Source organism: Agelaius phoeniceus, chromosome 7 (genome assembly GCF_051311805.1).
Source record: "Agelaius phoeniceus isolate bAgePho1 chromosome 7, bAgePho1.hap1, whole genome shotgun sequence".
Classification (NCBI taxonomy): Eukaryota; Metazoa; Chordata; class Aves; order Passeriformes; family Icteridae; genus Agelaius; species Agelaius phoeniceus.
The window spans coordinates 45,312,732-45,456,910 of record NC_135271.1 but is presented as its reverse complement, the minus strand read 5'-3'; the positions used below and the strand labels follow the sequence as shown (position 1 = coordinate 45,456,910).

General features: G+C 40.7%; 3 protein-coding genes and 1 long non-coding RNA gene across 6 annotated transcripts in view; 3 read left to right on the top strand and 1 right to left on the bottom strand.

Moving 5' to 3' along the window:
- LOC143694536 (basic helix-loop-helix transcription factor scleraxis-like) overlaps positions 1-3,254 on the top strand; it is a 3,762-nt gene extending 508 nt beyond the window's left edge. The window contains exons 2-3 of one of the 2 annotated variants that reach the window (XR_013183105.1): positions 81-181; positions 291-3,254. Coding sequence is in view for 1 of the 2 variants with exons in the window: in XM_077181741.1 (XP_077037856.1) it covers positions 81-131 (51 nt within the window). In the remaining variant the exon portion in view is untranslated. Of the gene's footprint in view, positions 1-80 lie in introns of both variants that reach the window. The other variant, XM_077181741.1, reaches the window with a different exon arrangement.
- Positions 3,255-33,809: 30,555 nt separating this feature from the next.
- On the top strand, positions 33,810-68,939 carry NXPH2 (neurexophilin 2). Its single transcript, XM_054636578.2, has 2 exons — positions 33,810-34,183; positions 66,115-68,939. Exons 1-2 carry the CDS (start codon positions 34,130-34,132, stop codon positions 66,856-66,858), a joined length of 798 nt encoding a protein of 265 aa, XP_054492553.2. The 5' UTR covers positions 33,810-34,129; the 3' UTR covers positions 66,859-68,939.
- A 12,898-nt stretch (positions 68,940-81,837) lies between these two features.
- On the bottom strand, positions 81,838-115,127 carry SPOPL (speckle type BTB/POZ protein like). Of its 2 annotated transcripts, none has more exons than XM_054636146.2 (11): positions 114,881-115,126; positions 100,061-100,195; positions 99,760-99,881; positions 99,343-99,494; positions 95,654-95,781; positions 91,387-91,564; positions 91,237-91,292; positions 89,552-89,674; positions 88,195-88,337; positions 88,055-88,108; positions 81,838-86,044 (listed from the first exon to the last, which is right to left on the bottom strand). In XM_054636146.2, exons 2-11 carry the CDS (start codon positions 100,136-100,138, stop codon positions 85,900-85,902), a joined length of 1,179 nt encoding a protein of 392 aa, XP_054492121.1. In that variant the 5' UTR covers positions 100,139-100,195; positions 114,881-115,126; the 3' UTR covers positions 81,838-85,899. The 2 variants fall into 2 exon arrangements, 1 of the variants encoding a protein (XP_054492121.1); XR_013183104.1 differs by having other exon boundaries at positions 85,905-86,044; positions 87,950-88,108; positions 114,881-115,127.
- A 53-nt stretch (positions 115,128-115,180) lies between these two features.
- Positions 115,181-116,451, top strand: LOC129122822 (uncharacterized). Its single transcript, XR_008534611.2, has 2 exons — positions 115,181-115,514; positions 116,107-116,451. It is a non-coding gene; the product is annotated as an uncharacterized LOC129122822 (long non-coding RNA).
- The last annotated feature ends 27,728 nt before the right edge of the window (positions 116,452-144,179 follow it).

The window sequence follows — 144,179 nt, the reverse complement described above, 5'->3', positions numbered from 1 at the left end:
GCGGGTATGGGATTGAACCGGCCAAAGGGGTCAGTGCTGTCCTTGGTGCCTCCTAACCTGTGTTTTTATCCGTCGAACAGCACCGAGAAAGAGAGAAACCATCACCTGCTCCAGCCGTAACCGGACTCTGAACAGGCTGAGGTCTCGCACCACTCCTGCTCTGACTGTACCACTGCTCTGGGTAACATCGCCTCACTCGTGCTGCATGTTTACATTTAGATAGCACAGTCCTAAAAGAGTTACTTTTTAAGCCTATGCACTTTGTTTCATATTGTGAGGGTTTTTTTCAGGGTGTTTTGCAAGTGAAATTCACTGCCTCGGTTGCACCTGGCGCTGCAGCTATTTTAGCGCGAGAAATGTTAAACCTCAGCAGCCAAGCCCTGATCCTGATGCCTCCCAAACCTGTGTCGCATGATGAAACTTGAACTTCCAAACACACAGTGTCCCCTGTCAGGGGAAGCTGCCATGAACACGCCGTGCCCTACGCCTCCAGCCCAGCCCGGGCTGCACGCAGCGCTGCCGCCCACCCCTGCAGCTGCACGCCAGATCTTGGGGACACGGGCTGATGCCGACAGCTGACATGCTTGAGAGGTCTCAACGATGCTGGGAGATTATTTTGAGGTGTTCACAGAAAGTTGGAAAAACTTCCAGTGAAAGGAAGCAGCACCGTTGGCTGTGCACAGGCACAGAGCACAGAGGCACGGGATGTAGCCAGCACAGGAGAGGAAAGGGGAGAAGTGCAGTGTAAGCGATGCTCCTTTCTTACTAACACTGTGAGTCCTGCCAGTCCTTTAAATAGCACGGGATACTCCTAAATCTGCCTGGCAAGGAGGGTTTCCCAAGGGCTTTTACCCATCACCCAGGTCTTTCCATAATTGTGCCCTGTAAGTCACTGAGGTTGTTTATCTCCCCTCCGTTTACTAACTTGTATATTTTTTTTCAGAAGTAACTCCAAAAGGCAAATAAGCATATTCTGTTTTCAGATTTGGACATTAGCGAAGCAGCAGGCTAAAATCTTAAACCTCAGCAATGCTGGATTCTAAGAAACACGGAGGTTAATTTTGCAATGTTTTTTATAGCTATTCATAATATAATTAATTAGGCTTTAACTTGTTACTTTGGGAGGCACTCTGCACTCTTTGAGAGCCTGGTGACTGTACCACTCCAAGAAGTGCTGCAAGCAGAACTTGTCTCCTTTTTCCTCCCCTGCTGCCATGTGTGCTCCTGGCCAGCCTTGCTGCTCTGGCCAAACGTGAGGGCTAAGAAGCAGCACTGTGGTGTTCACTTTCTTTTCTGTACAGAGTTGTCTCTTCTTGCCCTACATAAGTGCAAAGCAAATTCTAGCAGCTGTTACAAAGAACTTGGCAAGAGAAAGGTCGTGGTGGACTCCTATACAACTTCACCTTTTAAGTTTCCCTTCTCCCCTGCCCAATACACAGTGGCCACTTTTTCTGTAGCACAATGAGGAAAAATCTGCTGTACCTACAGAAATGCAATAAGCTCTTCCTTTGAATTCTAACAAAGAAAAATACCAAGCAAAGCCCCAGCAATTCCACATCACATCAGTCTCTTTGGTTATTAAAAGCCATGGGCTGTATTTTCCTGGATTGAGAGGAGATTTTTGCTTTTAGAAGGTTTCTATCATTAATCTTTTTTTAATGAGGAACTTTCAATTGCTGCCAGATCATGGTCTGTGTTTGCTTTGGCACTGATTTGCGAAGCTCTTTACAGCTTTGTATAAAATGGTTTTTCTTAATTTTTGTGTGGTGTTGGCCTCTGTGTGTGGGTGTAGAGTTCTACAAACATATATTCCTGGGTTTTTTTAATCAATTTGAAAAAAGTTGTCTTTTAAAAAGTTATTTGCTCTACAATTAAAGCTGATCTTATAGTTAGGCCCTACATTCTTGTGAACACATTAAACCAAAGTATCTGACCTCTTTATAGACAATTAACACTAATTTATTCATTTAGCTGTATCATTTCATACTATACCTAAAATGACAAAACATAATTCAGTTTCAAACAATTTTAGGAAAATTTTTCATTGAGTATGCTCTGAATTTCGGAATTTGTAAGAAAGAAAATAAAATTATTTATTTCAGGTTTTCAAAATGCTGTGATTTTATTGCAGTTTTAAGAGGTTTTACTGTAGCCTTGGCAAATGAAGTATATTTGGATTTAATGAGATATCTTTATACTTAGTTATTAAAGGAAATGAGTACAAAATATGAAGTCCACTTCTGTACCAAAGTAAGAGCTGAAATTTCATAACTCGAAACTCTCCTGAATAATTTCTACAATCCTACAGGAATTTGGTGTTTTCCCTTTAAAAGGGATTTTATCTCCCTGGTTTTGTAAAGGGTTTATACAAAATGCTTTTCAATGACAAAAGCAAGAGCAGCCCCTAAGAACTTGGCCTTCTCTCCTGTTTAATGAAGCTCAGTGTAACACAGAATTCCTCTCTCTTTACTCAGGATAAACTGTTGAATTCAACTGGGCTCAAAGACTTTCTCAGGGTTTCAATTACTAAATAATACAGGAGTTTCAGCAACACTGATTGATCGTGGCAGAAATTAGACCCCAGAGCACTGTGGCCCAAATATTTATGGTATAGACAGATAATGTCTATGCAAAGCAATTATAACCATGATTTCTCTGAGGAATGTTTGTGTATGTGTAACTGTGTGTATTTAAATGAGGAAAATTGGGGACAAATCCTTCACTTTGCCAAAATTTATTTGTAATGCAAAACTTTTTTAACCTCAGGAGCAAAAAAAAAATTAAAATCGAGCTGTTACTCTGTAATGGGTTTTCTATAAATCAAGGGAAAAAGAATTTAATTTCTGGAGACACAGATGAATTGAGAGCTCAGATTGCACATAAAAAGAGCTCATCATCATTCAATGTTTTACTGAGTTTTTACTGTATGAGCTTGTGTGTCTTATCGGTCCTACTTTTTTAATCATGGAGCAGGGTTAGTCATGGCATGCACAAATATACAAGTCAAAATCTTGAAGGTGAGAGCAAGTACCTTACTTGGTGGTGAGGCATTGCAATAATGTGAGTTGTTCCAGAGGTGCCAAACCACCTCTAGAGTTCTGCAGATCTTGGGGGTTTGACTTATTTGTGAGTGCATTCTGTTCTCTGTGTATGAACAGAGGCATGCCTGATGCCAATCCCAGCTTTGTTTTTCTGTAAACACTTGGCTATTCAATTTACATGATGCATGAATAAAGCAGAAACAGTGAGATATACACCATTTGGTCTCAGATCCTATTAAATTATTGTTAAAATAATCCAAGCATGGTACTTTGTATAAATCATTTAACTTAGCCTGCTTTTATACATCACTGTATAAAAACAGCACCTAGCAAAGTGAATAAATCATGTTGTTTGATTTTACTGGTTAAGTTTAAAGAAGCATTTGAACACAGTTCGTGGTTATTTATGAATTAATCATAATGTAAGTCAAAGTAGTTTCATATGTTAGTTTCTATTTTCACTTCTGTTCTACAAAACAGAAGTTCCCTTTCATGGAAAATCTGCTTCTTTACAAAAATCTGTATTTGTTTGCAAAATGTGATTATATTTGCTAAAATAAACAGTATTTTTGCTACTAATTTAAACAACAAACTGCAAACATTAGGATGGAAGTTCTCTTCTATAGCCATCTCAAGATACAAGTATTTAATGGTTTTCTTTACCTTTGTCAAATCTATCTCTCCAAGATTTCAGCGGCATACTGACATGTGTATGAATGCACCATGTGTGTGCATTGGCAGGAGAGAAGGGAAGTGGGTGGAAAACTTGGGAAAATGAAAAGTGAGCTCCTCTGCTCAGGGCCTGTGCAATATCCAAAGTGCCGAGCACAGGAGGAGATGGAGGGAGGGAAAGGGAGGGAGAAGAAAGGAAAAGGTTGATTCATCAGTGGAAGATCATCAGGGCAGACAAGCAAAAGAGCCCAGAGTGGGAGCAGCCCCTGCTGCGTTTCTGTGCTTTGGCCTGCTGCACTGTGAGACTGCTGACACTTCATTGAGAGACTATCACCAAAATTTATATCTAACCTAAACTGACTGCCTAAACAACACCTTCAAAAAAGAGAATGATGTCTTGATTAGTAGTAAGAGCTACTGGGTAATACAAGGTGAGAGAATGAATTTATATAAAATTAGCTAAAATAGACAGCGTGCTACAAAGGCAAGAGATCTGGGAGATCTCCTACACCAGGAAACCTTTGAAAGTTGAAGAAAAACAGTTCTAACAAATCAATGTGAGGAGTGTGGGGGAAGAAAAGAAAATTATTACTGGGATAAAAAATACTGTAGAGTTTCATGAAAGCTTAGGTGGAAAAGTGACATTTCTTAATAGTGAGAAGAACTAAACTGGCTGCTGTGGAAGTATTTCTTTAAAAACCTTCTCAAAATTTGAATATACATTCATATCCAGGCAGCCCAGGTTGTTATTTCAAGTGAAATCCTTTAGCTGTTACAACATAATATGAAGTTTTAGAAACTTGAAGATTCATCCCACTTTTGATGTTGTACAGCAAGGAGCACAGGCTTCCTCAGAAGAGGAAGGGGAAAGAGAAGGCATGGATGAATAAGGAAGAGTAACCAGTAGCCCTCCAGTACCATGGAGAGTATTCCTTGTGGTGCCAAGAAATGTCACTATTTGCAAGGATTTGACATCTTGATACAAGTAAACTATGGTGCACCAAAGAAAGTGATCCCTGTTTTGGTGAAAGGTAAAATGTAACAAACTACTTAAGACAAAAGTTGCTTTAGAAAGGCCTTATCTACTCTCTTTCATTTACAGCATTCACATCACAGAAGTGTTGTGAGGTTTTAATTAAACATTTGGAAATTGCTATGTGTTCTTCCCAAGGAGAAGCCAATACAAATAAGACAATTACACTGAAATGGGTGATGGAACAAGGAAGTGATAAAAGTAATTCCACTTGTTATGGCATCTCTCTCCAACATCTTATTGTGTTTCCTTCACATTATTAAAATAAGCCCTACTTTCCAAGCATATGTATGCAGATCATTTTTAAATGCAAAGATTGCAGAAACAGGTAATTCTTTCAATAAGACAGTGGAGCTTGGTGGGAAGGGTAGGCATCTGTCAGGCCCAGATAAGATCAGACAGCTGTGCTCTATCCTGAAAGGGTTCCGTGAAGCTCACTTTTCCTAGGGAAATAACATCTTTGGTATGAAAAGCAGCAAAATGAAGTCTCCAAACAGATAAGTAGAGAAAACACAAACTCTCAGAGCTCATTTTAATCTAAAATACCAACTCTGTATCAGGTGAAAAGATGCAGGACGAGAGGAGGATAACACCTTTACCAAACAGTAAAAAATAAAGGGCAGGAGGATCATTTCACTCTATAGTCTCAAATTAATCCTTTGTATTAGAAACAAAGATGACTTCAGCAACAATAATCACTGCAGAGAGCCACTGGGACAGTGAGAGGGTTGGAACACAGGACACCCAGGACAGGCTGTGGGAAGAGGGGTGGTTAAAACAGAGGCAAGAAAACCAAGAAGGTGGAAATCCAACAGCAGTGTCACAACAGCTACACGGGATGGTAGAGCCAGACTTCCCCAAGGGACACACAATGAAAGCACAAGCAGAAAAAATCACAAGTTGCAATAATTTTATCTTTATTTTCTTTTACTTAAGGAAGAAAGCTTCTCACCCCAAGCATGGTCAAGGACAGGAGCAGCTCATCCAGGGAGGATGTGGAAGCCTCTTCCTTGGAGAGCCTCAGAACTTGACAGAGTGAGGGCCCAGTTGGGTCTAACTTTGAAGTCAGCCTTGCTTTGAAAATGGAAGATGTATGGAATAACTCAAAAAGTACTTTTCAATCTAATTTTTCCTGTGATTTTATGAAATGATGAGCTCTGGAAAGAAAGTTTGTAGAATAGAATAAAAAGAAAAGTGCAAGGATTTCACAGGAAAAACCCACACTATTGGTCAGTGGCAGGATCTATTGTGCCAGACAAGATGAGGGGCATCCAGGTATGCATATCAAAGGGATTCCTGGAGAAACAGGAAATCAACAGGCCTATAAAGGGAATTTCCAAAACCAGAAACAATGAGAGGCAGGGGTCTGTTTCTATCAGAAGGACCTCTCAGGTCTGAATTAGTAAAGAGTTTTTAACTATTTGTTTGGATGATGGTTAAATTTAACAGGTGACAACTTTGGAGGGCTGATTAAAATCAGGGATTAACTCATAGAAAAATTAAACAAGAAATGTTCTTAAAAAGATGCATTTTCATGCAGAAATGTTGGTAGTGCCACAGCTGGCAGGAATAATGCACCACACAAACATATGATAGCAAATGACAAGCAGAAAATTATTTTTGAGGTGTTGCATATCACAGACATAACAAGCCTTTATGTGAAAAGCAAACCCCACACTGGATGCAAACTTCACCAAGACCCCTTTTGGCAATAATTTCTATTATTATTAGAATGTCCCTGAAATTTGTCTGAAGCATCTGGCTGGGTGGAAAATCTGTTAAAAGTTGTAACTTAGAAGAATATTACAAGTAGAGAAGTACATAGTCTTAACTACTGTGTCTGTGCAAATGAAGTGATGGAGAGGGACCTGAGAGGATTGTGAATGCCAAACCAGGTAACAGTGAGAGAGGATATCTGTATCTTATTAACAAATAAATGTCTCCCAAAGACACCAGCAGCAATATAAAAGGAAGTTATGAGACAATGAACTTTTCAAGGGTAACATTTAAAGTACCTGTGGTGCTGCTGGTGATTGAAGCCTGAGAATATGCTAAACACATGCATATACAACAATTAGACTATCAGAAATGCACAATAGAAGTTTTAGCATCGTGGTAAGAGGTATAACAAAGTGATTCAAGATATATCCATGGGAAATAGGCTCCAGGCTGCAGGGAGCAAGGTCCTACTGTGTGTTGTTTTGTTACCACTGCAACCGATTATTTTTATTTGCCACACTGCTCAAAGAAAACCTGAGTGGAAAAGACGGGCTTTAATAACAGGTGCTGTCAAAGATAACAGCATAAGTGAGAGTTTCTGGCTGATGTAAGAGGCAGTTTCTGGAACGCTCAGTATCTACAGCAGTGTGAAACACCAACCCTGGAGCAGCCAAGCATAGGTCAGGCCCTCTGGAGCATGGGCAGCGGCCAACAAGAGAGACCCAAAGAGGAACGGCCAACAGCCGCAACCCACAACATTCCTGGGCTGCACAGGACAGAGCTGAAGCCAGCCAGAAGCAGGAGGAAAAGCAAAGACCACTTTTCTGCTAGATAAAACAATGGTAGTGCTTATTTTAGCCTCTGCAATGAGATGGAGCAGAAACTGAATGTACGTTCTGGGGAGCCTCTGCATTCCAGCAAATGCCGCAGCGTTGCCGTGTCCTCCATCCCACCAGACAATCCTTTGGCAGCTGTCACCAATGTGCTGCAAATGAGCAGATCTTCTCTGTAGGAATTGTTTCTCTCTGCCTTCTTGGTGTGTTTGCCTCTCCTCAAGTGGACCAGCTTTCCCCAGGATGGGAAATACACAGGGAAAACTATTTGAAATATCACTACTGGTAGGAAAACACCGCTGCTCTTGAAATTTTTTAATTAAGATGGTTAAACTGCTTAATTAAAACTATTTAAAAGGCCTATTCTCATTTCTATTATGGACTTTAGAGATCTTATGGCCTCAAAGAGTACAAAGAGGTCCAAAGGTCTCTGTAATGTAAATAAGAATTAGTGGATTTATTTTCACTGGCATTATTTATAGTTAGTGATCTTCTCATGTTAGCTTAATTATCATCTGATTCTAAAAGGCTAATAATTTCACTCCATTACCCTCCAGATCTGCTTCTCTTTCACAAGGAGTTTAACAGATGCCAAAAATTAAAAAAAAAAAAAAATAAAAAAAAAAAAGATTAAGAGTCAAAGCAATGCAGAAAATCAAAGCTGTTAAAAGACAATTGCTGAACCAGTGATTCAGAATTTGTTGCTCACCACCTCCATCTGCTGAAAGTTTCAGCAGAAACAGATCAAATCTTGTAGGCACCACTGCTCCTGGACTGAGAAAACAGCTCCAAATATATCAGCAGCAGTTTCAAAGAATGCATTAGACAGTTGGTTCTGGTGGGCAAGGCTCTGGTTCCTTTTGCCAGCTCTGCTAGTCCCTCACTCTGCCACAGGCAAAGTCAAAAGCTTCTGAAACTGTACAGTTGGGAATTGCTGGAACATACCTCTCAATATCCAAACTCATCTGATTTTCAGCAAGATTTGAGTCCTTGAAAATGAAACTAAGGCTTTATGGGGAAAAATTTGCTAGGATTCAGATGCTGAATAAAAATCACAATGAGTACAAAGATCAACATCTACATATGCACAAACCCCATTCCGTGCATGTGCTTCCAGATCAACCATTACCTGAACTGACCAGTGTGGAAAGGAGCAGGAACAGAGGGACCATCTTTGTGTATTCCAAATTGAGAAAATTATCAAAATAATGCAGCATAATTTGAAGGGGTGGACATCAGCTGAGAAGTGATGAACAGAGTATTCACTACCACCTCACTTCCACAAAGACACAGAGTATGTGTGAACCATCCATGCTCCATCCCTGCTGAACAAGACCAGGCATGCAGAGGGAGGAGGAGCTGGGAAAGATGCTCTGCTCTGTGTGTTTGCTCCTTTTTCCACTCCCAAGACATAGAATTGAAATGCACATTTCAGTAACTTAGCTGAAAACAGCACATTCTGCAATTTCCACTGAGCAAGTCCCCATTGCACAACTGCTGTTCCACAACCAAATGTCAGCAGAGCAGCTGAGCCACACACAGGCCTGGGAGGGAAAGCGAGAGCTCAGAAGCCTGGAAGAAAAAGGGAAATCACAGTGCTGACCAAGGAAAATAATAAAAACTCCTTCTGTTAGGCTACCTGATGGCATATGGTACATGGTTTGAGCTTCCTTGTGAACCCCTGTCAAGTCAACTACCGAGCAGAATTGGAATATTACTGCAGATAATGTCCCAGTCACAATCTTTTTTCAGGATTGGTACTCCATTATACTCCCACTTTAGGCAGAAATGAAACCTACAGCCCACTTTGCCTCAATATGTAAGGATAGGTTTCTAATAACTCTGTGTCACCTTGGAAAATTAAAATAGTACCTCTTGTTCTGATTGTATATGAAAGTATAGCTAAAACAAATTTCATGGCACTGATTAAGTGTCGTGTTCACTAAACTTTCCAATCCCATTATGGATCTTTCTATATTGGTGTTAGCAGAGGCTGCATGGTGAGTAAGAAAAATCAGATTTCAGGTGCTCACAAGCATGACAAATAGGCACTGAAGTGGCCTTGAGCACTGTGATGTAGTAACAGAGAGGAAATTGAAGCATTCAATATTCTGAGGTGCCTGAGTCCTCTGCAGATGGCTCTTGGATAGTTGTTGGTAATCTAGCAAAAAGAAATCATCTGGTTTTGTGAGGGCTTGTTGTTTGTTTTGCTTTGACACTGCCAAAATAAATAATTTGAATTCAGGCAGCATAATATGAGTAACAATAATACACACACTAACTTGCAGCTCTTACTTTAGGAGTTCATCTCTAAATGAAATCAATGCAAGATTTACCAGGTCCTTCATACAGTAACAAATCTCCAGTTCCAGGAGGCTACTGTACATTTCTGTGTTAATTAGGAGCTTTGTGGAATTTAATTCAAGGTTGCTGACAGAAAGGCTTGTGATGAGGAGTATTTTAAACCCATGACTGACAGTAACAGCAGTGTTGCAGTCTATTGCCTTAGTAGGACTATGTGTTCTGCCCATCCTCATATCCCACCATTTCATTAAGTAACTCATAATAACTTAATAGGTCATGAAAAAAATATATTTCTGTATGCTAATCTTTGTATCATTCTGCATTTTATAATTGGATGTATATTAAAATGCAGAAATTGAATTATATGCTTTTATTTTGGGGCCTGTTTCTATCTGGCAAGTAGACCTGTGGAAAGAGATGGATTCATAGTTGAATAGATGATCTGAAAATATTTATATATTATATAATCCATTTAGACATTCACTTTCAGTGAATGAAGACAATACCAGCAGGTATCTAATAATTAGGAGTCATTGTATACATTAGTGCATGCATAAAGATAAATTTTAATCTGTTATATTGCTCTGAAATTATCATAGTTTAATATTTTTCAATTAAGAGCTTCACTGTTTTAGATTTTCATATATAAGGAGGTGCTGCAATTCTGAAATAAATTTTAATATTAAAAAAGTCACAAAGTAATAGAATAGTGATATTTCCTATTTAAATTGTGAGGCACAGCAATTGTGAGTTCCAGCAAAAAATTCTGATTTGTTAACGCAAACCTCCCTGATCTTCCAACAAAAACAATTCTGTATCTTCAAATAAACTTAACTCAGATTAGCTTGTAGGTTTAAACAAACATGTAGAACAGAGATCAGAGTAACAAATTGGCTATTACTCAGTAATATGCACAGGTGTGACCCTGCAAAGGTCAACAGCCAGGCACTGTGTTCAAGTGTGGAAAGTTAAAAATAGCCTGTGCAAGAGTAGTTTATATAAATTGGTGATGTACAGTAGCCTTTGAAGGCAAGTAAGAGTGAAAAAGTGTATTTAATTACCTAAAATTTAATTGACCTGTACAGGAGAAAAATATGAAATATGAACAATCCAGCAGCTTTATGAAAGAAATGAAGTGGTACTTTATAAGACTATTAGAATTCCTATTGATTTTGTGAATAATCGTGTCCTTGATTATTTTATCTCTCTCTCCACACATTCAGCCATTGCCTGCAAATGAAATTTAATTATTGTTTAGACAGAATCTGAACACATCCTCGAGCAAAATAGTACAACCAGCAATGGCACAACAATTTGACAGCTCCCTGCAGCAGTACACAGAACCCATCCAGAATTGGATTGTGTCCCAGCGTGCTGCAGAACTACACTTTGCTGCCTCTCCTTGTGCTATCAGACAAAGCCAAGCCAGCCAAAGGATGAAATGGGGTAGCTGTTGGTGGAATTCCTGTTTCTCCCTCAAAGCCACCGCTCACATACTCACAGTGCCTTAGGAGCAAGCCCAATTCCCTGCTGGTGGCCTCTCCTTCAGAAGCACAGAGGGAGGAGGGGCTGTGTCCCTCCTCAGTGAGGAAGAACTGAATTACCTGCCAGAAGGAAATCCTCCAGCACATGCAGGATCAGAGGTTTGGTAGCAACCAGGACACCCCAACATCACAGGGCTTGTGCAATGCAGGTCACAGCACCCAGCTGATGTTTCACACTACCTGAGGACTCAGGCTGGTAGCACAGCACCAGTTATGTCAAGATTAGGCTCAAAGTGGGAAAATCCATTTAATTTTGAGATGTTCTCCATGCCTCCTTTCAGAAGAAGAAGAGTTCTTTCAAATGCAGCAAACACTGTGCCCAGCCATGACATTTCTGTAAAGGTTGCAGGACTACAAACAAGAGCTGGACTCAGCAGCTGCCTGTCATCTATGCCAGCTCTGGATGCCAGCATAGAAGAATGATTTAAAATTGCATGATGTGGTACATTTAAAATCAAAAACCTGAATTTATACAGGCTGGATTCAGCCCTAATTTTATAAGTACATCATGTCACATTTTCCAGGCAGCTTAACCTTTTGAAACTACTACCTATTAGTGGGCCAAAACCATCTTTTAGCTTTAGAAGGGGTTTAAATTCAAAATATACTTGGCACTTCTGTTTCAAGTAAAGATTAAAAGCTGGTGGAAACTGGTGGAAAAGAGTCTCACACTGAGCTAAACCCACCCCAGAATGGTGTTATAAATATGCAGAGGCTATGGGGAATAAAAACAAAAAAAGACCTTTCTTTCAGCAAAGAAGTCTGCTTCCTTCTCAGGATCAAATATGATCCAAGAGAAAATGGTGAAAACTATAAAAAATTACACAGAATGAGAGCCTGCAGCAAAATTTAGAAATATTCTTCAGTAATATGTAAAAGAACAAGGAAATAAGCATCAATTTATAGTTCTAGATTGACACCCAAGTTAATCTCTGAATACTCACCAAGATGACCATACTCAAGGTCTGAGTAAAGACATTGAACTGCAATGAGACTGAGGAATAGATATTACTGAACCCAAAGGGAAAGTAAAGCTTGATGTTCTCAATTCCAACATGTTCAAAGTCACCATTAATAAAGTCTGATAGCATGATTTCTCTGACAAACCTAATTCAGGCTCGAAAAGAGAAAACACACTTGTGTGTGTTTTAAAAGGTTGAATGGAGTCACTTGGGAACTACAAATTCATGAGTATGACCTCAGTAGTTTGTGAGTCTTTAGAACACACCCTGAAAGCTTTGATTTAATGCAGATATAATGCAGGTAAATGGAGATAAAAAGGATGGTCCTGCACAGTGACCAGAAGAGCTTTTACTTGTACATTTTCTCAAGAGAGAAAATACAAAGGGGAAAAAAAAAAATAAAAAATAAGAAAAAAGGAAACCAGAACAAGGCTCTAGCCATATTTGTAGGCAAATGAGCATATGCAAGTGGAAGCCTGAGCCCTGGTGTTTTCTGTAATATTCCATGTGCAGCTGTGAATGCCTGCACTAATGCCAGTTAATCTGCAGAGCCATGGGCTGAGGGAAGGCAGTGTTGGCCACAGTACTGGAGTCATCTACTACTCTTCAAACACTGAAACCCAATCCTTCACATCCTCCTGGGCTCCACCAGGAGGGAGCAGATGGAGCCTCACTAAGCTGCTCATTCAAACACAAATGCATAATAAGGCAGTAAACATTAGGGGTTTGACACAATACCAAAGCAGAGCAACAACAAGAGTTTTGCTAAACGTGCTTCTCACTTAAACCTTTCTCGAATGCTTCCAGTAGAGTGAGAGTTCATGGCTTAAACCAGGACTAGCAGCATACAATTAAATCTGAGTAAACAGATTTATACTGTTTATATTAACAAACAATTAAAACTAAAGAAAAGACTTTTTGCAATGGCACAGTCTGACTCCCCTTTTATGTGGTGTACCAATTTCAAGCACCTCTGCAATTTTTTGTTTGCATCCTTGCAATTAAGGCTCATCCCTGACATCCTGCACTAAGAGGATGCCTTTCAGCTTCCTTTTGTTTTTTGGGTTCGTTTTTTTTTGTTTGTTTGTTTGTTTTTGGTGAAATATGGAATTTTTTTTCTCTTTCTAGCTGTCAAAGTTTAGAGAACAAATAAAATGAGGATGAAAAGTTCTTCTTGCTCAGCTTTTTAATTTCAAGGTTTTTCTATTTTAATTTTCTTTCTTTCTTTTTTAACTCATTGAAATCTTAGGGTCAGTAGTAAATGTGCCATTCAAGTATCTATTTTTCCTGAAACCATGGCAGAAAACATACATCCCTTTGGGATAAACAAGCTGAAAGGAGACTTTCTTCTGTTCTCTTTCCCATGACTGAAGTGAAATTGCTTGCACCACTGGATATAATTTCATTTTAAAAGAGTTTTCTTAATAAATGCAAAGTAGGATTCAGACTACACAGAAAGATAGACTGGACAGAAAAGGATAAGGGATCCAAAAGAAGAATACACCTCAAAAGAGTTTTCTCCTACTTTCTGGATATCTTACCCTAATTCTGACATCCTTCCTCCTCACAAAGCAATTCTGACTGCAACCTTTCCAAACCATCTCTTTCAAGCTGAGGAACATTTTCACACCATTTTGTGATCTGATGCATTCCAGCCACTCACATGTGGCCTTACTGGTTTGTCAGGATGCATTCCTGTCTCATTTTATAATATCTTGAGGATAATATTTGTTGCAATACAGTTGAGCAAAGAAGAGAATGTGAAAACAAAGTCTTGATTCTGAATTCCCTGACCAATCTTGTCATTCAAATAGAAATAAAGAGTATGGAATAAATCCAAAGAGGAGAAAGAGAACACAGTTTTCTGTGCTTATTCAAAGGATAATGATGTCCTAGGGGAGACAATAAAAGAAAATGAAATTGTACAAAGAACACCTCCAGTACATCTGTAAACCTTGTAGGAAAACATAACAACAAAATCAATAATAAAAAACTATTTGTGAAGATGCTAAATAAAGCAAACTAGGAACAAGACCTCTGAAATGCATATATTGTAAACTGAGTTCTAATACTTCAAAACAATTATTCCTAATCCAGGCTGAGATTCAATAAGGATATTTACCCAGTGCTTACCTCTTCTTTTGTGCAACCTGACTTCCTATAAATGATCAGGGAAAGAGGAACACAGCAAAGCTCTTCAGCACAGTGCACACCATGTACTGTTCTGCTCAAAACAATGCCTGCATTTGCCCAAAAGTTGTGTGAGTGTTTAAGGAAGATCATCCATGTGCTGGTTTGTTCTGCATGGAGGGTTCCTCCTGTTAAACCTTGTTGATTTTTATGTAAGAGGAACAGGAAAATGAAAGTTCAGAATACCAGAGTCTCATGCTGCACTGTTTCTAAATATACTGGGTACACAAAGTCCAGCAGCATCCCAAAAACAACCTTTTGCAGCAGGTATAATAGTGTATTTTATAGATTCTCCTCATTTAAAAGGGATAATCAGATTTTCATCTGATTATACCATCTCTTTGTGCTGAAACTAAGCACAATGAAAACAGTCTAAATGGATTTTGGAAAGAGTGGGATAAAGTCACTGAGTGAACTGGAGCAATGCTTGAGAGAATGCCAGGAAGGAATCTACAGGTTTGCTGTAAAATACATGCATTAAAAAGAAAAGAAACCAACAAATCAACCAGAATACACACATACTTCTAGCCCAATACTTCAGCACATAAAACAACTTAAATTCATTAATAATCACAATACACTCCTCTCAGTTTTAAGAGACAAGTTCCTAAATACTTATGCACTGCTTTGAACTCTGAAAATCTTTTAATTGAAAGAGACCTGCACACTTCAGCAGTACTTAAATGTCTTCAGGTAATCCAAAATTCATCTGAAAGTTCAAAGAGATTAATTTATAGAGTATTGGCATTTCAAATGACCAACTCTTAACCTGTCAAATGATATATCTTAAAAACTGCAGCAAAAATCTCTTTTTAGAACTTTGGTCTGGTCATGCATTGCAGTTTATCAATAGCAGTAAAGCTTGGCAAACAGAGGCTGTGGTTGAAGTTCATGTCAATATAGCACAAGGTCCAGGAAAGACTTGCTGTCTCACTAAAAGCTTTTCTAAAGATTTAACTAGAAAAATGTTAATGCTATTGTAGGATTTCTCTGCACTGCACCCACATTCACCCTGCAAGAGCTTCCCACACATTGTCACAGATATTAAACATAAATGTAAGTAATGAATATAAAACAAAAAGTCCTTTTGCACTACTACAATAAGCACAGCATTTATATTTCAGGAACTGCTGAATGATAGCAATCATAACTCTGAAATTATTTACTGTGAAATTTGGGCCACTAAAATAATTCTAAATATGCAATTCTCAAGTACAGGGAAAGTTCAAGGAGAAAAACCCTTAGTTCTTATTCTTGCATCATATATTATAAATTTAAAATTAGCTGTATCCAAGTCTTAGAACATTTAATAATTACATTTCCATCTTCTATTTTTCCCTTGACGTGTACTTCATTACACAGGTGCACAACTGAGTAGGGATGCTCTGATTGACCTCTCCATTCTCTTAAAAGTCCAAGATGAATTCCCACTTACTATAAATGATCAAAGTTTTATGGACTAATGACAGTTTAAAATACTTTTTTCCCCCCACTTTTACTGCAGTCCTGTCATTAAGACTAACAATCTAAAGTAGCTAAGAGAATGAGTAAGCAAGATGATTTACACAGATGATAGTGCAATGGTAAGAAGTGGGGAAAGTTCCTTTCAGATTTTTTTTGTAGCTGACGCATTAAAAAGATTTACACCAAGGTCTTTAAGTGAAAAGAGAGCATTGCCAAAGAGGTCTGGCAAGCTCTTCTATCAATAAAATACTCTGCCCCATAAATTTAACCAAACTCTCAGCTTAAAACCTGATTAGCACTACAAAGAGCTTGCCTTGGTACCAGAGTTACCAGCCCAGTATCCAAAGGGTCTGATAAAAACCAGACAAGATAGCAACACTTCTACAAAATTTTCACCACCATGGCATCTCTCATACTTTTTACTTTCCCATGATGCCACATACAAAAGCTGAGGAAATAAGCATGAGAAAGCACAGGCTCTAATACAGAACAAAGTCATATTGAAATTACTCAGGGCTGGGCACAGCAGTAAAAGCTTCTAAGTTTCTCTGCCTGGCTGATCTGTACTTCTAGAGCCAGACTTACAACAATCATGGCATAGGGTTCAACTTCTTTCAGAATGTGAGAGGTCAATTTAGAACAAGCTTGTATCTTTTTCATAATCCAACTCCTACTATTTCTGTTCATCAGAAATAGCCTGAATCACATCTGAGTTTAGGTGTAGGGCAGGTTCAGATCAAGGCTTAATTTTATGACTGTACCAGTATATGCATTTGACATTTGAAAGCAGCAGTATTTGATACAGTGCTCAACGAAATTTCAAGACAAAATCACAGAAAGAAAACATGAGGCTTGCTGTTGCTCAGTATAACAGAACATTATTTGTTTGGTGCTAAAAATGGGCTTAAGGTTGTAAGCCATGACTGTTTTGACAGTCCTTGCTTCCAGATCAGCTGTTCCTGACATTTCCATCAACTATCAACTTGGATTGCAGCCCATCCAGATCTAGAAAACAGGTGCCATCCACTTTTGGACTTCACCCAAAAAGAGTAGGGAAGATACTCATATGTCCTCACCCTCACCCTGAAAGTCTGAATAAAGTGATAAACTTTATATATAGGGAACTCCAACAGTCAGATCCTGGCAGGAAGAAAAGCAAGGGGCCAAAGGGTGGATAAGCAAAAGGGTCTTTTTATGTCCCAGCAGTGCAGGCATCTCTGCTGAGGGCAGCAGGCTGCCCTCATCAAGACATCTCTGAGCCAAATTCTTTAACCCCCAAACAGATACAAACAAATACATAGAAATCCACTCAGATGGAAGCCAGTTTTGCCTACTGACCAGTCCACACATCCTACTCTGAAACCAAATCAGGACACAGCCTTGGATAACTGGTCCATCACAGTAGTGCTGAGTTTCTATGGGAAAGTTTGATATCATTCAGGAATTGTTGTGCTCCTTCAGCCAAACAAGGGTGGAAGAGAAAGCCACCAAAAAGGGAGGAACCTTCCATAACCAACACCTTTCCCAGCTCACTGCTGTGATTTGGCAGTCTACAGGCAGCCAGAAGTGTCAGGAATTTAAACAATTCTGGTTACACAAATGTTACAAACCTTGCTGGCAGCTTTTAAAAACACAGAAGGAGGCAGATCCCATTCCTCTTCCTGCTCAGCCATTCCTCAACCAAACTTTGAGCACTTGCAGGTCCAATTTCCAATTCTCCAACTTTCACCCAGGTCTCAGACTACATACTGGACACTATCAACACCCAGCTGTAAAGTAGTGCCACAAAATCCAGGTATTAGCATGGTAAAATAACACCAAAATTTAATAGGGAGCCAACATGCATCAAAGGAAGGTCAGCCTACAAGTCTTATTCCTAATCTTTTGTCTGCATCAAAGAATTTACTCCTCTATCCAACCACAGATATTATCTATGGTTCTCTAAAATACAGTCAGTATTTGTAATGGTATTCTGATTGAGATAAGGAAAAAAACACTGAAGGTTACTCATGAAAGTGCTTGCCAGCGTTCCTCATTGGTCAGAATTATAAGTTTTAGCAAATAAATTCACTATTTCAAATTATAGGAGAATCTGTGCCATCATTGCATGTATTCATTCAAAAACATACATTCACATGTGCACAGGAAGCTCCAAAAATGGATATGTCCTAAACAAGAAACAGGACAGAATGTGACCTTCATGGCAACAAATTTTCAACTAAACACAGAGATTTTAGGCTGTTTTAGGAAAACGCTTGTTTCACATTCACCAGTTTGGAGAGGGATTCCTCTTCTGCAAATGCAACTACATCAGCTGTCCAGTGGCAGATGGCAGGAGTGATCATAAACAGGATGATTTTACTTTCTGGTCAACATCCACTTGTCAGGATTTTTATATAGGTTCATTTTTCATTGAAATGAAGGAAGAGCTGCATGTATTTTTTCATTCACATACAAAATATTTAGGAAAAAATAGCAGGAAACTCTCATAGAAACACAGCATCTTCCCTCCCACTCCCTGCCTTAGCATCTTGTACAGCAGCCTGGGAAACCAAAACAGGTCATGCATTACAAACCAGTTTTCAGAACAATTCATTAAAAGCACTGAAGAGTGCTTGCTGCTTTCATGTTCTCCCCAGATGATGTGTTGAATGCATATCATATTTGCAAGCCCTCATTCCTTGCAGACCTGCTCCCAAGAGAGAGTTAAAAGTGGGAAGACACATTACTCATCCAAGTATGAGAAGTTAAAATCGTTCAGAGGGGATTACAAATGTCATTTTTCCCACTGAATCTCTTCCACACTAAGTCCTGTTGACTGCACACATTCTCACAACCATCCCCTTTGAACAATTGTAGAACCATCTCAATCTCAAGTATCTTCCTTTAGGGAAATGCAGAATATTTCTCTTGTTTTCAGTGTGTTGGGAAAGACATGAAACTCACTCATAAAGAATTTGTTTCTTCTCACCCATATTTTTATTCCCATGTGAACTATAACTTTTACATCCTGCATATATAGGAGTTGTGATTTATAGCACTTGTTTCACCCGCTTTCACTGTAGTTTTTTTTCTCCAAACAATTTGTTTTGTTTTGTTTTGCTGGACTTTGTATTTCAATGACTGGGTTTTCTCCTGCAGTGTATGAATTTAAAGAAGTTATGGAGTTCTGAGACACTGTTGAAGAGGCCTGTTGTCAGTAGATGGCAGCATGTGGCTGCTTAGCACACAGACTGCCAAAATTCTTACAGGGGAAACAAACTCGCAGGCAGAAACAGCTGGGTCTTTGTAAACCCCTACCCCTATATATCTTTCCCAGCAAAATACTGCAGTCATGTCTCTTACAAAATCCTTCAGGGCCTGAGTCAAACTGTGAAGCTTTCCTTGATTCTGGGTTTGGTGTTTGGTTGAGAATTTTTTTTTTTCCAAACAAAAGCACAGCAGAAATGAAAAGATTTCTGTAAAGCAGAGATAATCTAGACAAGGTCTCTTGGTACAGATACTCAGAAAGGTTTGTAAAGGTTTGGAATTCCAGCCCTGTATCTGAAGTTCAAGACATCATTTCTAGCAACAAAACCAATTCTTGTGTCCCTGCCTCTTCACAGTTCTTGACTACTCAGGGCACTTTCCTCTATCAAACAATACACACACACATATATAATATTTTCTCTCTTTCCTACCTGTATAAAATGATGCAGCAGTGTATCCAGGAGTATACACCTAACAAAATTTAAAATAATGAATTCCAAAATTTCACTCCTCTCTCAGCTGGTTTTCATATGATAATTTAAATGGAAACAATTCCCAAGTTAGTACCATGTACATATTTCATTCATTCTAAATTCCTAATTCTTTACATTGCCAAAAACAATATGGGCTTGAGGAAATATACACAGCTATTTGCACTTGCAATCTACAGTTTGCTTCTCTGAGTAAGTAATTATATTAAATGCTGTGGGCAGCATAAAAAAAAAAGTGTATTTCTGTATGCAAGGTTTATTTCCATTTATGTGATGTGGTTCTTTCAGGTTAGCAAGTTTAGGGTGTATTTATAACAGAGTTTTCACAGTGGATAGAAATTTCCTCTCTCCTACCTGGATATATCCCTTTCACTTTCTGACAATATAGAAGCTTAAGAGAGTATTTTTCTGAAAATTTTATACACATGCTATGAGTCCACAAACAGCTTATGCATCTCTTTTGTCACCTTAGTTCTATAGCCAGAATTACTTGGTCATTCCAAAATAAATGCTAAAGAAACAAGAACCTATTTTATGTTGCTGGTGTGTTTTTCTTTCCTGACATGATTTCATTAGCCTTATTCTGTCCCTCAGAAGCAGCTAAAATTCCACTTTTTCCTCGTTGCAAGTAGGAGCTGCTTCAGCACTGTGGGGAAAGAAAACCCTTTTGTCAAAGAACATAGTGCTTTTAAATTGCAACATATCACACAATTGATCTTAATAAAACAAGGCCTCAGAAGGGCCTTGCAGCACGTGAGAGCTCATAGATGTTTTTAAAGCAGCAAGTCCATTTGCTTTGAGCCTGTGAGGACAGAGGCCATGGCTGCCATGCCAGGAGAGCTGGAGGGCACAGCACTGATGGAAGCACTGCCTGTGAATCCTGAGCTCCTGGAGGGGCTCATGTGCTTGAGCCACAGGCTCCTGCAAGCCTCTGAGCTCTGGGCACCCAGATCAGGGCCTCTCCCCAGCCAGTCCTGCTGCCCCAGGACTGCCAGGGTCTGTCAGGAGGAACATGTGCTCCCCCAAGCTTCCCCCAATTGATTCATCTCCATCTGGCAAGGAATAGAAGTTGAAACCAGCTGCTCATCCATGGAGAGCATCACTTTGGGTTGGGCAATTATTGCCACATACTACCTCAAAAAGTCCAAATTTCAATACGCCTTTGAAATTTGGTGTGCTTTGAGTTGCAGCAGATGAGCTACAAAGAAGGCTGTAAAAATCCTTTGTATTGCTAAGCAGTATTAATGGAGTAAAATGATGATGGGATTTAAATATCCCAAGGTAATGACAATTAAAATGGCATCAATTATAGCAAAGAATGGCAGTAAAAGGTCTGCATCAACCTAATTCCATAAATACAGGGAAACACAGGATATTTTCCACTTCTCCAAGTTCTAATGCTGTTCTAACACTGCCACATTACATCCTACTTGCAACTATTGCCTGGCAGTTTCTGAGCACACCTTATAGACAACATGACAACCGACATTACAATTCTTTATGTCTTTGATATCCTTCCCATCCTTTGATTTCTTTTTTTTTACCTCTTTTTCCTTATTACCTTACCATTAATCTCTATTTCCTCCCTCACTTCTCTCTCCAGGTGTTTTCTCCTGTATTTCTTCAGATCTTAATAAATTTGATGTAGAACACTGGGGGGAGGAAAGGGTCTTCTCTGAAGCAGCATTTAACAAAGATAAGGTTAAAAGAGGGGCAGCAGGATCTAATGTCATTATATATTTAAATAGTGCTAATAGTGCACGAGCAGGCATGCCAGAATTCACCAGCTGTCCCTAAAGGTACAAGCCAGCTTTCTGCCTCCTCACATGATAGCCCAGTTTAACCTCTGCTGGAACATACCTCAGCACAAATAGATTGCAAAACCTTCCTTCCCTACAACAAATCTAATTTATCTCCCTTCAAAAATGTTCAGAGTTTTTGTGTAGAGTTGGAAATTCAAAGATTACACTCAAAGTTAAGGAAAATTAACACAGCAGAAGCTGAATAGTAGAGTTAAAGCAGAGTGGATGAAGTAGCATAACAGAGGTTTCTTCATAGATATCTATATTTATATGGAAGATATAGCTGTATAGTTGTATATATAACCTAAATATTATAGATATTTATATAGGTGTATATATACACATATCTCTATATAATAAAATTTATATATAAATAATATTTTCTGTATGGACAAACTATGATACCATCAAAATAAGCAGAAATTGAATGGGAATTCTTACATGAGAAAGAGTTCTGGACATAGAAACATGCAAGAAATTGAGGCACAATTTAGCAAAGGCAATAATATAATTGTGCTGTGTCCAGCTATAAGAACAGCCATTGAATTGCAGGTAATGATATCTGATCTAGACAGTTGCAAATGTTTAGGTTAATTGGCACCTAAATGCAGCTAGAAAACAACAGATCAAAGTCTATGAGGAGTCATATTCTCACTCTCTGACCTCACTAATAAGAAGCAAATATAGGACCTACAAATGAGAAAGAGAACTAATTTCCAGAGAACCGTGTGAATAGGAAGAATATATTTAATTTTGGCAATGGATGTGCAACTTCTAGTGTTTGCAATCAGCTTTTTCAGGCTACAACATGTAACCCTTTTCTTTGATTGAGTCTGTGTCTGGAAAGGATTTAGTCCTGTCTTGGAGAACCTTCTCGGACAAAATACTCTCTGGCTGCCTGCTGTGCCTGTATCTCCCAGTTTTCCTTCAGACCTTCAGCAAAATAGGTTTGTTATAAAAAAAAAATTTCTCTTAAATTCTAAATTCAGACAAGCTGGTATTTAGTTAGGGCTTTTTCCACCCATGAGAAATTATATGATTGCTCACTTATAAGCATCCTTTAGCTTCAGAGGCCTTATAATTTGTTTAGGTTAATATCATATATTGTGTATCACACCTTCAGGGAGCTTCCATAGCCAGTTGCCTTCAGCGGAAGATTTTGGCAATGAAGTACCTTCAGATCAGCAATCCAGACACAGTAGTGAGTGCTGGCCTGATGAAGTCTCTGTTACAGACACAGAAACCTCAGGCAAGATTTGACTTTGGAAAATTGTTGGAAACCTGGTTTGCGTGGCAGTGTTGGAGGTGGAAATACACTTTATACTCCATACACTATATAGCCAACACTACCACAACTAGAAGGTTAGAGCTGCTCCACATCAAGGAGCAAAATACTTCACTCTTCTGTTTAAGCCTTCAACATTTTACTGTTAAATAAAATGTCTCAGGTTTCACCCAGTCTTTCATAGTGTATCTTCTGACACTGCCTGCATTGGGCAGCCTTTGTCCTGATGCAAGTTCCTGTACCTACAAAAATATTTCATTTAACTGCTTATAAAACAATTTCTCAGCTCTGATACTGCCAGAAAAGTTTCAAATACAGCATCTGTCCCTCTTGTACTTTCCCTGCATTCACCAATGCTTTGGAAATGAAGCCACATCTCAAAAATCAGGCCTGGATTACAAAGAGGTAGTGCAGCTGCAGAAGCCAGCAATGCTGCACCGAGCTTCAAAAGCACAAAAGGTCTGAGATTATTTTTAATAACCTGGCCTCAACTTGGAGGAGAAATAGGAATTAAAAAGGAGAAAAAAAGATGAGGCATGAGATAATCAGCTTAGATAAAGCAAAGGCGTGATTTGATGCAGTTTGCTCTGCAGTGAAATTATTGTGTACATAACACTCACACCCTGGGTCACTTCAGGCAACTTCTAAGAGGCACAAAGAGATTCAGGAAGCAGGGGACACTCCAGGTAAAAGTACAAACCAGTTCATTACTGCCCAATACAAAAAACAATTGCTAGGAATAATGAGCTACCAATCCAACCCTTGAGAAGTTCACTGCTCCAGAGATGAGTCCAGATGACTGCTTCAAACATTTGCCAGCCAGGAACATCATGTGAGGAGGCTTTTCTCTGTTTGTCCTTGGGACAGGGTGAACCTGGTGTCACCATGATATTTTCTGAAAAATCCCTTTGCCAGGATTTCTTCTCCTGGGAAGATGAGAAGCCTCAGCTTCTCCATGTTTTGCTGCTCTGGAATGTGGTCTGGAGATTGTTTGTCCAAACATGTGAATTGTTTTTTTTTCCAAATGGCCAATCATGGCCAGCTGTGTCAGACTCTCTGAGTCAGTCACAGGTTTTTATTATTCAGTCTTGTTAAGCCTTCTGATGTATCCTTTCTCTTTCTTTAGTATAGTTTTAGTATAGCATTCTTTAATACAATATAATATAATATCATAAAATAATAAATCAGCCTTCTGAAAACATGGAGTCAAATTCTCATCTCACCTCATCCTGGGGATCTCACAAACACCACACCTTGGTGCTGCAGAGCTGCCATCTTAGCTCTTTTTTTCTTCTTAGGACTTTTCCATGTTTTTTCCATGGTTTTTTTTTTCCTTTTGAATCCTTGAGCTACCAATTATGCCCTTCTCACCAACCTTATCTCTGCAGTTTCACCTTGTTTCTTTGCACAGCTCTATTCTGTGGAGGCTTTTCCAGCTCTTGCCATCAGGTCAGCAGGTTTCTCAGAAGTCTGAGCTGGGGCTGCACAAACATTGCTGGATCCTGGATCACAGACACCTGAACCACTGGGAGGAGGTTACAGGGACAAGAAGCTATCCTGGAAAACTATTGACATTCTCTTAGGAAGAGCCATTGTTTTCATTGTCACATCACCGTTGCTGTGAGGAAGCAGAGAGCAGCAACCCACACTTAATAAAATAAAAGAACCTCTTTGCATCTCATTCAACTCTGACACAGCAGTGAGAGCAGCAGAGGAGTCACACAAAAGCAGACAGAAGTACATAACAGACCTCTTCATTTGCACTAAGAAGTTAAGCAACAATAAGCCTACTTAGGCCTGCAGATGGTTCAGTGCCTATAATGCTTGGCTTGGGTTTTAATGCAGAAAAATCAAAAGCTGTTAGTGGCAATGCTGAATGACCTCCTGCCTACAGTCAGTGATTTGCTTTTAATACTGAACACGATCTACAGAATGACTGATCATATTTTGAGTCTCATTAGGCAGTCACAAATGGAAGGGAAGAGGCACTAGCTAACTCTCTCTGCCCTGATGAGCAATAGCAGGATAAAGCACTGCCAGCCCTCACAGACAAGAACCTGCACACTCTGGGGATGCAGCAGCAAGAAAAGTTTGGTGTGTGCAAACAGCCTAGGCAACATGTGCCAGATGTGACACTGCAGGAAAAGCACAGGAAATAAAAAAGTCATCATGGATGTAACAACCTCATCTCTGGCACTCTGTCTCTCTTGTGAGATGAAGAAATTTCCATGTCCTAGCAGGCAATCACATCTAACTGCATGACCCCACTGCTTTGTTCAGCTGAACAGCTAAATAAGTGTTTTCCATCTTTCTCAGATGGAAGGCTCTTAAAATGTCACAACATTCCAATACTGTCAGTGTAAGCCAACTGATAGAAAGTATGTTATCCAAGCTATTCTTCTTGACCCCTGAAAAGAATCAATAAACCTCTGGACAACAGGTCAGACAGAGCAGACATAAGTCTCCTCACTATAACTATTTTTTTCTCTTTTTAATATCCCAGCACCCATCTACTCCTTATAGTAAGGAGTCTTGCAAAACTTGTCCTGCAAAACTTATTCTGTTAAGCACTTGTATCAATTGATTTTATCCTGAATATTGGTTGTCATAGAAAATTAACCATGGTAAATGTTTCTAGAAAACTGCTACAAATGCTGTCAGCTTGTGGAAATTGCAATTACTAAACAAGGATCCCTGGTAACTTCAAAGCTTTTGGACATAGCTTTGAAGAAGTCTGCATATGTCAGATTTCACCTGTCTATGTTTATGTCCACTATTGCCCTGAAATGACTGGAGCATGAGTACTGATGAGAAAGAACAGAGTATAACCTATCTGTTTATACCAATGGGTTTGATGCCTATGATGAATTTTGAAAACACTATGGGAAATTTCTACTTGCTACACTTAAATATTTGCAATTTGGCTACAATGTGCCTTATGTGATGTGAGAATAAGGAGGGAATTATGTGATGGCACAAAATCCCAATCTTTTATAAATTACTTAATCCCACAAATCTTGTTTTCCTTAATTCATTACGTTATTGACATTGGCTGGCTGAAAAGTTATAGTAGCACTTGCCTCCACTAATCATTAGATCAAAGAAGTCTGGTAAAGTTTTAATTTTGGGAACACTTCTGAAGAATGTCTTTTGATTTAAGGAACCTAACTTTTCTCATCCACCTAGATATTTTCTTGTCTTCTTCCCTCCTGACTCTACTCTCAAAAGAAAAGAAAAATTGATCTGTCAAATCTTTCTTTCTATAACTCTGAAACTTTTAAAATTGGCAGAGGCTTTCATGGGTCTTTTCAACTTAGTTTTACAACCGTAAAAAATTGACAGATCTCTGCAAGAAAAATGAGAGTATGATAGATTTGTCAGAGACTGAGTGGATAAAAATGAATGCAACAAGACATATATATGCCTCTTCCTGCTGTAAGTGAAAGGAAAGCTCTTCAGAGTCAGCAGCAGGAACACTCTGTTCCTCATCCCCCAGTCACACCGAGTTTACAGCTTTGTCTCCCCATGAGCAGAGGGGGATGTCTCCTGCTCAGTCCAGCAGCACCAGGCCTGGGGATATTGGTGATACCCCAAGGTGCAATTTTGGACTCCTGTACTCTCAAGACCAAGCTAGGCTGATTTCTGCCACCCTTTCCAGGACTGAGGAAGCTTGTTCTGTTCCAGTTCTCTCAAAGGTTATGCAGCTTTCCCTGCTGTATTATAATTTTCATACAGGTATCTATGCCCTGAACTGGATGGTGAAGTCTGAGGTCAACACAGAACAAACTGGTGTGACCTTATACAGGAATTCAATAGGTCCCTCAAAAATCACTGCTGCTCTCCTTAGATAACCCAGCTGGTATCACTGCACTATTTTTGGACATCTTGCCCTTATTGAGATGGGTTTCAGAGCAAAAGGCAAAGCTAAGCAGCATTGACTGGAATACATGGCAAACTTAATTGCAAATTCGTGCCCCTGTCCTGAGTTTCTGGTCAAGTAAAAAACCAAAACAATTCCTCTAAGCCAGGCTTCCTCAAACCCACATTTATTATTTTATTTCAAGCACCAGGTCTCCAGAGATTGCAGACTTTTAAAAAAATATCCCAGCAAATGAAAACCAAAAAACAACAACATAAACTACCTTGTTTCAGGGAAGACTCCTGAGGCCCTCTGATTTATTCCAGCGCTGAACAAACAGAGCACCTTTGCAGCAGCTTTTCCAGTTCTCCAAAACAATTGTGCCAAGAACTAAAGTTTGCTTTTCTCACACTCTTCATTCTTAGAGGGAAGCTGTTTTTCCAGAGAGTCAAAGCACTGCTTCCAAGTTCCTCAGCGGTTCTGGTCTGGATTCTAAAGAAAAAGAGGCTTGTGTTGGTTTCCCCACCACTGAATAAACCTTCCAAAGGAAATTCCTTCCTCCCTCAAGAGCTCTGACCTCACCTGGGTCACATTGAAAGGGAAGGGGGAAGGAATTGTGCTTATTCTCCACCTCAGCCTCCTGGTGACAAGATTACAGGCAGCACCTGGGAAACACAAATTCCTTCAAAGCAGCCTGACATGAGGAAAGGTCAAAAAAATTCCCTGTTTCTCTGGGGTACAAAAACATCTTGTGAATAATTGCTTTGGCTTTGTGGAAGATGATAAGGAAAATCAAGAACTTGTGTCAATTTTCAAAAGTAACCAATTATGTATTAACCTAAGAGCTTGTGCATTTGTCAACCTGCTCTAATTGTTCTGATAACAGAAGGCACGTTCTGGATGTTTTATGAACAATTTTATCTCTCAAGGCACCAAAGGCCACTGGGACATGTGCTGTGCTCTAGCCTGGGTAGATTTAGAATAAAAAAAGAGTAACACAATCTGACATCTGCTGATAAACAATGTGAAAAGAGATGCAGAGCACAATGTCCCCATCGGTGATTCAAGTCACTTATGTTAGAAATTATGTAAATAAAGACATCCTTATTTTGGCCAATTTGGCCAGAAAAATGATGGTTTTAAAAAACCACAAGGGGCCTCTTTAAGGCATAATGTGATACATTTCTCTCTATCTCTGACAAAGTTCACTTGGGCATGTTATCATCCCTTTAAGCTATTTATATCCCTACCTTGCTGAAACTCTATTAAAAATATTATATTGGAGTTGTCTTTTAGAAATAGCCAGAGTTTGCCTTGATATTAGTAATTTTACATGTTTTATACAGATATTTCCTTATCACTCCTTAGATGAAAGATGACAGTAAAAACAATGCATATTTTTATATAAAGATTATGACTTAGAAATGTAATAAAATGAAAGGGAAGTAGATTTGGAAGCATCTGCTGAACAGTACTTTTTTTCAGTACTAAATTAATGTAACAGCAAATTTAATCTCCCAAGTCACAGACAAAATTTTAGCACAGCTCTGGGACTTTTTTTCCCCATATTATAAAGTTGGAATTTTTTAAATAGAATTACACAGCAAATATTTCTGTCATAATGCAGATTTGCATCTTTTTTCTGTTGGGTTAAATACAAAGCACAAGGTTCATGGTTATGGTTTATACATATTCTATGGGAAAATAAATAGTTAAAAATTAGATTCTAAAAAAAAACTCTGAAAACAAAAACAAAACTTAAAACCAAAGCAATTTTAGAACTAGAACCTAAGAGATAAATTAAACAGGGTAGCCACAGCATAAATGAATCTCACATGAGGGTTCATTATAAATGAGAAAATGTTCCTTTGCAAGAAATTAACTGATTAAATAATGTATCAATTTCTGATGAGCAAAACATATTAAAAATTTTGAAGGTAGGGAAAAACCCCCAAGGGTGTTAATGCAGTCACTCTGACCTCAAATGCTGTGATTGCTTTCTTTCAATATTTGGCTCTGCAATAACTCTAGCTAGTATGACTTTTAAAAACAATTTTATTTAATAGCTCTCTTTAACCAGTTACAGACAACCCATTTTCCTTTCAAGCAGATTTTCATCATTACTTTTTCTCTTTAATGTACCTTCCAAAATCTTTCCCATTTGCCTGTTTTGACATTTCTGAAATGGTTTATAAACTCTAGAAGTTTAACTTCACTTCTTAATGTCTCAGTGCCAACTGTGTTGGGACTATCTAGATAAAAAATAGCTTAGCATTTAAAGATAAGCACAGACCACCAAAATAAGGCAAAATATTGACAATCAAAGTTAACGGATTTATTAGAGGTCAGAAAGTGTAATAAACTGAAAGCCATAAAAGATCACGTGAAAAAATAGCCAGGACTCTTCAGCCTCACCCAAAAGTACATGGAAAGGAAAAATCCCAAGCTATTCTCTCTTTGGAAGGAAACCAATCTCCCTCAAATTAATCTTCTACTTTAGCTTTCAATGTGAATGAATATCCCGAATCTTAGGGCAGATATTACTAATCAAAGGGCAGGAGAAAATTTTTGCAACACCCTGAGTAAAACAGAATTCCAAAGGCTGATGTGCTCAGAGAAGCAGAGATGTGGAAGTGGACAATCCTCACTCCTGAATCTGAAATAACCAACATGAGAAACTGCAAGTCAGAGAGAGGAGATCAGTAATAAAGCTGTGAAATCAGGAATGGTATAATTGTGGAACAGCAAATGCAAATCTAATTCCTAAGAATATGAAGAGAAACACAGTATCAGCAAATATGAGTTTTAGAAATATGCAAAGCTGTTGAAAGCCACCTGAAGGAGGAGAAAAAAGGCTTGGAAACACAGAGAAATAGAATATGGGATACATTCATCTGGGTTTTGGTTTAAGTTTTTGATTTTTGTTTTTTTTTTTTTTTCCAGAAAGGTAGATTATTCTAGGATGACAAATATTTCATTACCTGCCTTTGATTAGGTTACTAATTTTATAGACAAAAGAAATAGAGTCATTTATCAGCACTTCAACCAAAATATGATTGGATGTCATGGAGTGAAACAAATAGGCTGGAGAGAATGATTAGGAAATAGGTGTGAAGAGGATAAGGTATGGTTTTAACAGACTGTGTTCAGGGTCTGGGAGGAAATAAGTAATAAGGTTCTTTAAGGATTGATCTTTAGGACCACTGGTATTCAATAAATTAATCAGCTAGTCAATAAATTAATTAGCAATTCCAGCAAGGTAGGAATTGCTATTGAAACATGCTGCTCACACAGAAGCAGCAGGCACTCAGTAGTGTGAAGAATCTGGATAACACATTGGAACAATCCAGAGAAAATATAATGGGGATGCACTCACTGTAGACAAGAAAAATACTGCCACATGGTGTATCAAACATTCCCTTTTCAACAGAGATAAATTAGGCACTAATGACATTCCACAGGACTCCAGCATCTAACTTTGAATGCTCACCACATTAAAAAAAAACAGATTTATTCCAATGGCAGCAGATAAAAGAAAAGTTTTACTAGACTAATACAGGAAATTGAGTGCTATTGCCTGAGAGAGACTGCCTGGCTCACATGATTAATAAAATTTGAGAGGGAATCTGTACCTTTTAAATTTTTTGGGCTACACATTATAATTAGGAAGAAGAGCTCATTAACATAAAGCAGTTGACTGTAAAAGGATCCAGCTATCAAATACAGCAAATTTGAAAATTAGAAGTAAGGAAGAGGTCTTCAAATGCCAGAGGTGTGAATTTTTGGAGCATGAAATTTCCCTACTCCTCACTAGCTAATTTAAAGGAGGATCTTGAGGACTTTCCAAAAACCCCACACTTCACTGTCTGCAGTTAAGGGAGATGGACTGAATGACACAGGCAGCTCTTTCCAGTCCCAGCAGCTGGAAACAGAGTGAGGAATCTTAGGACAAAGAGAAGTAAAAGTTATGTCAATGCTTTAAATTAACTCAGAGGAATGAGATTTGAGACTTGAATTGAGGCTGAAAACGGATGGGTTTGATGCTAACTACAGGCAACAAACTTGTTTGTGTGGACAAATTACTTGATAAAGGAATAAAAGTTATTACTGACTTTGTGCACAAGCATTAGAGATCATGTACTAATCAGGTATTTTTCACTGTCTTGTAGCAGCCAAGATGGTTTAGCAGAATCCTGAGTTTTTAGTTTATTTTTTCCACAGCTGGCTCATTAATCCATTTCTAGAGAGATTAGGATTACTTCCTGCAGTATTACAACCATTATTTCCTGAGATGAACCAACTATCAGTTATTGTGCCTTAAAATTAGACCAGAAAATTTGCCCATCCCCATTTAAATGAGGTTTGAAGATCATGCTAACATGGCAAAGCAAGGGAATGCAAAGCACAGGCCTTCCAATCTCTTCTTAGCCAGCACTACTGACTTTTCTGGCAAATAATGCAGATAACAATAATACTTAGCACTTACTGTGCATGATGCTTCTCATCTTCAAAGTGCTTTACAATTATTTACTGCTACTTAGTCTGGAAAAAGTATGATTTCAGGCTGGCTTCTGCTAGCTTGTGTGACAAAGTTAATGTCATTTGAATCAACTCTGTTTGTATTTAATAGGATAAAACTGCAGTACTTCAGTTCCAACGCTATTGTTCCATTAAAAGCCAATTACAGAAATTCGGCTTTCCCTGAACTTATAGAGCGCAGATTTATTTTTTTTTAATTTATTTTTTTTTAAATACAGACGAGATTTCTCTAAACACTCGATCCGAATTGAGCCTTTCCAACTCTGGCTGCACGAAGCGGCGCGGCCCGAGCGGGGCTGCGGTACCGCCTGCGGGCGGCAGAGGGCGCCCGAGATGTGTCCATTGGCCACAGGGCCCCGCGATTGAGCGCAAAAACTGCGATTTCGGCACCGCAGAAAGTGCCATTTCTCACTGGTAAACACACGCAGAGCAGCGTTTGACTGTTCTCCATCCGCGCAAATTCTTGGATTTAAACTCTCATAAGGGTAAATCCTAGCGTATTCTATTCTGATCGTTGTGTACTAACCAGGATGTCAAATGGTGGCACTAAAATAACATCGGGGCAATCCCAAGCACAAGTGCCGGCTGGGTGGAGAAAGGATCGAAGGCATTCCCAAGGAGAAGGCTGATGTAAAGCTCAGCACGAGCTCTGGCAGCCCAGAAATTCTCCTGTGTGCTGGGCTGTCTCAAAAGCAGCGTGGGCAGCAGGTCGAGCGAGGGGATCCTTCCTCCCCCCTCCACTCTGGTGACACCTCAGTGACCCCAAGGGACAAAGGACATGGACCTGTTGGAGCAAGTCCAGAGAAGGTCAAAAAGAAGCTCTGAAAACTGAAGCAGCTCTGCCAGGCTGGGAGAGCTGAGGGTTGTGGTCTGGAGGAAGAGATGGCTCTGGGGACACCTCAGAGTCCTTTCCAGGGCCTAAAGGGGCTCCAGAGAGCTGGAGAGGGACTTGGGACAAGGGATGGAGTGACAGGACAAGGGGGAATGGCTTCAAACTGGCAGAGAGCAGAGTTAAGAGTAGAAATTAGGAAGAAATTCTTCCCTGTGAGAGTGGAGAGGCCCTGGCACAGGTTGCTCAGAAAAGCTGTGGCTGCCCCATCCCTGGAGGTGTTCAAGGCCAGTTGGATGGGGTTTGGAGCAACCTGGGATAGTGGGAAGTGTCCCTGCCCATGGCAGGGGATGGAACAAGATGAACTTTAAGGTCCCTTCCAACACAAATCATTCTGAGTCTATGATTCTTTGAAAAAAAAAAAAAAAAACCACAAAAAAAGTAACTGTATTAAGTCCATTATAATACATTGACTCTATGACCACCACTATTTCAGTTTTCTCTGTGTTTTGAATCTACTGCAAATTAACTCATTTCAAGTTGTTCCCTTAGTAAGTAGATTATTTTGTTATAGATAAAGCATTTTGTCCAAACTCAAATGAGTGATTGTGACTTTTGGCTCAATGACATCCACATGATACCTTTTCAAGCCACCTTGCAGCAGAGCTAGGAAGGGAACCAGTGGGATGTAACCAAACAACCACGATCACTACCTGGTAAAATCATGGCTGCTTTCAAGTGCCACAAGAGGGATTGCAAACCTGTTTCCACTGACAAGGATTTTAGCAGCTGAATATACAAGGGCTGTCAAAATGTAACCTGAATACAGACCTAGTAAGAAGATGTGAGGCTGAGAATTAAGAGGAAAGCAATCTACAAATGGCAGGCAGGGTTTGGAAACTGAAACCACTACTTACACTTCAGCCCAGTGGCAGAGAGCCCACATATCACACCATGGAATTACTGATGAGCAAACACAGGCACTGCCAGGTCTGGCACAGGTGTACCTGCTGTGGTGGCACTGCTTCAGCCCAAGCTGTGTGTGTGGTTCTTGTGCCAAACCTGGCTGGGGTCACTGCTCCACCCAGCCTCCTGCACCCTAAGCTTTATTTCCCCTTTTGAGGTTGCCACCTTTCACAGGTGTCACAAAAACAGAGGGACAACCTCAGCCTGCTCACGGCTATCTCAACAATGGATCTGGTGAATATTCACTAAATTCTGTTATTAAATGGATCTGACCCCAGTGACTTCTTTGGAAATGGGTCCTGCAGCCCTCGGGGCTCCCCACAGGCTCGCACACCATTACCCAAACCCTGTGGCCCTGCACGAGGAGCCAAATTAAACATGACCCTGGGCCTGTGCCCGCTCGAGTGCGCACCGGCCCCAGGTGACAGGGGTGTGGTGTCCCCAGGGCAGGCCCCGGGACAGCTTCAGCGTCCCCAGGGCAGGTTCCATGTCCCTGGGACAGGTTCGGTGTCTCCGGGACAGGTTCGGTGTCCCCGGGGCAATGTGAGTGACCACGGGGCAGGTTCAATGTCCCCAGGACACTCTGAGTGACCCCGGGGCAGGTTCGGTGTCACCAGGACACTCTGAGTGTCCCCGGGCCGCCCCACCGTGCCCACTCACAGCACAAACACGTCGGGTTTCCCCACAAGCCCCGTGGCTGCCGAGCCGCCTGTGTGTGCCGAGGGCACATCCCCCCGAAGGAAGGAGCTGTGACAGGAGTGCCCTATAAAGCCGGGGCCAGGGCATGGCCGTCGAGTCTGTTCACCTGCCTCCTCTTGCCTACAGCGGCGGGGCCGGGCGGCCCAGGGCGGCTCCCAAAGGCGCACCCAGGCTCGGCAGGGCGGCCGCGGGCGGAGGAGGGGCCGCCGCCTCTTTAAACTTGCCGTGAGGGCCGGGCCGCCCCGCCCGGGGCAGCGGGGTCCGCTCAGCGCCCGGCGGGGACGCGCCGCCCCCGGCACCGCTCCCCTCAGCCGCGGCCCGGGCGGGTCCCTCCGGCACGGAGGGCGGCGGGGCCCGGCCGCGGGCTGTGAGGGGGCCCCGCCGTGCCCCGCGGGGGGAGCCGGGCAGCGCCGCCGCCTCCCGCCCGCCTCAGCCCGCCTCCCGCCCGCCATGGCCGCCCGCGGAGCCGAGCGGCGCCGAGCCGAGCGCCGCGGCAGTGCCGGGGTCTGGCCGCTGCCTGGCAGCGCCCCGTGAGCGGGGACGGCGGGCGGCGTGTCCCTGCGCTCGGTCCTGCCCCCCGTCCTCCTCCCGGAGCGGCGATGAGCGAGACCCGCGCCGGGGGAGTCGCCGCCTAGACCGGCAGCCAGGATGGTGCCCCTGCAGCCCCTGCCCCTCGTCGTGGTCCAGGGCGTCCTCCAGCTCGTAAGTGTCCATCCCCGCGGCCCCCGGACTCTCACGGGGGGCTTGGCGGACACCGGTGCCTTCCTCCGGGAGCGCGGCGGGCGCGGTCTCCTCTGGAGCCCGGTTCCCCTAACCTGCCTCCCGCAGCCCCTAACATATTCTTGGTTTTCTCTTTCTTTTAACATATTTTTGGTTTTATTTTTCTTTTTTTTTTAATTTTTTTATTATTTTATTTTAATTAAGCGGGTTTGCCTCTGTTCGCCCCGTTTGGGAATGCGGGACGCTCGCAGCCCGAGCCCAGCGCGACCCCGGGGGCCGGGATGCGCCGGGAGCCGCCGCGGAGCTGGAAAATACCGCGGGCAGGGATGGGAGGGATGGGGGTGTTTGTGTGTGCCGAGCATCGCCGAGACTGCCCGCTCCCGGAAAGTTTTCTGCTGGCCACAAGCGCCTTTTTTTCGCGTGCAAGACAGAGCTGGGTGCGCAGGTAGCGCTCGGGAAGCTCCCCCGTTAGTTTGCGCTTGCTGCAGCGCGCCCCAGGTGTTTCCTTAATTTTTATCAGAAACTGTGGGACACGCCGGCGTTGTGGTGAATATTCCTCTGCATGCGGTGGGGGAATGCGGGGACTGACGTGGCGGCAAGGTGAGGTGCAGAGTGCGAGATTCGGAGCGCTGGAGGAAGGGAGGGAGGCGAAGCGAGGAGCTCAACTTCTCCCGCCCAGCGCCTCGTCCGTGGGGCGCTGATGGTACGGGGCAAATGGACTGATGCTCGTGTTCGTGAGGCTCTCATAAAGAGAGAAAAAAAGTGTTTGCAAAAGAGCTTGGCCATCTTCGCTTTTATTTCGGAAAGATTTGAGCTGCGCTTGCTGTTTTGGGGGGAGTTTTGGTGTTACTCTCACAAATAGCTCTGCTGCAAAAGTTATGCCTCTCTTCCCCAGCTTGCCTTGGACGCGAAAGTTTGTCACGAAGTAGTCAATAGGGAGTGTGTAATAAACCTTGAAGGGATTAAACACCCTCCTTAAGAACTGGAGTCTAGTGTTACAGTGTGAGGTGATTGATTAGTTTTTGAGGAAGCTTATGTCAAATTCTAATCCGGTTTTGGATTGTGCTTGTCGTGTAATGTTTTTTGCTCCAGCACTTTATCATAGCAATGAAGTAGCGAGCTGCAGCCCTGCGATAAGGCGCACATTTCTTTCACACTCCCATCCTTTTGGACAATAAAAGGCTGTTTACATTCTTCACGTTCTTGCAGCCCAGTTTCCAACTAAACAACGCGCAGGGGTGAGAGATGGGGAAAGGAGAGCAGCAAATGGATTACAAAGTTGCTGAGCAGAAGGGAACTAAATAAAAACTCAAACCTACAACCTCTCTCACTCACTTGCACCATCCTTTTTTTCTTCCTTTATTTTTATTTTTTTTTTTAGGAGCTACCAAAGGGATCAGTTGGAACTTGCACCATCAGGGATGGGGTTTGTTGTGCAGTGTTTTATAGGTGATGTTGGGAAGTTGCTTGCTGTGAGTGTGTGAGTGAAGGCTGACTAAATGAAGCAAAGTTGCTGCCTTGAATCAAACAAAAATCATAAATAGCCACTGCAGGTTCTCAGGTGGATGTTGCACTCAGCTCACCCAGGAGGATTCTTTTTTTCTGCGTTCTTTAGATACAAACCAGCAAGGTTTTTGAGTAAATCAGTTTTATACCACATATAAGTTAGTTTAAATAATAAAGTAAAGCAAAATGAGAATGTGTGAGATTTTTGAAGCATTTTGGGTACCTTTTAATGCTAACCTACTACTACAAAGTTGTGTAAATGTATTTTGGCATGCTCTTACCAGAACATCTGGTTAAAGTTACAGCTTATTATAAATTATGAAATATTTTATGTTGGTGGTAATGCATTGAATGCAAGTCTGTGCTATTCTTTGTTCTCTGGGCAGAATTTGGAGGGACTGGTGGCTTCCTGGAATCTGATTAGCAGGTTTAGAAGGGAGGCATTGTTATTACTAATTCTTGATTTTTTCTTTCCTTTTTTAATCAAAAATCAGTGTGGGTAATATTAATACTACAGTGAAGGCTCAGCATTTCAGCCAAGAAAAAAAAAAAATCCTGGGCTTCAGTGATGCAATACAGCAGCATTTCAGTAAGCCAGAAATGCTACTATCAAACCCTTCCTGCTGGGGCAGTCTTAATTTTTTATAAAATCAGAGGTGTTAGAATGGGAAATATTTTGGCACTGCCTTTCTGTGAAGGGAGAAGTGCTTTTTATTTTAATAGATTGAACTTCAAATGCTGTCTTTCCTTTCAGATATCAAAGTGTGCTGTCTACTTACCTACTTGTTAAAGATGCATAAATTAGGATGAAATCCATGTGAAACTTCACAAATCTGAGGAGATTATGGCAGAGTGTCTCACTGAATTTCTGAAAGCAGTGTTAGGTGATTCTTTGTATGCTGTATCTGACATTGCTCAGTCAGGAGTTCATGTTTTATACTTTTAAGACAGCATAGATATATTTTTGTAGCGTGTTTCTAGATTATTTTGATTATTGTACGGGTTATCAGTATGCATGCAGCAATTGCACATATAAATTTCCTAAAATATTTTGCATATTTGGATATATTAAGCAGTAAGGAAGGCTGCTGTTGAGTCAGGTTAAGGTGCTAACTTGCTCCTGTATAAATTCATTAATTTTTAAAGCCAGGTTTACCTTCTGTTGACAATATGGAGCAAAACAACAATTTGCAATGCACAGTCAGTGCATGTCTGGGCTGTTATTGATAAGAAGATGAAAAATTGCTGTGTTGTGTTATCATTAATAGGTGCTCTTGCTTTACTATTAATTTTCAGTAAGCTTTTCCAATTGTCACATAATTGCTGAATGCCCTGTTAGTTATCTCTTTGGAAGTAATGGAGTTCTGCATGTTGAGAATTAAAGTGTGTGAAGCATTAGGATAATGCAGTTTATAGAATCCCTGCTAATGTTTCGTTAAGTCAGCTTTAAATACCTCTAAGGAGGAGGGGGGCTTCTTCTGCTTCCCTGCAAATATGAGTTGTTATTTTAAAGAATTCTTGTTGGAACAAAAAAAAGCTGGCACTATCCCTTTGTCTAGGCAAGGTGTAGTTTCAGAGAAACACACAGTCCCAGGCAGGACCTGTGGTTCTGGGGGTAGCCAGGCACTGTAACTATTGGTTTATTCTTGCATCTCTGTGCTCTGAAATTGGGAAAGGCTCACAGCAGCATTTTCCAGTGCTTATAGTCAAAGTTGCTTCATTATTCTATCAATAAACTCTCTTTACATTAGCATTGGGCAGAGTTGTTACTGCATTAGAAATCTAGGAATCAGTCATTTTACAAACCCTTAAAAGCAGCTGATTTTTTTTCCCCCAGCACTGTTTATATAGATGAGAAATAATTAGGAACAAAAAAGACGAAGGTTGTTAATTTAAAATTTTTCTCCACCAAGTTTAGTAGTATAGCATTTGACATGAGTGAAATTCAATGACACATTGTTTGTCTTGCAATTTCAAAGGCTGAAAATCACTATAACCAAAGCAGATTTTGACAATGAAGCAAAATTTTTGCAGAGGTTTTTTTTTCTTTTTTTTTTTTAACAGAATGTAAGGTTCTTAGCAACTCGAGCTGAAAGAATATTTGCTATAGCACAAGGTACTGCTTCATAAGAAGAAATATATTAAAAGCTGAGCTAAAGCTGCCTTTCCATTTAAAATATGCATATCCTGTGAGGTGTAGAAACACAGAGATCTGTTCCTTCTGGCTACTTTAATTTTGTCTCCATAGCCTTGCAAATGTGGTCCAGGTAGCATGCCCTTGCAGTGAGAATCAGAAATAGGCACCATGCAAGACTCTCAGCACCATTTCAGAAAGGTAAATGCTTCCCTCTGGTCATCTGGAAACGCACAGATGAAATTCCATCCCCCCTTAATTTCAGGGAGAACTTTGTTATAAAATGTATTGGACCCAACCTTTCATTTGGCTTCCTTTGGTAATTTTTTTTTGGTGCTGTGGGCATTATAAGGCTTGTGTAATAAAGTAATGTAGGTAACTCAAGAATTGCAGGTAATTTGGAGCTGGAGACAGACCAACAAACGCTGGTTTCAGCAGATTGAGAATTTATTACCCTGAATAAGGAGTTGTGTCTTAAGGTGGATGGGGCCAGGTTTAGTTTGCATAGGAGGTTCACAACTCAACCTGTCCTCACATCACATCTTTTGTCCTAGTTCCACGAAGCTGGTTCCGTGATCCTTCTCAGTTCATTTGCAGGTTGACTGGGGCACGGAAAGATTACAGATCCTGTTTAAAATTTGTACAGCAAGACTTCTTTGTCTGATGTCCAATAGGCCACAAGATACCCCAGGCTTCCCTAGGCAAAAGCCATGTTTCAAACTTTCCATTTGTAACACATAAAGAATTTTTCTGCCATTGTAAAGCACTTGGAGAGATGTCAGAGTCGTGCTGTAAGTGTAACAGACAGGGAAGTGAAATGGAAAGATTGGTGGAGCCCCAGTGCTAAAATTGGATGCTCTCATCACTCCCACCTTTCTGGTTTTCCTCCTGTGAGAAGGGAACTCAAGAACGGGATTTGAAAGGGAGCAGCAGAAACCACTCACTGACCTGCACATTAAGAGCATCAGAGAGGTGCAACTCTGCCCTAGGTACACCAAATTCCTCCTATACTGTTAAAAATTTTTACCTTTAATCAACACTTTACAAACAAAACGGTACAAGGAGAAGCAAGAGCTGCTTGGGAAATTTGCACTGAGGTGCCAGCAAGTTGCTTGTGGTCGTTGGGCGAGATGTTGAACCTTTATTTGCTCCATGTGTTGGGTAAGATGTGGAAATTCTGGGGCACTTGCGGTAAAGAGCTGCAGTAAGGAAAGGTCAGTGCTACTCTGCGCTGAATGGTTTTAAGACAAAAGCTGTGATTCCATAGGTGGGGATTGCCTCTTGCTCAGAAGCAGAATGAGCTGTTCCTGTGCTCGGGAAAGCCTGTGGCTTTGGATCTTTCACGCCTACTTGTCAATGTGTCAAAACCGGAGACAGCGATGAAAAAGAAAGGGGTTTTTTGGGTTTGTGCTACGCAGGACAGTCCATTTGCTCTGCTAATCTGTTTTCGTGTCCTGATTTTTGCCCACTTTAACACATTGCTTCACTCTACCCATTACAAAACACAAACACCAGCTGTAATGTCTTTGCTAGATCACATCTAGCAGAATTGGAAAACAGGAAGGTGGAAGTTCCCATTCACGTGGCTGTTACAAATTCATCCCGAACCTGACTTCCAAAAACCACCCTATTCTGAGGCAGCTTTGGCCTTTCACTTCGAATCTTAAATATGTTTATGTTTATTTCCCCAACCCCATTCCTCCTTCCCATTATGTTTCCATTCCTTCAACTTCCCACTGGGTTTGTGGCTATAGTTTGTGTAGGGTGTTCAGGTGCTTAAAGGATCAATCAGAGTGAAAATAAGGAGTGACCTGCTGGCAATTTTTGCTTCCAGCAGAGCATCACTACTGTGAAGTAAGTCCGGTCTGCAGGTCAGGACTTGGGAAACATTGCTAATTCCTTTCCTGTAGGGAATCTCCTTGTGGGCTGGTGTTGTGTGTTGGCTCTAAACTCTGTCGCACTTAACAAAGAGATTCAAGGAAACAAATTAGGAATGGGGAGGAAATGAAGGGCTGTGAAGTTGGGTCAGCTGTAAAGACTGAGTAGTTTTGTCTTTGCAGCAGGGATTTCAGTGCTGGTGGGATGCTCTGCTCTCCCTGGAATGGCAGTGCTTACTGTAAATATAGAATTGGAACGATTGACTATAATTTAAGGTAGATTTAAAGAGCTGTAAGAGCTCTAGTTCTTGAGATAGGTTTTCTCTTTGTTCCAAATGACTGGTAGTAATAGAAGCTATTATTAGCTGGGAAGTGAAAATGAAAGAATAGGGAGAAATAAAAAAATAAAGTGAAGAATCTAATGTCTCTAAAATCGGGCTTTATGTGCATTGGGGCCAATTATGGTTATTGTATCATTACAGTACAGATTTGAGGCTACTCCAAAAGCTCTCATTCTGCTTCTCCAGATCCAGCATGTTTGGTTTATGTTTACAATCAGTTGTGAATTTCTTGACATTATAGTACTTGTTTTAGGGGATGACTAGGTATTTCTAATATCATCAATCATCAGTATAAACACTACCTTAATTTCATCTTACTTTACCCATTATCTGGGAAAATAAAACACTGTGCATAGAAGTGCTCCTGTATTTGTTCTGCTATTAAGTAGATTTAAGGGGTTTTAATGGAGAAGGACCTGGCTGTGCTTGAGGCTGACCTGGAGGAAGAAAAAAGCCCTGGGACTTTGCTGAGGGAATAAGAGATGAATATGAGAGAGAGAGGAAGATGATGGATGTAAAACAGCCCTGTGGAATCAGCCTGAGAAGTTACTGCAGGCAGAGAAGGACAGACAGACTGACAGTAACGAGGAATATTCCCACAGTAACAGAGTTCTACTTGAGCATCAAACCCAGGTGGGTGAAATATCAGACCTTGGAGGTTTTTGTCATTTAATGCTGCCTGTCTCTCTTTTCCATGCAAGCACCTGCTCGTTGATTCTGTTGCTGCTAACATGTGTTTGGAAAGTTGGAATTCCTGTTCCCAGTGGGAATGTAAGGGTCTCATTGGCAGTAGTTTGATCTCAATCCTTTGGCTGTAGCTGTTAACAGTGAGTGGCTGCCATTGGGAGCCTAAAGCCAGGGAAGGTGTTCCCAAGTTGAATTTTCTCCTTACTCCAGGCGGTTGGGTGATTGCTGGAAGAAAACTTCTGAAATTGTATGCACATGACAGGAGTTTTATAGTGCACTTTAACTGGAGTTCATGGTGCTTTATAGTCAAGGTGTGTTACATGTGTGTCATCGTTATTTTGGGAAACTAAAGGAATAAAACAGAGCCTAGAGGCAAATTCCTTGTCTTCACCCAGTAGAGCAGAAGAATATTTTGCATAACTGACTCTGTCCTTCCATAGCCCATCTCCCCACAAAGGCAGAGAGCTGCTGAATCCCATCTGAACTGTCACTGGCTGACAACAGGGGCATTTTTGGAGTGATGTAATTTGGATCAAGGCAGGAGTGAAGCCCAGTCCTTCAATTTCTCAAGCAAAAGGAGTGCCAGGGAGAGGGCTAAAGCCTGTGCTGTTTTCCACTCATTAAACTAACAAAATGCTAATCAGCTTTGTGGAAAGATTGGCAGTAGATAATGTTGCTGTGGCACCGCTGTCTTATCGGGTGTGTTAGCCTGGGCTACTCTAAATGAGGTGATTGAAACACCTCAGTGTTTTTTGAAACTGATTCAATTTTGCCCATCGACTGCTTTCAGTTCTGTCACCATTCAAGGCAAGGAAAATACCGATGCTAAATTCCTTGTGGGGCTGGGACAAATCCTGTGCTGCAGCTGCTGTTGTGTGCCAGCCTCTGCTGCCTGCTGCTGAGCTGCTGTGTCGATTTCCAGACATTGAATTAATCTTCCAGTGCTGGAAACATCCATTTTTGAGTTAATTCTGAGTCAAGCTGCACTGTCTTCTATTGCTGAATGACAAATCCATCAGTCTTCCTTGCCTTCCCCTGGCTTGGGTCTGCTCACTGCTGTCAAGAAGTTTCTGGCCCTCCAGGGAGCTTTTCTAAGCTGCATTCTGCTGGGAGCTGCCTGCTTGCTCCCTCTGTTTCTCTCTCCCTCTGTGCTCCATCTTCCTGAAGTTTTTTTCCAGGCAGAGGATGCTCAGTTCCTCTGGGAGAACCAGCAGTTTCCTTGCTTTCTTCTTCCTCCTGGAGATGCCCCTCCATCCAAAGTACAGCAGCCCAAGAGCAGGTAGAAAGCCTGCCTTCCTTTCTACTACTCAGCTTCAAATATTTTATTTAAATATTTAAAACATATTTTTAGAAGCATTTTATTTTATTATTTTTGCAGGAAACAAATTGTGAGAGCTACGTTTCCAGAATCTATGAATGGTCATCTGTTCACTCCTTGCTGGTGGCTTCTGTCCAAGCTGTCTGGTAGCAAATCAGTCCAAAGGTTTATCAGCTTTGGGTCCTTCATTGTATAGTGTATTTCCAGAGTGTTTCCATTTCAAATTGTCCATTTTTTAACTCATTTGTCACGATTCCAAGTCTGAGTGGATATCCACTTTTAAAGCACCTGATTGGAATACGATGTGAGGATTGGTTTTTAAGGAGGAAGTTTTGTAGAGCTGTAGATGTTGTAGATTCTGCCCTAAAAAGCATCTGTTTCTAAAAAGCATATTTTTCACCTCTGTGTAGGGACACCCTCTGCCTGTGAAGGTCCTTTTGTGGCAGTGAGCTGTGCTGTGTAAAACTTAGATCCAGACCAAGAGGTGCAACAAATTGCATTTCTACCACATTACTTTCCTGGGGCACAGAAGGTTATTAGTTTCTCTACTCTTTCTCTCCTTCTCCCTAGAACCCATAATCCCAGGGTTTTTTACATCAGTTTTGGTGAAATCACAGTTAATGCCTTTCCTTTAAGTTCTTAAAGAGTGGGAAAGCCATTCTCATCCATCTCACTCTTCAAGTCTTTTCTTATTTTTCTTCTGACTAGAATTCAGTATCCAGTTTCTGGCACCAAGCTAAGCTTAAAATAATACCAATGTGTTGAGTGCCTGACAGGGGAAAAAATGCATTGTTGAGTTAGGACCTATTTGATTTAAATTAAATAAAATGCCTCTAAATGTAAGGATGAAGAAACGTGACATACCTCATACTCAGATCCATTTTATGGTGCTCACCCCATAATCCTTTTATTCAGACATGTGTGACCTATGTGTTATCAGCAATGGGCAGCCTAACACTGCAGTAACCAGGGAATTTAAACTCCATATTTTATTCAACAAAACCTTTTTGTGAGTATTGGATGAGATCTCTTACTCTGCTTGCTTAGACTGAAGGTTCAGTGTTGCTGTTTTTAATACTTGATGTTGAACAATGGAGGAAAGAATGAATTTAAAATAGCAAAATTGGTATTTTTGCTGGCTAAGGACACCATTCTGCAGAAATTTGCCTTCTGGTGAGTTTGCAATATTCTTTCAATGAACAGCACAGTTATATTTTTGGTGGAATAGTAAGATTAATATGGGGACAAATAAATATAATGGCTATTGTATCTTTCTTGTGTTTTAATGGATTGGATTATCTTGTCCATCCAGAGTAACTATTAGATTTATTTTTAATTTTTTCAATAACACCCGTAACTCTGAGGGAAATGGAACTTTATTCTGTTTAAATGTTGAAACTGTAGTCCTGAAAATACAACTCAGTAGTCACTGACTGACTTGTCCCACACCAGTGAAATCCTTTCATGTTTTCAGGGAGTATTGAGATAAACTCAGTCTGTAATCAGTTATTAATAAAGCCTGCTGAACATGTGCCCTATGTCCCCATTCCTGTCTCATCCACTACAATTATCTAACAGAAATTTAATTATCCTTGAGATCACCAGCTCTGATCCAACTGAAGGGCACAGAATGATTGAACAGTTCTTCCAGTGATGGGCAACAGCATCACAGGAAGCTTGGTTTTCTTAGGAAATGGGCTATAATAGTATTTGAAACAGAAACAAGTTTGAAAGCCAAAGCACACCTGTATAGCAATCAGAAGTTCACCAGGGTTTCCTGGGGTAGCCACATTTTGGTGTTTTGGACAGACATATAGAGGCTGCAAAAGAGCTTTTAATCTTGCCTTAAATAGAAATACATGCTGTTTTATAATTTGTTTGGTTCTGACCCCTCCTCAAAATACTCACCTGGAAAAGGACTAGTGATCCATTTCAGTGGGGCAAGAAAACCTACATAATTCAGTTGGTTTGTTTGGGTTATTTTCCTTCTTTCTTCAGTTTGAGAATAACATCCTGACTAAATGTGGTCAGGAGTTTTCTACACACACTTCTGGAAAACTCAGTCATTAAAAGATAATGCAGAGGTTATCGATATCATGACTTTGAATTCAACACCTGCAGATTGTGTATGGTACCTGAGAATGAGATTCAGCCAGAAGGAAAGGTCCAGAACAGGGATTGCAGGGTTGCCTGCTTCCACTTGCACTAGCAGACTTTTTAAAGGTTGGCTTAAGGTAGAACAGCTTTTAATGACTGATGAACAAACAGGTGGTATCTCCATTCTCTCTGTACAAATAAGTCAGTGCTTATCCCGTGGTTAGGATGGCAGAAGGGAAAATGAGCTTGGATCTCTCAAGACAGTATCAAATTTATCAAGGAAGACAGTATTCTACAGCAGAGTACTCAGTCCCTGCCCTCAACAAGACTGAAACCTGCTTGGATCTACCTTGAAGAGACACAATAGGTACAAATATGTTCATTTATTTTGGTGGGAGGTGGAATACGTACAAATTCAGTGGGAGCAGGAAAGTGGCTTTTCCTGCACCTACCTGGGGATGTTCTTGCTCCTGCAAAGAGACACTAGAAGATAAAACATGGTAGGAGCATCACTGCAAGCATTTTTTCCCTGTTTTTGCAACCTAAGTCAAAGGTGTGTGAAAACCACATCCTGGATTGGATCCTTCAACAGAAATCAAGGAAGGAGTGCCTGGGTTGTATCCTGGGAGAGCCCATCCAGGGATTAGCAGCTTGGGTGCTTGGTGAGGTGTGCTCTTAAACTAAGGGGAATTTGCAGCCTTAACATGTAAGGACCACTTGGATCATGTGTTTTACTGTGTGATTTTAGAGATTATAGATTTAGGCACTAGTTATGAAACTGAGGAGGAACTGCATTTGCTCTCTGTCAAACTCTCCATGCTTTTGTCATTCTCCTTGTCAGATGGATACCTGGAAAACTACCCAATGCCTTCCTGTGATGTAGGATTGCTGATGCTAAACACTTCCTATTATTCTTCCTTAGTATTTTTTTAGAAGGTCCCATGATGATCCCTAGCTGATGGTATCATATTGTTTAGTTTTTCCTAATACTATGCACAAAGTTTTCTTAATTCCTTCCCTTTGTGCTTAGCTATCTTGTTTTCTATCACTCCTGAGACACTTTGTTCAGACTGCATTATTTGCCTGTTCCTGGGCACCTTTTCCTCAAAGATCTGCAACATTAGCACTGTGAGTCACAGCAAGTTTTACCTCTTTATTGATCTTCTGATTCTGGGTGTTTGGAATAATTTACTTTTTTTTTTTCCTTGTCTCTCTCCTGTTGGTTTACACAGAACATCTAACTAGAAAGATATGTGCTGACCCAATTTGCTTAGACAGTATCTTTTAACCCTGACAGAGAGGACTCTTGGAAAAATGGCAATTTCTCAGATTTAGAAAATGGGCTAGATTCAGGATGAAGACATTATATTCTGAATAATTATATTGGAATATTTTTTTTTCTACTTCAAATTGTGATGCTTTTACTCCTTTTTTTTTTTTTAATGGGCATGTGATGTAGACAGGTTGGGTTTTCCCTGGCCATCTGCAGCCAGCCCATGAAGGTGGGACACTGTGTGTGCTCTGTGGATATTCTGAAGATGTGAACTACGTGACTGTGTTGGCACCATGCATGAGCTCACAGGCACAGCCACAAAAAGGAGGATGAATACAGCTGGTCAGCCCAGAGCTCAGGGAGAACATTCTTGTATCTACCAGAAACATTCATAGTCTCTCCAATGAAGTTTTTCCATTGCAAGCTCTTCAGGGGTGTCAGTGCTCTGGGTAAAATTGATAGTGTCTGAAAAGAAAAATACCAGCAGGAAATACAGATAAACAGATTGTACACCTAAGTGTTTTGCTCAGTCCTTAATTTCCTATCAAAGAAATATCCCAGCCATTCCCAAGGGACACATTTCTTTGCAAGCAGTGACAACCCTTGTAGCTGGCAGTGTGTAAGAAAAGCTTCTGTTGAAAGAGGCTGTTAAAGAATCACATGTTCTGTTGATATAAACCTGATATTGCTTCAGATTTCCTATTACTGAAAGAAATACATTTAGAATAGTCTGTAAAATAGTCCTTTTGCCTGGAACCACCACCTTTTCTCATACAAGTCATCATCTTTAATAGATAAGCTTTCCATTAAGAGCTAGAGAAGGTGCTAGTTTTTCTTTCAGCAGTTAGAAATAAGAACAATAAATGTGTGGGGGAAATGCATCAATTTGGTTAGGAACATCAAAGTGTGTTCCTATCTGAAATATAGACAAATCAGTTCAGAGAAGGCTCGAAGTGTAGAATTATTGACCCTGGAGGGTAAGATACAGAATAACCTTCCTGGGCTGTATTCTGTCAATTTTAAGTAGTGTTTGCAAGGTGAATAGTTTAACAGTCTCATTCCCCCTCAGCAAAATATTAATAGTAGATTGCATCACAGCTTTTCCTAAAAGTTTTTTGCCCTTTATAAATTACACTGCTGTAAAAGTATATTAATGTTCTATATATCTATTAATCTTCTGTAAGATAAAATGAATAAATCCAAGTGATTGATGTAATTCATAAAAGCCCATAATTGTCTCTTTCTGCTCTGGTTGCTAATTTCATGATGTGGTCTCAATTCTGGGGCCAACTGGTTGAGCCCTCTCTGTGGTGTGTCAGAATCCTGAAAGCAGTGGGGTCTGCAGGTGCTGCATCCAAGTGAAGGATGAAAGATTAAACCAGGAGATCACAGGGTTAAAATCACTTATATAATCTCCTGAAATATAAATACAAATCTCATAAATTAACATTTGAGATTAAATTCTTCTTTCACGTGGTGCTAAGTGTATGTCTGCTCTGTGATATTTTGAAACCCACCAGGCAAAAAAAAAAAAAAAAATCTGTTTTATTCAAAATGCTTTTGAGCATTCAAGAAATGCACTGTCTTCCTGACAGCTCAAATAGGAAACAGTCCTGGATGTATTGCCTAGCAAGGAAGAACAGCTCATCCTGTGACATACTCTGTGTGTGTGTGTAAGACAACATCCTGGGAAGTTAGCAGGTGAATTCTGTCCTTCAAGTTTTACAACATAAATACAACTGGTTTCAGGGAATGTGTACATTAGAAACAAATGGAAAAAATGGCTGAATTCAATTAAATGTTGGCAATCAAAGCCTGGAAGTTTATATAATCACCTTTGGTCCAACATCAACAACTGTCAACAGTACATTTTGAAAATAACTTTTTAATGAAATCTGAAACAAACAAGATTGTTTAAATCATCTTTGGGAAGATTAGTTTCTAGGGGGAGTTATTCTGTTAAACTGTGATTTCAGTAACTACGTCAAATCTCTTCAGTAGTGATGGTGATTATGGGCAGGGTGATTCCAAGTCCATCTGTGAATTCAGGCTGCAGTCTTACAGAAGAACCAGACCCCCCTTGCTCCTGATGTCTGCTCAGAGTGTGCCTCATTACCCACTGCCTTCTGAGCCTCATCCAGTGCTTTTCACTCAGTTGTCCCCTCATCAAGGCAGCAACATCCCAGCTTGGAGGCAGAAGTGCTTGGGAGGCTGTGTCAAAAACCTGGACAAAGTAATGGACATTGCTCTGCTCTCTCCTCGTCCACAGGTCTGGTTTTTTGATAAATATTTGGCAGCCAGTTTAATCAATCATGGTAAATGTAGTAAATCCATGGTAAATCTACTCTGCCTATTCCTGGCCATCATCTTGCCCTTCCTTAGTGTGTCAGACTTTAGAAAGGATGTGCTCCATGATTTCCCAGGGGGCTGAAGAGAGTCTGAGCAGCTGGTCATCTCCCAGACTGTTTTTAGCCTTTTTGAAAACAGTTGCTGTATTTGGGGTCTTTCCTGGTTGTCAGGGCCCTCTCCCAGTCTCCAAAACCTTTCAAATCTGGTAGTGAAAAGCCTCACAATAACATCAGCTGGCTCTTTCAGCACACTTGAATGCCACCCACCCTCTGGGCCATGTTTGGGTTCAGATTTCTCAGGGGACCCCAATTCCCTGCTCTCTCAGACTGATACTAGGGATTGTGTAGGGAATAGAATAAAAACTTCAGAGGACTTGAACCAGTTGTGCAAGAGCCAAATGGATTCCTTGGAGTTCAATGATATCACTGAGACAGGCACCACCGTTGGTTTTGTCTAGTGATGGGTGCTAAATGATCATCAAGCCAAAATTTAAATAATCATCTGCAAAGGAATAGTTTTCATTCATTGAGACAATTTTGTCTCAAATTTAGCTAGAAGGACACTGATGGTTCATTTCAGGTCTCTTCAGGAGATCTAAGCTTTACTTAGGGAGAAGGTCTTGAGTTTGGTCTTCCAATATCAATTGGAATTCCAATATCAACAGAGAATTGCCCCACAGAGGCAGAAGGAAGTGTTCCTTGAGGACCAGGATGCCAGGGTGGGGCAGAAATGGGCACTTGCTTGGTGACTGGAGCACTCCTGTAAGAGCAGCTTCATTCCCCAACTTTCTCTACAGTATTAACTCGGGACACTGTTCTACGTTCGCATTGCATGAGATTCAACAAATTTTTGGAGAACACCATTAGTGTGGGTTAGCCCCATTTTTTTTTTTGATTGAAAAAACAAGAATGGTTTTCTTAAAATGGTGATTATTAAATTCTTTGCTGTGTTATATTTTAGCAATGCCTACAGATACAGAAATAACACATGCTTAAGGCAGGCATGGGAAGATGTGTAATTCCTTATTCCTTGTAACTCTCATCCTTCTGAATTCAGTCAGTTTTATGGAGAGCAAGCACAGAGGTAAAGCTCCAGCCTGGTCTGTGACTCAGACTAACAACTTTTGCTCCTGCAAAAATGATTCACATTTTTAATGTTAGTTTGTACCCTACACATTGAGGGCTTGTAGAAAAATAATTTGAGAAATTCTAGATAGGCAAATGAACCTCAAAGCAGTTATAACACCTGAAAAATTTATCAAATGTAGGGATATTTTTCAGCTATGGAAAGAAATTATCATTAACCACAGCTGAGCACTTGCAGTTTTCTGCCATACAGGAACTTCATTCTCCCCTCGGTCTGTGAGCTGATGTAGTGACAAGCTGCAGAGAGATGACAGATTTCGCTAAGGATTTGGAGTCTGAACACCTGTGCAGTGTCATGCATTTAAAAATAGAATGTGACAGCAAAACACATCAACCTTCTAATGTCCAAATGGAAACCACAGGGTTTTTTTCTTCAGCTTTTATCCAGAGAAATCACTTTCAATCATCACTGGCCAAGTGAAAATACAAAGCAAGGCTGTTTTGTTGTGGTCCAAAACAAACGGGAACAAGTCAGAATGGTAAGCACAGGTGCACAGAAAATATTCAGTAATGCTCATTTCTTTCTCCTCGGTGCTGTTGTGCATCTCTGAGGCTGCTGGTTATTAATGGTCCAGAGTGATTTCGTCAGGAAACCCTGGGAGATGGGTTAGGAGAGGGCTGCCAAGCAAAGCTGCTCTGCACACCTTGGCTTCTGCAAGAGTCACTCAACCCTCCAATGAATGCATCAGAAAAAAACAACCAACACAGCTTTTTTGTTTCCTATAATCTTCTCTCTGGGAGAAAAAGGGCAAAAAGATAAAAAGAGACTTGCCTGATTGCAGGGTTAGATGTGTGCATTCTGCTCTCCTCTGGAGGAGCCTGTGTCATGGCAGTGTTGGAAGGGAACATCTCTGCTGCCCATCTCCCTTAACAGTATCCTTGAAACGTTAATCAAATCGAAAGCACATGATCTTTTCTCTTTTTTTTTACAGAGGGAACGAGGCTTCCCAGTCTGCCACAGCCTCTGAGCCCTCTGCCAGGCTGCTCTAGGTTGAACATAATTACTGGGCAGCACCATGGGCTACCCAGGAACCCAGTCCATCCCATTTTTCCCATTACACGATGCTAACCTTTCAGCAAGTGCTCTTTCTTCAGCAAAACCTTTGTTTTCAGAGATCAGATGTTTTTTCTTCATATTGAGTACAATAATTTTGAGAAGTGGTTTTGGCCTCTTTTCTATTGCAATTCTATTAGCTGTGTTTAGAAGGGCATTTATTCAGTGTTTTGGGACAAGATTTTTATGTGATTGTGTGATGAGGAATTAAAGAGGGCCCAGATTTAGCTCTTCTCTGCTCTCATTTATGGATGAGAAAGACAGAAACCTACTTTAAACTCAGACAAGAATTAGCATTTTGGATGACAAAAGCTATCACACATGAATGGGTTGCTTCTTAAAATCAACAAAATAAATTAGACTCCCTGTTTAGGAGCATCTGGCACCCTTAGAACCTAGTTCATATAATGATGTCTCTGTTTGTTAAAAAGAATTATGTAACAATGTGGTTGATTTATTTCAAGATGATTGGCTTAGCAACTTAATTGGACTATGCAGTATAGCAGAGTACACACAAAAAAATAATTTAATTAGCTCATTTGTTTGTGGATGACTGCGAGCACTGCGCATCAGGCTCGGCCGTTTGATCCTGTGAGGAACCAACCCTTGTCAGCTTCCACGGAAACCATGCTCACAGCCAGGGAGCAGCAGCACCACGCTGGTGTTCAGGTGTTGGGAAAAGCCACAGAAACCTTCCTTGGAACCCAAGGAGTGCTCCTTGACTCCTGGCAGGCTCCTGAGCCTTCCTGGAAAAACAGCAAGGCTAAAATGTCCCTTGGAGACTAAAACTCGTTTTCTCCCTCTGTGACCTCTCTGTTTTCTTGAGCTGATATTCCACCTTCCAGCTCCCAAATGCTATTAACATCCCAGAAAATTAGCATGCTGGATCCAGGTTTTAGATTCATCCTGGTGCAAAGTTTTATGTCCTCTGTTTCCAGGATGGCTACTCATTCATGAAAAACAGGCATTTGCAACACCATTGGACTCCTTCATGAGGTCACTACCTCCCACCTGAGACAGAAAAGTGCTATAATTATTATCATCATTATCATTATGGTTATTTTTGTTATAAGAATAAAAATAAACCTGCTAGTAACATAAGAGTAACATTTATTGTAATGTGTTCAAATTACTTAATATCCAAGTAGTATTTTCAGAATAGTACTTGGCAGTGGTTCAAATAACTTTCAAGATCTCTCCGTTTTATTTCAGTTCCAGAGGCAGCCAAGAGATTGCTGACTTGTGGGAAAAATTCCACTTAAGTGTTTATTAAGTTGTTTCTATACTCTAATTTTACACCAATTTAAATAAAATTAGAGGTGTGGATGTTGATTTCTCTTGTGTTGTTACGTTAAAATACTCTGTGTCCCACGTGATTTCCTTTTTCCATTTCTATAATTGAACAGCAAACTCCCTCCTTCTCTCCCACCCCACAAAGCACACAAAAAACAAGAAAAAAACCTAAATTAAAATCAGAATAAGTATTTTACTTAAAACATAAAAGAAAAAATAGGGTTGAAATTCCTTACTTATTGCACCCTGTAGTTCCTAGATACAGCTGCACATCTGGCGTGTGAGATAATGCGCTGTTTAGAGACCATGGTAGAACACAGAAAATTGGAAATGAGTTTCAAGTCTTAACACTACATTTCTTCACTGCTGGAAGCAAGTAAGGCCCTGCTTTTCACTCTTTTTGTAGGTTGTGTGATTTGATTCCCTCTGTTTTTTTCCTCTGTAAATAATATATGCCTGAAGGAAATCAGGAAAGGAATCATTCTGTAAGAAGTATTTTATGCAGAACAGCTGAGAAGATTTTTTATCAATACACAGACTATATACCAAAGTTTAGTTGTGATATTAGCCACAGGATAAAAAAAAGAAGAAATGCTTAGTTGAGGACATGGGTGGAGCAATAAAACCAGCACGTGTATCTTGCTCATTCACTTACCACATAATATAAATCATTAAAGCCAAAGGCAAAAGGGGTTTGCCATTCTCTGCAGCAGAGGATATTCTCTCAGGACTGGCTGGTGCTACAATTCACTTTTGCCACAATCACACCTCTCAGTTATTTGCATGTTCCTAGCCTGTAGCTATCAGAAGTTAAACCTGCTTCCCTGTTACCTCCTACTGGAACTTGTGGCTGTCTGCATGGGTCTGACTTCTGGTAAGGAATATTTTCCTTGTACAGTCGTGCAAAATGCAGGACTATTTTACAAAAATATGACCCAGGTGTAGTGCATTAACTTTGGACTTACTGTACAGGAAATCTAGTACATCTCTAAATGTAGAACATCAGACCTGATCTGACCTTTTAGTATTTCTACACACTGGTGAGAGCATCACAACCTGGCTGTGAGGCAGGGAAGCAGCATCCCAAACCAGAGAGAGGAGCAAACTGGGGGCATTGGGACCCTTCCTCTCCTTCCAGCCTGTTTATCCCATGTAGGACCGTGGAGATGGAGAAAAGCAGCCAAGTGAAGCATGTTGTTGGCACTCCAGAGAAGGTATCTCCTCCCACCTATTGAACAGCAATGAACTGCACATCAGAAGTTTTTGGACATTTTGATCTGTATTCAGCTGTCAGGATTTTTGCAGAATTTTGAGCAAAGTTGAACCAGAGCTTAACTTCTAAGACATAAAACTAATCTGCACTAATGAGGTGTTTTACTTTGCTGGCTGGACAGAGATCTGCTGAGATCCTTCTTTTCTGGAGCATGATATGGAAATACTAACTCAGTTCAGTGAGGTAACACAATCAAGCTCCTTGTTCCCTGAAGGTGGGTGATAGCAATCCTTGTTTCTTACTGAGTGCACCCATCCTGCTCTCTTCCATGCATGGCTTGTGGACAGGAGAAGCTGCTGTGACTCAAACAGGAGCTGAAAGGTTCCCAGCCTCAAACCCAGCTAAGAAGAATGGAGAAGCCAGATTTATTTACCAATTTCTGAGCCAAAGTCTCTAGCAGACTACCTTGCATATACTCTGGTGACTGGTCTGGATTAGGTTTGTACCAGTGGGTGATCCAGGCACACAGGGAAGTGGCACAAGGCTGTGCTCCATTTATCCTTATCCCTGCAGCATCACAGGCAGGTAGGACAGGCAGACAAGCCCTTCCTGAAATGGTTCATCACAAGAACTGGCACTCCTCTAGGAACCAGAAGCTGCAATGTAATTTGATGTAACAAGTTTATTGGCCTGATCATGGAGACTCAGAGACTTATAAAATCACATTTTTATTACTGATTCAGTCACGCACATACATATTTATAGCTTTGTAATTGATCACATAGGGCAACACATTAAATTTTAATACAGGGAATTACTTCCTGTCCCTGTAGAACCACCTTTTGTATCCACAGGAGACAGTTTAAAACATTTACAGCGGAGTTGCTTTTATGTCTGTCATACACTTATTACCAGCTTTGGTCTAGGCAGTTACATTTAGATTTGTTTCCTTCTTTGATCTCCACAATCTGTGGGAAAACATGCATTAGGAACAAGAAGGACTGCGTGACTTTTGAAGCCTGGCATCACTTACACATCACCACTTCTTGTAGCTTCTCTTTATCAGCTCACATCTCACATCTCTTGTTCTAAAAACCTGCTCTTCCTAACCCCAAATGTTGGGGGTTTGAAATTACTCAGGGCACTTGTTAACACTCATCCCCAAACCTACTCATGACCAGGGCTAAGGTTTCTTGTACAGACTCAGAATTTAATGAAAAACACCTCACTTTGTCCTGTTTAGTCAGTGTGTGAATTAAACAGCGACTATAAGTCTTATTAGCAATTTTGAGTCCTTATGAACTGGTTTATCCAACTTCTTAAATAGTAGTGAGAACTGACTACTGCCAATTGGTAATTTTCAGAGTAAGTCTTAAATTAGCAAAGTCTGTTTTGGAAGCAGATTCATCATTTGCCAGGGAGCTCAAGACTGTGGTCAGCTGAAAAAAAGAATAACCCCCAAAGAAATCTGAAAACCAAAGTGTCTTAGGAACACTTTGGTTTTGTTACCCTGCATGGTCAAGTTCTGGAGCAGGGAAAAGTCAAAGGGGTTGTTAGGAGAATGGGGATAGGAGCATCCATGGAACCTTCCTGGCTGAAGGTGTTCCTGCCTGTGGCTGGGGGTTGGAACAAAATGATCTTTAAGATCCCTTCCAGTCCAAACCATTCTGTGATTCTCTGCTTATCTGAACTTTGAGGAGGGGAAAAAAAGTCTGCTGTAAGTGAAGACAGACAAGCCAACAGAGCTGAGATTTCTCACTGAGGGCTCATCTAAACTGACCTCAGGTTCAGGCCTTTGGGGGTTTGGGATCCAGCTGGCCAGGTCCACTAATCCACTGATATTTGCATCATTTGTGCTAACACAGGAAAGATTTTTTTCAGGTTATGCTTTTATACAGCTTTTCCTGTAAAACACCACTAGTGAGCCTCTGAAGAGAACACTTCCCCCTGCCCTGTTGCTAGGATTGTACATTTTCTGGGGTGTATGTTTCAGACATGTGTGCCTTAAAAGCCACATGCTAGAGTGCCATTCCCCTCAGCCCCAGCTCCCCTGGATGATTTATCTGCTGTCAGGGCTTGTTTCACCAACTGCAAGCACCCTGCTAGTACAGTTCTTTTACACAACCTGGAAGTGTTATTCTTTATATGCCAATTGGAATACATCAAATGCATAGTGAAATGAGACCTAATTAACACTTGGGGTTATGTGCACTGTAATTCACAGTAAAAGAAAGACTGGAAGATGTAAAGATGTGTTGAATGTGCTCCCTTCTTGTTTGATACAGATGTGGAGCAAATAGATTTGAAATTATATTTTTGCATGCAAATGATATCAATTTGTATTAATTCCTATTGTGCTAGAATGTAACATTTTCATCTGATCTGAGCCTTTCTGTCTTCAGATCCTCTTTCTGTTCTTACAGTGCATTTACAACAATCTTAGATATTAATTATCTTGGTAAATTCCTGCAAGGGAACAAACCAGGCACATGTTGTGACATTCTTCCAGGCAATCTAGGTGTCAAATTCATCTCCCTTTGTTAAACACAAGTCATGGATTTATTATATCAGGGCAGATGACTGACCAACTTCTAATTAAGCCCTGTTAAAACTTACACAGTGACTGGATTTCAAATTTGAACCTTGTCATTTTCAAAACATCCTAAACCTGTCATTTTGTTTTTTCCCGAAAAGGAATTCTGATTTTCCTATTCCTGGGGACATAAAAAATGCCTGAATAAATTAAAAGATATTAAAATTGGGTTTCAATAGGACCTCACAGTATGAAGCCAGTGTTAGTACACCATTATGAAGAACACAATGACTGCAGGCGTGGCTGGCTCATGCCAGGCAAAAGCTAATATTGTTTCACCTTAAAACTTAATAATCAGGCAGCCTCAGTCAATGATTTTCTCTTCTTTAAGAGAGTAATTCATTTAGGAAAGCAGCATGCATGCATGTGTGTAGGCAGCAATGAAATACCTCCAAGTGCCCCAGTGTGCTATCTCAAGCTAAGTGCTTTGAAAAGGAAAAAGAATTTTAATTTAATTTAGAAAACTTCTGTGGCCTTCCACGCATTGAGCAGGGAGGACACAAGCTGTGAGCAGGCATGGAGACAGGCAGCTCCAGCACAGCCCAGCTTCCACACTGGCTGCATGATGGGGAGGAGGACAACCCTCAGCCTGGCCCTCATCCCTAACCTGTGCTGTCTGGGGAAAGGCAGTGACGAGGGCTTGCCCAGCCAGGGACAGGTTTTGATGCAGTCCTGGCGTGGTGCTCACCACCAGGCTTTTCCTGGGCCTCCACCTTACTGAAAGGGTGTGAGTGGGGAGCTTCTCCCCAGTGTGTGACCCTGACATCCCTGGGCTGCAATTCCAAAGCAGCGTGTGCCCGTGGTTTGCCCTGCTGCACTCCCTGATCTCACTGCTTGAGCAGCAGTGGGTGCCCCTGTGCCTCTGTGCCAGTACCAATCCAGCTGCACCTGCACTTCCCACGTGCTTCTGTCACAAAGCTTTGAAGCAGAAATATTTTTCTTAGGGAGATGCCACAAATGTACAGAGCAGCTCCCAGAGCTTAGTCTGACTGTGCTGCTCAGGGTGCATTAATGGCAGTGCTCATGGGCACCAAGGCTTCCAGGAAGAAACACCATCCCTGAAGAAAACAGCAAAAGTGTTCTCTGGATGAAAGCTTTTAACCTGACAGTATTATTAGTCAAAGTCAATCTCCCTTGTCCCTGCCCAGCTGATGGGCCCTTGGATACATCCACACACTTCCTTCAAACAGCAGGAGCATTCAGGAGGAATTCAAGAGTCACTGGATAGCCCCAGTTAACTGGTTCTGTAGGAGGAGCCTGCCAGGAACTTGGGGTGACCACGGCTTTCCTGAGATGTCAGTGCCAAAAGCACTCAGGGCAGCTCTTTTCCACTGGGAGCTTTCCATGCTGAGCTCTGTGGTGACCCTGCCTGAGCAAGGAGTGGTGCCAGAAAAACACCTTGTAATGCTTTAAACAGAGCATTTCCTTCCAACCCAGCTGAGGGTTAGGAAGGAAGTGCACGCTCTGATGAGATGCACTAAACTGTGAAAGCTGGGGCAAAGTCCAGAAACTTGGGATTTGTTTCTGCTCACTCTCCCCTGGCTGCAGTTGTCTCTCATTAAAGGCAGTGGAGTTTGGAAGCACACAGGCTGTTCTCCAGGAATGGGATCTTTATCTCCATCGCGTCACCGGCAGGTTGTTAGAAAATGCAGCCTGCAGTGAAGCAACACAAAAATCTTATGCTTGATTTAAATAATGCTGTTCATTGCCTATTAAAATCTAACTTCTTGCTTTAAAAAAAAAGATTAATTAAAATGTACAAGAATGCAATTCAGTTACATTTAATGCTTCAGCCCAGTGCTCACTTTTCATCACTCATTCCCAGAAGCAGTATTCAGGGAAGCACGGCATTCTCAGTTCTGCCATTAAAAGCACAAATGACTATCAGACCTGTTCTTTTCAAAAGCCTGGCTCCAGTATCACTATTGTTAGATTTTTCATAACATATTACTTTGGTCATTACTGTTTTGCAAGATAATTGTATCAGTGATCTAACTTTTGACAGGATCCAAAGTGGCTGAAAATAGTTCACTGCAGCACCTTTGTCTTTTAAAGGCCATTTGGGGCTTGTTATTTTAATCCTGGTGCAGCCTGATTTATCACTTCAAACATCTGTCAGCTGTGCTTTGTCTTGAAATTGATAGTGATAGTGTTCCTGATTTTTCAAGAGCAGCTGGTAGAGGTTCATTAGTTAAGCTCTCAAAGGGAGTAGATAACTGTAATATTTTTCTTTGTTAATCATCTCTTACGCCTTGTAATAATACAGAGCTTGAAATCTGCTAGAAATGCACAGCTTCTCTTTGTTTCTAACTCGTCAGAAGCATCCTTTCATTCTTTTAATCTGGTTCGATTATTAAAACTCTCCTCTGCATAATGCAGTAAAAAATTGAATAATTGCACATGAGTGGGAAGAGAGGAAAACCAGCCTTTGCTGTGTCGCATTTCACACTGAGAGAGGTCATCGGGGTCTCAGAGTTAACATCCAAACACAAAACAACTCCAGAGAGGAGATTAAGGGCTCTTCCATAATTGATTTTTAATTTAAACTTTACAAGGCATGAAACCCCCTCATGACAACTTCAGTAAAGTCAGGTTCATTTCTAACAGATACAACAGTTTTCCATTCACGCTCTTTCCCTGCCGCACAAAACAGCCTTCATGGTGAGCTGTGATTCTGAAAACATTTCCCCCCCCAGAAATCTTGGCCAGCCAGGCTCCAGCTGAGCACCAGGGTGGCTCCTGCCCAGAGCTTCCAGGACTGGAGCATCTGGGAAGTCTCCTGCAGCTGGGAGCATGTCAGCGCTAGCGCCGCTTCCACGGGCAGCGCGCACACACAGATAATTACTGCTTGAAATTAGGATTTTAATGAACTGGTCCTGAAACGTGGAGTGACATCCCCCGGGCATTAAGGAAATAAGCAGGAGGGGAAATTATTAACTGTAAAGTTCAGCAGAGGGCTGGTGGGCAGGTGCTGGCTTGGCAGAGGGGCTGAGTGTCCCTGCTTCCCTTTGGTCCTGCAAGCTGCTGTGGGTTTTAGGGACAGGGTTTAGTGGGACTTGGCAGTGCCGGATCAATGCTTGGACTTGATGTTTTTTACAGCCCTTTCCAACCTAAATGACTCCATGAGCTGCACCTGCAAGCAGCACAACTTCAGTGTAGATTGAAAACACCTGGCACATTTCACAGGATTTCCAGGTGGATAGGATTGTCTTCTAAATGGCCCTAAAAATAACTAAATGCCAGATCTCCACCCTAAAACCCCATCTCAGTCCCATAAGACAGTACATGTGTCCGTAGTAGCCATGAAGCTCAGTGCAAAATAGATTGTGAGAATTCAGCCTGAATATGGAAAAAATGCACAGAGTGACTGAAAAAGCCACTTGAGAATCAGTGGGAGTTATTTGGTGCTAATATAATAATAATCTAAGTTTTCTGTATCTACAGTATCTCAATTTGATATTTTTACACTAGACTTTCTCAGACCCTTCACTGAAAGCTTTACATTTCTTTTATTTCCCCACCCTTCCAGAATGCCTCTTAAATAGTGAAAAAACTAAAACTACTTAGTGATATCTAAGAAAAAAATGTAAAAGTTTTTCCCCAACACACATACAAATAAGAGACCTAATTTTTATCTCAGAGATCTCTAATTTAGATTTAAGGCAGGGGGAGGGGAACCCAAAGAGTCAAAATCTTCAAGAAGAGAATTGGTGCACATTTTTTGGCAAGAAGCATTTCTCAGAACAAATTTTCTGTTCTCTCAGCAAAAAGGTAGATCAATTCAATGCATGGATATAATTTAAAAGCAATCTATGCTCTAAGCAATTTATCCAATTGCGGCTGGAGGGAACACTTCAGATAACCTAAAACCACTTGTCAGGGTTGTGAAAAAGGCACATTTTTGAAATAGGAAATCTTTGCAGGCTTTATTTTTAATTTTCACTCTTTTCTTCTGCTGCTTCTTCCTCCCAGTTTTGTTTCTTTACTGAAGTGCTGTTTTAGTAAAACAGTATTTTGCTTGCTTGCACAAATTGGAGAATTTTAAAGTGGTTTTTTTTTTTTTTCCCTGTAAAACATGATACTGAGCTTGAAGTGTCAATTTTGTTTAAAAAATATGCAATGAAATTGTGTCAGGAATGGCGTGGCCAGCAGGACCCTGGACTGGGCAGTGGTGAGGCCACACCTCGAGTGCTGTGTCCACTTCTGGCCCCTCAATTCAGGAAGGACAGTGAGGGGCTGAAGCACTTCCAGAGAAAGATCTGGAGCACCAGGAGCGGCTGAGGGAGCTCAGAGGGCTCAGCCTGGAGAAAAGGAGGCTCTGGAAGTCAGGCTCTGCTCCCAGGAAACCAGCAACAGGACGAGAGGTCATGGTCTTAGCTGGGACTTGTTGGGAGATTTAGGTTGGACGTTAGAAGGAATTTCTTCACAGAAATGGTGATAGAATAGGTTGGACTTTAGAAGGAATTTCTTCACAGAAATGGTGATTAGACACTGGAGTGGGCTGCCCAGGGAGGTGCTGGAGTTACCGTCCTTGGAAGTGTTTGGGGAAACCTGGATGTGGCACTCGGTGCCATGGAATGATTGAAATGGTGGTGCTCAGTCACTGGTTGTACTCCATGGTCCCAGAGGCTTTTCCAGCCTCAATGATTCAATGATTCTGTTTACAAGCAGAAAATCTAATGGGCTGCAAGGTTCAATCATAAAGGCTTTCTTTTCTGCTGAAGCATCTTCTCATTGTATTTTTAACTACACAAAGCTGGGCGAAATTGCTAAAATAATCCAATTCTGTTAGTTTTTGAACAGGGGATTTCTGGCTACCTTCCCTGAGTGAAAGAAGGTTGCAATAGCATTTAAAGATTTCTTTATTGTAACCTCCCTAACTTGTCTGGGGGATTTTGAGAAGTACTGTGCCACTGTCCAGCTGGAGATCAGCCCCCCTGACTCCCAGCTCTGCAGTTTCCCCCATGATGGATATCCTTGCTGGATTTGGCACACTGAACCCCACAGTCCCTCTGTGTCAGCAGGTTCAAAATGAAACAGAAATCAAGCGAGTGAACTCTGAATTTGTGACCTAATTTCATCTTTGCACCAGAGTGTTTTGAAGAGCCAGTCATTGCTCCAGAAAAGAGAAAGCCAGGCACAGGAACCTGCTTGTGTTTATTTACTTACAGTTCAGCAAGGACGAGGCCGTAGAACCTGGAAAGGCATTCTGGGTGCCTGAGGAGTGAGGGCACCCACAGCTACAAGGTTCTGCCTCTCTTCTGGATATTCACATCCCACCAACCCACCACCAGCTCAGTGCTTGGTAGATTAGAGAACCACAGAAGGGTTTGGGGTGGAAGGGATCTTAAAGCTCATCTTATTCTAGCCCCATACCATGGATGGGCAGGGACATCTTCCACCAGACCAGATTGCTCCAAGCCACATCCAACTCTGCCTTTTTGCTTCATTGCAGAGCAGCTCCCCTGCATCCTGAAAAATGAGGCTGTGACTGGATGCAACAAGCATGGCACTCTTACACAGTCCTGCTGAAAGATGTTGCTTAGCCCCCAAATTCCTCACAGCATTCCTGACAGCAATCACATCTGCAGCCATAAAACCCTCCACAGCCTCTGTCTTTGAAAAAAAAATTTAATAATCAGTAAAGTTCAAGCTCAGCTTGTTGTGATGAATTATTGGAGCCCGTCATCATTTTCTTGGGGGGAAAAAAAGACTAAAAGACTATAATGGAACACAATTTTATGGTTTTTTCCATTTAATTGATGACGGGCTGAGTTTTTATTAATATTTCTGGGCTCCAGTGTAAGATGCTGAAAAAGCTAATATGAGATCATTGTATCTGGTTAATGTGTGTGCTTTGCAAAATTGATAAGCCCTGTCAAGATATAAATTATTTAAAATTTGATAAATGTGTTGAAATCACTGAATTTTCAAACCGATAAAGCAGAGTTATTTCTCTTCCCTGCCACACACCCCCCTTCAAAATGGGGCTTTTGTGCAGCCACTCGATGGGGCCACGTTATCTCATGGCCTGTGAGGATCCAAAATCAGCACAGGGACCCCAGAGGGGTGTCCTGTGCTGCTGCAGAGGGGACACGAGTGCAAACCCATGGGACACTTGGGCATGGAAGCAGCAGAGAGTGAGGAGACACTGGAATCCTCCCCCAGTGTGAGTTTTTCACTGGTGAAACTGGGGGCTAGAGGAGTGGTGGTACCCCTCCTCTCCAGCAGTGGGATAAAAAGCTCCCAGTGAGCAGCAGAATGGTGCTTCAGAGCTGTTTATTCCAACAGACCAATTCATTCCAGCTAATTGCTGAGAGTTTTTAAATGATTCCTGGCAGGGGTGAAGCTAAAGGAATGATTGCTGGTGATTGATGAATAACCTGGATAAAATTCCCAAAGCACCAGAACTATTAACTCTTGCATGGGGACACCTGCTTTTATTTAGTGCCTTGCCCGCTGAGAAAGGCACTGGAGTGAGTTCCAAATGAACCCAAATTTGGGCAAATGGAGAAAACAGAGCATTTACTGATACCAGTGTTTCATCAGTGTCAGCTCATTTCTGAAAAATAGCTCACAGGGAATGTTATTTAACCCTGTGCTGCTCTGATCAGGATCATACATGGAAGGGGGAGAGTGTGAAGAGCAGTCACCATCTTTTAGAGGGGGGCAGAGGAAGAACCAAAGGTTTGAAGTTTAAAACTCCATAAATATAAACCACGCTGCACTGATTCGAGCTGTTCTCGCCGTTTACGCGGTGAAAGAAAGCAGCGAGACGCGCTGTGGATGGGGCCAAGGTTGTGTTTCTTACTGGAAAATACCTACAGGCAAATGGGAATTTTAGGGTAACTGGGTGCCATTTTACAGCCTCTGTAATAGGGAAAAAGATTAGGTGATTTCTGTTTGGAAATGGATGGTTTGGAGGGAATGGGAAAACACTTGTGCAGCAGAGGAGAACTCCAGCAATAGCCATCTGTTTAAATGGATACTCTAACTTCCCTAAGCTGGTATTTTTCAAATACCCTACCAGCAATATTTTTCACTATAGTGATGCATTATAGTGAAATGGAAAGATGCTGAGGAAGTCGTTTTTTCCAGCATGTGCTGTGTTCTTTTAATACAGATTTTTTTATTGCCCGGAAATTGCTAACCAATGTGAATAAACAGCTGAACAAAGCCATCGGCCCTTCCTCACTAACAGCAAAATGCAGCTAGTGAGGGAAGGGCCTTGGGAAAAAACAAGTGTTAGAGTTGGGTTCTCTTATACTGCAGAAAGCTTTATTCAAAACAGGAAAAAAAAAATCTGCACTCCACAAAGGTTTTACATTACAAAAGCCCAAACATCATTCACATCTCTGAGCAGTGTCCCCTCGTTCCTGCTGCTGAGGCAGGCAGTGAGCAGAACCAGGCAGTTCTTTGTTCAGCTCTTTTTTTTTACTGAATATTTGCAAAACACAACAATTTACCACCCTGGGCCATGAGGGCTTCCCTGCAGCCCTCTGAGCTGACAGAAGTTCTGTCAGCTCCTGAATCTCACCCCTGTAATGAAATTAGTGGAACAAGACAGCACTAGGATGGAGCAGAGCCAAGAATTAAGGCTGTGCAAGACTGGAGAATCCCACAGCCTTGCAAAATACTTCAAAAAAGAGGAGGAAAAAAATACTCAAGCAAAGTAAGCTTGAGTAAACCCAAAGTGTGAGGTGCAGCTTTCTGCAGAGCCTAGGGATTGCTGTCTGGGCCTTAAACAGGGGTATTATATCCTTGTATTTCAATTTATCAATGATTTCACACTCCTGTGTTATGAAAGCTGTTCTGTTACCACATGAAATAGCCCAGGTCACTGTAGCTTCAGGGGTGTGTTTCGTTACCCCATGAGTAAACCTCATTTGGTGTAACAATTACATAAATAAAAGTAGCAGTAGTCTAGCAAGGTGCAATTCTGTGATTTCAGCATCATGGTCTTGAAATACTTGTGCCCTGATACGTTATTGATGTGGCAAACCTGTCTGGCTTTAGCATGTGTTAATGTTTCCCACCCTTCAGCCATCCCCAGCCCTATACCCACATATTTCTTCTTTTCCTATCAGAGCCTTCAGCAAGGCACCCCTGGGAAAGCAGCACTCTGCCATCTCATCTGGTGTGAGAGCCCCCAGAAGAGACATACACTGAGCACATGGCTCAATGTCCTCTGCATCTCCCAGAAAAGGCCAGGGGAGAAAAGCCAGAGAGCCATTGCAGGATTTCAATAAGCATTGCAGAAGACCAGGAGCCCAGAAGGAGTTTGAGGGTGTTCCTGTGCCCTTGCCAGAGGACACTCAGAGCTGGGTGCAGACACCAGCAAAGCCAGATTCCCCTGTGAACTAAACAGCTTCCTTTCCATATATTTCACCTTAAAATATCCAACTACTTTCCCCTCTGACTCAGTTGCTAACAGCAATACCAGCTGTAGGTGCCCATGGTTTGAGTGGTCATTAGCATTTTAAATAGCATTTCATTTAGCTGTGCAAATGAGGAAAGTTTCTGGTATTCCAGCACTGCCAGGCCCCTGGGCCCAGCTGTAATCTAGAAATGCAGCAGAAAAGCCTTTTTTTATGTGCTTCTCAAGGCCTCAGGTCAGATTGGGGATGGATGAACGTGTGCAGCACTTCTTGCTTCATGTGAGCAGAGTCACTTCTCTGCAGCAGGGGAGTGATTTCCCTGCCAGTGGGGATGGCCAGCGTCCTCAGCATCACACAGCTGATCCTGGGCTGGTGACAGGCTTAAGAGTGGCTGAAGAGCCACACATAAACATGACAGAGCTTCACCAGCAACTCTCCATCACAGCAGAAGTGATGTTTTCCCCAGCATCATTATGACAGTGCTATTTAGGCTGGTACAGATCAGCATCTGTCACTGTTTCCATTAGAATCTCCTATTTCCTCGGGTTCCTAGCTCAGCCATAAAAAAAATATAAGATAGAGGCAGAAAGTTGACATACAAGGTCTGGGGCTGAGAGTGATCACTGTTGTCTTTTCTTCCCCTGCTTTTAATCTGAAGAAGGAAATAAGGTATTTTTGCAGAGACACACCTGGCCCACTGCATTTCCACCCAGCCCTGGATTTATTTCTAGTAAAAAATAAGTGATAGGACAAGTGGAATGCCCTTAAGCTGAAGGAGGTTTAGATTGGTTATTAGGAAGAAATTCTTTACTGTGAGGGCGATGAGGCACTGGAACAGGCTCCTGAAATTTTTCAAGGCCAGGCTGGAAGGTGTTTCTGCCCATGGCAGGGGGTTTGGAAATGAATGATCTTTAAGATGCCTTCCAGCCCAGACTATTCTGTGATTTTATGATTTAGCAATAGTGATGGTCACCTTTCAACATTCAAGCTGTGAATGTTGCTGCTGTTCCACATTTCATAATCACTGCATCAAGGGTGATCAGGAAGGACACGTGGTAGTGGGTTCGGGCTCTGGTTTGGAGCCTACTGCTCCAGAACAGGCCCCACTGAAGATTAAGAGCTTTGGAGTTTCTAATCTTTGCCAGATGATGAAATGAAAAATTGCAATTTATAGAAATAACAGCTGGATATTGTAAAAAACAGAGCCCTGTGAGGAACCAGAGGTGTAGGAGACCCTTTGGGATCAGGAGCAGAGGGAAAAGCAAGCCCAACATTGAGGTTTCCCTCATGAGACACGAAGCACAAAATTCCATCCCACACATTCCACGTCTGCCCTTCGTACTTTGGCTGCTTTAGGAAAACTTCCACCCTGTAATGTTGCTGCTGGAGAGTGAAAACCCCATTCCTGCATTAGTTATACTGGGATCCACCTGGATTCTGGAATTGTGGGATTAGTGATGAAGCAAGAGCATCATTTGGCCAGCAGCAGTTTGTCACTGAGGACAGGGGCAGGACAACCGTGTCCTTTCTTCTTCCCATTTTAAACATCTCTTTGTTCTGTTCACGCATTCTGTAGAAATAGATGCAGCTGAAAAAGTTTTTCTTTTGTACATTAGGAGGACTGTGTAAGGCAGTTCTAAACAGAACAGACCCTAAAAACACCTTCTCCAAAGGCATTCTACAAAAAGCTTCTTCAAAGATTTACTCAAGATTTAAAGGACCTAAAAAGTCAGACGATCATTTCTATCCTGTTGAAACACAGATCTTCCTTCTGACCTTTGGATCATACACTCGAGTTCTGCATTTCCAACAGGACTTCTCTGCCAGAGAGAGCAGGGAAACACATCTGGGAAATGTGTGTCTGCACTGAGTTGGAAATTTTACTGAGACCTGTCTGTTTGACTCTGAAACCTTAAGGCCTTCACTACCAGGAGGAAGTTTTGCTTTCTCATTGCAGACTCAGCTTGGCCTCGTCACGGATGCTAAAACTGAGCTGTGCTGTGTGGCTGGGAGTGTTCAGCACTTCTGGAAGACTGGGCCTTGCTAAGCACAGGCAGCTGTGCAGCTGAACCCAGCACACCAAAACAGGGCCATGGTCACTGTGTCAAACTAAGGGCACAAACGTGCAAACTAGGTTTGGATCAAATGGAAAGAGCAACACCAGAAAAGACAAATGTACAATAAATGGTTTAGGAGACAATTGCACCAACAGAACAGGATTTTAAGCCTAAACCAGCTGGAAGGTTGTGGGGAGAAAAAGGAAGGGACTGGAAATTTGTGCTGTTCTATTTCACTCCATCTTTTAGCAGAGGGGTCTTCAGGGTTTCCACTTTCCCCAGTCAGGTATTCATTTAACAAATCTGTGAGCATGGGGCACCTGCTTTTGCACATCACAGCCATCAGCCTGTCCAGAACTGGACAGGAGTCCCCATGGAGCCCCCATGGATGTCTCCTATTGAGATTTTTGCATCTTCCATGAGCTATTTTGAGTTAAATCCTTGAACTCTCACAGAGGAGTAGAAATTACTCATTACAGTGGTCCAGGTGACCGATTCAGATCCTATGAGTATAAAATTAAATATCAATGGCTCCTTCTGTGTCTTGGCTGTTTCATCACCCCTCTTGACCCTGCTCTCTGTTTCTGTTTCGGAGCAGGTGTTCTGTGACACCAGCCGGGTGGTGCAAGCCGCGGAGGTGCTGGACTGGGAGGACAAGGACGCTGCAGAGACACTGGTTGACAACGTGGTCCACTCCAGGATCATCAACCCCCTACGCCTCTTTGTCAAACCATCCCCAGTGCTGAAACACGGCCAGGTCTCCTACTCGGACAGCATAGAAAACTTTTGGGATTGGTTGTCCAACATCACGGAGGTTCAGGAATCTCTGGCACGAACTAAACGCAGACCTATAGTGAAAACTGGGAAATTCAAGAAAATGTTTGGATGGGGTGACTTCCACTCCAACATCAAAACTGTAAAGCTGAACCTCCTGATCACGGGGAAAATCGTCGATCACGGCAACGGAACCTTCAGCGTTTATTTCCGGCACAACTCCACGGGCCTGGGGAATGTTTCTGTCAGCCTGGTGCCGCCCTCCAAAGTGGTGGAGTTTGAGCCATCTCCACAGTCCACGCTGGAGACCAAGGAGTCCAAGTCCTTCAACTGCCGCATCGAGTACGAGAAAACAGACCGCGCCAAAAAAACTGCCTTGTGCAACTTTGACCCTTCCAAGATCTGCTACCAAGAGCAGACCCAAAGCCATGTCTCCTGGTTGTGTTCCAAACCCTTCAAAGTCATCTGCATTTACATCGCGTTCTACAGCGTAGATTACAAACTGGTGCAGAAGGTCTGTCCCGACTACAACTACCACAGCGAGACGCCCTACCTGTCCTCCGGCTGAGCCGGCCTGGGGATCCCGCACAGAAACGAGCATTCCCATCAACCTTCTGGAGAGGAATGTGGTTTCCTATCAGGTTAAAAAGTCTCTAAAAACCGTAGCTGTGTTCGTGCTGTATCGTAACTAATCCAGCTGTTTATGTAACAATCGTTTTCCTTTGGGGCCGTCGCGTTTCAGCTCTCTCATCGTTCGTAAGGGAACTGCCAGGCAGGCACGTGACAAGAATCAAACTAAATTATGTCTGGAATGAACACTGATCTTAAAAATCACTTTTTTGAATAACTCCACGGCAGAGAGGTTGTCTTTTACTTGAATTGGACAGCGCTTAGCAGGTCCTATTTCTCACTGGGAACTTTAGGTGACAATAGAATGAACAAGTGATGGAGCAGCCTCAAAGCTGCTCATACCCAAACTTCAAATAAACAGCTCTCCCACTGCTTTCATTAAGAATGTTACACAGAGGGCTCAAGTAGTCAAGCCCAATATTAAGAGAAAGTGCTAATTCTTTGATAAAAAAGGAGAGAAATCTGCATTTTTATGAGTTGTAGGAGCTGTAGGTGTTCATTGAAGTGAAGAGTGAGTAGTTCTTCCTTCAGACTTCCTACCCATGGATATGCAGTGATGTAATTAGACCTCAATAAGCTTTAGTTTATTAGACCCCACAGGTGTGCACGTGTGGTATACATTCCTTCCTCCCGTGCCCATCACTGGGTTTAATTCCTCTCACACATTCACACAAGCACACACACCCCAGTATTAGTTTTGCAGCAACAGAGAATCTATAAAAACCTGGGGAAAAGATAATCTCTGTTTAAGTCAACCTGGTCTGGCAGAAGGTGCCCCTGCCCATGGCAGGGGGGTTGGAACTGGATGATCTTTAAGATTTGTTCCAACCCAAACCATTCTGTGATTCTCTGAACTGTAGCAGGGGCTGGCTTCCAGGAAAAGGAAACAATTATTTTGCTATCCAGCCCCTGAGCATTGAAGTGCAGCAAGGAAAGCACATCACCAAGGATGAGCACAAGGATGACACCTGAACAGGCAGCTTTCTCCTCCTTGGCACCAGTCGTTCCCATAGCACTGCACTGCACACCTTAAGTCAAAGTATCAGCCATGACAAAGAGAGAACAACAAAAGTCTATGCACCTTCAGTTCATAAAGCAGGTTTGAAACTTTTAATACAAACACTCAGCCAGGCTTTCCCCTAGTGCAGCACCAGCTCCCTGCACTGCAGCAAGGGAGGGTCCAGCTGTGCTGTGCTCCACCAGCTGTGGTACCACTGCAGTCAGCACTGGTTGGCTCTGGCCATGCAGTTCCAGCACCATCCCTGTGCTTTCTCTGGGTATTGATCTGCTGCTGCTGCTGCCAATTTGCTCTCCTGCTCCTTGGTGACAGCTTGATGTCACAGGCCCTGTCACAGGAGCTGGCTGAGGAAGTGCTGATTGCCTCCAGTCAGACTCGCACACAGGGTTCAAGGAGTTACACACAGCTTAAATGAAGCACTATTGAAATACTGTTTGGTGATGTGCACACAGACAAGTGACTGTGGCAGCTCAGAAGGACTCACTCATGAGATTAATTCTGATTTCCTTGGTAAAGACTCACACAAAAAAATTACTCTGTTAAAAATATACGAGTAACTGGGTGATTTGTTTTTCTCTTTAGGTGACAAATTTAAATGTGTGGTTTAGTTTGATCAATAATCTAAATGTTTTCCTTCATCTTATTTCATACAGAGTCTCTCCTGGTCTATAATGATGTTTTTTAGTTTGCCTAATCCTGTCAATTCCTACAAGTTGGTCTCTTTGTATTCTGTATAGCGTGTCCTCGCCCCAGCTGTACATGAGCTTGGATTTATTGCTACGAGTTCAGTGGTTGGTGCTTTTGTAACTTAGCTGTAAGCCATGATTTTATTGCCATGTATTTTTACTCAGCACTGTAGGCAATTAAAAGAAAACCCTACATGCTATTTATTGTAGAGTATGTGGAAACCATGTATGTATATACACTTAAATATGTGTACATATGCAGAACATATGTGTACATGTATTTGTATGTAAATAAAGAGAGTTTATTAAATCTGGCACTTGCTCGTGGCCCGTTTGATGTTTGGTTTTAAATGTTGCATGTATGAAGAGACAAAGTAAAACTAAGGCACAGCAACAATTTTTGCCCAGCTGGATTTTGTTTTTCTAGGAGATATTTAAATGTGTGCTATAGTGAACTGTGCACAAACCTAGGCAGAGTAGGGTTCAGCAGCATTCCATGAGATTTGAGAAATGAAGCACATATTTTGACTAAGACAACCCTTAACTGTTCAATAATTGCACCAGGTGCCATTAAAATGAAGAAGAAAGTTTGAATTAGACAACATTCCCAAGCAGGAACATGCTGGGAGAGAAGGCAGCTCGCTGCTGATTCAGCCCTTGCTCAACTCCTCATCAAAAGGGGAGCTGGATTCTCCCCCTCCCTGGCTGTGGCACTTCCCAGGCTGAGGTTTCCAGGCTCAGGAAGACAAAGCATGGGAGAAAAACTTACCCCAGTCTCCTCCCATGCAGCCCTGGCACAGGGAAGCAGCCTGGCAGCTGGGGCAGAGGGAGGGAGCCCTGGTACCAAACCCCATCACACCCAGCAAGTCCCCACCACTCTTCTCCCAACCACAATACTTTATGAATCAGCTTAAAAGCAGGTGGTTGGGTTTCCTTTCAGGTCAATTTTGAAAACATCACAGAAAAAAAAAAAAAAAAGCAGTTACATTCTTACTACAGTCAAAATCTGCTTAAGAAGAAATTATTTACACCCAGCAGGGTAAGCAAAATATAATGCACATGATGACAGGTTTGATTAGGTCAGATGTCATGCTGCCCATGTAAACAAAAATAAATGTGATTTCATTTCACACAGGCTGTGTTTTTAAAAACATTTTCTTGTGTAGCAGGTGACTGTTTCAGACAAGTTTCAAATTGTTGCTATTATGGCTCTTATTCAAAGGATTTTGAAACTTGAATGATTAAATACCATATTTAAAAAGTGTCCTGAGCTGGGAATGGCAATTTATGACTGCAGCAACTTAATCTAGAAGTTTTTAATATACAGCCTTTATTTAATCCCAATCTCCACAGGACAGTTTTGCACACATTTATATCAGTGAAAATATCACAGAATCCTGGAATATCCTGAGGTGGAAGTGTCCCACAGGGATCACTGAGTCCAGCTCCTGGCCTGCACAGGACACCCCAAAAATCCCATCTTGTGCCCAAAGCACTTCCTGAACTCTGGCAGGTTTGGGGCTGTGACCACTTTCCTGGGGAGTTCACATTAAATATATAAACTTCTTGCTGAATACCTTTCTTATTGTTCTCCCCACCCAACATTAGAGAGAGAATTTAAAATTTCCAATATCATGACAAACATATAAAGCCTCAGCTTTTTCTTTAGCCAGCACTCTGTGCAGAGCTGCATGAATCAAACATCCACAGTTTTTTAACCATTCCGACTCAAGGAAGGAAGTAACAGCTTGGGGTTTTTTTCTTCTCTTCCCCCTGAAGAATTTTATTTATTTATTTATTTATTTATTTATTTATTTATTTATTTAATCCTCTGGACCTCCAGATTTCTGGTTTCCCTGCAGCCCTCACCAGTGGCCACATCCTGGGGAGTTCTTCAGCCTCACCATCAGCTCCCTGTGCCGTGGGGGCCCCGTGGCAGTGCCAGCCCCTCAGAGAGGGCCAGCAGGGCAGAGAGCAGCAGAGAGCTGAGCTCTGTGTGCCATGCCCTAACCTGGGCTTGCACATTTGCTTTTTAGGGTGAATCTGCAAATGAGCAAACCCCTGGATGCTCCTGATGCAACTGGAAAAACTCTGACAGCAGCCAAGCGGGGGTGTTCGTGCAGATCAGCATCCTGTGCTGCTTTTCTTTTTAAATTGTAATTCAAGGACATTAGAATTTGCTATTTGTTTTATGCTCTGTTGACCAGCATAATCTGGATAATGTTTTATTTATAGTATAATAATGATTCGTCATTAGCACCGTCTCTGTTCAAATTTGCACAGTTGAAAAGACAATAACAAGCTGCTCTACACTAAGTAGCTCAATGAAACACACATCAATCAAGTAGATTTTTAGCTGGAGGGTGTCTAGTTTGAAAAACCAGACTTTGCCATTCCCACCTCTCCCTCGTGAGCACCTCCTGCACGTGTCCATCAGGAGCAGCATCCTTTGTTTTGGAGCTAACAAATCAAGTGGGTTTACAGAAGAGGAACTGAATTATCATGAAATATCCTGCTTGGTGTCAAACCATGCCTCCCTTGGGGGTTGTTGAGCTGAAAAACCTGTTCAATCTGCAGCCAGGAGTGATGGGAACTGAACAGAGCCCACAGGACACGGCCAAGGCTGCTGCCACCGACTCCATGGCACAGCTCTGCAGCCCCAAATACTGGGGGCTTGTCAGCCAGAAGCAAGGCCAGAGCTCTTGGTACCCTCAAGCAAGAAGCCCAGCCATCCTGACTGAATTTTGAAAGGAAAAAAGAAAAAAAAATCCCAAAAAAAAGCTATTTCCAAAGATGTAATTCAGTCTCCAACTCAGCACAAATCCAGCACCAGCTGCAGCCCAATTAAAAAGCAATCACAGTCATGGGAAAACAGTTTAGCTGGAGAAGAAAAAAATCCTACCTGCATAAACAGTGGTGAGACTCTAAAATAGACTCCAAAAGAAATATCAGCACCTTCCTATTCAACAGGAATGGAACAGCAACCAGGTCAGTCTCTTGCACTGTTCTCTGCTTTTGTCCTCAAGCCAGAACAGACAGGGAAAAAAACTGCTTCAGGGACTTTTTAATGTATTTTCTTCATTTTATGGCAAATGCACTGAGATCAGCTCAGCTGGCCAGAGCAGGTGCTGATCACACCAAGGGCATGGGCTGGAGCCCACATGGGCCATGCACTTAAAGCTGGACCCAGAGATCCTCCTGGCTCCCTTCCCACCTGGAATGTGCTGGGACTCCTCACCCAGACCCAGGAGCTGAGCTGAGCTGCACTGAGGGCCCAGGGGTGATGTGCAAGTCAAAGGCTCAAACACCTTCCCCAGCTCCCAGCAAAGGAGTGATGTGGGAAGCTGAGCTGGCACATGGGGACACCATGGCCTCTTCTGGCTTGTCAGGAGGCCAGACTGGAACTGCCACCCAGAGCTGGGCCATGGGAGCAGGGCAGGAGCACCACAGGACGTGACCTGATGGCAGTGATGCCTCAGGATTCAGCTTTTGTATTTTTGAGATTCTGTGCTGCTTCAGTGTGTTCTTCTGAGCTTCATATTAGGAGATGGTGAGCTCTCTGCACAGAGTAGGGAGACAAAACAATTCCTTCTCTAGCTGGGGACCAAGGACAAATGATCCAAATCTCAGCCCCAAGAGCACAAACACCGTGGACTAAAGAGAGAAAAACAAGAACGATGGAACTTGATGGGCTGAAGCTGTAATTGGACAAATAACTCCAATATGCAAATGGAGCAGAACTTATAAAAGTGAGAGACCCCATGACTGGTTGTCCATTTTGTGACCATTTTGGTTCATCTTGGTGCAGCCCTGGCTGGGCTTTTGTGCTGCCCAAGGTGGATCTATTGAAACCTCCTAACAAATCCCTGCTTTATTCTTTAGCTCCGTCTGGTCTCTGTTCTAGCTCAGCCTTCACAAGGCATCAGCAGGAGTTGAGCACAGCCACGACAGAGGCGCCCCCGAGCAAGAGCTGCCCCTGGAACCCTTTCCAGGCACCCCAGGGCTCCCCTTGCCTCTCATGCAAACCATCCTTGGAAATCAAGGCAGCTTTTTTGGCAGCCTGGTCCCAGACCAGCATTCAGTCCTCACCCTGCTCCCTTGCCCTTGGCAGCCCTGCATTTCAGCCCCCTTGGATGCAAATCCCATTTCCTTGTTCTCTTCCTCATTCCCAGACAGTTTGTGGCTCTTTCATCATTACAAGCCAATTAAACCTCGGCTACCTTATCTTAACAGCTCCAAATAAGCTGGTGATCTTCCTGAAAGGTGATACATTATAATTGGTTCCAAATTGGCAGGCAAGAGAATAGTGAAACATGAGACTTGGAGGTTATTTGAATCATCCCTGAAGTTTAAAATGGCCAAAACCTCACCCCCACCTAAAGCTATCAAGGTGTTTGCTTTGAACTTCTAGTCACTGTTGCTTCCCAGAAAACAAGACTTGGCATCTTTTGTGCTGGAGATGCTGCCTGGAGCAACTTGGTCTAGGGAAGGTGTCCCTGCCCATGGCAGGGGTGGAACAAGAGGGTCTGGAAGGTTCCCTCCAACCCAAACCATTCCATGATAAACACCTCAACAGCCACGAGAGAAATATCCCAGTTATGAGGTTTCAGATGGGTGGAGAGCCCTTACACTCCTGCCCACTTCTCAAAAGCCCCCGATGAAATGCAATTCACACCGAGCTGTTCTGGAGAATGACAAAAAAAAAAAATCAGTCCAGGTTTTCAAAACACATCAAGTTCATTTAACTTGGACAGGAGAACACGTTCTGGCTTAGCAGGAAACTGCTCTGAGAGGAGCTGTCAGTCCCTCCTAAGCCAGCAGTGCTCCTTCAAAGAAGGGGGGGTGGCAGAGTGTGTCTGAAGCAGGTGATGCTGAGCACTGCTCACCTGGGAGCACAGAATATTTAACACTGATTTCTGAGCAGGTAAACTAAAGGATTAAAAACTATTCCAAGTTGCCATATTGAAGATGATAAGCAAGCCTTTTTATTAAATAGTACTTAGAGCTACTTAATTCCAATCCACTTCTCATGTCAGATATATTTAACTGAGGCATTTCTGACTTCAATCGGGGAAGATTTGGATTAGCCAAGGCACCCGGGGAAAACAACACAAGCCAAAGCACCCAGCTGCTGGAAGGCAATGCCACACGGGGAGATTGATCTGCCCTGAGGGAATAACCCCTCTCTTCCACTTCCAGCACTTGCTTTTAAAGTGAAAATACTACAAATACCAGGCCCACAGTGTTTTGTCCCAGCCAGGCACAACCTGAGTGCTCCAAGCAGAGGCAGCAGCGCAGGTGAATGGTGGCAAGGCTGCCCTCATCCTCCAGGGCAGCCAGGCTCGGCAGTGTCCAGACACTGAGATACTGCTAGCTGGCAAAAAGAGGGGACAGGGAAATCTATTTCCATTCACCACCCCAGTTATCTTTAAAACAAGCACAGCCCCTTATTTAAAATATGACTATTGAATTGTGTTGCCAGAAGCAGATTAATTGCAGCTTCCAGAAAAAAAAAAAAAAACTCTGAGCTTATTTCACACTGACTTTATTCCCACTTGAATTAAGTTCCTTATGCTACACCAACTCATTTGAATTTTTTGAATTGGTTTTGCATAGTATCATTTACTGATGTACTATCTTTAATTACATAACACACATACACTCTCCAACTGCATTATTAATGAAAGTGTTTTTAATTAAATGGCTCTCAGCATAATATTCAGTCATTAATTTCACATGCTCGGGATGTGGAGAGATTCTATTCTGATGGTCTGGGGAAGCTCTGTGCTTCAGATGAGGGACACTTGCACAGTGATAGTTTTTTGAGAGGAGTTGGAATCATTATGAGCACAGAATTACCTCCTGAGCAGCTGCTGCTGCAGTTCTGCTCTGCTGGGCATTAGCTGTTCTTCAGCTCAAGAGCTCCTTTTGCTCTGCCACACTTCACCACTGGTAATTTGAAAATGCCTCTCCCTGGGCCCAGGGAGATTCTGGGGTGAATAATCTCGGTGTTATCTTTTAGGAACAATTTACACTTACACAATGGCACTAAGGCTGCACCCAGTGCAATAAAAAGCTTCACGTCCTCCTCCCTAATTATGGTCACCCACCTGTCTCCACTCTCAACCTTTCAGTGCTCTCAGAAGTGACAAAGAACGTTCACACTCCTGGGACAGGAATTTTTTTTGCCCATGGAGACACAGACATGCTGGCACATCATGCAGCCACTGCTGTGAGCATCCTTCACACTCACCCCTGGCAGAAGTTGCCAATTAGGGCCAAGAGGCACAAAAGCAGCATTTTAATTATTTTTTTAAATTATTTTTTTCCCCTGCAAACTAGCACAAATTTACCATTTCTTCATGCAGAGATGGCAGGAGGACCCCTTTTCCAGCTTGGAAAAGAAGGCTCACCGAGGCAGTCTGTACAAACTTTTCCCTTCCTAAAAGTCTGCAGGAAAGATTAATTTTCACCTCAGTTTATGCCTTCTATTGATTGATGAAAAAGAAATTCCATTTAAAATAAAAGGAATTCCTAGGGCAGCATTTTCCAGGATGACTTTGGAGGTCTTGAAATAATTTTTTTTTTTCCTAGAAGAGCTCAAAGGGACTTGAGAGCAAAGACTGCACACTACAGTAGCAGTTCCATCTGTGAATTACGTGGTAAATCCTGTCCATCCTCCACAAAGGCAACTGCATATAAAACTTGGTTTTGGATAGGATTCTTCCTGGGATTCACCCTTTAATTAGTTCCTAGTCTAGATAACCCTGGACTTTTGTTTTTCAGAGTCCTTCTCTTTAAAAAATCCTCTAATTTCTTAGGATTAAAGGTTTTTTTTTCTAATGCACACAGGGAAGGGAGAGGCTCTTGCCCATCCCATTGTCCCAGAGCAGAACACCCTGGGTCACATCTCACCCACCAGCCCCCTCTGCCTCAGCTCCACCTCCTGGCCCTTCCAGCCCTGCTCCTTCAAAAGAAAAAGGAGAAAAAAAACCACAAAAAAACTTTACTCTGTCAAAAAGATACTAAACATGGACCTCCAGCACATTTACAGTAGATTTTTGAGGAATTGCTAATATTTTTGTATGACAAGATTAATGATAATATATGCCCACATTCCCAGCACTTCATGTCTACATAAAACACTGTGCCATAATGAAGATAATTGAAAGTATGACTTCCATCAATATTTAATTAGCATTTGGTGCTAACTCATTATTTCGGTGCAATTAATTTGACATCTTGCACAGATTTCCTCCTAGAGGATTGTTTTATTGGTGGGACACAAGTAACATAAGACATGTGCACCTTCCCCAGGGATCCAAGGGGGCTGTGAAATAAGGAGAATATGACTGACATTTTAATCTACTGCAGGACACAAAAGCACATTAAAGCTCACAATGTGCATTGTGCATTTGGCTCAGGCATTTCTGCAGTAAGGGCAATATTCTGCTAAACCAACACTTTCAGAAAACAAACTGTACCACCATCACACCAGGCTCTTCCATGAGTCCTTGTTCAAATCCCTTTTGCAGGCTGCAGAAGGACACACATGATGTCAGCACACAGCTCTGGGAGCAGGGACCTAAGAAAGATTCTCTTCCCTTGCAAAAGATTCCTGCAGTTCTTCCCAAGGGCAGGGAGAGCAGCTCTGCCCCCAGCACTCAGGAACAGGTCACTGAGCCCAGCACTCCCAGCACAGCCAGAATCTCTCCCTCTCTGTCATTTCCCTTCACCCACTCCCAGCAGCTGACAGCCAGGAGAGGGACACAAAATCAACTCTGCAAGGTGCAAATGGGAAAGAATCCTTGGCCTACCATGTGAAAGGGACACCAAGTCCTTCCAGCCCAAATCCACTGGAAATAAAAGCACTCATCACCCTCTGCTCATCCATTATTTGGTGAATCTTCTGTTGATGTAAAATAAAACAATCACAACATAAGTGCAAGTGCCTCGTTGTTCCTCTGGCTGCTCAGCTGCTCCCACTGAAGGACTCCCTCACTTCACCTCCCCAGCTTCACTCTCTAAGCCAAACTTGCTGAATCAAGAGCTTTTAACAACCCCACAGAGTGGCCAGCAGCCTCCCTTTGCCTCCCTCCAGGGCAGCATTTCCCTCCCAGCTGTGTAACCCCTGGACAGCTGCAGGAATAGAAGCCAATTCTCACCAAGTTTAGCCCTAGAGAAGTAAAGATAACAGCCCTATGACAGCACTGTTAATGGTTCTACATAATCTCTACATACAGCCAAATAAAGCTTATTTTTATTCCTGATGCTGTCCCAGTGGCACTGAACGTTGCTGAGCCAGCCCCAGGTTCCATTCTTGCTTCCAAAGAATGAAGAAAAATACACCAGGAAAAACTTCTTTCCATCTTCGTAATTCATGCAAAAACACAAACCAGGTTTATTGTTAAAGACAATCTCAGTGCAATAGCACCTTCCCCTACATATTTTTATCCGGGGGAATCAGGAATAAATGTTTAGTTTGCTCTCTGCAAAGAAGCAACAAGATTATGGATTCTTTTGACAGCACTGACAAAGTAAATACAACAACTGTTCATAGTGTAACTTTGAGTATTTATTACACAGAATTGGCCCAACTTCAGAATGCTTAATTTTATACCACCTAGAGCACCCTCAACAGCTGATTATTAAAAAAAAAAAAACAACCCAAACCTGGTCCTTTAAACCTTTCTCCTTTGAAGTGATAAAACACCTGCACTTTTAACCTCTGCTCCTTTTTCTAACTGCCCAGAATATTGCAATTCCTTATTGGAAAATGCAGCCTCCTGCTGAGGGTGTACCTTGGTTACCAAATCAACACATCCTGAACACCCACACTGTTTTTTTCAGGATAATTCTTCCATAAAAACAGTTTTTGTACTCTGCTTAGGCACTTCAATAATGATTTGTACAGAATATTCAGAGGTGAACCTAACTGGGGCACACTGCCCCAGTAAACACTACATATTTAACTGGGTGGCAAAACAACTGGAATGAAGTATTTATTGATTTAAAAAGTAGCTGAAACTGCCAACACTCCATTTCTTTGATGAAGTGCATCTAAAGAAAAAGGATTTCTGGAGCTACCCAAAGAGATGCTGATTTCAGACCCTGCCACTCTTGCAGGCTCCCAGAGCTGGGGCAGGTTTTGGGTTTGTTTTAATGAGTCAAATGTTGGATACCTGCAGAGCAGCATGGAAAGCCAGAACTCCTGTGTAGACAAAAAAAACAGTGACTTTCAAAATCTCATGGTACTGATTTTAAACACAAAATTCATGTGGTTATTTATTTGGATAAATCCCTCCATATGCACATGTCAAGGGCAAAACAAAATTAATGACAATATAAAGGAGGCATATAGACACTCTAAAAATAAAATAAACAAACCAAAACCAACCTCTAAAGAGCAGGTGCCCTCCAGGATTCACCCAGTTTTGCCAAATTGCAGCTGTAAATATTTTCCAAAGCTGATGCAGGATGAGCTGAGCTGCTGACAATAACTTTGTACCCCAACAATCCCCACCTATCCACTGAAGAGAAAACATCTTTACAGGAAAGACTGAAGCCTTGGGTTATGTCCAAATTATTTATTTGGAGAGACCATATTAAACTCCTAATGCATCCATCTTATTCTCCCTGTTCAACTGGAAATACAAAGCTGAAAATCTGAAAAACACCAGCACCCCAAAGAAATAACAGACAAACCAGCCTTGCTCACATACACAAATCTGTATTTTTTTAGAAACACTGGAGATTGAATATGCAAATTATAAGAATGTATTAATTATCATTAATCATTCCTTCACAAAGACTAGAACTAATTGGAGAAATAATTTGAGAAAATTGAAGTACATGACAGAAAGCATTAAGATTCATTAAGTTTCAATTCTCTGCTCTGTCAGCTTGTCAGAAGTAGATGCCTGCTATTCTAGCACTACTGGTAAAATACTGAGTATTTTCCTAATCTAGTACACAATTTAACCCCTTTTATAGTTTGTTCTGAGATTAACCACATCTGACATTTTCTGCTAGAAGGCACCTTCACAAGGCAATTTGCATCTCCATTTCTTTAAATCAGCAAAATTGAACTTGCTCAAATTTCACTATAAAGCATTTGCAGGTTCACTAGGTATTTTGTATTTATTTACATTATTTGAGAGGTGCCAGCACACATTCAAAAATCCTAAAAGAGATGATCAGCAAGGCATTTAAAGAAAAAGCTGCATTCAAAAAACATCCACCCTGCCCCATACCCACGCCTCAAATTCATCTTGACCAGAACAGCCAATAAATATACAAATATTTTATGTCTTTCTATCTGTGGTCCTGCAATAATCCTCCCCATTTGGGTTGAGCTGGTACAAACTCTTGATGCAGCACAATAAGCCCCAGTGCTGCTGTGAGGGAGGAACGAGGGCTTGGCAGTGCAAGAACTCCCTCTGTGTGTGTCTGACAAGGGCAGCCCACCTGCAAGAGGTGACAGGGACAAGATCCACCATTTAATTGACATTTTTTTCTCCATTTAAAAACATATGGTGTGGGCTTTACTAACACCACCACAGCTCCTAATCTGGGCATGGCACAAGGACAAGAGGCGAGATTAAGTCTTTGCTGGAGGCAAACATTTTAGTTGTACACTTCAGTAGCAAGTAGGTGGTTTGTTTTAAACTTTCAAGACTCAATAAACACAGCTGGGTTAGAAAATTGGGCACATAATACATAAAATTTCAAAGCTTACTGAAAACTCACCAACTTAAAAATGGAAAATATAAATAGTTTATGTGGCAATTAAGGTTAAAATAGGTCAGACTGGAGCTAGAGCTTCTATGCTTTAAGATTTCATCCTATTAGAATGTTTTTTGCATACTCTTCAGAATTTACCTTTTTTTAACAGAAATGGCTCAGTCAACTGTGCAGGGAGAAACGTGGGAAGCCAAAAACTGTGACTGCTTAAAATGCAGCAGCAGTTGTCTCCATTCTGATCAGCAGCACCAAGCCTGACGTGGTGTAATTTATTTTCTGCATGACTATCACTGCCAACGCATGAAACATGCATAAGTTGGGCAAAGCAGAGATTTCCACTCATTATACACCTACCCTTGATTGAAACACAGTACCTGCACCAAAATATTGCTATGCTCCAAGCTCTGCAAGGCAAAAATGTTGGTGTCAGGAAACGCTTTCAAAGAAGGCCCAGCTCCCTGCCTGACAGGATGATGATCACCAGGTACTGCTCCTTCACAACACTGGAACCAAGAGCTCAAAACACTCCTGGTGCTTTCTCTATAAGCCAAGGCCATGCAAACCCTGCAAAGTTGTTTTTTCTTCCTGAGTCTCAAAATCACAAGCTTGTTTCTGTTCTTCATACTTGACTCACAAGAAGCCCAATTTTACACTTAGAGCACCAGCTCCACATGCTGTTAAAATAAAACTTACTGACACCCCCTGGAATGCCATTCCAAAGCACTCAAGAACTCTCTCAGCTGAGCCTGGGATGGGTTTTTTCCCTTGGTGCAGTGCTTGTAATGGAAAAAGCAAATCCTTTGCATCTCACATCTGAAATCCTTCACCCGACTCCTTGTATTTTTTCCAACTTTCTCTGAGAGTACAAAGAAGGAATCTTCAAAACTGACAACAAGAAACAAGTTCTATTGGAAAATTGCCAAGATGTCTGCAGAAAAATAAACTGTTCAAGACTAATTTTAAGTGGCAATTAATAGCATTTCCTCTGTTAGCACACTATCACAATGTTAAGTGCAAAGCTATTTGTGTGTAATGGAAGCAGCTGCATCTTTAATCTAATTTACTTAATAAATGTGGCAAGTAAAATTTGTAGTGGAAAGAATAGTAATTGTAACTGAAGCCATCTAAGACACAGAAAACCATTAATACTATGAAGTTTGGAGTAGTGGCACAAAGACTCACTTTAATCAACTTTAATTTCTCACCTGACTGCTCAGGCTGCACTCAAATACTTCAACATCAAACCATCCCTTCAGCACAGGGCAGGACAGGCAATTCTGTACAGCAAGAGATGGGTTTCACCCATCAGCCTCTATCACCAATTGAGAATCAATATTTGAGCTTCCCTCTTTCAAAGAAAGAGGATATACACAGGACTGGACCAACACTGTAAAATACTTTCCACAATATTCAACTTAAAGGAGAAAAAGCTTTCTTCATGTGCTCAGTTTCCACACAAACAAATGCAATTTGCTATAGAAAGAAAACAGGTGGTTTTTAAAAATCAATGCTCTTTGAATCAATTTTACTGAATAACAAAATTTTTTATGATGACAAGATTAACAACTGGGAGGAAAACCACCTTCAGAAAGGACAAAAATATAGCCCTCTAAATAAAGAAATAATGAAGTTTAATATTCTTTGTTTATCTGGAATTTGAAGCTCAGGTCAGACATCTGGATTGCATAAATAATTCTGATACCACTCAGAGGTAACCAGTCCTGTTCCCCTCAGGGGTTACTGAACTCTCTGTGGGGATGTTGTGCCATTATTGATACAACCCCATGAGGAACATTAGACTGGATCACTGTGGAGTCAATTAAGGGATGAATTTTTTTGTTTTAAGCACACCTGCAGAATTTTGCATTTACCTACCCAGACACACACTTTTTATAAAATAACTCACCTTGACATCATCATTGTCAGGAGTTCAGAGTGTCCAAAGTCACATATCAACGGTGCCACATATCACTGCAAATATTTATAACCACATGAAACCTCTTACATACCACTCCTCCTCTTCCACACCACTTCTCCTGCAACAAATGCCAACAGCATTCCTGCTGGATGGGCTCATCAGCAGCCTGTTCTCTTTGGCAGGACAAAGGATGATGGTTTTGGATGGTGAGTGGAAGAAGAAAGCAGATTTCAAACCCACCAATCCCATCTTTACCACCATAGCATCAACCCTTGTTCCCACCAGCCCTGAGAGTCTGTGCTAAGGGAGACACTTCCCAGGTGGGAAAGTTCAGCTGTCCAGAGCTTTAAGGTGTCAAAACAGAAAAATAACCCAAGTTCATGGAGATCAGAGCAAGGCTGCAGGATGATCCTACCCAAAAGAGGTTTCCAAAAGAACAGCACCATATTTGACACTAAACTGACAGTGCTGACAAAATATCTTTCTCAAAGCAAAGGCAGCTATTGGGAACAAATGCAGGTACAGACAACAAATAAAGACAGACACACTCTGTATAAGTAACAACTTTATTGTAACTTGATGTGCTGAAACGCAAAAATATTTTCAGCAACAAGGTACAAAAAGTATTTCACCATTAACATCAGCTGATAAAAAAAGGCTGGATGGTTTGATATGACTGTTTACATATCTGAATTCTCTTTATCATTTCCACCCCAAAACAGGTCCAAGTCATTTCACTGGTTTAACTTCTAAAATAGGACTCATTGATCTTAAGCCTTCAAAAACCAGGTTACAAATACAGTGAAGTTCCTTGCAAAACACTTGAAATAGTGAATTCCCTTTACAAACATAGTCCATTTACTGTAAGCAGAAGCCAGGATATGAGACTAAGTGTCTTGGCTAGCTAAGGAGCTAAGCTCTGCACTAAATACACTACTGACAACAGACAGAGGACAGGTAACATTCCATTTGTCAATTACAAAGAAAAAAAAAGCAATTAAGCTTAGGAATTTTAATCAGCTGTAAAATTGAACAAAATTTGACAACATTTCAGGTAGCAGTACCTCACATTTGCAATTCACTGCCTTCTATGAAACACAGTTTCAAATACTGCACATGGCTTTCATTCTCTCAAAGGAGAAGCCTTGCTGTGAGGATTTAAAAGGAACACAATCTCCATGTAGGTCCTCTACTGATCTCCTGTGCAAAGGTGAATTTTATACTAAATACTCAATGTGTAGAAAAACATCAGAACTAGAGTAACCTTGTGTCCATGATTATCACATTTTGACATACACTTATCTTGTAACAGCAAATATTATCACAATTTCACAAAAATATACCATTACTCAACTTGTATCTGTAATACTTATTCCACTTGTTTGTGTAGTTTGTACCTCGGTGAAATTGAATTTAGGAAGCAAGAATCAACATGCAACAGAGGTCAAATGCAATTTGAACTTTTCCATCTCAGTTGTGTACCAAAGAGCAGTATTCTTCACCTTTAAAAATAGGTTTTACAAAGACCTTGCACCCTGTTAAATCATCCCTTCATTCCAAGTTTCCTATAAAGGCACAATGTGTTCATACTTCTGCATGCAGTAAATGGACTAGGAAATAAGGATTATTTATTGAAGCAACTTCCACCCAAAGCATCTCCTTAGGAGAGGTCTGAATGGAGAAAAAAAAATATATATATAATACATAATAGCATTTTAACAGCAAATTGAGTCCTTATTTTTAGAAAGTCACCCTTGACAAAAAACACCACACAGTCACACACACACACACGCACACACACAGGACACATGCAGGGTTCTCCCCAGAAAAGCACAGAAGTGGTGGTTCACATCTATGAGAGAGTAGTGTTGGCAAGCCAAAACATGGCACCTTCATACATAGGCATATTCCTAACCTGGAGGGAAAACCAGGAAAAAACCCCAGGATGTCAGCCTGGAAAAACCTGACCACTGATTATTCCTGATCTGCTGCACTTCCAACTGAGGCTTTAAGGGCAACTTCTTGAGACGTGGGGAATGAAACCGAGTTACTGAATCCAGAGGGGAAGGTTGCAATTATCAACGTCCCGTTCCAGTGAGAACACTGCATGTAGGTAATTAAAGAGGTGAATTAATTAGTGCACTCACTTAAGAATACAGCAACTGCTTTACCTTTTTCTCAAGATCTGTCAGAACCTGAAAACATAAATAAATAAAGTCCAATCTGAACAGATGGATCGGCAGAGGGCTCTTTCCTGTGGGTGTAACTCACAGTTCACACTGCCTGCCTCGAGCAGGGGACACTCTATGATGCAGGCAATCACAGCACAGTGTCTGACATTTTTTGGTACAAAGTGTGCTATTAGGCTTGGGAAAAAAAAAATCCTAGAAATCCTTAAGCTTTCCATCTGATTACTGTAAGTTGTTACTTTAGAACAGGCTGACCTGGGCAATCATTACAGCATTAAATATTCAAGTCACTTTGCACGTGAGCGCTGTGAGCTTTACAGTGATGAGGATGAGGAGCTGTAGTCCCAACACGTTACACAGTGCAGCAAAAACAGGATTTTGGAATAAACACCTTCACTTCCTGTTGTGAAGAATGCTTGTGAGACCTTATCTTACATAAATATTTAAAAACTGATAAATCTCTGTGTATATATATATAATTTGATGCCTTGTGTATTATTAAAATTTCCGATTTTACACTTCAGCCATCATAAAGATTTAGCTAGAGGGTAGGAAAAAATTCATGTTTAGAGGTTCAAAATTTGACTGGGCATTTTTTTCCAATTTACCTTTGTAAGTGGCTTACTAGATGCCAAAGTATAAAATTAAATATTCTTTCCTCTAAAAATTTCATTCAGAGCAAGTCAGATGAATCTCAATGAAATGAGGGTGGAGAAACAATCTGAAATTCTTCCTCTCTCTTCCCTGCACGACTTTTTTTAATAGGCAAACTCAAACCCTTACACGAAGTTGTTTATAAATTAGGTGAGATCTCCTCCCATTCCCCACTGTAAAACCCAAATCTTCCCCCCAAAAAAAGAAATACAGCATATTATCACTATTACAGTAAACTCAATGCAATAACTCAGGGAACATTTAGAGTGTGCACTACTGCAGACTTTTCCTCCCAATTGTAAACAAAGCTATCAAACACTGAGGATGTTGATATTAAAGCTAAGGTTCATATAGTAAAGAACTGGCCCATGACAAGCAGTTTACAAATGTTTCATCCTTTTCACATTATGCAGAATTTCAATACCATCCACATTATGCAGAATTTCAATACCATCCACAATGCTAGTACAATAACTGAAATGCAAGACTGAGCAAGTATCTGCTTGTAGATACCATCTGACATTTCAGGGAAATACTTCTGGATGTGTGCACAGCCTCCCCAGGTGTTTGTGGGAGCCATGCATGTATGTCAAGATGGGAAAAATCCCCTCAAAGTTTTTACCATTCACATGCCTTTTTCAAATAAGCGAAAATATTTTGTTACTTAAATATGAAAGCTCGCAATAGCCACCTTCAATTGAGTCTTAAAAAGACATGCCTTTCTTTTCTAACAAAACTAAATCCCATGTGGCTGTGGGCATCTTAAAATGTATCTAAAAAGTTAAGCCACAATTACCTGTACCTCATTAATTCATCAAAAGCAAAATATATATGTACCACACAACATACAAAAGTTACACATTAAAAGTGCATATTCAAAATCCATTTGGCCCATTTCCTCAATTTACATTTGGTCATTCTATGCATCCTTGACTTTTCTATGCAACCATACACTGGGATATATTTATTCCATATACAACACCATTCCTTTTCACATTGAGCACTTTTACCTCTCGTTCAGTTCTGCATTAAATGTAAACTAATGATGGACCGTAAAGAAACACAAGCAAAAGGTTTATTCTGTGTTTCTCTTCACCGCTTGGACAGCTTTGACACACACACAAGAAGCATTACAAACTGTAATGAAAATACATTTTTGGGCCAAACCATTGCATATTTGCCCCCACAATGAAAAATAAATTATGTTCAAAGCAGTATATTGCCATAAATAGCCTGTGGGCATTTGCTGAAGGCAAACAGGCTCTCCCTATATTTAGCACTTGCCTAGGGTACATGATGTGCCTCTGGTCCAAGTGCTTTTAATGAGAGGCCAGCCAAAACCTTCCAGTTAGCACAGGACCAAACTATAATCTTTTTCTTTTTTCTTCTGAAAATAATGGAAGATCCCTTTCAAAAATTAATCTTCAGTTATCAACTTTACTGCATTATGGAGCTAGTGCAATCCTGCAGAGCCTAGTCAAAAAGACAAGGCACGTTAAAAAATAATAATAAAAAAATCAAGATACATTAGACTATATGGACTAGAGAGTCATTGAAGATAATTTAAGGCCTTTCAGTGAATTAGAGTAATCAGTCTAATTTAAAGCTGAGGATTAAACCATAAATTATCCATCTGAAAAGCAAACAATAGGCTTTTTCAGCTTCTGTTCTGTGGACAAGGATAACAAAAACTCTTGTTATGGTTTGTGAAAACACCTCTGGACAAGGAGGAGTGGAGTCAGTCCAATTTCTCTAGAGTTCATGGAAGATTTCAGGACTGTTTTAGCCGTTTGCGTGGAATGCCAAACTGTGGACACTGTGCAGACGCCAGAGCGCGAAAGGCCTCGGCTACTAAGTGAGGGTGGGAGTGGATCATGGACTTCCAGCCTGCAGTTTCCATTATGTCTGTTGCTTGGCTGAAAACAGAAGCATTAAGAACAGTCACACCATTTTACAAACCAAATGCACAGCGGAGAAGAGCAGGCAAGGCAGAAGTGCTGCAGTGAAATATTGTGGGACAGACCGTGGATGCCAGGGAGGGTGCCAACAGAGAGAAGCAGCAATTTGCAATTTGGGTATGGAAATATAATCAGATGTGGGACAAAAGGTACTCGTTCTGCTCTACTCAGTACCAGCCAGACCTCAGCTAGAGAACTGTGTCAGAATAACCACCTTGAAATTGCTCATGAGAAACAATAAAGAGGAAAACTAGGAAGAAAATGAGGTCTAGTGCAGAGACGAAAAGCAAGGGAAGACACGATGATCTCATTACATAAAAGATCATGCTCAATTTGGGGAGAGAGAAGGATGACAAGATGAATCAGCTGAAACTGCCTCAAAAATGATGCAGTTCATCTCCTAGAAAGAGCCATGAAGGCAGATTAGCTGGCTGGCTCCAGACCCCTTCACTGGGAGCCTGCAGTCTCAGTCTCATTTTGAGAACATTCACTCTTTTTTCAGTGTAGATGATGGGCCACATTCAAAATAGCTTTCAATGCCACTGTTGATTTTTACCTAACACAAAAGTAACAACAGATTTCAGCAAGTATCACACAGACACCCAGGAGATAAAAAACTACATATTTACACAATGTATGTATTTACTTTTTGGTTAAATAATAGGAAAAAAAGCAAAAAATTCACTTGCACATGAAGAATATTATATTGGTTGGGTTGCATGTCACACTGACACAGGATAAATTTGGAACTAATATGCATCAATCCCAAGTTCCCATTGCTCTGCATTTTCACAAACCTTTTGTGAGCACCCTCACACTGTTTCAGGAACATTATCAAGCATGAAGTTATCAGCTGACCTCTACACCACATGATCTCTAATCTTTGGTAGATTTCTAATGCAAGCCTTTAATCTGCTGCTGCAATTCAGTGAAGGTAAGGGCCTTGAGAAACAATACTAAAGTTCAGACTCCCTGGTGCCCAGAGTCAGTAAATTAAGCCAGGCCCTCTCCTATTATTTCCCTGAATTCCTGCAGATGTTTTAGCTGAAGCAAAGATGACCAGCATGTTAACTAGCAAACATTCAAGTTTTGGAACTTCCAAATCACTTGAGAAGAAATACATCAAGTAGTTACATAGTTCTGATTCTGACTTATCTCTATTACTGAAATTTTACTATTTACCTTTCACCACCCACTGCCTTTCCACATCATGCTCAATCATCATGCCTGTGAAGCCTTTTTTGTTTCAAGGAGAAATAACAGTTTAAGCTAAGTGGTGCAACACAGCCTTTAAGCTCTCTGGAGATTCTGATGGTAAGAAATAAGTGCTGCACTGCCCTTACACTGTTTGAGCCTACTGCCAGCTATTCTGCAGCTGGCTGTCTTCCACTCTGTGATTCACTGGAGCTGCTGCAATCCAGAGCCTGAGCCACACAGTCTCAACCTATTTCCAGTGTAGGCAGGAGCCCTCAGAGTCAGAGGGACCTGACTGACGAGTTGTGTGGCCTCCAGAGCACTTGTGCTGACATGACATGTGGGAAGGTGCACAAACACGTCCCCAAAGGCAAAGAGAGCAACTGCCCTCCTTTCTGTGGAAATACTGCAGGCTCAGACTGACCCAAGCAAGTCTCAAAACCACACTGGGGTTATCACTCCTCCAGGCACAGAGCTGGGTACTCATGAAAATGGTTTTCTCTATAAAGGCTGCTTCCATCATCTCACAGCACTATGCCCCTGGGAGAGGGAATGAAAACCAGCTATTGTTAGGATCTCACACTGGAGAACAGCTAACAATCCCTGTCATTTAAAGGGGGAGTCACAATCATAACTGGGGTAGCATCTGCTGAATCCTACTTTACTTACAGTCAGTGACAGGCCTCAGTAGTGTGGAAATGAAGCAACAGTTCTTAAGATCTGCAGTCTACTTAGCAGTGTTTGTACAGAACATCGTGGGGCAGGGAAACTTACTTGCTATTCCAGTTTTTCCCATCTTTACACCCAAGTTGTCTAAGAACACTGCACCTGCAAGAGAGATGTGTGCTAATATTGAGAAAGTACACCAAATATAAAGACAAACATATTTAGTAAGTAATCCAAGTATTACTTGCCTGTTAATAAAGTCTATTGCTTGTGCTTTTAGCTGTTCAGCGCTGTGCAAATCTGCGAGGATAAGAATGTCAGCAACATTTTCTACCGAGAGGTTACTACAGAGTGCTTCCTCACACATCACCTTCAGCCGTTCCAGTGCATACTGGAGAGAGAGAAAAACTGCACTAATCATTCCCCAAACTCATTCCCTCTATCCTCATCTCTACAGTTCTTCAGACACTTCCAGCCAGGCTTGGTGCTTCCCAAGTTTAACATCAAACTGCTTCCCCAGGGGTACTGCACAGCACAATGTGCTGCACTGGACAGTTCTCAAGTGGAACACAGGCATTAGGCTTGGCACAAACTCATTAAAGACCTTGCTGACAGAGTTTTTATCAAACAACAAAAATAACTCATTCAAAAGTTTTCATTTCACTTCTGCTTGGTAAGGGAGAAGGAGCGATGAGCCAAATCAGCATTGAACAGGTTCACATCTCTGAGTGAGGGGCAAGAAATGATACAATGGAGTTTCATCAACTACATTGTTTAAAACAAATTTAACTTAATCCCCAACCCATCTCTGAATTTCCTCTTTTCCATCATACCATTGATACGGCCTACAAGAAATTTGAGGGAAAATAAATGCATTTCCATATTATATTTTGCATTAATAAACGGTGCTGCTTTTTTGAAGGATGTCACAGTCTGAATAGGTTTTATTTTTATTTTCTGGTATTGTAGACAATCATATATATCAACCTTATAATAGTCAACCTCATATAATCAACCTTGTAATGGTCTCTACATTTATAAATTATGCCCTAAATCAAGGCCAGCATTCAGAAAACCCCTTAATTGCTAAGCTGCTGTAAATCCCTTCATCTCAAAAATCACAGTAGGAAAAGTATTTCAAAGAGCAACAATTTTTAGAGTAGACATGATCCCAACAAAGACGAGATGAAAGATTAGAATTATTGGGTTTGTAGGGAAGACAAAAAGATTAAAGTTCTAAAGTAGCAGTACTTTAGGAAAGCACAGTTAATTCAAGAACTTGAATAAATCTTCTTGAAGAATACAAAGATCTAGTACACATTTTATTCAAAACCGAATTTTCCAAATCATATTAATGGTCTCCAGTTGCTAAAAAAATTTGACACTAAATAAATACCTAAAACCCCCTCTCTTTAAAAAAAGAATTATCAGCCTTATACTGCTAAAAAAATCTATTCTTTCCTATCTTTCTTTGTTTCTAATGAGAACTGCTCCTCATGTTTTAAAAAAGCAAAATATATATTGAACAATCTGAAAATAATTTTTTTTTAAGCAACATTCCCCAAGCAAACAACAGATTTGGGAAGTTTGAAGTCAATTACTTACTTTGTCTGCAGCTGCCAACAAATTGTCAGCCATTTTTTCAAGGTTTGGTGCTTTTCCTGTGTAAATGAATCTCATCATTTCTTTAAAAACTTCAGGGTCTACATCATTTATTTCTACACGATTCTGGTAAAGAAGAAGAATCAATAAAAGTGTTTGGAATTTAGTTACAATTTCAAAGTGAATAATAAACATCAACTGCATGCATGCTACAAGTTTTCATTCACCATCCATCATACAAAATCCTTACAAATTTAAGGTAACATTCAACGATGTTAAGCCAAAAGCAATCAAAAAAGCTCTTAAAACTTAGGTAGAAATCAGCTGGAAAAGCTCCAGCAATAAAAAAATAATTGCAATTTTTTCCCAGAAATGCCTAACTCTGAAGTCTATCACACAGACTGTACATAAAACTCAAAGACAGTTTCAGGAATACTAAAAAATGCTTCTGAGCTTCCAACACAAAGACAATGTGTTTGGAATATCAGAAGTCAGAGCAGCAGACAGAACAAATTGAGCCATTCTTGGCTCAACTTAAACGGAGTCAACACAGCCCAGGTTTTATTCTGAGAATCCAAAAAGCAAACACACTGAACTGACATCACACAGCTGAAGATTGCCATAATACAACAGTGGCAGTGCAAGCTTGACCAATCCTATAACAGCATCCCCTACAAGCAACTAATGAAGTGGGAAATGATGTCAAGGATATAGAAGCAAACCCCAGCCTTTTGAAAGGAGTATAAAAATCCCGGCACAGGAGATGTGCATGGTCTGGTTTCCTGTCAGTGTTTAGGAGGAGGGCTGCACAGGGGATCCACTGCTGATGAAGGCAAAGGCCTGGCATGGCACATTACTCAAGCTGTGACATGTTTGGGTTTCTTTCAGACCAGGAACCTCCCAATAAAATGCTCCCAACACTCCACTTCCACCTGTGACAGTTTCCAAACTGGAGAGGAAAGGGACCCTCAGCTGTACCAGAGCACCACGTTCACCTGATGTGTTTGTGCACACAAGTGGCATCCTGCAGTTTGCAACACCAAATGATCACCTATCATAACCCTTTTGTGAGGTGATCAGTTCCTCACCTTTTCATGGATTCTGCCCATAACCAACCCACTTTTGATAATTCTTCAAGAAAGACACAAACAGCTCCTTGCTGCAGGAGACATCAAGTGCATAAAAGCAGAAGCAGTGCTTTGCTGATTAAGAAACCATCTATCCAAAACGCTCACACAGGTCAAGTGCCTGCAGAAGCTGTGAATGAAAAGGTGTTCCACTGCTTGAGGGCTTAATTCCAGTCATAATCCACCTCTTGTTTCTTGGTTACCATAAAAAACACTTCAATATCTACAGCAAAACCTCAGTCAAGTCTATCAGCTGATAGGAAGATACAAACTGAGGCAAAAAGGGGGCAGAGATTACCAGGTCAATTACACCAGTAGCTAATGTTTAAAAACACTGTCTAGGGCAGATATATGTACCTGAAAAAATCCAAATCCTCCAGCACCTCTCCATTCTTTCTACACAAACTCCCTTAGAATTCACCAGGACAGATTCAGGAACTGTCCCTCATGCACCATAAGAACCCTCATCCTCCTCAATCTGCTCTGCCTCAAGTTTTCTGCAATGTTTTCCTCTTTCACAAGGTACAAATATTTACATGTAACATTTCCAGTGAAGCTTACCTTTTTGCTTTCCTCCATTTCATGTTCAAACATTGCATTAAAAACTGGAGATCGTGCTGCATTAAGAAAAGTAAATATTAAATATAATTAAATTTTAAATTTATGGCAATTTAAATTACAAAATAATAGCAATACAAAAGTAGAAAGTACCTGCAAGGACAGATTTATGAGCTTTGAATTCTTGTCCTCCTACATAAAAACTGCAATCTGTAAATCTTGTTGTTTCCCAGAGATTCCCTAAATCTTCTGCTAGTCGACATTCAGGTACCTTCAAAGTGTTTGTATTAGACTGTCCTGATATATTTACTGAGTCTTGGACCACGCTTACCTAACAGAAAATCACAGCAAGACAACTCCTTCATAACTGAATGCCAACAATAATTAAATCACAGTACCTATTGCTAGAATTCCAACAATTCCAAAGCAAAGCAAAAAACAGTGAAACTTCTGGCATTAGGCCAGAACCATAAATTAATGCTTTACAGTTTACTTTTAAGTAACATAAAACAAACAGGGCTTACTCTAATATTGTGTACTTATCCAACCAAAACAAAAAGAGAGAGCACAATACCACATGCCACCTGACAGAAATGCCAACATAAATAAGGACAGATACAGTTCTTGGAAAACCAGAGGGAACAAAAACAAGTTAATGCTATTTCAGAGTTAAATTAACAGGTCAACACTTCACCTATCTCAGTAAAATATACACAATATAAAATTATATACAGATCATCAGGATCACATGGTCACAGAAAAGTTTCAGAAGAACAATCTGTAGAATTTTCCCATCTGTAGAATTTTCCCATAAGATACCCCTTGTTGTACTGACAGTTAAGTTTATACATAACCTGCAGTGTGATAATGCAAACTAAGTGCAAGTAACAGCTCCTTCATCATTTCATTTTGCTTAGTCCAGATGAGGCAGGACCCACAAGTAATTGTTTTCCAAACAAGATTAAAAGACATTAAATTCAAAATACAAGGTGTAAGTAACTTCAATAATGAAATGCATTCTAACAGGATGTAACTTCAGTACAGAACTAGTCAAGAAAACTGAAATATGTGCACTTTAAGTGAATATTCTGCCATTATTCCCCATATTTAAGTCTTTCATATAGGAATTGAACTGAAAAAGCAGCAAGGAGTGCTGCTGTCCTGTTATCTTCACACACTAAGTCCTTTTACTCAGTGTGTTGGGAAAACAGAAGAGCTCAGCAGGTTTTGCCTCTCTTGTCTGAGAGCACAGACCTGAGAATAAAACCTTTGTAACAAGCCATACTACAAGATCTCGATCACTCTATCTCCCAAATAGAGAAAATTAGGATTAGATCTTAAGAGAAAATGCTGATACTGTTAGGATCAGGGCTTTGGTTGATTTCCAAAGGCATCTGGAATAAATCTGGCATAAAGCAAAAACAGCACAGCTCAGCTTCACAGAAAGTTGGAGCACTGCAAGCCAAACTCCAGACCAGAAGAGGAGGAGGATGATCCAATTATGACAGCAGCTTGGGGATTTGAATCACTGCCTAATTCCCTGTATCATCTCATACCCCCTTGTGAATACAAGAAATTCCTTGTTATTCTTTCACCTTAAAAAAAGAGGAGAAACCCAAAGCACAGCAAAATTTCCCTTTCACGGTTGGACTGTACATTTATAACATTGAAAAAAATCTATAGAGCTATTCCCCAGTTTTCACAGACACAGTGATTTCAGGAGATATACATACACACAAAGGAAGTTTTAGCTTAGCCAAGCTCATCTTCTGTTGCCAGAGGAGAGTTCTGCTTTTCCAGAGCCTTGACTCAAAAGTTCATGGTCCCAGTTGTCCACACAGCATCCTCCTGTTAGCTACAGACAATGCCTAAGGAAAGTCATCTACACACTCTTTATGTGCACTTAACCTGATCTCTGACCTTCCAAATTTCTGGTTTGGAATGGTTTCTAATACATACTGAGAGCTGGGCAACACAACAATTTGCTACAGGCCATCTTTTTAAGATATAACCCCAGCTAAGTTTTAATTCAAATCTCCCCCACCCAAGTGACCTGGAGTGTACTGTCCTTTAAAGATTCTAAATACAAAGGATTACAGGGGTCTGACCTTTCATATCTCAGTCCAACAGGCATGCCATAAATCAAGTGCATCCTCTTATTGCTTATAATTTATTTAAATAAAGCTGAAATCCAATCAAGTTAATCCCATATAACTACTGAAAACTTGTCAACTTGAACAAGTTCTGTATGATGACACTTAACAAGGCTGATGTCCATGATTTTCTGGATTTTCAATCTGTGGTAATCTAATGGTAAGGGTGATATAAATGATTCCTTGGACTACTAAGGCAAGTAAGAGATCTGTGAAAGCAGAGAACATTCTATTCCATTAGCAAATGGAACATCTGCAAGGGTTCAGTACTTTCAGATTATATGAAAAAGGAGAATTCAGTCAGAGATCAGTGTGCCCAAAAAACTGAGGCTGTACTTAATCCCAAATTGCTGCTGGCAGCACCAGACTTCACAAAATATTAAACTTAACAGGCCCTCAGGTCCCATCCAAGGGCATATCCAGCTGATCTTGAGAATCTTTAGCAACACAGAATGAATATCTTTGCTGCCAAAGACAACCAAATAATTTTCCTGCAAGCCAATAGGAAAAAGGGCCCACCAACAGTCAGTAATCAGAGACCTTCACTAAATGTCTGCTACATCTGACAAGTTTTATCAAGCCAAGTGTAATAGCTAAGAAGTGGTAAGCCAGTTTTCCAAACAGGAAACAAGTAGGAAGGCAAACAGGGAAATCAGAGCTTAGCAGTAAAGTTCTAAAAGGACAAAAACTTCAGGCTTGTCTATAGAAATAGGTCCTTCAAACAACACCTGTCATTTCTAAGGACAGCTGAAGAGCTGGTATCACACATCCAAAGAAAGAAATTCCTAAAATATTTGGATTTTCAAGTTTTCCCTTCACCCTGAAACAAGGCAGAAGTTATTTTAACATGTTCACTGTGAACAACTAAATGTTTTACTTCCTTTGACATTTATAATCAGGGTGGGTCCAACACTTCACAAAAGCCACTCACATTAAAACATCAAGATATTTTCATAGGGAAACACAGCTAAATTCAGTGATTAGCATCAGAATTTAAATAACAGTATTTCTCTGTGGAAATCCAGTATTTCTTCTACTTATATTTTTTAAACAAGCCTAATCTCTAAAATTAGAGAGCGATCTATTCCAAAACCAAATGCTACTTTTAAGAGCTTTTCATTTACATCAAAGTGTTCATTAAGAGGACAACTTACGAAGAGAAAATACTCAAAAGTATCTTTACAGAACCATAAAACACTTGTTATATCTGCTTTTATCACCCAAATAATTGTATTCATAACAAATTTATCATGCAGCTAATTTAACTTGTCTAAGTGAAAATAAGATGCACTATATTTGCAATATCTAGTCTCAAGGGCCACATTTCAATTATTCTTCCTACCCAGCATAATGACATATAATTAAATTGTAATCTTGCCAAGACAATTTTACACATTTCCTGTAAATACACAGATCAAAGCAAACTTATTAGCAGTTAGAGCATCTATCATCCTCCTAAGTCACTAATCACTTTATGGCAGCCCAGATAACCAGCCAATGTATATTCAACATACACTCCACTTACACTGCTACTTTCTCTGCTTTCCATTTTTAACACCAAGTAAGCTTTTTACTGAAATTTAATAAGAAAATTTAGGTTATGGATATAAATGATATTATAGAAGAAGGGACCCACAATACACCATGAAGTTAAATTTATAGCACAGCTCTCAATGTTAATTTTCAGTATCAAGCACACCTCCTACAAAATACTTGCATTCTCTCAGAAAACAAAATGTAACAATTAGTCAAAAATGATGTGTTTAATTAACTGGAAAGACCTGATCATTGGTTAAAGAAAACAATTAGGATATTAAAGGAATATAGATTCTGACAATCAATTGGGTTTTCTTTTATAATGTGAACTAGTATGTGAACATTTCCATCCAGTGAAAACCAATCCTCTAATTCCAAATACAACTTCTTTAAATAAAAGTGACCTCAGTAAAACAGCATTTCTTTAGACAGCACACACTGGCCACCTCTGGCATAAATAATTCTACAATCAATTCTGATGTAACTGTGGCAAATTCATAGAGAAGTCCAGCAGTTTACAAGTGATCAATTCAATATTCTATACCTCAGTGTACAAGCACCAAAAAATAAAATAAAATGCAATACAAACAAAGCAATGTATATTTTACCAAGTTTATATTTTTCAGAAGACAATTTTAGAATATGTTACTGTTTAAATCAACACAAATCTCTATTTATTAGAGCAGGAAACATTTTGTTTAAAACTTTATTACTTAAAAATTAATACCCACCTCACAAAATAATGTAAGCTTGTCATCTGGTAGAAGACCATTAGCTTCATCTAGTAAAAAATCTCTTCGGATAAATTTCTTAAATCCCCAGTCCTTGCCTTGCACAAATCGATATGCTCTTTGGCTTTCTGATAAAAAATTGTGTACAAATACAGCAAGTGAAAGGAAAATATTAACAAACTGCATCCAATTCCACATCAAGACTAAGTGTTAATAAAGAAATTCATCAGTTTCACACATTTGGATCACGTGTCAACAGAACTGATTAAAGCCTTTTTAATACTGTAATAGTGTTATTTTATAGAACACTTCATAGAACTTAGTGGAGCACAATTTGTAATTTGAACCATATCCTCTCATGAGATCTCTCAGGCACCATCCAGCACAAGGAGTTTTTCAGTGAGTGTTTGAGAATACCAATGTGTCAAAACAGGAATTGTTCAGAGGGAAGCACCATTACAATGAATTTGTCACCACAAACCCATCCTGACAACGCTCTGCAGTTGTCATAACAATCTGGTTTGACTTCTTCCTGAAATGGAAAATCTTGTTTCACAGGTTGAAATGATTTTGAAATACAGTAAAAGCATTAAAATAGCAAAACAGAAATGAAAGCTTTCAACTACTAAACTATATTTTGGTCATAAAAGATATTAATTATATTTATCTTTATTTATCTTTTGGCCCTATTTATAAGAATTTTTTTAATAATCCATCAGATTTGCTGTGACTACACAACTTTTTTTTTCTAAAGCCCACAGACAAAAAAGAATTCCCACAGTCATGTCAGTGCAAACACATGTAAATCCAGTAAGATCACACATTTTACATGGCTGGTTGACTGAAAAGTGGCCACTTGTTGCCCAAATCAAACCACAGGAAAGAGCACCCTACACTTAGAGTAAAATATGGGAAAGAGGTTATTTGGGAATGGCTTTGAGAATCTAAGTAGAATAAAGCACATTGTGAATTAAATTTAGAAGGATTGTTCAAAATGAAGACAGCAAGAATACTGAAATAAGGGCAGAGGGGGAAGTGGGGAGGGATCTTATGAAGAGTTCTTTCTTTAAACTTTTAAAAGAAAATTTTTCTTTCATTCCAAAAAAGCTGGGCAAGAAACACATCACCACTTCATTTGCTGTACACAGAGATGCTTCAGCTAAAGAGAGCACTTTAGAAGTTTAAGTCAGAAGTTTGTAATAAAAGCAAAGTGTTCTTCATGACAGAATCTGTTAAAATCTCCTTCCTTCTACAGCCTCCAAAATAAAGCCATCAGCAAAGCCAGACTTCCCTACACTATTGACCTTGGCAGCACCACTGGAACACACTGGAGCGTGCACCACAGAAAACACACACGTGTCACACACTGCCCTCACCCCCAAGAGCTGGAAAAATTCTATTCAGAACAGCTCTTCACTAGGATTATAGCAAGCAAAATATCCTGTAGAGATTTTTTTTTTTCACTGTATTTTCAGAATACACTGAGGAGCCACCCAGGAGCTGCCACTGCAGGAGGAGTGAGGTCTCTGTCCCTGTCACCTCATCACACTCCTGTACCAACAAGCCTTTGCCCATGCAGACCACAGCAGCAGAGGGAAATGCACTCCCTCAAGTGCAGTGTGGGCAACAGCACAAACACACAACACTGCTGATATTTGAAATCTGTATACCAAGGAGGAAAAACACGTTTTAAAAAATATTATCCAGTTTTTTCGGCATCTGGATTCGTGTTTTCACACTTGGTAATTACCAACTTTTAACCTCATTACCTTGAATTAAAAGGAAAAAAAAAGTCAGAAATTCACATTCCAAAAGCATTCACAAATTTCTTCTCTAAATTCAGGCCAATTCTTTACTCTGCAGACTTAGATTTTAATCTTAGCAGCAACAGTGTTAACCCCCAAAATTAAGAACCAAAATAGAGCAGCACAAAAGCACAAATGTATTTTTCTTCTAATAAAGTCAAAATGCTAGTTCACTAACATTTTGCTTCAAACATTTTGTTTCACTAACATTCTGTTTCATACACAGCTTCATCCCTTGAAGCAGCAGCCTATGCATGAATTATCAATTTACAAGGGGCACTGGAAGTGGGGCATCATTTTCCTGTCTCAGTAAATACACAGCACCTACAGAAGCAGAGGGCAAATGGCTGGAGAGTCCAAGAAATAAGACTTCTGTTGGTAATTTCCCAAAGTGAAATGATATTTATAGCTCCTGTGGTGCCAAACCCAGCATAGCTACTATTGCAGAAGCTGCAGACACACCCACTCTCAGGATTTTTAGCACTGCAGTGGATGATGAACCAGCAGAGAGATGATGGGTCAGGATTTGGGTGTTGGCTACAGACAGGAACAAACAGGTCACTGGAGATTGGGTCCTGGGGGACAACAAATCAACAAGAACCCACAATGAACCCCTAAGGCAAACAAAGGGCCAGCAGGACCTGGCTAGAGATTAAAACAGGTTGCCCAGATAAACTGTGGAGTCTCCATCCTTGAAGATCTCAAAGCACCACAAGTCCCAAGCAAACTGGAGGCTGACCCTAAGCCTCCAGTGCTCCCGTGCAAACTCAACAATTCTGTGCTTCTATGATGATCTCCAAATAGGTTTTGATGCAGTTTCACATTTTATTACAAATATCAATCCACTCCAGTCAAATCCAGATGTATACATCCTCCAAATGTACACAAGTGTAGCTGTGCTCACAAAAGCTCCAGAAGAGGAACTTTGCAGGGACTGAAGAAACCATCACCATCAGTGTAAAAGGATTAGTAGAGTGAAACATGCATGTGAAACATAGGTATTTACCTTCCTTCCAAAGAGTCCAATAATTTAAGTTTTTCATTTGAACGTAATTCTGTGGATTTAGTTTGAAGATTACAAGTGGGCCTAGTTACTTGAGGAGAAATAGCATGACCTTTGGGTATAAACACTGCAGAACTACAGATTTTTTGGAAGAAATGCAGAATTTGCAACAAAACAGGACCTGAAATATCTCTTAAGTCCTGGAGTAGAAGAAGGGAAGAAAAATAGATATTCTTCATATACAGGGCTTGCAGCAGAATAAATTCAGCGCAGATCAGCATTAAATTATTCATTTCCACAAGAATCCCAGCTTTCCCAAACAGCATTTCCAATGAAGGTTGTGCTCACAAGTTTGAAACTAAGAGCCTTCCATACATTTTTCATATCAACAAAGCAATTAAATCAAATCACCAGTTATTTCAAAGTCTTCTAATTCCTTTGGTAAACGGCAGATGTTTTTAAACTGATTACAGTGTAAATCAGCTGAAATAGACCAAAATATTGTAAAGGATGCCTAAAAAAATCCAGCCATCTCTGCTTATTCTATTTAACAATGGAAATCAAACACTTCCAATGTAGCTACAAACAAGCAAATACACCTCTGCTAACAGGAAACAAGAATAATCTGCTGGCAAAACTAAGTGACAAGGACCTGGAGTGACAGCAGTTGGCAAAGTGCTGTAATTTATACTGCTCAGGACAGAATTAACATAGCTCAGTGATCAGAAACGTGTGAAACATGAACAGGCTTTTATAATTATGTTTCTAAAAGGAAATTAAAAAAGGTATTTTAAAAGTTTATCTCAATATTAAATTCTGCTCTCAGCTGAAAAAAATAATATTGCTGATGTTCTTACAAAACCACATTAATATTCCCTTACCCATTGCTTTTGTTTCTTCTCTTTTAGCATTCAGCAAGGAAAATTTGAATTTTGCTCTGACTTCACTTTTTGGACAACTGACTAAAAGCAAATACAATGACAAGTAGTCTTTGCTTTCATCATCTAATCCCTTTGGATTCACTCTCAGGCACCTGAAAAAAATGGAGAAATTGTAATTTTTAATGGTACCCAGAATAAATTCAGAAATACTTTTAGAAGACACAATCATAAATACTACTGAAATAAATGTTTCCTTTGTGATTGCTGCAATTTAAATTTAGACCAAATCCATACCTCCAGTAACCCTCCAAGAAGTATCCAAATTTTAATATTGATTTTTAATTTAACTTTACAATTTTTGTGAGCAAAATAACCCCAAACCAAAACTCAGAGCACTTGCTCAAATAAAGACCTTACCACTTCATTTTGTCATTTGGCCCTGATGAAAATGTAGAACTCTTTAAAACTTCACCCATTTCTTCACGGCAAAAGCTGAAGTTATTAATGGTCCACATGTATGAAAATTTTACTACTTTAACCTGAACAAAAGACCAGAAAATGTTAAGAAAATTTAATTTACATATCAAGCATTAACTGTGAGAACTACTTAGATTGTCAGCTACATTTATTCAATATGTCAATAACTTTAGTTTTGTTTTTTTTAACAATTATTATGACAACAATAGAAAATGAAGCCATTGGAATTTATGTAGATTACCTGGGTGTAACACCAGCTTTCAGCCACAGGTCCACTGGACATCTCCCCAGGAGGAGGTGGGGTGGGAACCCTTGACATTGCCACTTATTGCAGGTTTATAGTATCAAGAGAGCAATCCAAGCTTCAGCAATTCTCCTAAAAAAAGGAATTCAGACATTTTGTTCACCCTTTTTAGGCGTGGGAAATACAAAAACTTGTATTACTGTGTTTACTAAATGATGCATCTGAAAATTAAACCTGAAAAGAGGACAATGGCTCTGCTGGGTGTCACACATTAACAACCACTGGTGCTCAAAACCTGCAGGCTGAGCCCTCACACAATAATTTATAAAAATAAGCACCTCTGCATCACACACCACCACTAATGACAATATTTCAACACCCTCTTTGCAATTTACCACTTTGGCCACTCCAGAATGTTAGAACTTTCTTCAGGCTCTCCTCCTTGATGTGCAGAGTACCCAGAGCACTCAGTCATTAGTACAATGCCTTAGGTTTTCACCCAGACATAACTCACAAGAACACTCAGCCACCTGGGAGTAGAAAGGTTCACACAACCCTGAGATTTCTGAATGGAGGGTAAGAAATCAGACCTGCATTTCAAGCAGTATTTTCTTTCACAGATCTTTAACACCAACAGACACAGCTGAAGAACTATAATAACACAAACCAGAAAAAAACCAGTTTCACTCAACTCCCAGCAAAAAATAAAGTGATTTTGTTATGAATTACCACCACCTAACAGAGCACTGCAGCTCCTCCTGCCCACCAGGAACTGAGGCACTTGCCCGGATCCTCACACCTGGCTACACAGCAGCAATTGGGCCTGGCCAGTGAAAGAAGGTGGGCAATGATGGGGCAGCTCTGGGTTCCTGGCTGGTTCTCCTTTAAGGGAGGGTTTGCTGTCAGCTGTGTGCAGATTCCTGTCACAGGCACAGCCTCTCACTTAAGCCGCTTCATTAAATTGCTAAAAAAGTGAAATGAACCCTGATCAAACCAGAAAAAAATCAATTATTTCTGCCACAAAACATTTTCTCTTAGTACAGAAAGTTTCTTTAAACATATCCTGCTATCACTTAGAAGCAACCATCTTTCTGCAACATTTGACTGCTTCACTGTACAGCTCTTTTTAGCTGTGATAGAACAGCATTAATTGTCTTCCTCAAAAGATGTGATTGCACATCACTAATCATGATGGAACTCTCCAGGGATGGAGCAACACTTAGAAACAAGGTTTTATGCAAACAATGGTAAAAGCCACTGCAAGAGCATGTACAATTCAGTCATGATGTAACAAGTTCATTATTCCTACAGGAAGAATTCTGCTCTGTGAAATGCTGTGATCCTCACGGGGTGTTTTCCCCTCTGCCTTTCTGGTACTGCTTCTCACTCATGGTATGAAGCAGCCCTTCCACATCAAAGCCTGCTGACAGGTGATTGCTCTGAATCACAGAGGAGCTTGAAAAGAAAGCTAATTCTCAGTTTTTACCAGATGAGGAAGCAGATGCTTTATAATAATATGCCTTAATGAATCTCTACCAACAGATCTGCTATGACAGGGTGAAAACAAAATACTGAATAGGTCTCCTGTAAGATATGGATCCCTGAGACATTGAAAACTAATCATGAACACAATTCAGCTGTCTTAAACAAATGAGTTCTCCACAAATAAAACTAATATTTGTGGCAACATTCAGTACTTCATTAGTACTTTCTATAAATGAAAAACCAACATCATCCCTAAATTTAAGGTAACCGAATTTGTTTGCTTCATGTTTTTTTAAGTAGGAAACACATCTATTGTGCATGTTGTGTTTACATAGTTTTTGCTTACATGTTTACAATTGGTTTTGATTCTCTGTACAGAACCACCCAGAGTAAAATTCCTGGGAAGGATACATACGAACTGCTTTAATAAAGAAAATATTAGCACTTACATTACCATTACTTCTGGAAGCACATCCTACTCAGTGGTGCCAACTGAAGCTGTTACCCCAATGCAATGGATTGAGACAGAACCATATCCTGAAAAGGTTAGAACAGCTTACCTCAGCCTGACTGACCCTGCTTGCTGCTCCTTGATTCTCCAAAGCTAAAGGCAAGAAGAATACAGCCCATTCCTTATTCTGTCATTTGCATGAGATGCACAGGACTGTCTCTTCTCTCATCTGTACCTCAATTCTTCAGCCCATCAGACCAGTCAGCTCCCAGTAACCATGAAGGAGCAGCAGATCTGAGTCAAATTTGCTCTGAAGGGGTTTCTAAATTGGAAAAGCCTGAAAATAACTGCCGCACACAATCTCTTTTAAGAAAGTGTTCAGTGACCTTGGGCCAGCTACCAGTAGTTATCTGCCCACTCCCCATCTCACAGCTAAATCAGCTTGATTCACTGAGAATTTAACTCTAAGCAAAGGTAGTTATTTGCAATTATTTTCAGGTCCATCTGTTGCCTTGTCTCTGTACCTGCTCTACCCATGGCAGCGGTGCTTCAGAGGCTGCTTCCACCTGCTGCATGGCCTTTATTTAAGGAAGGCCTGATTTTACCCAAGTACACTTCTCAGGTCCTTCTGAACAGCCTCAGCTTTTTGTAAGGTTTCCCCTTTACAGCACTAGCACCAGACAAGTGATTTTCACGACCTCCTGATACACCTCTGAGGAACAGATTAACACTTCACTTTTTTTGCATGGATTTACTAAGCCAAACACATTTTTAGACTGAGAAAACTGGCAGAAAGCAGTAACGTTAAATCCTTGATACTGGGAGTCTGTGTTGAGGAGCAGTCTGTATTTTTTAGTACGTCTGAGCACACAACTTAAACAAAACAAAGGACCAACCAAGACAAACTGAATAATAGGAGAATGAATAAACAGAGCTTCTGATGCTCTGTTAACATGTACCAAAATGGAGAAGGATGGAAATGATCTAGCAGTACTGCAGATCTGCCCTTCACTTAATCAATTAACTGGGATTTGGGTAGGGTGATGTGGATATTTACCAGAGCTCTAAGGTGAGAGAGAACACAAGCTTTCAAGATGCTGTCCTGAAGTGTAGAGGAGTTTGGAGAAGGACTTTTGCAGTCTTTAGACTGACAGCCAGACCACACTGAGTGGCCACCAATGCTCACCAGGGCAAAGTGGACCCTGCACAGGCAGCCTGAAGGTGAGAACAGAGATGCAACTACACACCCTTTGTTCTACAGTGCTCTACGTGGGGAGAAGACTAAATACTACTCTGAAGAAATTGTTTATGAATCATTGATCAGCCACTGTCATCAGCTCTGATAAAATGGTTTTCCAAATACCAAGCCCTCATCACAGCCTATTAGACCAACTGGATGGGAACAGAGAGGGCTGCAGTTCACAAAACCAGTCAGGGAACGACTGGGTGGAATTCAATCAGTGAAGTGCAGGAAGACAGGTCTGTTATCTGCAGGATGAAACAACTTAGAGGGACAATTTTCATGCTAGAACCTGCATTTATTACTCTGCAGGCTATCATGAACAAAGCAGTAGAAATGAGGGAACATTATCAGGCAATACCTCCAAGAATTTTCAGGCAATGCTGTGCCTGTCTGGACACGGCCCAACAAACCAGTCTGTGTGGCCAGGCAGAAATGTCTGACCACCAGGGCAAACATGCACTGGAAACAGGAAAACAAGCTTTAATGGATGGAGTAAAAGAAGTTTCTGGTTTTCAAAAGGAAAATGAGATGTATTTTTAAAGGGTGTCAAGTTCCTTTGTTTGGAGATTTTTCTAATGAACTGATATACTCATACTGAATGTTGTACAGCAGCCAGTGCTGATTTAATTCAGAGTTTGTGTTCATTGTCTTCATTGAACACTCTGTGTTCAAAAAAAAAGAAGAAAAGGTCAAAGATTCTTTGCTTGTACTTCCAGACCCCAAACATGATGGGCTTATCACTTCTTTTACTGGTCTGTTAATGAAGGTATTGGCTTCACCTGATAATTGCTCTGCATATAGACCAGATTCTGTTAAATTTGGATCTTCCAGGAGCTGATCCTCCTACAGTGAGCAAGTAGGCAGAAATAACATTAAAAAAAAGGAGAATTCTCAAAGCACATTTTATTTAGGAATTAACTGAAGTGCCCTCCTAGTCAAACAAATACTTATGCTAAACTTAAAGCCATGTGAAATTGATTATTGTTAATTAATTACCTGCACACACAGAGTAAAGAAAGTACAGGCTACCTTCCAAAATATGTATTTGCACATATTTTCATCAAAAGCTGTATCAGATCTCCATTTTCTCAACTTTTAAGATGAGATCTTAAGATTCAAAGTTACTTCCTACATCAATAGTATGACTTCCAAAAATATTATCGTGTTTCCCCTGTCTGAAATTGAGTATTTATCAACATTATTCTAAACAAGGTTACTTTTTAACCTCTCAGAGCTAGACAAGAGCAAATTCCCAGTCTCTTACATCTTGTGCTGGAATTATCTCAACTTTTTCGCTGAAAAAGTGACTAGCTTAAGAAAGCACCACATACGTAGGAACAAATAAAGAAGAATTTTCTATGCCCCCAATAAAAAACCCCACAAAACACTTGATAAAGGTGTTTGAAGAGCTGCCCTGTTAGGAGGATGCTGGGCCTGTCTGTCCTTAGGATCAGGAAGCAGATGCCAGGAGCTCTCCCAGTGCAGCAGGTGCACACGAGGTGTCGCACATTAAACCATTGACAGCAATGCTTTACTACTGTGGCAGTTCAGTGAGGGATTGCAGCCAGCACACTGCTGGTAGCATGGCTGAACAAACTGTCTGCTGCAGGGTGCCCAGCACACCCCAAAATCAAATCCAGCCTGCCACAATCCAACCCAAGGATGGTTCTCCAAGGGAATCAGTGACCCTGTCCTGGTCCCTCAAGAATGAGAAGAAAAGCACGTTGTGAACTCGGTGATCAGGTCCTGCTGAGCCTCTTCCTTCCAGCATCCTTCTTTCCATGGCTCAGACCTCCAGGATCAGAGGCTTCCTCCATGGTCACACCAAAAAATTCCAAGTGCATGTACTGCATGTTCCACTCAGATGGTGACAATCTTTTCCTGAGCACAAAATGCAAAGCTGTTACGAATTAACTTCTTGTCCCCTCTCTGGAAATACTAATATTTCATCACTGGCTGAAAAAAAGATCACCTTCTAAAGTTTAACTGGAAAATAACATTCTGTCCGTCCAACTTTTTATTCCTAGTAAATACATAATTTAGAAACCAAATATAGTTTATGAAGTTTTGAGGGTTTGGCTTAAAAAAAAAAATCCAAAATAAGTCCTCCTTCATTCAGTAACATCAACTCCCAAAAACCCATTCAAAATAAACATGGTGTAGTTACAGGGACACTTATTTAATTTCCTCTCATTAAATGATCAGTGAATAAAGTATTACATGGCATTATACAATTAATATGTAAGTGTTTTATATAAAACTATCATTATTTGTTCAAGGAATCTGTTTCATTTTTCAAATTACAAAGAAGGCAAATTCTTGGGAAAAACACCATCTTCCCACTTCTTAGCTGAGGAAGAATATATTTATTAATATAAAAATGAAGGAAACAAACAAACCAAATCAAAATAGTTATGTCTGAAGTGAAAGACATTCTAAGGCCAAAGTTATTTCTGCACTGCCCCACCTGGACCCAGCTGGATCACCCAGTTCTAGGCAGCACCAGTTTATGAAGGCCAAACTATTTAAGAGTGAAAAAAGCCATGTTCCTTTCTCATTGATCACAGAAGGATTTGTGTAACAGCCACCCACCACCTGGGTCACACTTATTTGGTGGCATGAAATGCCTATGGCTTGAAATTTCTTTTTAAGAGTTTGTCTTATAAGCTAATTAAGCTTACATAAATTCCTATTATTTTTACTAGTAAGTAGAAAAAAAAATGAACTTTGCAAGAAATAGGATTGCTTTCTTAATTAGTAGGATTTGCATCCCTTCACAATTGATCTTTTTGAAATAATTGCTGTTTTATTTCCCAAACAGCTAACTATTAAACTAAGTTTCCTGCTGGATGATCCACAACACAATAACAGATGCCTGAAAGGTCTATTAAACTCAGGCAGTTTTCCAATTTGTTCAGTTATTATCTCCTCTGAAAACACACTTACGATATACCTACGAAAATTTAAATACAGTGTTCAGCATTTATTGATTTTTTCCATCACTGCATCATTTGTAAGCAACTTTAGTGAACAGAATTACTCAAGTGCAATAACATATATCCATCCCCTAAGTTAGAAAACTTTAGGTTGAGGAGGTACTACACTTTATATTACCTGTAGTACTTCTAACATCAAAAATTTCTCCTTTTTGGGGCAAAAGAAGGGAACAGAAGTTGGGCTACACACAGGAAATCCCTATGACACTTACTAAAGAGGCAGCCCATAACACTTAAAAAGGTTTGAGGCTTTTTTAGAACATGATATTAAAAAATGCTTATTTAAGTATATATTTACTCTGGAACCACACAATAGCAACTAAGTTTACACAAACCCAGCTTTGGGGCTTAAATCAGAAGCTCTGGCTGCTCCTGTGTGCTTCATGCTCACCGTGTCACCCTTGCCATCCCACAGCTCTGCTGGAAGCCTGTGCCCTGCCAGGAGACACAATCAGCAGCCACACCACGAGCCAATTCATGACTCTCTCCACACTTTTCCAGTGAGGAAAAAAAATACTGCCATGGACTGGGCTGTGACAGCTGAGAAGCTCCATATATACCCTGTCACCCCTGCCTGGGGACAGTAAACTCCAGCCAGAGAGAGGGCAGGCAGCTGGGGTCACAGACATCTCAAAATAGCTGCAACTAAGACTCCAGAATTTAAAAGCACATCCTCACGGTGCTTCCAGCAAACAGGCCCCAGCAAGGCATAACCCAGCACGTGGGAAATGCCCAGCTTTTCAGAAGGATGATGGTGCACCTCTGACTGATGACTCTGAAGTCAGCAGCTCAAAATTAGCAAGGTAATACTATTAGTTGTAAAAACTGTAAAGTTGCTTACATGCTATTTTCAGGTTTTTCTCTCAATTTTCTTTCCCATCCTAAGGCTTTGAAAAATAAAGTTCAATTTTATCTCAGCTGTGAGAAAGCCCAAGTGCTCAGCAGAGCTGGGGCTAAAACTGTCTAGTTTACAGCAGCCAAGCTCACTGATAAAAATGCCTCAGCATTAGCCTTGCATTATTGTTCTGTAATACAGGAAACCCACTGTGCTCTGTACTAGATATCCCAGACCATCCCCATCAGCAGTCATCTATGCGTTTCCCTGGAGAAGAAATGCAAGATTATTTCTTACAGCATTTTTCATTTTCATTGCCCAGCCTAGTTTTACAGGACCCAAAAGAGGTGTATTTCCACCACGATTCCTCTTGGGAAAATATTCTATTCAAATAATCTGTTGCTGTCGGGGTTTGTTTCCTGGTATACAGCCAAAGTGATCTTTTCCCCTCCTTAGTTTCACTCCATTACTCTTACTCCAACAAACCATTGACATGTGAAAAGTATATTAAATGAAGACTTTTTTTCCCTTAATGCTTCAGTTACACACAATCAAGAGTTCACCAAATCAAAAATGCTAATCTTAAACTTTCTTCTTTGCACTTGGAACAGGAGTTTGTATGAGCAGAGTTTGTATGAGCCAACAGAAAGCTGATGCCAATTGTAACAAAGAAATATCTTTCTCTAGCAGATTCACAGCTAGTCTGGGGTGGTTTGGGTTGTTTTGGTTTTCTTTTCTTTTCAAATCTATCAGATTTGTGGAAAGCACTGGCCTGCACTCTTTGGAGAGAGGTGCTCTATTGTCATTTGCTGCAAAGGAGCTGTACAGAGCAGCAGAATGTTCTCCTCATTAACTTCTGCAGACTGGCATCACCTGCAAAGCTCACATAAAATCGGTACAACTGCTTTCAGCAGGCAAAAGCTCATACTCACAGATGCTCTCAGGAGGGGGCTGATCAGTCATTTGTTGCCCTGTTACCTCTCATGGCAAAGCAGTGGTCACATTTGTGCACACAGCTGCATCTTGGAGATCCTGAGAGTCACAGCTCATTTCAGGCCTCCTCTATGCCTGAGTGTCAGACTTAATGCAAAAAACAAGTGATAACTTAAAGCTAGGAAATTGAGAAAAAAGGCCTAAAACTCAATTCTGCCAGAGGACCAAACTGCATTTGATGTTAATTTGCCACAACAGTCTTGAAATTGAACTAATCCACAACAGCTGATTAGACACATCCTAGGAAAGACAGGTCAAGAGGTAGAGCTGCACAAACCCTTGCTTTGGTGAATATGAAGCAGTAATCTCTAAAAGCCATCAATGCAAGCAAAACTTAACATCTCAGGACTGGACTGCAGCTAAACTGGTTTAGACCCACAGAGATAAAGGAAATCCTAAAAGTTCATAGAATCCTAGAATATCCTGAGTTGGAAGGATGACTGAGTCCAGCTCACAAATTAGTCCAACAGAAAATGGCTTCTGAATTTCAAAGACAAGCGGACAACTTCCACCATTCAAAAAACATCCAGCTACTGTTTTGCTTATACTTCAGAATTTAAGAACCATTCTGATATAATCTGTTTGAGATCCCTTTTTTCACTACAAAAACAATCCAAAGCTTGGCAGTTTCCTGTAAGCTTCCCCACTTACACACTCTTAGTTGCTCAAGCCAGAAGAATATTTCCCAAGTAAGCAGCAAGGCAAAGAGGCTGGCACAGGCCTGTCAGGGTGGCCTGGCTGTGCAGTAAATAGATTTGGTTTCACCTTGGGTGCTGTCAAACAAGGCAGACCAGAAGCAGATCTGAGTGTGCTGCTTTCTGCCTCCGTGCACACACAGGAGACACAACCCCGCAGTGAATCATCCCACCCCACACACGCAGCTGAACGCTCTCCCAGAGCACAGAAACAAACAGCAGAAAAAAAAGAGATTTACTACCAAGAAATCAAGAAGTCAGCCAACACCAAGTGCAGAGCCCCTCTTTACAAGTGACTCTGGAAACCTCTGAAGGCTCAGACACTGTAATTTATTAGTAACCCAGACTAACACTTGATGATGTTACTGCCATATATCTTTCCCCTCAGCACTCAGTGAGCAGAGTCTCACACTTGTTGGAAGGGATGGCACCTTTCCAAACACAACTGCTATTTAATCATTAAAAATGATGCCTGGCCTGTAAAACAATATTCAAAACCACTGCTACAGAATAAAAGTGGATTTTACTTGATGATCTCATTAATATAACTAATCATAGAAACTAACTCTGGGTATAAAGTTTGCCACACACAAATTCTGAGCAGTTTACTGCCTATGGAAGCTTTTCTTTCACTTCTAGTTATATCATGCTTTCCTTCTCTCTTCCCTTCCTCTTTTTTTTTAAAGGGGAAAACCCCCACTTCGGCAAAATGTTACTAAAAATGCCCTTTTTTGCCATAAGCAAGACAGGACCTCCCCTAATCACAAGCCTCTCATGAGATGCAACAGCATTCAAATCTTATTTACTGTATTTTTTACCCTGGATCAACCACCTGCCCAGTGGATTTTGCAAAACTTGCCTAAAATGTATTTATGCAAACTTAAGTATAAGAAGTTTCAGTTTCTTAGAAACCGTATCACCCATGGCAAGACAAATATTATTCTGCTGCCATTTTAATTTAAATTTGCTCGCTATATGCACATAAATAAACAAAAAAAATCTACCTTGACATTTCTACAGAGATCAAAAAAACCCACTGAAAAATAGATTTCATACATTTTATTCCTCTGAAACCACCATATGCCAAGTGCAGTGCCAGATCCAAGAGTGAGATCACACCCACTTGGACAGTCAGCACAGCAATGCATTACATTAACCTGCAATCACACAAATCAGCCAGAGATTTCAGACAGCTTCGTATTCAGAATAACATTTTCAGAACTGATATAATATGACTTTAAAAAAGTTCATGTAGACTCTATGTGGAACTCTCCAAATGCATGAATAAAACAGCTAAAACGAGGTATAAATCCAGATGTACACAAATAATTGCTGCAAGTAACTTTGTACACAGCACAGACACATAAGTTAAAATGACTATTTTGTCCTGTTACAAGAACAGTTACTCAACTTGATATGTAAATATCAGTGTGCCCACTGGTACATCTGATACTTACAAAAAGGAGCTAAGATTTAATATTTTCATTGTATATTGCTCCCTCCCTGAAGCTGAAGAAACTATATTAACCACTCATTATATAAATTCATTACAAAAAAGTTCTGGTTTTATCATCAAGAGTTTTGATTACAAACAAGTAACTCTGAAATTAATCTCAGTTAACAAGGAATCTCTCCGTTCTAAAATTTAAGAAAAACTGCCACTAAAGAGTGAGTTGCTGAGGTAATGTCTACATATGAAGTAATTCAGAGCCCTATTGTGAAGACAGTAAATATGTGTGTCCTCTAAAGAATTTAGAGGAATTATTAGCTAATCTGAATCACTAGATTAATTTATTAAGTGCTTGAAACAACAAATAACTTGTGTTGAGATTTTTCTTTGACTTAACCCAGTGGTTTTTAACTTAAACTCTGTGTACTGAAATCATTTGTATTTCATAGGCTACAGGCCATGCTAATGGAGAAAGCAGATTTATCAATTAGAAACCGAATATGAATAAAGAAAGCCAGGAAAATGAAAGCTTTTGTGAACTTTTCCAAAGAAAAAGTCAGCATGGAACAGAGAACTAGAAAGTAGAACACCAGATGAGAAAGTTATGCCAGCTATTCTTCAGGCCAGAGAAGCTCAATTCCAGTTGTTCAGGAAGCAACTGCTGATGCAACCACCCCAAACCCTTTTACAGACACCCAAAAAAAAAGCTTTCTAACTAATTTGCTACATTCAGCACACAAGAAAACAAGGCATTTGAAAGAAATCAAGTGCAAGTCATCACCCCCCATTTCCTTCATCTCCATTCGCAGCAAATCGATTTTGCAAAAGACTTGACCAACTGGTAAGTGAGCTCTTGGGAGGGGACCAACATTAAAGGAACTACCAGGAAGGAGGCCAAGGGAAAGCTTGGCTCCCGAGTTTCACCCAGTGATCCTTTCCACTGCACAACAATAAGAGGTTCCCACCCCATGAACTTTGGAAGTTTCCCAACGGCTGGAGACATTTACTCCACACCAACAGCAGCACTGCCTATGCCAAGAGCTACTCTGTTGCGTTCTCCCTGGCACACAATTGCTTTTTCTTAAAGCACACAGGTAAATTGCACATCAAATGATACTTCACCCTTGAACTACTTAAGAATTCAAGTCACAATATAGTGCAAGGAGCAAATACCACATGAACCACGGTGGAGGAGCTGATGCAGACTGTTACAATTAAAACTAGCATGTGTAATATTTTTCACCAAAAAATTAAGTGATAAATGGGAGTTGCAAGGGAGTATCAAGAATAAGTAATCTAATTCAGGGAATTTGGATATGTGAGCTCTCTGGATTATTCCATGCCAATGACTTTCTGAATCAGCTGAAAGAGTATCTGACTTTCCACTACATTTCCCAAATGCTATATGCAAACACTCATCACAACAACGTTGACAGATACATGCATGGTTGCAAAGAGATTCCTTATACAAAACATAAAAAACCTTGTAGCTGATAGAGAATAATTTTAAGCCAGGCTAACAGAAAACACATTGGAAAGCTATTAAATTTGGATAGAAGGGAACCAACAGAGTTGAGGTTTCTAGCTGAGGGTTTTTAGGTTAAACTCTCTCCAATACTGCACATACACTCCGGCCAAAATTCCACCACACAAGTTGAATAGCTTAAACATTACCAAAACCCCACATTTATGCAAAATACTCACTCTGTAACACAGTTACACACACTTCTTAAGAAACCCACTGAACTAAGGCAAGCGACCATCTTTTCTCAGTTAAGAACTACAACATCTAAATTACCACCACTAAAACACCTCCACCTCTCACAGAACTGCAACAAATCTCCACTAAGTACTGAGCACAAGCTGAATAAGACATTTCCTACTTCCATGTGAAGGGACAATTCCAATAGGAAGCCTTTTGATATGAGTGGGACAAGAAGCAAGAGAATGTCACAGGAATAAGAACTGGAAATTTTCTCAAGAAATCAAAGGAAGGAAGGTCTTTTGTGAAAATGTACGTATTTGTAGAAGGGAAAGGGAATCATGGAATGGTTTGGGTTTGAAGGATACTTGAAGACCATTTCATTCCAACCCCCTGCCATGGGTAGGGACACCTTCCACTGTCCCAGGCTGCCCCAAGCATGATCCAACCTGGCCTTGGACACTGCCAGGCATGGGGCAGCCACAGCTTCTCCGGGCACCCTGTGCCAGTGCCAAGAGCCAAGGTACAAGAGACTCCTGGAGACCACAGGCAAGACCATTAGTCAAGCACTGAGGCAAATGCCTTCTATTTCATCCCAAAAATTCAGGGCCAGGACATGCAGGACAAAATGCACGGTCTTCATACTTTGATTGGGAGCACAGCATTTCGAAGATCCCAGGATTTTATGACTACAGGTTGCTGCTTCTGGGAAGTGTAACAATCTCACTTAAGACTTCCTTAGTCTCAACCAGGTTCTGCTAAATGCACAGGAAGCAGACTGCTTTTGACAAGGAGACAGAAATGCCCATAAGGAGCATATGAACCTGTCACAAAAACTGTGAGAAAAAAAACCACCAAAAATATCCACTTGTCATCAACATGAAAATATAACAAGAAAGAAAAAAGCAGGCCGAGGTGGTTTTGTAAGGCAAGACACATAGAAGCCTATGCCTGGGCATACCAAAGCACCTGGAAACATTCAACAGGACAAATTTCTAATTACCACCACCTCTACAACGGCATGGGATGCAAAGAGAAAAAAAAATGAACAGATGTGAAGAGATTGTATATGAAAAACAATGCAGACTGTCTGCTAAAGCAGGCAGAAAACCTGGGAAGAATGAATGAAGCGAGAAGTTAATGAGATTTAAGTGCAAGTCAACTGTTTCCTGATGCTGTCCTCAGCTATTTCTTCTCAACTCCAACTTATGTTGATAATAACAAGTAGTTTTATTCTCTCTACTGTATATTTATGTTCAGGTGCTTTTAAAAGCACAAAAAACAACAGAGAAATACAACCTAGAGAAAAAAAAAAGAGGGAAAAAAAGTAGTTTTATGTGATTTCAACTGAACACGCACAACTGTAAACAGCATGCACTAACGGCTGAAATCAGTGATTAGGGCCAGAGAGAAAACTTGGTAGCTTTTCAAATTCATTTTATATTTGTCTATAGCATACACAAGTTTTTAATAGCAACAAGTAGCTTGCGCCGCCTATGCAAGTACAGAATGTAATTCTTTATTTTCACTGACAGTTTAAAAGCAGGCTGCAAAGTACCAAAGTTAAAAGTTTGGCAGAAAGCTGTTTCAAGGGAATATAACGCCAAGGATATTTCTGGATATTTAAAATCTCAGATTTCGAGAAGAGAGTTAAATGCAGTTTCTGCTGATGTACTAAAGCCTGACAAGTTTGCAGACTTATACACAAAAGGCATATTGTTTAAAAATTATTTTCCCTTTCCTGAGTAAATATCCCCTCACAGAGTGAAGGGGAAATAACCATGCAATAGACACACACTGGAAATCCTTCACAAACATTTATGGTTGTCCTGGCCACACATCCCAGAATGCCCAGAGAGAAGCCAGGTAAAATACTTTCAGAAGTGACAGTAACTGCTAAGTACCCCTCTAAAATGGATATTTATTTCCAGAAATAATACAACTTCTAGTAAAAAACAGAAAACGAGACATTTTTGTTAACCTTTTTTTCTTATGGTTAAAACAAAATGCCTTGGCAGTCTTACAAACGGTTTAGCTCAGAACCACTGTGGTAAAAATTCCTGTAACCATATGGGATATCTATCAAAATAATGCTTTCTGCAGAACTGATAAGAATAAGGAAGGACCCTGCTTGACTCTGTCACAGATTGTTCTTCCTGGCAGGAGGTTCGAGACAATCCTTTTTGTCCAAATACTATTTTTATGACTCTTGACGCCTATTTAGGAAAGAAATTAGGAATACAGTCACAAAGCAAAGCTACGTTTTAAAACGGATTGCTGATTTCAGTATCCTACAGTTTAAAAAACACCGAGACCTCAGCCTGAGCGATATCGATATTTCCTTTGTTTTGCCGTTTTCCATTCTTTACGGTCTTTCTCACCTACTTCTGCCCTCGAACAGCCTCAGTGTGATGCAAATCCTCCCCGGACTCCCGGGAATTTCAGCAGACGACATCATCAGGTGAAACCAGCCTGAGTCAACTCCACTTCCTGACCAGGGCTAAGATGGTGCGCGCCGCCGGTGAACCGAGGGGAGCTTTGCTCGCACACCATCCACCGAACCCTGCCACAAACTTTGCCGCAGCCCAAACACGGCGAGCAACCAGAACAACCTCCCAGCCAACACCCCCCTCCCCCGCCGCCTCCTTTTGCTTTCTCACACGGCGTCAACTTCCCAAACCAAACCGCACTGGGGGGTATTGAGGGCACGGGCGGAGAACGAGCTCGGGGCTTTTCGCGGCCGAGGGGCGGGCAGCGCTCACCCGGGGCCTGCGGGAGCCCGAGGCGGGCACCGCTGGATGCAGGGATCGCCAGAGCCCCGGACCGCGCACAGCCGACACCGCCCGGCCCGGAGCACGGCGGCCCGGCCCGGCCCGGCCCTCCCGCAGCACCTCGCGGCGCTGCCCGAGGCCACAACAAAGGCTTTTCCCCCCTCACCCCTTACCCCCGGCCCGGCCCGGCACGTACCGGATCGCGGCGCTGGCGGGGCGGCGCGGCGGGGCTCATTCCGCCGGGGCGGGGACGCTGTGACGGTCACCGGCGCCCGGCGGGAGGCAAAGGCGGCGAGCCCGGGCGGCGGCGGAGCCGCATCGCTGCCCCCGCGCCGAGTCCCGCTGCTGCCGGCCGTGCCCGCCCCGCGCTCGGCACCTCCCGGCTCCCGCACGGCCCCGCTCCCGCCGCACTTCCGGGAGGGAGCGGTCACGCGGCCGCGGGACGCGCCGCTTCCATCCGGGAACGCGCGCGGGGCGGGGCGGGAGCCGAGTGGGCCGGGCCGAGCCGGGCCGAGCCAAACCGAGCCAAACAAAACCAAACGCTTTAGGTGAACGCTCCTGAGGGCTCCAGCCTCTCCTCGGGGCTCGCAGAGTTATCCCAGAGCACAGGGCGCAGGACCGCGTCCCGATGGTTCTGGAGTATCTCCGCTCCTCACCCTCTCCGGGCAGTCTGTTCCAGAAAGAAGCTGTGCTCTTCTCTGTGCTCCGGTGGAGCTTCCTGTGCCTTCCCCTGGCCTCGTGTTCCCTCTCTTGCCCGTCCAGAAGGATGGGGCGCCTCTCCTGAGGGGCTGGGACAAAGGGATTGTTCAGCCTGAAAAGAGAAGCTTGGGGTGAGCCAACTGTGGCCTTGCAGTACTTGAGGGGAACTTACTGGGAAGATGATGCAAGGATATTTACACAGCACGTAGCACAGGACAAGGGGGAATGGGTTCAGATGGAGAGAGTGGGTTTAGATCAGATATTAGGGGAAAAAACATAAATTTTGAAGGTGGTGAGGCCCTGGCACAGGTTTCTGTGGCTGCCCCATCCCTGCAGGTGTTCAAGGCCAGGTTGGACAGGGCTTGGAGCCACCTGGGATAAGGGAAGGTGTCCCTGCCACGACAGGGCATGGAACAAGATGATCATCAAGGTCACCTAACCCAAACCATTCCATGGTTCTCTTGCTTGGCACCACCAAGAAGACCCTGGTATAGTATTCCTGGCACCCCTTTAGGTATTTATACACATTAATGAGGTCCCCTCTCAACTCTTTCTTCTCAAGGCTTAACAGGCCCAGCTCCCTCAGCCTTTCCTCATAAGAGAAATGTTCCAGTCCCCCAATTATCCTCATTGCCCTCCTCTGGACCTGTGCTCCAAATGGTCATCAGGGCTCCTCTGAGGATTCCTTATTTACTTATTTTTTAATTTTGTTTTGTTTTTCAGATAATGTTGACCTGAAATTGACACTCGCCAGCTCCATCTGCTCCCCAGTAATGGGGCTGGAGAAGAGCCAGTCCTCAGTGACTGTTTCCCCACGTAAAGAGCTGATGTTGGGCTCTCAGCCTTAACCCTGCCCACAGATCTGCTCCAGGCTGGCACACACATGGGCTTCAGTATCTTCAGTCCACAGCCCCTGAGCAGGAATCTTCTGCTCCCTCCACAAATGTTCACCACCCAGCAGTTCTCAGGCCTCTTGGTCAGATCTGTTTCCTTTAGAACCAGGTGAATTTCTCTACACCACTGAAGTAGTTGCTTCTAAAAATAAATGGTGTGATAATTTGTAAATTACATGCACAGTAAAATTCCCTGTGGAGGTCTGAAAATAAAACTTAAGCAATATGTATTGCTTTGTTTTTCAAACAAACAGGGCTTTACAGAAAACATCCTCTATGGAGACAATTAAGACCCAGTGACACCTTAATTGCTTCTGTTGAGAATGAGCACTAAGAATACACACACAGAGCATTGTGCTGTGTAAGGATACCCGGGCTAGCAAGGTCTCAAAATCGATACAACTGCATTAGTGAGGCTCAGAGCCCTGGATAATTCATCCTGCAGAGAAAAACTGCACTGACAGGGCCATACTGCCTTTGGTAGTACTGGTTCTCTCAGAACTATTTCATGAACCTGTTCAGCACTGCACTCTATTTTCAGATGTCTCAGCAGTTTTTGTTTATTTGGAATCTTTTTCACACCAGCCCTTTTAGGAAACAACTTTACATCCACAGCCAGTGCTTACTCCATTTAGTGAGCAGGATTCTTGCAGGGGGACCAGGCTGCTTTTATTTTGCCCACTACTTAGAAGAGAACACAGTAAACATTTGTCATGTTGAGAAACACAAACAGAACACAGAGTATCAGAATGTTTGGTCTTGTGAGCTGAACAGTTGAGTGATTGGAGATTGTTGCAACTGGGAAGTGAAAGAAGACCATTCTTTCATAGGGCAGAATTCAGTCACTCTTAGTGAAAATCAGGGGTGCATTCCTAGTTGTAACTGAAGAGTCTACAACGGGAATCTTAGGATTTAAATAGAGTAACCTGGCACATAAGAAAATCAGTAAGTGAATCTTAGTGTCTAGTAACCATCACCTCCCTTAAATCCCACTCTAGAGAAAGTCTGCAAAGATGAATCATTAACAGAAGTTGTGGAAAACATGCATATTTGCCAGCAGTCAAAAGGTGAGATTACAGCTCATGCATCCCTTGGGATGAAAAGTTCCTTTGCTCACCCTCGGATATTGTGGGGGTGTGTAAATGGGGACCAAGCAGAGCAGCTGCCACCTTCCAGATCTGGAGTCCCCACTTGGTTTTAGCAGGAGTTTAACTTATTTTCCTGAACTTCTCATCCACTGCTTAGTTCTGTTTCCTGCTATTCCCCCTCACATTCCCATTTTTGCACCCTCTCAGTGCTGAATTGAAGTGCCCCATGTAGTGTTGGTTTGTTGTATAACACAAAGGTGAAATTCTGTCACTTCAGGAGGCATCAGTGTGATTTGCATTTTGGCAGCACTTACTGGGTCAATTGAGATAAGTGACCCTTCATGCCAAATGTTTTATACCAAACACAGAGTTTGTAATCTAGTTATGACAGAAATGGTAGAGAAAAACAAGGCAGGGTGAAGTGATTAAGCACACTTCCAGAACAAAGATTTTGGCAGAGACCAGAGGAAGGACAAAACTTTCCTGGGTTCAGAGTGAGTGCCCTGGGTCATGCTTCCTCAGACCAGGCAGGAGGACTCACAGGAATATAGTCTTACAATATACACCATTTTCTGGCAACCCCTTGGTGGTATTTATATATATTGGTGGCAACCAATATATATTTATATATATTCTGGCAACCCCTTGGTGGTATTTATATACTTTCCAAAAAATGTTCACAGAAAGAGACTATGCTAGTTTATTTTCCTAAATAAAACTCAAAACTAAATGTATTTAATTTCCAAATTACATCCTGGGAAACTATATTTCTAAAGACACCTGAAGAAAGCACAATGGCTGTTGTAGTTGTTTTTAATTGTACACAGAGCCAGCAGTACTGACTCTCTATTTAGACTGCCCATCACTTCTCATTATGACAAGCTCTCAATGCACACATTTCTGTGTGGGGAAGGGTTGTTTAATGTGAAAGGCCTCTAAAATAATTTTACTTATTGCTCCTAGAAAGATTAAGAAGGCATATTAACATACAGCTATAAAAGGATTAGTATGTGGAGATTTTCAGTGCTCTAGTCTGGGCAGGCAGTACAGTGTGATCAAGTTTCAGGCTGTTGGGAGTTTCACCTTAGATAAACCCTTCAAAACACAAATTCTGTCTGCTGTAGTTTTAAACATGGTATTTCTTGTGCTTCTGTTTGAAATACGATTTATTCTAGGTTGTTGATGAGATTTCTTCCCCCTTGTTTTGTGGTATGAGGTGAGCTGAATTCAGCTGCTGCACATGGTGATGTTAACTCCCAGGGCCTGTAAATAGATTGGTTTTAGTATTACTCCCACAGATTTAAGGGAAGTACTTGCATATGTAAACATGAATTGAAGTGATTTGCAAAATGCAGTTATGAGTGGAAGCCATTCTCCAGTCAATAAGTAGTCACATTTCAATGGTGAAATTATATATCCTAATTACAGATTCATCATAAATCTCTGAGATATTTCTGTTGAAAGGAGCCATTTATATACATATGTGTAAGCACATTGCTGCAATAAGTTTTCAAGATCCACAACAGGATTATGTCACTAAAATAACATATTTGAAAGAAATTAAAGACAGGAATATTAATTTAATCTGTTTCTTAATCAGTATAATTATTTCATTAACATATTCTAGAGAAATCCATTGCAAGCAACCCAAGAGAGGGCAAGTATTACATGATTTCTGTTTTCTTTTCCTGTCTGTTGTCCAAATGTGAGCACTTTCTGGAGGAATCATGATAAATCCGTAGCATCTTATTTCATTCAACCATATTTACTTTTAACAGAGCCAGCAGACAACACTGCAAATGTGCTGCCAAGATGTATGGGTGACTTTGCATTAAGTAAATGCAAAGGCAGATCTAGCTGATATAAATCACTATTATATGGGCAGTTTTAATAGAGTGAAAAATTTCAGCAGGAAAGTTTTTTGTCTTTTTGTAATAGAGGGGCTTCAGAATTTGAATTGCTTTTTGGAATTTAAAGTTCCAGGGTATAAAGATATTACTCAATTTAGAGTGACTTTTCCACCTTAAATTATTTTTATATTTTCCTGGACTTCCTTTCTGAAAAAGAAAAGAAAATAATAAAACTGCTAAGCCATGGCAATCAACTAATTTCCTACAAAGTGGTGATACAGCCCTGAAATTATTTAGTAGTGTTTTAACAGAATGTGTCTTCAATTGCAAAGGTCAGTGTTTTGAAGCCAGCACTCTTCACTGTGAAATATCTGCTAATTTTGCAGGAAGGTTTCAGCCAAGATGCAGTTTCTCCTGAGAGAGGAGGGTGACACTGGAGGAGTGAAGTGTTCCTGCCAGTGGCTGCAGCACAGAGCCTGACTGGGGGTGAGTCACAGCCAAGGCTCTGTTTTTCCTGATTCAGTGTGAGTTTTGATCTTCTATCTTTCACCACAGATAAAAAACACCAAGCTACTGTAACCACCAAGTCTTCTCTGTTTATACTTTGCATAAGCAAACACTAGTTTTAGCAGGGGCTTGAACTTGGGACTTCCAAACTTTGCCTGAGCTCAGCAGCTGCTGGGTGTGAGCTTCCCTTTCTTCTTCCATTAAAACAAATAAATAAACACTGGACAGATTTTCATGCAAAATGTGAAAACATTTCAGTTTTCTAACTTTCACAAGACAGGCACAGGTTTCCCAAATAGTTTCAGTCAGTTTTTCAACACATTTTATTTCAAAAGGTGCTTATATGTTATTAGTGTTAAAAAAGAATTATTAAAAAGAATTTGCTTTGTATTGTCATGCTCCTTTCCTTCAGTTTCTGTGTTTGTGCTATTCACTGTTATGCCTTAAAATAGAGAGCAAGGACTTCAAAGCAGGTATCCTATCTTCCTGTGGATATTTCTTTAATTCATAATGGCAGAAAACTTCCTGGAAACTGGTTGCAGCAATGCAAAACAATAATTTTTCTGCAGAATGATGAGCTGCAAATCACTGACCATCTTTGTTTTATTCCTCCCCAGTAATTCTTATGTAGTATCACCAGTTTCTTGTCAAAAATACCCCATATGCATCCCAAAAAATCTTCTGATTTTGTACTTAGTTTTTCTTCATTCATATTTGCCAGAACTCCACAACCATGATGGCTGTGTAACCATGTGCTGTGTCCCAGGTTGTTTCTCCTTTACTCTCCCTTCACTGAGGGTCACTAGTGAGATGGCAAACCAGGGGTATTATTTGATCTGCTCAGCAAGTCACAATCCTGACAGCCACAACTGGATGTGGTAACATTTTTTATAATAGTTTCTTCAAGGAAACTTTTTTTTTTAAATATTTCTTTGTCAAATTAATTGATTCTTTTCAGACCTTGCTAGAGGATGAGAAAATCTCTTTAAAGTTCTTTAAAGCAAATAAGCATTCCTCTTCTTAAAAAAAAAAAAAAAAAGTAAAATCAAACCCTGTGGTTTTAAATGTTATGCCACATTTGTCCTTCTCTACTTCCTTCTGCTCTCCAAACTCCACTGAAACACAAAGGCACTTCCCTTCTACAGACTTCAGAGAGTGTGGAAACTTCTTTTTGTACCAGAAAGCAAAAAAGAACAAATGCTGCTTTGTGGCTTATACTCATAAATTTGATAATGAAGCCAAATGTAGTCTCTTCCTCATTTCAATACCAAATTGCTTTTAAAATGTCTTTAAAAGTAACTTTCATAGAGAGAACAAGCATGAAGTTCTGAATTTTATGAAAGCCCCAAACATCATTATTTATAAATAGAGATATGGCCAGCATCTGAACACAATTCAGTTGGCTCAGAGAGCCTGTGAACAGACTCTCAGAAGAATCCAGATTCTTCACTGAATGAAGATCAAGCTGCTAAGGCACATTTAGAGGAAAAACCACACCTCAGTTCAGTTGTGTCAGAAAGAAAAGTTGTTTTGAGCTTTATTACCCTTTTTGATTGTGAGATCCTGTGGTGTTGCCTCTTGAAACAGCCTCCTGCTTCCCAGCTGATAAACAAAATCCCTAGTTATGCTGCTCACAGGAGTACATTTCAATATTAATATTCCCCAAATTCTTGAGTTTCATGACAGGACTGGTATGATTGTCTCTATGCATGGTAAAAACCCCCATATTCCTTCTAACATAGCATTTTATAGGACTGACCTCTTCTGTGATACTTTACAAACCAAACTTTTTTAGCATGGAGCACTAAATATAAAATACATATGTATAAAATACATAACATTTAATAAGGACTAAAATAAATCAGACATTGTCATTCCACTAAATGCCTATTTTTATTCCTGCCAAATATGCATAACAAACAATTGGATATTTACTGATTGTTGCACAATCATTTACCCATGGATTTAGGAGTTACACATGAAATTGCCTATTTTGTTCAGTTCTGCATATCCCACCAAAACATCCTGTATTTTCTTATTCTTTTTTTTCCCTATTGTGCAATTTTTTGGGTAGGAAATCGTACACTGGGGAAAAAATGGATTGGGGGTAAATTATTAAATTTGAAGCTCATGCCTTCATGTTTTACACGTGATTTGGCCTCGGTTAATTCAGGAAGTTAATTAATCCCTAATGAAACATGCTTTTGCTGTGTATCAAACAGCATTTTTTTTGACCATAAAATGTTTTTCATAATTTTTTATGGGCAATTAAAGCATTCTACTGGCTTTTTTTTTCTAATTTTTTGATTTCACCGTCCTCACAAAAGACATAATTTACATAGCTTTATTCACCACTACTATCTATAATTAATCTGGACATACGGTTTTAATAAAATTTAAGTACTTAAAGTATAAGACTGTACTCCAAGTTAATTTTAAAGTGTGTTGAACCATGTAGACTAGATAAAAAGCAATATTATATATATATGTATAACAATATCTTGTTAGATATATATATATATATATATAGAGAGAGAGAGAGAGAGAGAGAGAGAGATAACAATATCTTCAGTAGTCAAAATCATATAACCTGTGGAATAAGGTTGAGTTTTTGTAGGAAATTCTCCAAAGCAGAGTGATTCCTGAATTTTGCTGAAGAGATATGGGCTCACTGAATTTCATCTCTAAGAAATATTGGAGATTTACATACAAGTTTCCCCATTCCTTGTGAATAGATGTAAGGACAAATGGCATATTCTGAATACCAGAAAAAAGCACCAAACAACATTCAGGATTATTGGAAGGATCCCAATGCAAATGCTAAATACCAAGCTGGGAACACAGCCCCATGGTAATTTCTAACAGAATTGTGCCAGATATTTGAAATTTTGATGAAGCCAACCTTTTATTTTAAGACAATACAGGATTTTCTTATTTTTTTTTCTTTTGTCATCTACTTAGGCTTAACACCTTTTTACCTATCAATGTGTGCTGTAAGTGCTGTAGTTCTCCTTAGCAAAGATTTTGCACTGTTGATGTTTTCATCCACTTCATTTCTCCTTGCTGGCAAGCATTTAATGTCTGTAGACATATTATGATTCATAAGATGAATAGCTTCTCCCTGCTCTGGGATTCAAGAGACCAGCATGGAAGTATCCTATTCCTAGAGCAGAATCTCAGATGAATAACGTGGTATGACAAGTGCACCACTCACTGATGGAGATCTGCTGGAGTCCCTTCAGCAGCTAAAAACTGCTGGTCAGGAAGAGGTAAAAGCAGATAGAGGGCTTCTGAGTCAGATTTTGTAGTGGTAAAACAGGGTTAAAATCATTTTGCAATACTGTACTTGGATGCAAACTTCATTTGAGATATCAGCTTTCAACTGCTTCACCATATTTACATAACACAAAAGCTAATTAGTGACAAATATTATGCAGAAAACTCCTGTGCACATTAGGCTTAGGTCAACATTCCACTTATATCAAAAGGTGAAAGTAGCTTCATTTTTTTAAAAAAAGAATCTGTTGACACCATTGATTTGGAAAGATGTTATATTATTATATTTATTTATTGTTATATTATCATGTTTATTCATTCTGTATCTCTTTATTAAAAAAGAATTTGCCTTAGTTATCACAAGCATATATTAAAGTAACAACTTTATTGTAATCCAAAATTCAGGTGCCTAATTGCTTTCGATTCTTTCTTGTTTTATACTTTGAATACTTAAAATTAAATAGTTGATATTTAGAACCAGATATTTTAATGTGGCTGTTTTATGCCTGAGTATCTCTGTTAAATTCAACAGAATTATTCATAGTGGTACAGAAGGTGACTCAGTAATGGTCATATCCAGAAAGCAGGAATTCACTGTGGAACAACTGCAAGATATTGTGTTTAAATTCAGAAAACATAAATAATAGCTCCCTAGTGAGTCTTAGGGAAAAAGACCAGATAGGTCTGGTCTTTTCCAGATCAGACTGATATCAAACAGATATCTTGTATTTCAGTTGTTCAATAATCCAAAACTGGAATGTCCTTTGAATTTTAGTATTTCGAGGTATTTACACAAGCATATAACCTAGATAATTAAAAAGGAATAAGTTAAAATGTTAAATATGATCATTCTGGAAAACTACCTTGAACTCTCTTTAAGTGCCAATGAAACTTGAAATACGTTCTCTCAAAGTCATTGACAGTCATGGCTGCAACTCTAAAAAATGTGTTCTAAGAACACAAGGATTGGATTTGTCATCTGAACCACCTGTTTGGCCCTGCAAGTTTTAACATCAGAGAAGATGACAGCATCGTCTCAAAATGAAGAGATTCACAGGAAGCTGTGATATAATGGAATACCTTGAGGCTTTTCTCTGAGTCATCTCTCCCTGATGGCAATTTTAAGGTCACTCTTGAATATGGACAATTTATTCTGGAGACAAGAAACAATACTTGCCAAGAAACAAACAGAGATCAATTGGTACAACACATGACTGTAGTGCAGTTAATCAAAGTGCCTTTGAAATACTTTTGATTTGCAGCTTTGGTATTCTGTTGTTCTAGAAATCAGTTCTAATTTTTCATTCAGTACTTTAGGAAGGAGTCTGAATTCCATAATATCTGGATGGAGAATGATTTAGTTTTAGTGCTTTGATCAGTCTTTGTTGACAAAGCTTCATCAACCATTACTGAGTTCGATTTTTTAGTTTTCATTTTAAAAAATTTATGCAAGGAAGACTTTTCACAAATACTAATTCCTTGGAGTTACAGGCTAACTCAGAACCCAAAACAGAGAGGGAAATTTCCAACTGTTGATCTCAGTTAATATCACTTCTATTTGCTTCTAGTTCCTTGGCTGCTCTGGCTGCTCTGGCTGCTCATGTGCAAGGAGGTGGATAGCTCTTATCTCTTAACTCTGTGCACCTTGTCTCAAATGCTTTTACCAAAGCTTGGGAATTTGGCTCTTTCATACCTAACTGAACAATCACAAGAGGAGCTTAAAAAACTGGTTTATGAGAGTTTCTCATCAGTGACAAACATATTTACTTATAAGAAACATGGATGGTGGTATTGTGTTTCTGTTTTATTTAAAAAGATAAGTCTATCAATATTTTTCTTTGAAATAAATGGAAAGCTGTTTTCCATTCAGCTGGTCTCTTTATCAGAGAATTAGTTATTGAATGGTCAATATTACTTCTTCTTCTCTCTGCTCACTGGATAATAGAGTGCAGATACACAGAAGGGCTTTCAGAACAATGCAAGAAGAGAGGGAATTTGTGCAAACTCATTTTTACAGATAAGAGAAACCTCTGAGGACTTGAGCCCAGGGCTTCATAGTACAGAACTGCCAGAATGGGTCCTGGGAGCAGTTAGAGACAATGCTGGAAAAGAAAAAACTTGTGCTCCTGACCTTACAACATTTTATTCATAGCAAAGTTGCATTTATAGAGTATGGCATGCTGGTTTAAAAAGCCTTAATTAGCTCTTTTGAGTCTCAAACAACTTTACAAGTGCAGGCCCTGTTTGTAACTATTGCTGACCGTGGTGCCTCACCTGAAAGAAAGAAATTACCATGGTGTTAGTGCTACCCATGAAGATAAGGCTGAAGCTGAGCAGCAATTCTGGCTGAAAACCTGCAGCATTTGAAGCCTTTTCAATTCCTGTGCTGTAAGGAGTCTTTCATGCAAGTAATAAATTGGATGGCACTTAGATGAGGAGTACAAGTTGAAAGACAGAAGAGTGTAGGCCAGACAGTACAAATCTAAATGCATGGCTGGGGCGTTTGCCACAGTTCTGGGATTTCTGTAAGCAGCAGATAAAGAACAATTTGATTGTAAAGCTCGAGCTGTTACTGTTCAGCATTCCCAAGATGAATTTGATGTCACTGAGCAGATTTATGGCATCTACAACATGGCAGGAAATACAATTAACAAGGCAACACTGCAACACCTACAGAAGATGGTGACGAAGAAAAAATGAAGATAAAATTGGTTTTATTTTTCATTTTTCTTATTCTTTTATTTCTGTACTTTCCCATTCTGAAGCAAGGACATAAAATGATTGACACTGTTACTAGGCATAATGCCTGAAGTACTGGAATAAGTATTTGGTGTCTGGTGAGAACTGTGACCTGGGACAGAAAGAGGCTTTAGAGTGAAAAGGATCAAAACCTGAATAGCCATTAATGCACAACAATTACAAAAGTTCAAGGTAAGGGAACAGGGAACTAGAGCTGGCAGGCACTGTCTGAGAGAGCACACATTGCCTCTTAAGGCAAAGAAAATGCACAAAAAACAGGAACTAAAACACTTAGCCCAAAATATTGCTGAGTGTTTCGTGGGCAGAGGAAATATCCCAGTGTTTGTTCCCTAAAGAAAATGGAAGCTGAAGCACATGCAGGCACACACAGAGGCTACCAAGAAACACAAGTTGTGTGACAAGATTCTCAAATGGACGCTTCTAATGCAGAAAATGAAATCCTGGATGTTATTTTGCCACTGTGCTGTAAGCCCAGTAGCAAACCGGGTTCTGGCTGACCAGCAGAGCTGCAATTTTACTCCAGCAACACTGATAAGCAACTGGTACGTGACCATGAGAGAGAACTTGAGCATTGCAGGACCAGTGGACTGGCTGTCAAAACATTCATCCCAAGATGATGCATTGTTGCCTGAATTTTTAAACTACTGGCGCAGAAATACTCTATGTTCCAAGAAAACTGCCTCCCAAAACAACTGGGTAAATCTCACATAAGCCATTAATTTATCTACCATAGAAATGTTTCACTTTTTTTCTAAAATCAAATTAATTTTTTTCTGCTTTTTTTTTACATTAAATTGACTTCTAAAATGTTTCCTAATGAAAAACCAAAATGAAATCATTGTATAACCTAGACACAAAATATTTCTTCTAAAATGTGTTGACTTCTCCCATTACCTTCCATTTTTGACACTTACCCAGACAAAATGTAACTCAAAATCACAAATAACTTGGGTTCTCTTCAGTATTTTGGCAAATAAAATAGTATTTGGCCATGGGAATCAAGGAACTCGTGCCATAAAAATGAAAAATTGTGCCTTGATATTGAGTAGCAGGCAGAACTCACTGCTCTGGAATAAGGAGCTGGTTCCACTTTCCACATGAGAGACAGGGCAAAGCCTGAGTTGACAAATCTGTCCAGGAGAACCAGAGAGTTTTGTGAATACAAAATTCTCTGTGAATTCCTGTGTTATGTTCACACCTCACATTTTCACAAACCCCAGTCTTTGTTCTAACAGAATCTCACAAGTGACACAATTACAGAAGTAGACTAGCAAACATTCAAACTGACAGAACATAAAATGTTCTCAGTTCAGTGGCTTGGATATAAGCTAAAAGCAAAGAACACAGCACATGTTTCTGCACTTGAAAAGCTTCCCCCAGAATCTTCTTTCAGGGACAGCTTGAAAAGACAAATTGTACTGGAGTTTTCCAATCTGTCACAGTAGAGAAAAGCTTCTGAGCTGTAGAGAGATGCCTGAGAATTAAAAATATATCATTTCATCTGAGAATTTATAAACCTTTCTAGTTCAGTTGGGTTTTTTCTGTCCCTTTGATTATCAGAAATACACCTTCCAACTCTTATCCAGATACAAACTACCAAAACGACTGTAACAATCCAAACCAAGTGTTGCAGTGTTGATTTTTTTGGGTATATTTTTAATGATAGTTCTTTCTTCAAAATTTAAATATCAATCTAGAGCAAAAGGAGGAAGTATTTTAATGTGAACTCCAGGCCGAAGATGATCATCCATACTGTAGGAAGCTGGAATCCATGCTCAGTGATCTCACTGAAAAAAACAAAACAGTGCAAATGAGAAGTTATTGTCTCTCATGCAAGAAAAGAGATTTTTTTAAAACCCTAAAAAACAAGTTTAATTTTAAGGCTAATGAAAAACTTGGCCAATCTCTGACTTAAAATATGTGGATTTAGCCTGGGAGATTTTCGTTTTTATGAGAAATCTGCATCAGTGCACAAGAATAGGTGGAATCTCATCATGCTCTGACATGATGCACATAAAATTGAAAAAGAACCCTGTGTTTTGTGATCAAGTGATTCCTATAAACACAGCTTTCTTGGTGTCTGCCTGTTCAGTGCTCATCAATGATCATCTGTAGAGCTGTATTTTCATATGAACTCTGTTTTAGCATGATGTCATGGGTCATAACCTTTGCAGTTTGGTGAAGTTCTCAAAGATCATAATTTACAGTTCATTTTCTTCTTGGGATTTTTCTTGTTGGGAACTACACCAACTGCAGGTTTTATTTTCTTTTCCTCAATGAAGGTTCATATAAACTTTTCAGTTAAGCATTTTGATTAAGTGAATCATGAAGGCTTTCTGTGAAGTCAGTCACGATATTCATGTTTTACAAATGGGGAAGATGAGGAACAGAGAAAGAAAGTGACTTTCATGGTGATACTGTGAGTGGCAAGGCTGGGAATAGAAACTGGAGATCTTTACTGCAAGATCCATTCTACTGGATGGCAACCATTCCCTACTAGTCCTTATTTTTCCATAGTTTGCTTTTTTAAAGTCATGATCCTTGTGGGTTTACAGATAGTATGGTAAGTGAGGTAATCACTCATTGATGTTAGCAATGTCATGCAATTTTAGTGCAAAATAGTAAAAGGTAAACACTCCAGTGGAGTGTTTGGAGTGTTTCTCCAAAACATTCTGGCCATGTTTTGGAGAATTTTTTTTTTTTTAAAACAGATCTTAATTCTGACTCTTTAAAACATTCAAAAATTAGAAGAGAGTTTAAGAAATGGACTTGTAAATTTCAGGAAATTATCAAAAACATTCGAAGAAATTGTTGTAAAAATGAGAGTGTAGAAAGCTTGTAGTGCCTCAAGGAAAAGGAAATGTGTAGTGGATTTGAGGTTGTAGTAAATTAGGATTTTGAACTCCAGCTGCCCAATCAGAAAAATCTTGTGTTCCACCTGCAAACCATTATCTCACATAAATTTAATTTGCCAGTTAAGATGCTCTGTTTTCATGTCATGTTGGAAAACCTTTCTCAGCATCATCATTGTTCTGGATAATTCATCAGGAGTGCAGTTTGCATCTGTGGCTGGTGGAACAGATTTACATGGCAGAGTGGTTTGATCCTGCCCAGATCTGGTTTTGATGTTTGCAGTCACAGCCTGAGCCAGAATGAACAATGACCAATCTGGAAGGAATTCCAAAGTCATCACTTGTTTTGCTGTGGTGAAAATCTCTCCAGACATGATTCTGTTTCCATTCTCTGGCTCATTTCTTTGACCTGTCCCCGAGCAGGGTCATTCTCTGATTGTGTTTGAAGATTTAGATAGAAGAACCACTTCCTGAGCTCTCTTACCCCACCTGCTCTTGGACAGACCCAGCTGTTTCTTTTAAAAATACACTCTTGCAAATTTTACACCTGAGCTGGCTGGCCCCTTACCAGCAGGTTATGTTGAGGAACTCCACATCTGTTGCTTTACGGAGCTGGGTTGTGCAGAAAAGCTGCATGAAATGGGTTCAGACACTAAATAATAACAAGTTTCAGCCTAGAGTAAGATTGTTATGCCTGAATTATGAGCCTTCTGTAATAGAAACTGTAAGGGAAATTCTAACAGGCTATTAATTGTAGGAGTGCCAATATATTAAGGTTTAACATTAAGATGAGTAATTTTCTAAAGGTATATACTAAGCAATTTCAGTTCTTTTTACTTGCTTCATTAGGAGGAAATTCTTTGCAGCTGCATTTCCAATAAATGTGTGTGCTGATTTAAGAGCTCCTGTATTGGAGTCAGTCAGCCCTGCCAAGGCTCAGAAAACACCACGATCCTAAAGCCATCAGGGTTGTACTGAGGTTACATGCACCTTTCTGCTTTGGCTTGCTCTAATCTTCATCTGATCTGTGGTAAATTCATGCTGACTGTTGTCACCCTCAAGGAAATGAAGTAAGATTAAGGTTTCTAAGAGTATAAAGTTCTGAAAATGAATATCATGGTCCCAAAGCCTCTTGGCTGTTTTGGGAAATGGTACAAGTCCACTGGTCATGATATTTTGTTCAGTTGACAGAACTGTTTTGTGGAAAGGCTGAAACTTCTCCTTTGAGAAGGGCAGTTTCAGTGATTCTTGGCCAGTGAAGGATTCCCTGAAATTCTGCCTGAAATTTCAAACACAGAGGGAGAGAATCAGTTCAGAATTATCTATAGCATGGTGGCTCTGTCACACAGCAAGAGAAGACAGCTGGCTCAAGTCTCTTCTCTGCCTGGCTCACATCAAGGATTTGAGTCTCAGTTGAGATCTTTTGTCATAGCACTCACTTCACCTCATCCAATTATTTTTAAATATTTACATGCACTAGAATGGTTCTTTGGAAAGACATTGAGAAAAAGGAAATAAGGATTGACTTCTAATAAAAAAAAAAAATCTGAGTCAGAACTCTTTTATCCAGGTCTCATTCTTCAGGAGTGGATTGTGTGAAGTTCACAATAGATGTGCATAAATACATTAGCCACAAATCAATGTGATAACCAGAGAAGCTTTGACATAAAAGTGCTAACTCTAGGCACATTTACAAAGGATACACAGCAGAGTTCTACACTGAAGCTAGAACTGCATCTACAAAAGTAATTCTTGTCACTGAAAGAAGACAACAATTTGGTTACTATGAAGAATCATCTGCATTGGGCTCCTTCTAGCTGTGCATGAGATATTAAGATTATTTTACTCCATTACTGGTTCGCCTCTGCTCTTCCTGTGCCGAGCCTCTGTGTTTGCTGTGGGCACAAATTTGTGTTGTATCACTGTAGAAGTGCTTGCCACTGTGTATCTGGATGCTGAGGTGAATTTGGGGAACAGGCCCCTCTGCCAGAAACAACTGAGTGAAAAATATCTATCACCATAAATAGTCCCTTATTTTTCCTGAATATTCATATTCTTATGGGAAGTATTTCCATACACTTCCCTTAAAGGAATGAAGTGTTTGGAAAGCCTAAAAGAACAAAGAAAATATCACTTCCTCTAACTAAGCATCCCTAAAATGTTAAACATAATTTTCAGAATACACAAAAATATCTGTTACTTCATTTGACTTGCTCCAAAAAAAAATTGGTTTTCTGCCAGCCTCATCATTCCATAGCTTCTCTTGAAAAGATATTTCCATTTTGAGACCAGTTGCAAAAGAAATTAAGGAATCTCATCAAGGGAATAAAATCAGCTTTATAACAGATGAATCTGGACTATCACAAAAGAAAGAAAATTATTTCTTTTTCATGTTGTTCAGCACTTAATATCTATTGTTATTGAGGTAAATCCAGAAAATTCTTTTTTCTGTCTGTTTAGGGGCACATGCAAGATGGTATCTTCTCACTGTTTTCAGCTGCAAGGTACTTGCAATAGCACTTTGAGCTCCAGGTGGCTTTTCCCAAGATATCTGAGTACTGGGAAATAAAAACTGTGCTCTGTAGGTACCAGGCTGCAGGATCAGTGAAGCTGTTCCAAAATACACAATCTGAGGCTCTGGCCTGTGAGAGGCAGTGGTGTCCATCTGTACCAGAGCACTGTCAGGAAGGTTTTACACTGGCACCAGCACAAAGCACCTCTGCTTTCTTTTCTCTGCTCTGAAACTCTTTTTCTTAACCGCTTTTCATTACAGCTCTCTCTGGAAAAATACCAGTAATTTAAAGGTTAATAGAATGCTGATGTCACTGTAATTAGAGCAGAGGAAAAACATTTCTGTAATTACTGCTAATGCTTTCCTGCTGTTCAGCCAATAAGATACGGCCCCCAGTCTGAGATGGAAGGTGGGTGTAGAGATCTGTGTGAGCGAGAACTTGTGACAGGGTGATCAGACTGGTGCAGAAATGATGCCTGAGTCACTGGGAGCATGCTGGAAATTGGTCATTAAGCAACCCACCTGGAAAAAATAGAAGTCAAAATGTCAAGGATGAAGATGTCGTAAAAATGCAGTTTATGGCACTGGCTAGCTAAAAAATTCAGGACGTGCACTTAATCAAAATTCTACACTACACAGCATTACAAGTAATCCCATTAGTGTAGGAGTTCTGCATTTTCAAAAATAGCTGTGATGCTGCAGAGCTGACCACACACAGGAGCGTGCGGGAATGACCCCCGGGACAGGGCTGGCACACCCGGACCATTATCCCTAAAGCTGCTTTTTGTTCCGTGCCTGGTCACTCCCCACGGAGTGAGCTGCTGCCTTGAGGTGCACGGAGAGCTCTCTGCTCTGCCTCCCGAGGTGGGGAGTGGCATTTCAGAGCTCGCTGGAATAGCTGTGAGCAAACAGAGCAGCTCTGCTTGGCAGGTTTTCTGTTCCACTGATGGGAGACCTCTCAAAATTAAATTTACTGTTATTCAAATTTCTGTATTGTCAACAGATCATATAAAGAGAATAATTGATGCATTGTAGTTGTTTCAAGAAATGTCAAGGAATTCCTTTCCCTGTTTTCCAACAGAAGTTCAAAATTGGTGGGTTTTTACTAGAAGAAGCATTTGTTTGCTTGCACCTAAGACCTTAAGAAAAAAACTGTCTACAAATAAAGCATCATTTGAGTTTTGCTAACTTCAATGCAACTGCATTTTCTCAGTTGCTAATGAAATTCTGCACTCTGATGGATGCTCTGATGAAGACACACTAACTTCTTTCTCTAACCCTCCTGGCACAGCACTGAGCTCAGGCTGATTGGCTCTGTCCTTCAGAGCTGCTCCATCCAGTAGCAGCTCAGACATCCTGTGTCCTGTAGTATTTTACAGTGCAGAAATGCCCTAAAACAACTCATCAATGGAGAATAAATCTTGCTGTTGCTCTTTCCACTCTGATACATTTCCCAGATTCTCTTTGGCAGACATGTCATTAGTCACCTCATTGTTTCCACGTGTCACAGTGGATGTGGATTTTAAGAAAAAAAAAAAGATTTTACGAAAAGGTGGCCACATGAGCTGGCATCCCCCAGAGGAGCTTGGGATGAGAGAAGCAGCATGTGCAGGTGAAGGTCAGAAACACCAGAGGGGAGTTGGAGAATGTGATAATAGACAGGAGCAGATAACAGGAAGAGTTTCACTGCACAGGAGCAAGCAGGGCAGATTAAGAGGAAGATAAATAGGCCTTTGAAACTTCAAATCTTCCCCTTTCCAATTTAACATATGAAAGTGAATTATATCTGAATGCTTATGGGGATCTAAAACTGAGAAATAGCCAAGGTTCTTTTCTGACTTCTTTTCAGTGTTCCAGCAACTCCATTTTCACTTTGAAACACAAGTGGAAGCAAAATGTTCTGAATGGGATCTGTACAGTTCCAAAAGGCATGGTCTCCAGAGATAATCATTACAGCAGCAAGTGTTCCTTTTTGTACTATCTCTGCAGTGATCAGGCTCTGAATGTTGTACCAAACTGTCCCTAAGTGATTTTAGTAATTTGGAATTGCAAATAAGTTATAGTTCAGCTGTAGTACCTCAAATGTAATACCGAAACTGCATCCTGGAGTATATATTTCTGCATTCCTTTTAGGTGGGCTAAACTATCTGATTTTTACCTGGTACTGTGTATATAGTCTGCATTAAATTGTGATCATGATTGAAAAGCTGAGACCTGAGATCTCCATGGTCTCAGGCTTTTTCATACAGGCCAAATTGATTAATAAGAATTAACACCTGAAGGCTTAGCATAAATTTATTATCTCTAACTCTTTTCAAGCTGTTTTCACTGAGCATGACATGAAGTCTGGATCAAGTAGGTTAGACAATTCAAATAAAACCAGAAATTGAAGGAATGGTATCTCTTTCATTGAGCCAAGAGTTATTGAAAATTCAGGTAATAAATAGATAGGAGGGTGAAGGACATAGTTTATATCTTGGATCTTCAGAAAACAGGAATCCTCCCCTTCACTTAACTGTAATTGCTGTGATTCAATGAAAATATTAAATTAATTACTTTAATACAGTGGGAAGATCACTGTTCAAGCAGTGTTTCATCCCCTCACTTTTAGGTTCAGTTTCCAGCTTTTTCTAGCTGTCGCTTCTATTTAGACTACATCAGCCTAATTTGAAATTAATCACAGACATGCAGTGTGGCTAATCTGCTTGACCAGAAATTTCTCTTCATTCCTCTGGCACGATTAGATCCTAGCACTGCATTGATTCAGCCAGGCTTTTCCTCTGATCAACAGAGTGACTAATGGTCCTGACTGTGGTGTTTGTCTCAAGGGCAAAGCAGAGCAGGCAGCCAGGAACTGGACCTGTCATGTTGGGCAGTCAGCAGTGTTTGCATTGCTGGAACACTTAGGGAGGCTGTGGCCATGCAGAGATGCTGCTGGAGGGAGCATTTCCAGAGGACCTGTGTGTAGGTACACAGTTTGTGGTAATTGGGAGTGGGGTTGAGCCTTATCCCCAATGGGTACAGCTGTGAGAAGCAGGAGAGCAGCATTGACAGTTGTAAAAAACAGTTTTGTAAAAAAAACAAGTGTGGGTTAATTCACCAAACACCTTTAAAACCAATAAGTGCTCATTATTGCTTGTTCTGGTTTTGGCTAGGATAGAGTTCATTTTTTTCATTGCTTACCCTCTGATTCTGTGAATAATGTTTTTACTTCATTTTTCAATGCCCATACTGTACGGCATGATTACTTCAGCAACTTCAATGAGCCATGGAGTGCCCAGGTGCGCTGACCAACCACCAAAGGGAACAGTGCATGAACATGAGGGGTATAAAAGGTTGGGATAAAGAACAAGAAAAAGCAGCTGCTTGCAGCCTTCTGAGGGGGTATGATGTTACTCTGTTTGGGGGAATGCTTAAAGCCTTCTGAAACTGTATGGTGATATTCTGTGTATTGTGGCCATCTCTCCTGTGACATGTGCTGTGCCCCCTGTGGTTTGCTCAGGCTCATGGAAAGGAATGGGCTCCTTCAAACTCCAGGGGAGCACCCCTTGGATGTGGAAAATGCTTGTTTGGACTGTAAGGGGTGTTCTGCCAGTGAGGTGGAAGCCATGTTATGGGTGTCAAAGAGCTCTAGGGCCTTTTTCAAATCCTTTTTAAAAAGGGATTTTAAATTCCTTCTCCTCCTCTTACTTCTGTTATCCTCTGCTCCTGGCTCCCATGACCTGTGATTGGTGAAGACATGGTGATAATACACCACAAAAATTCTTTGTCAAAAAACATGTACATGTCTTGTCCTCTTCACCAGGTATTTAATTTTAATTTGTTACAGTATGGAAAACAGTGGTATGCAGAAACTATATTGACAGACACAAGCTTCTCAAAGGAAAATCTGATATGGATTTCATGCCCATATTGATGGAAAAGAGCATTGCCTTTTCTCAGATAGCTAATGGCAGGGAACTCTCAAGGACATTTAAAATAATGAGATAGTGTGGGTTAATTCACCAAATAACAATAAGTGGTATTTGGTGAATTAAAACTTTAAAACCAATAAATGCTCATTATTGCTTTTTCTGGTGTTGGCTGGGATAGAGTTCATTTTTTTTTCATTGCCCCTCTGAATCTGCAAATAATGTTTTTACTTCATTTTTAAATGCCCATATTGTGCTGCATGATTATTTCAGCAACTTCATGTGCAGCTTTTTTATTGAGGGGCAATTTGCCCACAGCAGCTTTGGCACTTTCAAAGTGAGTAAGAATAGTAATAAGGCAATAGTTCTGCTATTGCAATTAAAGGTGGAAATTATTTATCTTAAATTTGCAAATACTTTCAGTAGGTACTGGGCATAAACTTACAGCTACATAATTACTCCAAGAATCTACACTATCTTTCAAAGGTCAAAGCACTAGAATAAAGAAGGAAAATGAGATGTAATGTGCCAGTTTCTGTAATTGTTACTTTCATAAGAGTGCTGTCAACAGCTATTGTAATAGTATAGTAATGAGGAGAATTGTCAGCATAAGCAAAAAGGTTCTGAACCTTTTGTTGTAATATGAAATTCATATTCATAAGTATCTTTGCATGCACACCTGCTAAATGCAATAATGAATCCAGCTGAAATGGTTTTCTCCTTTACCTTACCCCTTATGTCTTAAGCACTTCAGGAAAAAAGTGTTTCCATTTGTTTCTGTTTTAGCACAATATTTACATAGTATTTTTCCTGGCAGAAACTCACAAAACTCTTAGTAATCCATTAAAAAGAACCCTAAAACCACAACAAACCAGGAATACAACACAAATATGAGAAAAAATTAGCAAAAAATGTGGGATAAAAACCTGTTAATTACACTTCTGCTATTAAGTGATGCCTTCTGTGCCTTTAAACTAACACTCTTTCCCTTGCCAAAGGGCTGCTCTTTTTTGCATGTGGTGGCTTTTGCCTCTCTAGATAAAAAAATATGGCTGTGGTAGTATTAATAGTGCAGGCAAATGATTTAATTACAGGAAGGGACAAGAAGTTTTCTTGTAACTGGGTAAGAGTACCTTCCCCTGGTTGAAAGTTTAGCTTGTGGCCATTTATAACCTTTCTATTTCCAGCTGAAACCTGAATCCTTGTTCTTTACATGGACAATGCTGCTTTCTGATAATATTCCCCTATAACTGAGAGGAGGGGTTGAGTGTGTAATTATGGGTCAACATTAGGCCTCTAATTTCTCAGGGAAACATTCACTTCTGTCAAATTCTTTGCTGCAAACACTGTGTGCAGCTCTACAGATCCCCTGACATGGCTTAGCTGGCTAACAGTGATCCACAGGCCGCACTTGAGGAACAATTACCCAAAAGCAAAGAACCATGTGAAAGGCAAACTGTGGCAGGGGTTTCTATCACAGCTGTGTTATGTTGTTCAGTACTGTAGTATCATGCTGTTTCTCGGCCCCAGTTTGAGAGAATTTTCTCATCTATAAAATAGCAGTAGAAATGTCAAGTACAACCACTGTGCTTGGAAGAACTGTTTTACTCCACGCCATGAGTGAGACTAAAACTGAGGAAAAAAAGGTGATGAGCCATTTCATATTTTTCTGGGCACCAGTGGATATTTGTTTCCACACTTTCCACTGCAGAAAAATGGTTCTTTCCTAGTATGCATGGGTTTGCATCTGACTATTACAAACCAGTTTTTGCATTTATGTTTCTGGTGTGCTTATTTATTATATTACAAAGGTTCAGTCTGTGTCATGAAATTGCAGCCTCTTAGTCTCCTCAGTTTAGTGCAGCTAAGAAGGGGCAATTAAACTGAGGCAATAAAGTGTGTTTCTCATGAAACTGCAGCAGCTTGAATTGCCCTCTGTTCACAATCTCTTAACAAATCTCTTAACTAATAAGTTTTAAATTTAGGGATGTTGTATTAGGTGCACAGCATGAGTTTATATCATACTGAAGTGTCCTTGTTTGTACAAGCAGGTAGCTGTTGTGTAAATATTCTCCAGTTTTAAGATGGGGTCAAAAGTATCAACCTGTGATCAGATCCTGTTAAATGGCTTCATGTTATTTCAATGTAGCTGGTTACAGATTTTGATATTTGCAGAGCATTGTCTGTATTTTGCCTGTGGCACAGTGTGAAGTAAGAGAGTTTATTGCAGGACCTAAGCATGGTACACATGAAACTTGTCTGGACTTTAATTTCAGTAACAAGTCTGTCATTAATTTTCCTTTGCAAAATTGTACTCTTTCACCCACATGAGTTTTGACTTGAATTGAAACAGTTTCTCAGGAACAGATTTGCTTTAACCATCACTTTGATTCTCTACTTGTGTGTGTTGGGCTGTGGTTTTTCTCAATGGCACCTGGCTACCTCTTTCACTAGGCATTGTATTCAAAACTCAATGAGTTCCCACTTGTACTCTGCAAGATTAATGCAAGTCAATAGAGGATTCAGAAGTGAAAGGGGAGAAAAATCAGGTCAGCAAGAAATATGAATAGACTGATTAAATCAGTGGGAAATGCTGTGGTAAAAGACAGAGGATTCCAATTCCATTTATTATATACTGGGAGGATGAGATGCTTAATAGTAAGGAAGGGCAGTATTGCTTGAGAATTGGGTTGAATTGGCAGAGTGCATCCAGAAATTCTCCTAACAGAATGGTTATGTAATATTAGTTGGTACAAGTGCTTGGTCTCTCTGCTTTTTAATAGGAGGACTGTGTATGTAACTCCTGAGGAAAAGATCAGTGGTGTTTCCTTGCACCAAGGGAATGAAGTAACTAAGAATGCATTTGATACTGTGTGGTTTTGTGGTTTCTGGTTTAAAATAGTGGTGACAAAATCTGGGTGGACTTAGCTCATCCTGTCCTATTCAGAAAGGTCAGGATGAAGTCCTGATCCAATGATCCATTCCAGAGTTCTTATCACTAGTTACACACAACTATCAGTACATTCCAGAGTATGGTTTGCTTTCCTTTAATTCCTAGCTTTTACTGTAGTAAAAGCATTCCCCACTGCACTGAAAATAGATACAGGCAGGAAGGAGTATGTCTTGGATACTGTAGGAAATGTTAAATTTGAAACAAAAACCCTAGCTTCCCTTAAAACCTGTTTATAAGTATCCAGCACTGCAAAAATGTGCTGTCATGTGGGTTTTGGATCATGAGAGGGAGATGTTCCCTGGGATTTTGTCATCTCCAAATGAGATAAATATTTTAGGACTGTGATTGACTTGTTATGGACATGCAAAAAATCACAAACACAACAGAACCCCAAACTTCGCTGGGGAATCCAGTCACTTGTTCTGTATAAATATTCAATGATAGGAGATGAGACAGAATCTCTCACTGTGGCATTATGCATGCACCCAGCATGATGGCATTTTAATTCTCTTAGATGGTACAGTGCTGTCACCCCACAGAAAACTAGAAATGAAAAAGTCTGTGCCAGCCTGCACATTTCCCATGCTACATGGAAGAAAAGCTATCTGAAATAACTGAGGGCTCAGAGGTGGCAGAGAATGTCTGGATTAAAGTTTGATGACAAAGGCACACATACCCTGAAGATCTGACTGTTATCATTGCCATCTGACACTTCAGAGTGCTGCTCAGCAGAGTGTGAATCGATGACATGCTGTTTATTTCTCCTATGCTAAATCCCTGTGTGGGCATGGCTTGTGTGTGTGTGTATGTATTTTTATACATTCATATATATGGAAAAATGGACTCAGGTAATTATCATTACCTGCAAGTGAACGTGGAGCAATCAGAGATTCAGAAATTCATAGAGCAGGTTTGTGTAAAGCTTCTTTATGTGGAGACACCCTCCCTAAGCATGTTAAAGTCACTGATTATAAGTGCCCATGGAGAGGTTTCATGAAGTTAAATAAACTGCAGTAAACCATGTCAAGTTTCCCATTTTTCCCTCGGTAGGTGAGCTCTAAATGTCCCCACCATGTTTTCTAACAGCCTTCCCAAATCCTTTATGAGTCCAATTTCCTGATGTCAGACCTGGACTGGAATCTGCTCCCACATCAAAGTTAACTTGTGGGATTTTGCTTTGCTTTTCATAGTTATGGATGCTAAGCTTCAATAATGTGCTTAGTGCAGTAAGAGGCAGTAAGAATGACACTTGGTGGCCCAAGGAGTGTGCAATCTAACAACAGACAGGCAGTGCAGAGCTTTGGTGCATGTGCCTGCACTTGATGGCATATGGCCTGCCTTTTGATGGCTTTGACTTTGGGGAAGATTTTTTTTTTTTTTTTTTTAAGTATCCATGCCATGTCCCTTGTTTCTTCCCCTCCAAGACTTGTGTCTTCCTCCTTGACTTTTTTCCCTGCTTTTGCAACATCTGTCAGCTTAGTTTTGGCATGTTTTGGTCCTTTGCACTGCTGCTCATTTCCTCACAGACCATTTTTTGAAGACACTAAATCTCCCAATTTTCTGGGTGCGCTGGGAGACCTGGGGAAAGTGCTTCTGAGAGAAATGGTGCTTTTTGAAATAATGGTTGAGTGCCTGACAACATCTACATTAACACTGGTTAATTCATCACTCCGAGAGTGATGAGATTTTAGGGAAGGGATTTAGCTTCAGCAGATTTTATTCTGCCACGTGCAGAGGGATCAGATCAGTCGACCATTGATGCTATAGTCATGTGTGTTCCTTCCTAACTTTGTTCATCCTTGTGGTGTTTGAGCCTGTTTTTTGATCTGTGCCCCTGACATTCTGCACTCTGACTAGCAGGCTGCTCACAAATGCAGAGGAGTTTATGTCCTGCCAAATGTGTAATTACTGCAGTACTCAGGGCACCTCACTGCATACTAAGGAAGTTTTGCTGGCCTTACATTGATGTCAGATATTGCTGTACCAAAAATCATCTCCAAGAAAATAAGCTTCTTTAGTCTATGATTTTTAGTAAGTCCTTCAAAGTAAAATTGATATATTTGGGCTGATACTTCCTTTTCCTTAGTTATGTGGAAATGTGTAGGATTAAAACTTCTTTCTGTATTAGTGATCTTCTCTCTTCTGGTTAAATAAGTGTATTTATTCAAGGGGACAATTCTGATAGTAGCAAAAAATGTCTGAAGACAAAAAGTGAGGAATTTTTAAAGCATACTGACAATGCAAATTGCTAAGCTGTTTTGGGGCTGATTTTAGAACAGAATACACATGAGGAAATAATTTGTCATACGCTTAACTTGTATTTGGAATAGATTAATGAGCATAGTGTCTAAAATCTGGGTCATGCAGTAAAAGTGAAAAAAATTGACACACAGCCCAAGTGAAGTCAATGAAATTCTCAAGTTAGGAACTGGAATAGGCCTTAAGAGAAAACAAGAGGATCTTTAGGGTAAAGCTGATGAATATGACACACTTCCCTTTGTTCTAATTATTTTGCTCTGCCTGAGCTTTTGTTCCAGGTACAGATCCCATGCTTGCCTGTGTTTTAGCCTTCTGATTCTAGAAGCAGCTGAAGGCTCACTGTTTCCCAATGCAGATATGTGAGAAACCAGTTCTCAGCACACAGTAATGGTCAATTGAAATTACTCTAAAGCAAATGGATCTCCCCATTAGAGTAGCGATGCAGTCTTCCACTAAGCCAGACAGGACTCATCCAGCCCAGGCTCTAACAAAGGAATGTATTGTTGTGTAAGTGGCAAATTAGTAGATCTATAGCTTTACTCAGACAGCAGCAATTGCTGTAGTCATGATTTGTCACGATTAGTTTGTGACTATTAGTTATCAGCTTCTCAATCTATTTCCTCTGAAATAGGCACTGGCCACTGATGATGACAATTTCTGATGGACTGGTTTGGGCTACCACTTTTTCTTATGTTACTATCATTGCCTCGGGCCTCACCTGCCCTGGGTGGCTTCAACAGAAACACTCTTGTTCTTTCACAAGAGCTTCTGTAACTCATCTGTTCCTGGTTCAGAGCCCTCACAGAGACTGGTTTTACCTGCAGATGCTGTGCAGTGTTGTAAATGAGTGTTTTGTTGTCTCCTCTACAATGGGTGAGTGGGAGTTGGTTTACAGTGTGCTGGTGGAATGCCTCCCTGGGATTGTGAAATCCTTGGCATCAGTGCAGTTGGTCCTCCCCATCAAACTTTTTTTCACAAATCCGGTGTTTGCTTTAAACTTCTGTATTGGCTTCTCTCTAAAAGAAGAAAACAGTGTCTGAACAGTTGTCTTTGTTTCATACTCTAAGCTACACTTTCTTGTGATTTTTGACTTGCTTTTTAGCAGAAATGGCAATTCCTGGGAGGCTGTGGTTTCTTCTTAGCTCTAGAAGCAGGAAATTGAATTTAATTAGAGGTGAGTGAGATCTGCTGATGTGACAGGCAGGCTTTGCCAGCACTGCCGACAGCACAACTTCCCCAGCTCTGAAATGGGATGGGCAGCAGGTCAGGGCACCCTTTTTCCTCAACATCCACACACCTCAGCTTGTTGCATTTCACCTGGTTGTGCCTGTGAGTGTCTCAGCAGAGTTTGCAGGTGGGGGCTTTGTTGAAGCTCTCCCTCCTCTCAGGCAGCACCTGCTGGTCCACAGATTTTCCGTGGGTTCCGCACCCCTGGACATCCAGCACCAGCAGCCCCTTTGCCAGCAGAGGCCAGAGAGAAAATACAATGAGGGAACAGAGCTCAGCTGTACAGGAATCAGTCAGCAAGGTCAGCCCCTGGCTGGGGCTGTGAGGGCTGATAAGGCAGCATCCTCAGCTGGAGCAAACGTGCCTCATTTCACTGCATCTCAGCTGCTCTCCAGAGCGAGGCACATCAGGCTTCCCGTGACTGGATTGCTGATTCACTATAAGAGTTCTGTGGGTTATGTTGAAAGGGGAAGTCCAAGGCTGTCAGAAGGAAAGGAGGAATCTTCATTTTTGGAAAGTGTCAGGGAGGACAGATTTTGAGATGTGGTAATAGAAGACAAAAGGAAAAAACACTGTTTGCTGTGACAAAATGTGGATCTTAACTGTTCTCCATTTGTGAGCCTTCATTTAAGAAGAAACTGAGAGATGGGATTTGCAAAAAATAGGTGGTGGTTTTACTAAATATATGCTATTGTTGACCAAGCTTTCTTATTTCATCTGAAAAAATAAATTTCAATCTGTATCAAACCAAATTCAACATGTGATCAGATCACTGCAGCTGCTACAACTTTGCCACATATAACCACAGAGTCAAGAGCTAGTGCTTTAAAAAATGCATATTTTGTGGTTGTCTTTCATCTTGAAAATCAACAGGGTAAAAAGATAGCAAGCATTTTTCTAAAGTAATTGTTAAAGTCTAAATGTCACAGAGACAGGAATTCCATAATTAGCTAGAGGAACACATATATCTTTATGCATTAACTCTTTAAAGTGTTTTATTACAGTTTGACAATTGTATTGGGATACTGAGTAAAGGTGTTTACACCCTCAGCCTTCATGGCCACACCAAAGCAGGAACCAACAGAAGGTTCAAGATCTTATGGTATTGCAAGTGAAGGCAAGCAGTTTACAGCTGAGTTGTTGCTGTAAACATTTTATTTTCCTTAATTTGGAGACCATAAAATGGTACAGCAGATAAAATATTTGATGTGTATAAAAGATTAAGTTGGAGGCTGCAGCGTGGGTCAGTCTGAAACATATGCACAAAACCAGGCATGGCTGGATGTGGCAGTAATCATTTTTTCTTTGATTCAGGTGATCCTTACAAACTTGCCTGGACATTTTGTAGGAGAGAAAAGAGCTCTGTTGATGTGAAACCTCTAGAATAATGTCTCAGAGCTTCCCAGATCACCTAGAGCTGTAATGGATAATTTGTTACCTTCTCCTCCTCCTTGTCATTGACTCGCAGCCTGTGCCTGCCCCTGTGGAAAACAACAACCTCAGAGTCTCAGTTTGCTTTTTACTGCACCCCAGAGTGGAGCAAAGGGGACACTGAAAGCTGGGTTTTGTTTTAACCAGTTGGCATTAGAGGAGATTCAAACAACCCAGTAAAGCTTCCAGTTGACCACCCCTCCCAGTTTAAGGAATCCCATTTAAATGATTCATAAGCTACCACCATTCTGTATGGTTTCCAGCAACAAGTAGGTAGAGCTGTTAGTGTGGCTGCTGTTCTATGGCATATCCTGCTGGACAGCTGGTCCCTCAAATTTTTGGAGTCCGTGCAGATAGAACCAGAGAAGTTGGAACAGCTTCTGTGCCCAGAGAAGCAGCCAAACGTTTAATGTCCAAAACCTCTCTGTCCCTACCATTAAATTTCTACGGTGGTTTCCAGAATCCCAAATTGAACAGTCAGGCTCTCTGCCTCATAACTTCCTCCACTGAAAATCCAATTGATGCTGGAAAGTGCATGTGCAATGTGCTATATACCTGAAAGAAAAGTGTCTGTAAGAGAGATAGTTGTAAGATTTGCCTTTTGAAAAGCCATTATCAGGAGAAATGAAGGGTGCTGCTTTTACAGCATTAAGAGATCAGGCTGAATGGAGGGAAGGCAGCATGGCATGAACCTGTGAAAAGCTGGAAAGTTTCAAAGGACTGATCCCACAGCTCCTAGCAGGAGCAGCTGTGCTGTGACATACAGACTGATGTAGCAGTTGTCTGATCCATAGGTTTCACTTCTAGGACTATTATTTCTTGGCAGCCAACCTAACGTAATTACGTATGTTTTCCTGCAACAAGCAAACACTTTATGTGGCTGAGGAAACAGCTGCACTACACTGAAGAGCTCATTTACATAAATATGAAAGTAGAATTGCAAAATTACATATTGTGTAGGGTTATGTGTTAATGTCAAGGATTATAAATACCAATAGGGATTATAAATACCTATAATGCCCTTTTATTGAAAAGGAATTAATATTTAGCCATTTTGAACATTGAAATATAGTTTGTCATCTGACTATTTAAGAGTATGACTGTTTAGTCTAAAAATAACTTTGACTGTGACTCTGAATGGGAGATCTTTGCATTTTTTTCTTATTTTCTGGTTTGAGCTACTCTTCAGAGATGGAGAGGCAGAGAGACATCCTTGAAAAGGATTGCCAAGCCAGATAAAATTTGCCTCATTTTCTTTCAACTTAAACTAGGCTTCT

Bases quoted from the DNA above. Each gene is read 5' to 3' on its own strand.
- NXPH2 (XM_054636578.2), top strand. From the start codon at position 34,130: ATGGTGCCCCTGCAGCCCCTGCCCCTCGTCGTGGTCCAGGGCGTCCTC. The intron at 34,184-66,114 runs GTAAGTGTCCAT...GTTTCGGAGCAG, and splicing joins TCCAGGGCGTCCTCCAGCTC to GTGTTCTGTGACACCAGCCG.
- SPOPL (XM_054636146.2), bottom strand. From the start codon at position 100,138: ATGTCAAGGGTTCCCACCCCACCTCCTCCTGGGGAGATGTCCAGTGGA. The intron at 88,109-88,194 runs GCAAGTAATACT...TCTCTCTTGCAG, and splicing joins GCAATAGACTTTATTAACAG to GTGCAGTGTTCTTAGACAAC. The intron at 86,045-88,054 runs GTAAGTTTCCCT...TTCTGTTTTCAG, and splicing joins GGGAAAAACTGGAATAGCAA to CCAAGCAACAGACATAATGG.